The 121,896-nt window shown below is 44.7% G+C and overlaps 1 protein-coding gene across 2 annotated transcripts; it reads right to left on the bottom strand.

Moving 5' to 3' along the window:
• Window positions 1–8,212: 8,212 nt before the first annotated feature.
• ASXL2 (ASXL transcriptional regulator 2) lies at window positions 8,213–114,601 on the bottom strand. 2 transcript variants are annotated; one of them, XM_080615755.1, is made up of 12 exons: window positions 114,377–114,601; window positions 82,661–82,743; window positions 62,227–62,335; window positions 59,546–59,696; window positions 34,631–34,746; window positions 30,124–30,250; window positions 25,639–25,779; window positions 24,073–24,236; window positions 20,505–20,601; window positions 18,572–18,677; window positions 12,716–13,433; window positions 8,213–10,787 (listed from the first exon to the last, which is right to left on the bottom strand). In XM_080615755.1, the coding sequence occupies exons 1-12, from the start codon at window positions 114,431–114,433 to the stop codon at window positions 8,385–8,387; spliced, it is 4,272 nt and encodes a 1,423-aa protein (XP_080471881.1). In that variant the 5' UTR covers window positions 114,434–114,601; the 3' UTR covers window positions 8,213–8,384. The 2 variants fall into 2 exon arrangements, with proteins under 2 accessions (XP_080471881.1, XP_080471880.1); XM_080615754.1 differs by lacking the exon at window positions 114,377–114,601 and adding an exon at window positions 110,591–110,727.
• Window positions 114,602–121,896: the final 7,295 nt, after the last annotated feature.

Here is a 121,896-nt window from a genome sequence, read left to right as displayed (position 1 = left end):
TGACAAGGCCAAGTGCAAGGTCCTGCACCTGGGTCAGGGAAATCCCTGGTATCAGGATGGACTGGGGGAGACTGGATTGAGAGCAGCCCTGAGGAGAAGGACTTGGGGGTGTTGGTTGATGAGAAGCTCACCATGACCCAGCAGTGTGCACTTGAGCCCAGAAACCAACCGTGTCCTGGGCTGTATCACCAGCAGCGTGAGCAGCAGGTCGAGGGAGGGGATTCTCCCCCTTCATACTGCTCTGGTGAGACCCCCCCTGCAGTCCTGAATCCAGCTCTGGGGCCTCAGCATAAGAAAGATGTGGAGCTGTTGGAGTGAGTCCAGAGGAGGCCATGGACACGGTCTGAGGGCTGGAGCAACCTTTCTATGGAGACAGGAAGTGAGGCTTGAGGGAACTGCCGAGGGTTTGTTAAGGCTTAATACTAAACCAAAGTTTTCCCCTTGAAAAGTGTTGAACACCTTTTGCAGATGTCCACAGCTTATAAAGCCAGAGAAGTGCAGTTCACTGTCATTCATCAGAGTCCCTTGAAAGACAGTCTTTCAACAACAGATAGTCTACTGACCTATCAACATGAAAAGTACAACCAACCATAAAATCATATGCTTTTTATTTAACATAAAATGAAACATTAAGATAAAATACACATTTGTCCATGTGCTGAAGAACTACTGTATTTTACATTCATTTATAAAGCAGGTAGTTTTACATGACAAAAAGAAGTGAGAGGAAGAGGAACTGACTCGCAGTAAGACGGAAGCCACAGGGCAGGCTGTTGCTTGTCAAAGTGCTGCCTCCTAGGGGCACGCAGATCTTCAAGTGACAGGTTAGATGCTGTTTCTAGCACTCCTCAGATCCCTCTTAATGCTGGTGAGAAGCTAAGGTGGAATCATACAGCAAAATGAGTTAAAACCTTGACAAAACAACCTTTGCCAAAATGCATAGCTGCAGCACAACGGACCACCTTTGTCCCTGATGTGTTGCTCCTTTGCTGGAACTGGCCTGTGCTGATTTTCAATGCCTGGAAGTTACCACACTGAACTATGATTGCTTTCTTTTTTCCACACAAACCTGGCCACAACATCTCACTCAAACCTGACTTTACAAATGGACTGTGATACAATCGCACAGGAGATTTATGGCAACAGAAAGCGCTGTAAATCCAGCGAAGTCGGGTGTTTGTGGGTGCATCCTTGGTGCACCTCTAGACACCAGAGGAAAAAATTGTTACTGAAACCTCTGTCCCTGAGGTTCAAGGTAACGCCTGTCCTGTCTCAGCTACCAGTGGGGTTAAAATCCTGGGAAACACTCCACTGCACACACTGTAGCAGGAGTGCTTCACCAGGCGTATTCATTTCGTGGTGGTTCGTGTTCCTGGTGATGGCCCTGGAATTGGTCACAAGGATCCCAGAGGCCTAGCCTCCCAAAGGGACACTCTTGGCCCAGATTTTCCAATAATGCAGCAGCTGAGAGGTCTTAATTGAAAGGTACAGGAGACCTGTTGGGTTTAAATTGTTGAAAAGTTTAAATTGTTTTAAATTGGGGAAGGGATGGGAGATGCAGCAGTACCAGGGGAATAAGGAATGTTTTTGTTTTCAAAAGTGCAGCAGATCAAAACACATTGCTATTATATCTTCTTTCTAATCTATATATCTTAAATACGAAAACAAATACAAAAGCTGTAATTCTGTCTCAGGTCTGTGGTGACTTTGCAAGGTGTGATGTCACCAGAGGACTGAGATGAAGCTGGTCTGACCAGGTACACCTAGCTAGAACATAGCTGTGTGTACACACGGACACACCTGCACAGCCCCCTTCCTAACTCCGCATATATACACTCCCCAAACAGCGGGACTTTCTTATAGTGCAACTGTTCTAGAGTGGAAGGCCCCTCTGTGTGTCCAGAGCAAGTTTTGACAAAGCATTAGGTGCCATGGTTTGCCTTTGAAAAGGTTCCAATAATAACTGAAGCAGTATAAAAATCCCAGTTGCCTGCCTCTTCTGGTTTCAGATTTGTACTTTTAAAACTTGACTGGTTAACACCTCTTCTTTTCCCACATCCAGTTTCCTTCCCTGTCAGTCCCAGCAATACAGGACTGCTGTAAACATCTCCAGTTTATACACACGACTCCCGCAGTTGCTTGCTGGAGAAAGTGGAAGTTAATGTGAGATTTATCTAAGCCAAAAGGCATCATGGAAAAGGGATGAGTCAAGCGCACTGCACCTCCTGTGCTGACGAGCTGCTTCCCCCTTTCCCTCAGCAGGGATCTGTACTCTTGTCTCTGGAGCTGCAGAACTGGGCCAGTAATCACAGGGCTGCAGCTCTCCTCGTCTGTCAGAAACAGTACATAGAGAACAAGCAGTATCTGAATAGAGTACCAGGAGGCAGGGAAACGCTGCGTCACTGGCAGTACGCAGCGCTGTGTATCTGGGCCCAATCCTGACTTCTCTGTGAGCTGCTGGTCTGCCCAACCTGCTCTGCAGCTGCCCTCTGCATTGCTACACAAGAGCAGTGTCTATGGGATCCCACTCCTGATGAGAATACCCTTCATTTCTAATAGCTGTAAAGATGCTGCATCCTCTCCAGGGAGATTCTCACCCAAATTCCTACAGACTAAGAAAATAACCACACCTGCTTTTATAGTGTTTCCTTGAAATCGCTGGACTTTTGGTATATTGCTTGAATTTCCCATAAGCATCATAAGATACATCAGAAATCAAGCTGTTCATTAAAATGTCAGTGGCAGAGCAAAACTGAATAGCTTTGATTTTGTTTTGGTTGAGTAGCTTCTGTAGCAGTACGTCTCTTTGGCTAGAACAGTAGCATTGCTTGGGTAAAAGATCCACCTCAATGCCTTGTCTTCTCCCCACAGGTCATTCGGGGTGGTTAGGGAGCAGAATGAACACAAACAGGACATAGGACTGAAAACTGCTCTGCGTGCTCGACCCAGAACTGCCAAACTCTTGCAAAACTCAGTTGCTCGGGCATTCCTGGTTCCTGTGCTACCCCGTGGCTGCTGCTGCGCGGGGCAGCACGTCCCTCCTCTCCCCCTCTTTTCTGCTTTTCCTTTGTTTTTTTAAACATTATTACATGCTCAAATCCAATCAGCTCAAATACTTTTTAATACATTGAAAATGTAAAATAAAGAATATATGAAGTACATATAGTATATATATACATATTTCAAATACTTAAAATTCTTATGTAAAATATGATTTTTTCTATATTATTTGTGTAAAAATACATTTTAAAATGGTGTCAACTTGATTTTTCCGTACATACCCTCTATTCCAATTTAAGTCCCTTTTAAAAAGGCAAAAGAGAGACAAAGGTTTAGTATCTTCAGAACTGCGTTTACAGGGCTGTTGTCAAAACAAGAAATGCATGCGGTAAACAGCACTGGAGTTCTTCTTTTTAAGAATTCCTATTTTTATTGCATTAGTGGGAAAAAAAAAAGAATCTTGTCAGTTTTCCTGCTAGTAAAACTATTCCTGGCCTTGCTGGGAAACTGCTGACTCCGAACACCTTGTTCATCTAGTTCATAAATCTTCCTTTGTCCACTGTTTTTACATATACTAAAATATATATTACTTAAAATATATTACTGTAAGCTCTTAAAATTGATCTTCAGTTATATCAAATGTATAGCATTAAAAAAAGAAACCAACACTAGGTAACAAAGAGAATTCTGGCTGTCACCCTCTGACCATGCACTCAACCGCTCTCCCCATGCGACATGAGGGCTGCCAGGACATTGACCACCAGGCCATGGGTCAGCCAGAGGCAGCAACAGCCTGGAACAGGCTCCTTGCACCTGCCCCACTGCCACAATTCATCTGTGCTCATCACCAGAAGTAATTCAGCATGCACCTGCCTGCCTTCACCTCCTGAAGCCATGACAGCCATGGAGGCAAAGGCAGGTGCCGAGGGCCAACCTTGTGGTCTTCAAACAACAGAGCCTAAACAAAACTCCCAAGTGAGACTGAAAGGTTTCCCCAGGGCTCCAGGAGCCCTTGGTGAGGGGGTTCGAGTGAAGGAAGCTGCTGGCCTTCCAGTGGAAACACTCCAGCCCCTTCCTTTCTTCCATACTGCAGTGCTGATGGGTGCCAGAGCCTGCCCCTGGAGCAGTGGTGGGTTCTGCCTCAGCCCTTCCACAGGTCACATGCTTATCCTGGCACTTCTGCACTGGGCTGGAGATCATCTACCTCCAGGGAGGTAGGAGGATGTCTGGGCACGGCTCGCACTCACCCTTCTGGGATCTCTCCACCAGAGATGCCTCAGCCCATTTCCAACCTACCACTGCACAGACCAGGTCCAAAATGGTCTCTACACCTGCACAAGACTCATCTAATGTTATGACCTGAGGATAGCTCCTGGCTCTAACTTCACCAGGAACTTGCTGCCCATCAGCTGTTCCTTATTACCATAAACTTTGCCAAGCAGCCTGTCCACCTGGCATCGTTGGTTTAAGAGGGGACATGAAAATTTCACTCAAAATCCTGTCCCCGTGCTGCCAATCTGCCTCAACACCCAAACTCATTTAGAGCTGCCTTCATGGCTCCACTGCATCAATAAGTGTGTGTGTGTGGGGGGGGTTGCGTTGGGAAGTTAAACTCCATGGCTTGGTCTGTATTTCTAGTTCTCACGCTGCAGGACTTGGATGTAGCTTGAAAGGGAGAATTTAAATCCAAGTATCTTTTCTTACTCAAGTTGCTTTTACTGCCACAAACATAGCTTGACATTAGGCTTTGAAAACATTTTATCTCAGATTTTCTTAATACGATGGCATTTACTATAGTGCTATTAATACCTGAGGGGGGAAATCAAAGTAATATTTTTCACTATGTCATGACAGTAGTTTCATTTATAAACCCGGTGTGAACGCAGGTTTGTTGACCATCTGCAAGGAACAGTGGGAAGGTCAGATGATGGGAGGAGTGGGGAGTGCCAGGAGAAGCTCAGCACTGATGTGGCAGCAGCAGGGGCTGATGCCATGTGGGGAACACTCCCAAACTGGCTGCTGGATTCCCTCCTTCTAAAATACATGATTCAACAACCAGCAGTGTAAAACACTCAAAGACTTCAAGGTGTTAACGGTGACCTGTACTTGCAGGGATTATTACACTGAGCCCCATTATGTCTAATGACTTCCTAACTACTTAATGCCCACTCGCAAACCTGTGGAGATCATTCCATCAAGTTGCACCTAGTAGCTCGTAGCATATGTTAAAATCAAAGACATGCAGTTAAAAGAATTTATTTTCTTAAAAAGAAATAGAAGTAAAGTAGCCCAAGCAAAGTGCTGATCCATTAAAAGATAACTAAGGCACTGAACAGAGTCGTAAACGTCCGAGTCATCGCACAAGATGCCTACGCTGCCCAACCCGAGTCTGGAGCCACTGGGATCTTCACCACACGTCCCAGCTGGGGCCCACCAGAGCCAAGCTGCTGTGCTTCCCACAGGGCTGCTTGGGAAGGGGCAGCTTCCCCCACTGCCGGAGCCGCAGGAGTCATCTGAACCCTCGTGCTACAAGGGGACGCCTGTACCCTTGAGAAGAAACAAGCTGGAACCTCAGCGAGGGTCCGTGACTGTGTTAGAGAATGGAACAGGCCCAGCAGCAGCAGCAGGTTGAAAAGCTCATGAGCACCACGGGCAAGGTGACAGATCGCAGCCTGCTACTCCCGCATCTTCTTCTCCTTTCCCCTCTTAAGCAGCCTTGAAAAATCCCATTGATAAAAGCCAAAGTATGAGCAGAACTGACCCAATTACACCAGCAAAACCTCTTTACTCTTATTTGAGGCAAGAATGACTTTTCCACTTTATTCGTAAATAGCAACAGTCTTTAAATTAGGTTATACTGGGAGATCTGTCTGGAACAGGAATGGATGTGTCTGCCCAAGGATTACACTGCTGTAACTTCTTTCAGGCCTAGACGAGGCACTAACAAGAGACAGACCCTGCTCTCAGTCCTGCACTGCCCAGGGATGGCAGCTTGAAACCTTTCAACACTGCATCTGAGACTTAAAGTGGCAGAAATTCGCCTTACAGAAGAAGTGATGGAAGCAGGCAGTAATGGCTGCCCTCCAAATCAGTGCCAATGGACATGGCCACCCAGGGAAGGAGTCAACCCCATTACAACACAACAGGGTAGAAACAAGGTAGCAACAGGGTAACAGCAGGGTAACGACAGGAGAAGGAACCCACATTGGCTGCTCTGCCCCTTCATACATGCACACACAGACCAGAGGGTGTTTCCTGGGCTACAGCCACCACTGGCACGTGGCAGCATGCACACGACAGCAATTTTTTATGTGATTCTTTTTTGAGATTTCAGTTTGGGATTAAAAACATGGACTTTATTTCTAACACTTGAGTCCTCTGCACTGCTGGGTGTCTGAGCAGTGATGTGCAATTACAAAGCAGGGTTGCTGCTCCCCACTAAATACAAGATGAGCAAAACAGAGATCAAGATATGCTGCAGCTCCTGGTACCTCACACCCACTAATCCGGCTCCGGGGGCCACGCTCTGCTGGGCAGGGAAGGAAACGCTTCTGTTATGATGAAATCTGAAACTCGCTATTCTTTATCGTTACCAAATAAATCACCACCTCTCCTTGGAAAAACACACTGCTTCACAGGGGAGTACCTCTGGGCTCCACCAACAGCGTGAGAGAAGGGAAAGGGGAAAGCAGTAGTATAAGTCAAATGGAGAGAGGAAAGGCAGGCTGAGGACCCCCACTCACAAAACAGCTGTCCCACCTATTTTGTTTATATTGCTTCATCTTAAAAAGGCCTTTGGATTAAAAGTGAATTCAGTGCTTTTCCATCAAAAACATACACAGATCTGTTACCTGACCAAGATGCAGTATGGCCCCCACCCGCCCCCAACAGTGACAACATGGGACTCAATGTGATCAGTGAACCTGATGTTCTGTGTTTCGGAAGAGAAACACCACAGAGATCCTCGATGTGATGTGGATGCGTTGCAATACATTAAAATGCAGGTCGGCATGTGCTTCATTAGCCAGCCTGGCACCACTTGTTGAGAACAGAGTACCATTTTGTAATGGCTTTAATTTCAATTAACCAAACTGAATGAATTCCTGAACACTGGAAGTGAGGATGAGCATCACTAGCGATATCCCAAGACCAGGCTGAGGCAGGGGGCACAGCCTCCTCCCAAGCCCCACGCAACCCCAAACCTCAACTGAGCAAATCCGCGCCGAGTCGAGCCTGATTTGGTATGTTAAAACACAAAGAGACACCCACAGCGGGCAACAGTGAGGCCCAACAAGACACTTGTTTTCCTTTCCCTATACGTAGCTAAATATAAAATCCTCTATAGAAATGAGAGACATCTGACTGTGGTGGAGGTCTGGAGGAGCACAGCAAGCTTCCCAGAAAGCAGCAGGATCGAGCTGAGGGGCACCTCACTCGCATCACGCACCAACTCAGCTCTTGACTGTGGGATGGCTCTTGCCAGCTCCCTCAAAACGCCTCAGAGAGCACGTTTCTGCTGAGTCCCGACAGCCCGAAATGAAAGGCAGTTCAGCACATATTTGTGATCTCTGCTTTAAATGGTTCCTGGGATTTACTGATAATCATGGTCACTGAGTTGTTTTAGTGATTGAAATTCTTGAATCCTATGGTTAGTACAGTTGCTTTTTTTTCAGTCTTTACCAGTAGCAAATCAGATGCTACCTTCCTTCAAACAAGGTTACTGCAACTGACCCCTTGAAGAGGAGAGGATATGCCAATCAAACCCATCAGCCAATATTGCACAACCCAGTATGCCTTCCGGAAACAGCCAGGTCAGAAGTGAAAGGCTGGCACAACGTTAATGCCTTCCACATCTGAAAAATGTGAACTTGGATTTGCAGCTGGCGAGCGAGCCCGTGCAGAGCTCCTGCTTTGGTGCTCTGTCATCAGTCAGTACAAATACTGTGTTTCTTGACTATCCTGGTCTACTCTTCGTCAAGAGAAGACCAACAACGGGCTAAGGTTTTGCCAGGGGGGTTGTTCCCCCATCTAGAGCAGAGCTCAGCAAACATGCTGGAGAGCAGGCTGGCGTCAATGAAACTGCAGTACAAGTCAAACACCTATCTCCTAAAAGATTGAAAAAATATTTTTAAACAAAATAATGTGACATATTTACATAATTCCTTAAGTGCAAACTCTTGTCACAATTCACGTAGTTGAGCTCAATTTAGACTCACTGTACAAGAAGGTGCTCTTTCTTTAATGAAAGAAGAACTCTACTCTGTATTCCTGATTCAGTAACGTGTCTCTTGTGCAAGGCAGTAAATTTCCTGTTTCTTCCCCAAGTACTTCCAAAAGCAAAACCAAAATCAAGCCATTCTCCTCCTTCCCACTTCCCATCCCGGTTACCGCACGACAAGGCAGGAGACACAGAGCTTAGAGGGGCCGATGCAGTCATCATGGCAGAAGGCCCCACAGCCCTTGCACATGATCATGGCTTTCAACCTGCAGTAACATTTGGAAGGGGAATCCTCCATGCTGCTGTCTTCAGCGAAGGCTTGAACAGGGATGGTCTGACTGTGGTTGCCAGAGTTCACAGCTTGGCTGGTGGGGATGGTGGTTACAGTCACTGAGAAGGACATGACGTTCCCCATGCTACTGGACAACTGGTTGCAGTCAGACAGCCCGGTCATGAGGGACCCCTGGTTCACGTCCGGGGAGGTGGAGACGTTTATTGTGCCACTGTAACTGGGCCCAATGAGCTGCGCTGCAGCACTCGCAGAGAGCTTTGGAGGGTGCGGTGGGGAAAGCAGCGGAGGCTGCTGCGGCGCAGAGTCCGAGGACGGCACAGAAGTACTGAACAGCTCTGGGTTGCTGTGCATTTTCCCCCTCATCGCATGTGCCACTTGCTCTTGAGCGGCCTGAATGAAGTCTCGTGCTAGCACAGTTCCATCAAATGCCTGAATGTTCTCCTTGTTGCCTGCTGCCTGTTGGGATGTGGCTGTTTCTGCCTTTACACCCTTTTTAGCAAGGGTGCTGTAATCCGAAGAATTTATGCCATGTGAGACCTGCTCTTTTTCACACTGGCCAGACACCTGTGAGGCCTGGGGCTCCTCTTTCACGCTGGTCTGTTCATGTTCATCACCAGTACTCTCATCATCTGCATCTCCTTCATCACTGCTGCTGCCATGGCCAGCCTCCTCACATTCCCCAAATTCTGGTTTTGGAGCATCAGCAGGACTGTTTAGACAGAAGCGGTTTTCAGGGTTCAAGAAGAAGCTTCTCCTCAAACTCTCTGAGCCGCGACCATAGGTGGAAATGTTGAGCAGATAATGACCAGACATGGCAGGCTTGGATGTCCTCCTGCCCATGAAGCCTAACATAAACCTCTGGCTGGCAGAGCTGTTTTCTAACTGGAAACCTGAGGGAGGGAGGTTCAGTTGTGAGGGCTGAAGGACTGGCAACAAATTCTGCCTCTGGACCCTCTTGATGAGAGTCTGGAGGATCTGCTCTTGGGTGGTTTTGCTGAGTGCCTCATGGCCCTGGTGCTGGTCAACATTGGGGTCCTGTCCCGAGGGGAGTGGAAAGGTCCTTGGAATGTGAGGCAGAGGCCTGTTCTGGCAGAAGACCTTCCCAAGCTGTTGTGTGGGTAAACTTGATTGCCTTTCACCACCCTCGGCTCCAGTGCCACTCCCAGCTACACCTGCACTACTAGGTGCCCCTTTTTCTTCATGGGAAGCTAACATGACAGTTTTCATTTCTACTTTGGTGAGAACCTTCGGCAGGATTTGCTCCAGAGGGACGTTCTTGCCTTGAAGAAGCTGGGTGACTAAAGGGTTGTTAGCAGGAATACTGGAGCTTGGCTTTGGGAGGGCCCCACTTGAGCTTGAACTTGGATGAGTTTTAAGGCTAGGTGCCACTGATGATGCATTAGAGGGTGGGACGAATGTTGTGGACATGACCACACCTCCAGCCTGCGCTTCTGAGCTCATGGATGTCAGCGAAGACACCAGAGGGGAAGGAGATTTGCTTTTACAAACATCTAAGCTGGTCCCTCCTAAGGCCGTAGGTGCTACCTTAGTTACACTTGTGTTGGCATCTGCTGTGGCCATAGTGATGCAGGCTGCTCCATCCTGGACCGCTGCTGTCCCACAGCCCTGGATTGGGCCTGCTGGAGCAGAAGGTGCTTTCTCTTGTTTATCCCTGCTGCCCACACACAGGGAGCCTGACACCTGATTTATGGTTGCACTGGGGGTGCTTGGTTTTGTTCTGTTGATATTCTCTAGGGCCACTGCTGCTGGTGAGGAGGAGCCGGTGCCTGTGTTGCTGACCGGAGCTCTGGACTGCAGGGTGGGAGTTTGCTGTAGTTGTGCTCTAGAAGGATGGTGAGGGAGTGCCTGGGTCTCCATGTGGGGACAGCTCCCTGGGCAGTGGGAAAGAAACCTTCTCGAACTTCCCCTGCTTCCAGTTCCTGCCAGTTCCAGTGCATTTCCTCGAGTTCCAGTTTGGGTGGCTCCACTTGCTGCTGTGTCACTCTTCTGTCCTCCACCACCCGGTGGGCCCCCACCACCACCTGGTCCAGGCCCTGGGACAGCCCCCCCTGTCGAGGCGGCAGCAGCAGCAGCAGCGGTGGCGGCGGCGGCAGCGGCTGCTGCCCTCTGAGCCTTGGCTTGCTGGGCTTTTGCCTTGATGTCTGCCAAAGTTCTGGCTCCCCTTCTTCCTGGACTGGTAAGTGAGATTGGGAAACGTGCCCTGGGAGAGACCTGGCCCGCAGGAAATGGCATTGGGGAGATTCTGGAAACGGGAATCTGAAACAGAGGAAGCAAAAAGCACAGCTGAGACATGGGGACCATTTAACCTGTGTTTAATAAGTGTTTATAGCTTGGTCTTAAGAGAAACAGTTGTAGTTTTGGAGGAATCCCTCTGCAGAAGTCCTTCGCTCCCTCACTTGAGATAAATAGTAAGAGATATGCATGATCTTCTGATGCCTGGCACCCCTGTTTTAAGTCCTTACAATCTTGGTAACAGACTGGAAGCTCAGCCCTTGCCATTGTGAGCTACTACATCATACACCCGTACTCCAAAAGAAAAAAACCTGTGAGGGTGTTCCAAAATTCGACACCTATTATCCTTTATTCTGCATTTAATACTTTATTCATATGTTATTTATAGTCTTTTAAAGGTTTGTGTCAACATTCTACTGGATTCTGCATGTCTCTTCCATCCCTGCAGATTTGTACTTGTTTCCTCAGTTCATCTTACTGTTACATTTATTCCCATGTATCTGCTGACTTCCCTCCTCTGAGTAGCCACTCACCACATCTGTCTCTTCTACCTCACAGGGGAAACTATTTACAACCATCCTTCAATTCACTCCATTGTTAAATTAAATCCCGTTTTTATTACGCTGGCAGATCAACTGTTCTTCCTGTATGACATTCCAAATATCTTTTATTGATAGTTTCCCCCAGTTCGGGTTTCACTAACAAGTTCCATTAATGCTTTCCTGTGCATGTGCTATACTTATTAGCATGGTGAGAATTACAAACCATTTGTAAAATGTGTTTGTGTACTTTGAGTATAAAAGACTCTTACTAGGAGAGTAGAATTCTTAGGACATCGAGAAATACAGTAACTAAGCAGTTTTCCATTTACAACTTCTGCCTAAGGCCCCAGATGAGGGAGATGAATCGTAACCAGAGCACATTCTGGTAGAAAAAGCAGAGGCTCTATTCTGCAGAAACCAAACTTCTCCTGTCACAGTCACACATGACTGCAAAACTTTTTCTGTGTTGGTTCATCCATTTACCATGCACCGTTGAGTATAAATAACACCGCTGAAGAAAGAATCAGGGTTATCCGTGCCGTGCAATCTTGCGATCATTATCTGGAAGAGGATGGAACACCTGGATTGAGTGGATGAGGTACTCACCAGCAGGGCACCTCCTGGCAGCACAGCTGCAGGTGTGTGCTCCCACCACCTGGGTCTCGATGCCAGAGGACTGCATTGTGCAGGCCATAGGCTGTAATGGGCCATAGGCTGTAATGGTTCTTTCATGCTTCCTTCCACCTGCCCTATCCTCATGGTGAACAACTGCCTGATTTCTCTCCCATGTAGGTTCTCATTAAGACTCAGCAGCTAAAGGGCTTTTGGAATGGAGGCATTCCCTGAAATGGTCTTTTCCTGCAACCTAGTCTTGATGCTGTGCCATAGCCAGCTGGTATAAATGGTAACTGTGCTACTTCTATGTGGTCTTTCTTTAAAAACAGGTAAATTAATTTAGTTCCTGGACTTGACAGATCAGAGGAAGCTGTTGATAGTTAACAGTCTGTGTGGACTGTACTGGCAATACTCACACACCTGTCAAAGTTTTGTGCACCTCTGGGCTACAAACTGCTTTGTTATTTTGGTCTTGCAGTTCCTCCCCAGTTTCCACTGGGAACTGCAGTACTCTGTTATGCTTTGCCCTGGGCTTTTACACTACTCTCTGAGCTTCTGGCCCAAGAGATCTTTCAACAGAGGCACATGTACAAGAGATACCTAAGTCATGCTGATTACTCAGCCAGCAGATCCCCTTTAGCAAACCACTGACATAATTTTGGTTCAAATATTTCCATCGCTATAAGTGGGTAACACAATTTACACACATAACTGGAACTGAACTGACAAAGCCACCAGCTGAGCTGAGCTGACCCACATGACCTGCTCCATGGAGCTGCCTTTGCTTCCCTTTACCTTGAGTGGGGGTACACGTGGCACTGGGGTCCCTGCAGCAGGAAAGGGCTGTGCCTGGCTCCGAAACGCCTGGTGGTGCTGACAGGTCTCCATGATCCGCGGCTTTTTTTCAGGAGTGGTTGGAGCTTCTTCCCTACTCTCTGACTTCCTCTTAGGGGCTTCCACACTCACTTCCATGTCTTCATTTACTGGGGGCTTCTTTTCTGGTGTTTCTGGAGTCACCACGGAGCTTTTCATGTTTACTACTACTTCACCTGCTTCGGGGCTCTTTGGTTTACTTGGGGCCACACCTGAGGCACTGACAGTCTCTTTGCCCAGCACTTCCTTTGAGGCAGGGTGCTTCCTCTCTTCGTCTGCCTTTTGACTGCTGGCAATTTGTGGTTTCTCTTGAACGGACTCTCCTTGAACTCTTTCTTTTAAAGGGAGGGAATGGTCACTGGGTTTCACTGCACACCCACCAGGGGAGACTGAGGCCTCTGCAGGTTTGGCTGATTTTGTCTGCACGTCCTCCCTTCTTTCCTCCCCTCCTTTTTTCATCACTGGTGCCTCCTGGACTGCTTGTGCTTTAGACTCTAATGGAGAGGTCATCTCCTCTCTGAGTGGGATGAGAGAGGCTGGCGGGCATTTTGGTGGCTCAGCTGCTAGATTTTCAGTCTCTGTCTCAGCAGGGCCGGTGTTGGCTATCAGTCTCTTGGACTCTTCAGGACTTAGCCCAGAACTATCAAGAAAAACAGATCTTTTATTTTGTGAAACATTCTTGCAAAAAGCATATATCCTCACAAAAACTGTGAGGATTCTCTACATACCACACCCTAAATCAATGTGTCTCACATTTAATTCTGTGCCAGGATCCTTGAAAGTTTTCTATACTGTTGGTACTTCCACATGAAACAGAACTAAACAGCAAAGTTTAAACCCAACTAAGCTAAATATTTGGAATACAGGTTAGACCTAGTCCTCTTATCCTGATACCAATTTTCCAGGCTGCAAATCAAATTAATCTGGTGTCCTGGGTTCAGCAGTAGCAGTCATTTTCCCCTGCCCTGCACTTCAAGAGAGCAGACTTTGGCCTCTTCAGGAACATGCTTAGTAAGGTTCCATGGGATACAGCCCTAGAGGGCAGGGGGGCCCAAGACTCTTGGTTGTTATTCAAGGATCACCTGCTCCAAGCTCAGGAGTGTTGCATCCCAACTAGAAGGAAGTGCAGCAGGAGGGCCAGGAGACCTCCTTGGATGGATAGGGAGCTGCTTGGGAAAATTCAAAGGAAAAAAGAGGCTTATAGAAGGTGGAAGAGGGGACAGGTGGCCTGGGAAGAATACAGGGATGCTGTCTGGGAAGCTAGGGACCAGGTTAGGAAAGCTAAGGCCCAGTTAGAATTGAACTTCGCTAGGGATGTTAAGGATAACAGGAAGGGATTCTATAGGTACGTAGCAAGTAAAAGACAGACTAGGGACAACATCGACTCCCTTCGGAAGATCTCGGGAGAACTGGCTACCCAGGATTTGGAGAAGGCTGAGGTTCTTAATGACTTCTTTGCCTCGGTCTTCACTGGCAAAGTCTCTGACCGCACCACCCAAGTCTTGGAAGGTGAACGCAGGAACTGTGAGAATGAGGACCCTAGGCCCACTGTAGGAGAGGATCTGGTTCGAGACCATCTTAAAAACCTGAACGTACACAAGTCCATGGGACCTGACGAAATCCATCCGTGGGTCCTGAAGGAGCTGGCGAATGAAGTTGCTAAGCCACTGGCCATCATATTTGAAAAATCATGGCAGTCAGGTGAAGTTCCTGATGACTGGAAAAAGGGAAATATAACCCCCATTTTCAAGAAGGGGAAAATGGATGACCCGGGGAATTACAGACCAGTCAGTCTCACCTCTGTGCCTGGCAAAATCTTGGAGCAGATTCTCCTGGAAGGCATGCTAAGGCACATGAAAAACAAGGAGGTGGTTGGTGACAGCCAGCATGGCTTCACTAAGGGGAAATCCTGCCTGACCAATTTGGTGGCCTTCTATGATGGGGCTACGAAACTGATGAACAGGGGCAGAGCAGTTGACGTTATCTATCTGGACTTGTGCAAAGCCTTTGACACTGTCCCACATGACATCCTTGTCTCTAAATTGGAGAGACATCAATTTGATGGGTGGACCACTTGGTGGATAAAGAACTGGCTGGATGGCCGCACGCAAAGAGTTGTGGTCAATGGCTCGATATCCGGCTGGAGACCAGTAACGAGTGGTGTCCCTCAGGGATCGGTGTTGGGACCGGCCTTGTTCAACATCTTTGTCAGTGACATGGACAGGGGGATTGAGTGCGCCCTCAGCAAGTTTGCCGATGACACCAAGCTGTGTGGTTCGGTTGATACGCCGGAGGGAAGGGATGCCATCCAGAGGGACCTCGACACGCTTGTGAGGTGGGCTGATGCCAACCTTATGAAGTTTAACCATGCCAAGTGCAAGGTCCTACACCTGGGTCGGAGCAATCCCAGGCACGGCTACAGGCTGGGCAGAGAAGAGATTCAGAGCAGCCCTGTGGAGAAGGACTTGGGGGTGTTGGTCGATGAAAAAATGAACATGAGCCGGCTTCAGTGTGCGCTCGCAGCCCAGAAAGCCAACCGTATCCTGGGCTGCATCAAAAGGAGCGTGACCAGCAGGTCAAAGGAGGTGATCCTGCCCCTCTACTCTGCTCTCGTGAGACCTCACTTGGAGTAGTGTGTGCAGTTCTGGTGTCCTCAACATCAAAAGGACATGGAACTGTTGGAGCAAGTCCAGAGGAGGGCCACGAGGACGATCAGGGGACTGGAGCACCTCCCGTATGGAGACAGGCTGAGAAAGTTGGGGCTGTTCAGCCTGGAGAAGAGAAGGCTGCGTGGAGACCTCATAGCAGCCTTCCAGTATCTGAAGGGGGCCTACAAGGATGTTGGGGAGGGACTCTTCATCAGGGACTGTAGTGACAGGACAAGGGGTAATGGGTTAAAACTTAAACAGGGGAAGTTTAGATTGGATCTAAGGAAGAAATTCTTTACTGTGAGGGTGGTGAGGCACTGGAATGGGTTGCCCAGGGAGGTTGTGAGTGCTCCATCCTTGGCGGTGTTCAAGGCCAGGTTGGATGAGGCCTTGGGTGGCATGGTTTAGTGTGAGGTGTCCCCGCCCATGGCAGGGGGGTTGGAACTAGATGATCTTAAGGTCCTTTCCAACCCTAACTATTCTATGATTCTATGATTCTTAGTAGCTGGTGCAGTGCTGTGGTTTTGACTTTCAGCCTGGGAACAGCACTGATAACACCAGTGTTTTTAGTTGCTGCTCAGAATGTTTACTCTGACCAAGGACTTGCTGAGTCTCATGCTCTGCCAGGGAGGAAGGGAAGCCAGGAGGAAGCGGAGACAGGACACCTGACCCAAACTAGCCAAAGAGGTATTCCATACCACAGCACGTCATACCCAGGATGTAGAACTGGGGTCAGTTACCCAGAAGGGCTAGATCACTGCTTGGTTGGGCTGGGTATTGGTCAGTGGGTGGTGAGCGGTTGTATTCTCTTCCCTTGTTATTTCCCTTATCATTATTATTATTGGTGGCAGCAGTAGTGGTTTTGTGTTATACCTTAGTTAATGGACTGTTCTTATCTCAACCCGTGGGAGTTACATTCTTTCAATTCTCCTCTCCATCCCTCTGGGAGCAGAGGAGGCAGGAAAGGGGGGAGTGAGCGCGCTGCGTGGCAGCTTGGCTTAAACCACAACAGTTCTTTCTGGTGCCCATTGTGGGGCATGAAGGGTTGAGATAACAACAGATCTGACTGGAGTGTGTCTAATTGTATTTGTGATAAGCATTCATTGTTTCGGATTAACAGTCACTTGTCACAATGCTGATTTATTGGTTCTCAGAGTTGTTGCTCCTGATCTCACAATTTCAGCATGTCGTATTTTACTTAAAGCCGGTATTTGCTGTGTTAGTGTTTATCAGCTGGAGGCCTTGGGCTAAGGTTCTTGTTTCATTGTACTTTATGGTAATGACTTGTAATTCAATAGACTCATTTGATCATGAAACTGATCTGGCTTGCATTCCCAGTGTGGTCACCACCTCTATACTTTGGGAGGTATATAATAGAAGCGTATAGCAATTACACATCTTTTTTCCTCCCCTTGGGTGGTCAGCCAATGAGGGAGACATTCCCACACACCCTAGCGAGAAGTACAGCAGCTACGCAAACTCCGACCGCAGCAGACAGCGCAGCTACTCCAGCTCCAAGCACAGCAGTTACACCAGGCCCAGTGACAAGTACAGCAGCATCATTTGAGAGTTCTGAAGGTTTTGAATGGCCTTTGGGTACCCTTGGAACCTGTTTGCTGCTTGTGATGGGGATCACCATGCTGGCACACATACAGAGTGTGTTTTACCCATGACCATTATGTCTTATCTCGAAAGTTAAACGGAGTTGTGTTTGGGTCTTGCCTAGGGTTAAACGACGATACAGGAGGACCAACAGATTTTCCCTGAGGCTGGACAGTCATGAGTGGCAGGGTGTGGGACAGTATGGGCAAGTATCTAGTCCACTGGGCCCCTCCAGTGCTTTGGAAACATTGGAGATGGAAGGCAGCTGTATGGAGTCCCCGACGACAAGTTGCAGAAACTGCTGAAGGGCAGGGTGAATTATTTTGAGCCTGGTGGGCCCATGACACTTCAGGCCATCAGGGCAGAGATGAAACATACAGATGGACTCATGATCGAGAGGTGGACTTAACAATGGACACTATTGCCCAGGTTATTCACGAGTGTGAAATGTGTTGCAATTAAGCAAGCCAAGCGTTTAAAGCCTCTCAGGTATGGAGGGCGATAGCTGAAGTACAAATATGGGGAGGCCTGGCAGATTGACTCCATCACGCTCTCTCTCTTGCTCTGACAGACTGTTAACAAGAGATGGAGCCCGACATCATGGACCGGATGGACTCAGCAGCTTTATAGGGATGGGTCCATGTGCTAAGGAATGATCTCTCTGCTGCTCGGTCGGGCTGGGTATTGGTCAGTGGGTGGTGAGCGGTTGTATTCTCTCCCCTTGTTATTTCTCTTATCATTATTATTATTGGTGGTAGCAGCAGTGATTTGTGTTATACCTTAGTTACTGGACTGCTCTTATCTCAACCCATGGGAGTTACATTCTTTCGATTCTCCTCCCGATCCCTCTGGGAGCGGGGGTGGGGGGGAGGAAGGGGGGAGTGAGTGAGCGGGCTGTGTGGCAGCTGGACTTAAACCATGACATCTGGCCAACAAGAAATGCTCCCATTATTAGCCACCACAGGCACATCGCTACAGCACTCGAACAACCCCATGCAGCTTCCATCTGACTCCAGCTCATACAGTGATATTCTCAGAAAGGAGCACTGAAAAGCATTCTCTAGAGGAATGTGGAATGTGTGTGAATTTAACCAAATATGCGTCTGACTGGATGTGAAGAAACACATGAAATGTTGCATAGCAGATGATTTGCTGCAGGGTAGAGTATGCACCACCACCATACCTGGGGATCCTGATACTAGAAGAACCCTACAAGGAGTGCCTCAAAGTACTCTAATAAAAGAGTCGGAAAAGTTAAGATGCAAAGCGTAAAGGACATCCTTGCCCGAGGAAACCAGTTCTACACTGGTTACTAAAGCATTAGAAATCACAACAGCAAACACATCACTTCTGACCTAAGTCCCTCAGGCATTTTCTCAGTTCTGCAGCAGCTGGATGAAGCTGGAGGCCTTTATCAGCTTTCAGAACTAATGAAAAATTGCGTTTATTCATGGCCATGCTACAAATGGAGCAACAGGTACACCTGGATAGGCAATGAAAGGGTAAAAAAGACAGTTGAGGGTCTTACCTCTGGCCATAGTAGCTCTCAAAAAAATGTTCCTTCCACAGCTCAACCTTCTTTTCCTTTTCTATTTCTTGTCGTATTCTTAGTTGCATTTCTGGTGTAAACTCACCTGCAAAAAGCAATAAAGGGTATCTTCAAAAAAGGGTATAGATGAAATGAAGCCATGTAACCACAGGAGCCTTCCCACTCACACTGTCTCAGACAACCCTTCACGGCATGTGACAATGCAGTCCTGCCTGCAGTACTTAAGCTCCTCTCCTGAGCTGCAAAGTGCTCCTCTGCTGTCTGTTGCTCCAGGCAACAGCTTTATGCCCAACAGTTGTAACTCCCATCCCTGCCACTGTCCACTTTGGTAGCCAACAGAATCCTAGAAGGTTGACAATGACAGTGAGGACATCATCTTTTTCAGGGCAATTCTTAGTTGATTCCATTGGTAATCTAAGTGCACTCAAACCCCAAATTCTCATGTTCTGAATATTTTAAAATGAGATGAATCTCATCTTGATGTTATTTTTCTCTATCAAACATTCCTCCATTCAATCCATATTCCTCCTCAGCAGACACTCCCAGCATTCCCACCTCAATGGCAGTAATGCAGAGGTATCAGAGAGAAACAAGGGCATCCAGAAGTGAAAAAAGCCCAAGACAAATACACACAATGTGTGTCCAGACTTTTCTATTTTATGTCCTTTCCTTTTAAGCCTCCTGCCAAAATTACTCCAGAGAGGGGATTACTTAGAGAATCAACAGAAATCAGATACTTCCATCACTGCACAGTCTGTTTCTCAACAATTTTTGGCTCCCTTTTCAGCACACTGATACCTGTAAGTATTAAATCAGGACACTCATCTTTTCATTGCAGAAGTACAGAGGGCCCAAACAGAATCTCTGATACATCAACTTCCTTTTGTATCTTTATACAAATTTAGTCAGGTAAATATAGAAAGTCTGTTGCATCAAAGCCAGCAGAACACATGCCTTTACTTAAGAGTAATATAGCAACACGGTGCAAAATTCAGTCCTTTGAAGCAGTCTCTGTTGCAGCAGTGAATTCTTAGATTTTCAGTGCTGTGGTGATCCTTCGCTTCCCAGTTGGGACATCTAAGCTAAAAGCACATCCTGTCATAAGCTCAGGCGTGCCCTGAGCACAAGGGACATGAAAACCTGCCCGGTAGCCTGCAGTCATATGCATGCTGTGGAGATGGGCCCTGCCCACAGTGCATGACTGCACTTCTAGTGATGTGATTTGATCAAATGATGGAATTAAGCACCTCTAAGTTCAAGACGCAAACTGCCATTGAAGGTGCAGGAATCTTATTGATTAGTAAATGTCTGATGTTATATAAAAAATACTGGCTCAAAGGACTTGACCACACCAGCTGTGTCCAAACAGCTTTGCTGATGACTGAGTGCATTACTTGGGGAACATGATTTACCTTCTCCACTGAGCTCAGCAGTGGGCTATATTTAGCTACCACCACTTGAGAATAACACAGCTATACAGTCATCTCAATATGATTTTAAATACATTTTTCCCTCTTGTCTCATCTCTTTCAGAGACTTGCTCATTTTTCAAGGCCAGGTGGGACGGGGCTTTGAGCAACCTGGTCTAGTGGAAGGTGTCCCTATCTGTGGCAGTGGGGTTGGAACTGGATGAGCTTTAAGGTTCCTTCTAACTCAAACCATTCTATGATTCTATAATTTTCGTACACGTTAAGTTCAAAAGTGAACTCCTTACTGCAGCCCCTCTATGACCTTGAGATGATGTAATTTTGAGCTTGCATGTACTCTCTCAGCCTGTGTTGACTACAGCTGTCTTTACCTGGGAACTCCTTCCAGTGCTTCAACCTCTCCATGAAACCCTTTTCACACATTCCCCAAAACATACACTAGGTGAAAGCTTTCTAGAGTTCTGCATCGTCTGGGGAAGTTTTACCTTCTGACAACCTCTCCTTCCAGCCTTGCGCAGCTGAGGTGAAGAACTCGTTGTTGAGTGCAGAGCCACTGAGCTTCATCAAACCGTCTGCTCCAACCTGGAACATATGACAAGGCAAACAGTATTAACTAGCTGAAAAGGCAAATGTCACATTTCATCATATGTGATCTGAAAACAGAGCAAGAGCCCCAGCACTGCCTAAGCTCTCTCTGGAAACTGCCTTTGCTGCAGGAGAAAACCTGTAGCCTTAGTCAAGGCTGGGATCCAGGAGGTTGTGGGAGATTTTCCTCATCCTTGCCTCAGCCCATCCTCTATAGCTGCACAAACACACATGAGCAGCAGATGGTACAGGTGGCAAGGAGAAGCACATGGAAACAGAACAACACAGCCTTCAGCTGCCCTTTCCCCTGTAGAATGAATGAGCTGCCTACCACCCAAAGCACCAGCTCTGCTGCCTTCTCATGAAGTGTGTGAGGGAAAGCAAGGGCATAAGAGGTGTTCTATAAAAGTAACTTTTACATGACACCTGAACTGTATGTAATCATAACCACAGATGCTTCAGGAAAATGGACAAATGAGGCTCAAAACCCATTCTGTCTTTGAAATATGGTTAATCAAATAGGGCAGTCATGCTATGAAGTAAGACATAAATGAGAAAGCGTTGAGGCCAAGGCTGGAACAATTGCAGTGGAAAACGATAACCAGGGTAGTAAAACACATGTGAAATTTGCTGTTGCTCTTTATTCCACAGAAGTAAATGTGGAATTTCTCCACCAGAAACAAAAATACATGTACGGCTCAGTTAGTGGCAAAACTTGCAGTGGGCAAAACTGATGTGCTTCCATTTATGGCCGAAGAAGCAAAACGAAGAAGCAAAATCCAGCTGTCCCAGTGCAAGCTACATCCAATTACACTGGCAGACTGTGCAGGAAACTTTCACCAGCAGAACTGACAGAGAATCTGTGCTCTCCCTGAGCCAGCATTTGTGGTGCAGGTAACAAAAATTATGGAATTGACCTAACAGAAGGTTTTATAAGTAAGATATAGTTGGTAGATTTTTAAGTTAGAAGCTGCTGTTCTAGGGATTACAAAAGTAGAGATTTATTTTCTAGTCCCAAACCCTATTGATTGACTAGAGGGAGCTGAATTGACATGACTATCCTGTGCTGCACATATGGGGTTGCCTGTTCCTTGTGCTGGAGGGCAGTCAACTATACCACGGGGCTGGTAGGATCAGGCCTCAGTGCCTGCTTTCCCCTCTGCAGAAACACCAGCCGAAGCAGCTCAGACTGAGTCCCTGGCAAGCAACACACAGCAGACAGGCAACCTTTCACAACTGGCATGTCCAACGCCTTCGACTCTTCTCCTGTTCACTACAGTGAAGACTGATGTGCAATAAAGCACACAGCACCACTTGATGTGGTGGACTGCTCTAGGAGATTTACTACAGCAAAATGTAAGATCTGGTCTCTCAGGAGCCAAGCAATGTTATAGGATTAGTCAAAATTTGCTCTCAGTGAAATTCTCATTCAATTTAAGGAAAATTAAACTTAAAAGCCAGGGCAGAAATGTCCTACCATCTGCTGTGAGGTTCTTGCCAGTAAACTCCAGCTGCAAACTCCATCACATCATATTCTGACTCATACCTAATTATTACAAAGGCCACAGGACTTAAAAAACGATTGCTTCAAATATTTACTGGATCAGCCTTGGACTAACAAGTCCCCAGTGAATGCTGACTGAAGATCAGAATTTATGAGACAATGTAAAAAGTCAGAACTCCTCCTAGCTCCAAAGGAGCACTGTCTGCTCAGGGCAGCATCGTCTCTAAAGCAGACCACAGTGCAGCTGCCAAACCGCAGACATTAACACTGTGTGAGAGCCAGGAGAGCAGCACGGCCACAGAGATGGGTAGCACTTTACTGCACATGGATGTCTCAGCTCCATCTAGCATCTCCATCTAGGCTGGTGTCCCTTCACAGTCTACAGTGGTCAAGTCAACTGGGTGTGTGGAGATAGGGACTTGGTTCACCTCAGGCTGAGGCAGACACCTGCATGTGCTCAAAAGGCTCTTGAGTGTACCAACTGGAGTTCCACTTTCTGTAAGAGAAGCCCTGAGTAAGCGGCTGAGACAGACTCTGAGGAAGTGACTGAAGTGCGTAAATGCAGGCATCTAGTACTGATCTGAACATCACACAGGAAAGTATCTTAAAGGCACTTGCAGACCTGCAGACCTGAGACAGGACATATGGAAGACTTCCATCTGGAGTGAAATCTTGAAGCAAGCTTTGCTATCTAAAGAATATTTAAAATGGCTCTAGGCAGATATGTTAAGGCATCTGAACTGACGCTCCTACAACTGAGTAGCATAGCACAGATTCCTGCTTTGCTCAGAAGCTCCCAGCCAGCTGCAGTAGGAATACTGAAGACTAACATAACACAAGTAAGGTAAAAGGAAGGAAGCATGCTTATTCTAGCTGCAACTTTTCTGGTGCTGAGCATAAACAGATTGAACTTCATTTCCCCAACTGTACTTTTGTCTTTTTACATGCAAGTGCGATGTTTATTCTTTTCTGATCTCTCAGTATCATCCCTGCCTTCTCCAAGATGATTAAAAAAAACTGCTGCAATGTTGAGATTGCTTCATGCTTCAGAGGAAATTCATCAGGTCCAGCTGAGTTGAAATAACTATCCTACCAAAAGATTCTCTTAGGTGTTCTTTCAGTCCTGAAGGCTGAGTTCTTACCCCCTTGTAACTCATGTTTCTGTTATCTCTAACTGTTTAGTGAAGAGCTCAGTGAAAAACTTCCCCATTTCTTCTGTGCACTCCCAGAGCAAAGAAGCCCACTTCTCCCCACTAAATACTCCTCTGTCTTTCCAAATTACTCTCTTCACATGCAAAGAGATCTTAGACAATCCACAGACATGAGCTGCCTCCACAGCTGCCGCACACTGTGTGCTTGGTACCTTTAACCATGTGTTTTGGGTCAAGGCACAAGCTCTGTGGCACAGGTCAGGCCTGCTCTGCAGTCTGGACAGTGTGAAGGTGCCATAGAAAACTTGTTCAGTTTTCACTTTACCAAATTCAGAATTTGACAGCAGTGATGCCAGAAAAGCAGAAGAGGCTGGAACTAGATGGCAGCATCTGTATTGGTGTTCTGTGGGAAGGCACCAGCCTAAGAAGCTGCAGGGTCAATACTGTACTGAAGAATCCACGTAAGGACAGGAGAAACTGCTGCATGCCCATCACTCCTGGCCCTCTGCAAGTCCAGTGTAACAGAAACATTGTTCTTGCTGTAGCTGGGAGTGTGGATTGATTTAGCCATCTTTAGATGGCTTTAGATCTTTTTCTGGTAGCAACAAACACCCAAACACCAAATATCAAAATTAGAAGAATCTTCCAATTTTTTTCCACACTGTGCACAGAAGCAGCACCCTACCTCATTAGCTATCAACACAGTGTTTGGGTGTCTAGTCTGAATTTACTGGGCAGATGCTCCCTGCTGACACCAAATAGCCACTTCCCTCCACAGCAGAACCTAGAAGAAACAGAACACGGAAGACCTACCTGCCTATCCACCTCCGGCAGCAGCAGCAGCAGGCGCTGCTGGCATTCTGTAGGCAGGACAGAGAACGTGTGCTTGTTGATCAGCGCCCGCAGGTTGGTGTTCACGAGGATGGAGTCAGGAGTTTCCACATCAATTTCAGCACACTTTGTTCTCTTCAGCTGCCCTGCAACAAACCACCAAGATGTGAGTAACACTGTACCTGAGAGAGGATTCCAGGCTCCTTTTGGAGTTCACTGTCCCCAGGATTTTCAGAATGCCGCCTCTGTGATCCATTTCATACCCTGACTTTAAAAACATATTTTACCTTTGCACATACAGTTCAAAACAAAACAGGAGGTTCTTTCCAGCACAATTTCCATACCACTGTCGCCTGTGTCAGCTGACCTAACTCCTGTAGAATCCTGCTATCTGGGGGAATAGCAAGGAGTCTTCTTCAGAAGGGTTTCTAGAACTGCTTTTAGCCACACTGATTTCTATTTTAAGCCTCTCACTAAGGTCAGTTTGTTCCTTGGGAGTTCTTCTTGGACTTTCCTACTTTGTTCTTAGCAACAGCATTTCAGAAAAATTCATCAGCTCATTGCACTTGGGTGGAAAGACAAAGCAGTAACAATGAGTAACTGTTGTCTTTCTTTTTCTGTGTTTGAAAGCCAGCAAGTCAAGCATTAACCCTTATGCTATAGCCAGTGTCATGCATGTGCTGCAAAAGGCAGTGTTTGCACTGTGTGCTCTATTTCCTTCGGATGCATCCACTGTCTGCAACTGGCAAAATACTACATATTATGAAGCTTAGATTAAAAGCACATTATTAGCACAATGGGTAGTACTACCCTGCTCCCCTGACATCAGGGATGACAGCAATTACTTTTAAGTTAAGAAAACCTAACAAAATAAGTGTCATGGAGGCTTGTTTCTCTAGGGAAAGTGTTCTGCATCAGAAGTCAAACAGCTCTTCAGGCTTATAATCTATTTAAGTTGCAGAATTTCCTAATCACACAGGACAAATGAAACATGCTTTGAAAAGTGTTTGTTTTCATCAGTGACAAAGACAATGTAGGATGACTAGCATAGATAGAGACCTCAAAATATCCATAGGTTTACCAAGGTTGAGTCCACCATTGGTGTATGTAAAAGAAACCACAAAAGGTCTGGAGGCCTGAGAAGGACCTAACTTCAGTGAACGGGAAGGAAGTCAAGTCACAGGGGAGTCTGAAGTATAAAGATCTGGGAAGGGATTTCTTTTTTCTTTTTAATGTTATCAAAGTCTCTTAAGTGCATTACAAGCCTGCTAAATAATGCAAGTCCTTTTTTGCTTCTCAAACAGCAAGCTGCAAATTCACAGGTAGAAAACCCTGATGGTAACAAATGAGAAAAGGCTTATTTGCATATATACAGCTTGAATTATTTATCCAAATTCACACAGTATACTAGCAGTACCATCCAGAATTGTACAGAAGTCACTTTAGCAATGCAATTAATTACACATTTTACTCAGTTTTGTTATTTAGGCTTTTGTTCTGTTATCAGAGCAACAAAGCCTCCGTAAGAAAAAAAAGTAAGTATCTTACTTGCATGGAGCCTGTCAGATCTCTGAAATGGTTTCTTCCCCAACCCTGGCAAGGAGTTGTCAAGCTTAACAGAGGGAGAGGAACTAGAGGTGGAGTTCTGAGGGCTGCTCGACTGTCCATCTGACTGCTTTCCTTCCCAAGCTGCAGAGGAAACAGAAATATTTAAACACCGGGATGTACACGAGACATCTGTTTGGGCTGAAATATTCTTTAATGTGTATACCCTAGTTCCAGCAGCTCAGGGACAAGCACTCCAAGGATACTTATACTCCTTTATTCTTGTAGCACTTGCTTCCCAACAGGGTGGAAATAGAAGCACCCTTTGTAGCTATGAGACTATCACAAAATAAAGGGCAGGACAACCACTTTGTTTATGGTTTAAGTCTATTTCCCAGTTTGTCCCATCTTACTCTCATTTATATCCAGTCCAGTAATGATCTTGTTAAAACCTCCTTTCAGAGGCAGCTTTAGTATCTGTTAGAGTTCACTATCAGGAAAAATCTCTTCATACTGCATGTGTCCTTTCTAAATTTTAAACTACAAGTGTAGCTTTTGTTCTTTCAGACCACCCTCAGGAATTCCTGCTCCTCTTTCCAATACTTAACAGGTATTTTTGTGTCCTCCTCCAAAGTCACTACTGGCCCAACTAGACAGATTTCATCACTGTGATTTCCCGTCACAATCCACTGACGCCCACATTCTCTTTTGTACAACAGGATTTTTAATGCCAGTGGGAATAGCTTCTTCTCAAGATTCTCTCAGCCTTTCTTTCCCTCTTCCTCTTTAGTGAGATGAATTAAGAACATGAGCTGCTCTTCCCTCTGCACTCTCTAGGCTTATGTTATAGCAACATCACTCAGTCAAGTGAGGAAAGGCACTGAGTGCCACAGCTCGAAAGAGAAACTCCACAATACATGTGGTTAATTCACAAACAGAACAAATGCTGGCTCTCAGTAACAACTTGCACTAATCATTCCTTCACCTAGTCTGTATCTCATTCTCCTCTCTGGCTGTGAAAAGAGGCTGAGGGCCTGGGGCTTCTTCAGGCTGGAGAAGAAGAAAGATTGCAGGAGACCTGGTAGTCACTACTGTTCCTACTAGGACAGCAGAAAGATAAAGCCAGGCTTGTGACAGTGGTGCCTGGCAGAAGAACAAGAAAAACAGGGCAAGAATCAGCCAGGATATAAGGAACAGAATGTATCCCTGTGAGGACAGCCTGCAGCGGAGCAGGAACCCAGAGAGGTTGTGCCACCTTTGTTCTTGAAGGTTTGCAAAGATCTGACGTCCCTAGAAATGCTGGAGGTCCAGCTGCAAGATACCTCCCAAGGTCCCAACCAACATAAACAGTCCCACGATTTGAACATATTTTCAGAGTACCACTAAAAAGGCTGCATGAGTTAACACGCACAGTGTACAATACCTTGCAACTGTGGTGTAGCAGCAAAATATGGGAAAGTCTGAGAGAAAAAAAACCCAACCCAGTAACAAAAATTAAACAGATATGCTGGAAGAAAATGGTTCAGTTGTGACTAAAGTGGATGTAGCAATAGTTTGGGAAGTGTGAAACCAAAATAAGGAGAGAAGGTGATGTGCCTCCTGACCCCAGGGCCTGCCGCTCTGTGGCTGGGAATGGCCAGACGGCAGGCTACCAGCACCAGACAGCCAGGAAAGGCAAAAACCTCATTATAATCACAAAAAAAAAAAAAGACACTAAACAATACCTGAAGTACTTTAAGTAACATGAGTTTGGATTACTTCCTCCATTAGTCTATTTTATAATTACTCTATGTTAGCTAATAATCTTACAAAATATCCTGCTTCAGTCCCTCTCAGGTCTCCACTGTTCCTACTCTCTGAAGTAGAGATCCAATTCCTCTGGGGGCAGGGAGCTCTGGAGACGAGATCCTCCAGACCAGCAGCTGCTGTTGTGCTGATCAAACATTCAGAATTAATCCTCATTAGCCGAGAAAATGCAGGAGGGTTTTAAGCAGTCATTTTATGCTGAAGACCTCATAAACCTGGCACTGCATTGTCTTCATACTGTCATGAGAAACATAGTTTTCCTCTTGGCTTCCTTCTAGGACACACCAGCCAAGGTGAAAAGGGCACAAGAGCAGTTTAGGACTGAGTTTCAACCAAGCAAGATGATATTAACCTTTTGCTGTTTAACATTTTTAAAAGAGTCTGAACTGGGAACAACAGGCAACCTCAAGACATTCGCTCTGCTATTAAATGCTGCATGAGGTATAGCTGACAAACACGCCTGCTCCTTTCTGTCGGATATGTGGTACCCAGCCGCAGCCATGCATATGGCTTAACAGATGTTACAGAAACATTCCAGCCGTACATAACCAGCATGCCAGGCCAGATTGGTCTAGTTTTGGGTTGGATTTGTTTAGAGCTGTTTGGAAAGGGAGAATAAACACACTAAAACACAGACAGAATTTTATCCTAAAGAAAATCAGCATGAGGTGAGGAAACATCTCTAATTATGTAGAAGGTGGCAAAGAGAAGAAATCAAATAACCTGTGCTCTGCGTCCATGGGGGATAGGACAGGAAATCTGGGGTTTCAAGCCAAGGAAGCAAGAGAAGATTCTGATTACAGACTAAGAAAAACATTTTAAGCTCAACACAACCCAGCAGTATGTGCTTGCAGCCCAGAAAGTCAACTTGACCGTACAGAAACATGAAGTGATGTAAAAAAGAACTCCTCAACCTTACACACATGCTGTCAGGCCCTACAACAGAAAACTTTTTCCAGACTCTCAGGAAAGAGTCTGAGAATTGTAATGTAGCAAAATGCCTGCTTTTGATGGGGTCAAAAAGGGAAAACTGAATGCTAGGCATTGTTAAGAAAAAACCCCCAAAATGTAGACTGCCAAAATGATGCTATACAAATGCAGCATGTGTCTTGCACCCTGAACACCGTGTACAGTTTTCATTCTCTACTGCAAAAAGCACAGAACTTTGCATATGAGGAATGAGAAATTACAGTGGGACTCCTTAGACTGAAGAAAAGATGTCTACACAAGTCACGAGTGGCAAAATTTTTGAATAAACAACAGTTGTTCATTGCCTGTTTGATAACTAGAAGAAATGAAATAAAGGTATAAGAGGCCTGGCTCAAAAATAAACAAAAATGAGTCGTTTTCAAAACGTGTTGTTTGCCACAAGGCATTTACAAAGTCAACGTTCCCCGAGATTAGGCAAAACCAGTGAAGAAAATCCCACCCAGTCCAACGAACACAATGGCACTTACTCTTGATTTGGAGGTCCTACTAGGACCTACTCTGCTATTACACATTCTCAACACATGTGCCATCAGCACTGTTGGACCCAGGTCACCAGGCCAAAACGTATTGGATTTCAAAGGCCCACGGTTCTGCTTTGGTGCTCAGTGATCTGGGAGGTGGTTCAGAGCCACTACAGGCAATGCTTACAGATAGAATCAAAGAATAGTTAGGGTTAGAAACCACCTTAAGACCATCAAGTTCCAACTCCCCTGCCATGGGCAGGGACACCTCACACTAAACCATGTCACCCAAGGCTCTGTCCAACCTGGCCTCGAACACTGCCAAGGATGGAGCATTCACAACCTCCCTGGGCAACCCATTCCAGTGCCTCACCACCCTCTCAGTAAAGAATTTCCTCCTTATATCCAATCTAAACTTCCTCTGTTTAAGTTTTAACCCATTACCCCTTGTCCTATCACTACAGTCCCTAATGAAGAGTCCCTCCCCAGCATCCTTATAGGCCCAAATAGATGACTTGACAAATTGTGGCTTGATAAAATGATGATGGCATTAGTCTACTAAGTCATTTACAACACGAAAATTGCCCTATACAAACACAGAGACACTTCTTGCATCTGAAAGAAAACAACTTGAATCAGGCTTACAGAACAAGAAGATTATGGCAATCAGTTACCCTGAAAAGCCTCCAGAGAAAGCTAGCTGGAAGCAATTGCCAACAATTTATGATAACTAGTGAAATGCTGCTGGTGGAAAGAGAGCTAATGCTCTTGAATGAATAAGAACAGTAATCTCTAATGAAGCATAAATGCTGGAAACCTCTTGGGGATCTTTCCAAGCAGAGCATACATCTTTGGAACAAGACATGAAAGACTTGCTACGGAATGAGAAGCCCGTTTTGAAAAACATAAATACTAAGAGAAAAACTACCTCATTTGCTTAGCCATGAGAACTACCTGACCACAGCGTACAGGCAGCTACAGAGAACACGTTTATCACAAAAAGAAGCTTTTCACCAGACAATGGCAGAGTAAATTCTATTCAAGACCTATTTTCAACTGAACAAATTCCAAATAAATTCGAAACCAGGGAAACAGAAACTAGACTATTTCAGAAACAAAAAGACCACCACCAGAAAAAAAGCACTCTCTTTTCTCATCCCCTACAAACAACAAAAGGCCAGTTGAAGAGACCCAGCAGTAAAAGAGCACACAGAGGTGTCGTTGCACGTACCAGATTTTGCAGGTGTGGAGTCGCTGGCTGCCTTGACAGCCTTCAGAAGGACGTGCTGGTTAGACGACACAGGCATGCCTGCTCTGCATTGCTGCTGCTGCTGCTTCTGCTGCTGCTGCTTCAAGGCCTGTGGAAGAGGACAGAAGAACAGGACCAAAATGAAATTAAAAATAGTCTTAGAAATTATTAGTACACAGTACAAGCTGCTTGTTTTACAGCAACTGATAGCTGGATTCTGATTCTAACTACATCAAAAGTGAAAAACAACTTCCCAAACACACTCAGTTCACATGGGACACCAATACCATCTGTTTAAATATGATACTGGCTATTTAAATACTCTATTACAAGCAGACAGATCTCCTACCTTTGGCATCTAAAGGAAAAAATTAATGGTTGTAGAACATGTAGGTTGAGCTGGTTCATTCTCTAGGGGATTCAAATCTGGAGGTGGTTCAAGAAGTAATTATATAAGTAACTTCAAAGTAACGGTACCATCATGCAATTAATTTCTGTCTCCTGAAGAAGTAACTAGTACCTTACTAAAAAAATGGGCCATTAGGAAAGCCTTTGATAATTTAGAAAGTAACAAATATGTAAACATTAGAAGTAAGAAAATAAAATCCTTTGCTTTAGAAAAACAGAGAAGAAAATCCTTTGCTTTAGAGAAGACTGTTAAGGCAACCATGACACAGCTGAGAATGCACAAATGACAAGGCACTGGGTTAGACTGCAGCATCTACCCAAACCAAAGTGTCCTCAAAAAATGAAATCCAAACCCAAATAAACTTAACAGCAGAATAAATTACAACAGATCAAGTATTCTCTCTCCTGGATCTAACTACATTATTAAGACAGTGATGATCTCTAGTTAACAGGCCAATTCATTTGGATATAGACAGCACAACATTTCCTGTTACTTCCCATTTTGAAATTCTGCTGTATACTTAGAATCATGGAATGGTTTGAGTTGGGATGGACCTTAAAGCTCATCTAGCTCCAACCCCCCTGCCATGGGCAGGGACATCTGGAGCAGCAGTGTCCCACAGAGCCCCCAGCATAGCAACCTCTCCACCAGCACCAGCCCTCTGCTCTCCTTCAGCCTCTGTGTGCTGCCTCATATGCCCCCTCTGCCCAAATCAGGGGCTTGTTATTTTCCTTCTGTTTGCCTTCAGGTTGTCCTTTGTTCTCGCTGTGTCGCCTGCAGTGGAAGGCAAATGTTTCTCAGCACACAGGTGTGTTTGCACAAAGGGCAGCTCTGAGGTAAACCCCACTGTGGAGGGCGGAAACCACCACTTTACTCTAAAAAGAGTAAATTCAGAAAGAGTGTAATTCAAAATGGCACCACTTAGTATCATCAGCACCTGCTTTAATTGCGATTTAAACAAAGAAATTGGTGTCCCCAGCGCACTCCTTCTCATCAGCTCCACTATGGATGACGGCAGTGACGACAGCAGGACCAGGAGCTGCTCCAGAGCCTCTCGCTTTTCACCTGCCCACAGAGTCTGACAATGCTGTTAAAAACCCATTGGAACAGAGGGGATCCACCTAATAGGGAAGAAACTACTGTACAGCTCCCTCCTTCATGAAAAAAGGTGATAGAGTAGCAAAGAGGGTTTCTCCCCATCACTATTTAATCTTTCCAGCAGGATGAGCACTGACATGTCCACCAATTTAGGTTCAGGTACTGCAAATCTCTAACTCAGGATTCTTCCAAATGAGTATAAGGAATGCAGCCATTTGCTTACTTACTACACTGTGTGGTGATGGCACATCAGTGTATGCCATACTATTAATCTGTATTTTACAGCTGTAACTCTTATATGCTTATGAAGTAAATCATGACCCTTATTTCTTCAAGAACCTGATACTCACTGTCAGTACAGCAACAGCAGGTGTTTCAGGGTTAAAAGTTCTCACACAGAAATCTGCTCTCTCTTCCCTCCAGTAGAATTATAACTACTTAGCACTCAAGACAGGAGGGCTGAGCCCAACCAGTCATCTTCTCCAGTGCACACCAGCTAACAATCTAGGTCTCAGACAAAACTAAAAATATGAAAGCTTTCCTGAATTCTTGTTTCACTCAGTATCTTGTGTTTTTCCTACTACTCTGTTTATAACACCTGTCTCCTTCCTGCAATCTGTATATCCTCACTTTATCTACTCTTTTTAACCTTTTCTGACCATAGTGGCAACCATGTTTAGGAAAAGGTGAAATATGTCAAAATATTTGACCATATGAAATATTACCAAAATGGCAGAATTCCACAGGAATTAAAATCAAGCAATGGTTTAGGCATGCAATGTTTTTAATTGGACCCAAAACTAGAGCCAATTTCAGAAGATGACGACCAGTGACAAGCAGTGCTCCTCAGGGGTCAGTGCTGTTTAACATCTTCCCTGTGAGGGTGGTGAGGCTCTGGCACAGGTTGCCCAGAGAAGCTGTGGCTGCCCCATCCCTGGTAGTGTTCAAGGCCAGGTGGTACGGGGCTTGGAGGGAACCTGGTCTAGTGGAAGATGTCGCTGCCTGTGGCAGGGGGTTGGAACTGGATGGTGCCTTCCAACTCAAAGCATTCTGTGATTCTGTGACCATTGGAAATAGTTTTTTGCCCTATAGACAGCTGCACAAGTGTTAAGTACAAACAGAAATGCTATGTAGACATCAAGGCCTCCAAGTTCCTCATTTTTCTGTCAGGGTTTCCGATTTTTTCCCCAAATCAAAGAGATTAACAGTGAAACTGAGAAGACCCATTTAAATTTTGGAACTGACTGACATACTTCATTACATTCAGCACTGGAATAAGTATGATCAGGAAGTAGGCATCTCAGAGGATGAAAGCTGAGGAGCAGAGGAGTGAGAAAGCAGAGAGAGGGGAATGAATAAAAAGCTGAGGGAAAGCTGGTGGGAGCAGTAGCATGGGGAATTTGGACATGAAAAGCAGAAAATTATTAGGTATGTAAGGACAGGGGCTGGAAAGAGAGGAGAATGTTAGATGGAGTGTAGGTTTGGAAATGTAGCTTGGGTTTACGCAGCGGTCCCTTCCCTTTCTGTGAAACAGGGACCTACAGACCAGAGAAAATGAAGAGGAACTGCTGAACGCAGGAGGGAAAAGAGTTTTGATAACAAACCCCCAGTCTGATCACTCTCTTGAAAGAGAAGAGTCTTTGCGGATGTTGGAGAGAAATGATTACCAGCCAGGCTTAAAGAGGGATGGATGAGGAGGGGAAAGCAAAGAGTGTAATTAATATCTTGCTGAGGTAATGAGAAGCTATTTTGTGAGGATTTAAATGCAAGTGGAAAAAACAATCTGCCTAAAGTGAGAACACAATCTCACTTCTTTATTGCAGCCATCAGCAGCAAGCAACATCATCAGAACACTGATGCTTCTATCAAGAAACAGCCAGGTGGGAAAAGAAAGAAGATTCCCTAAAGCCAGCATCTCAGTTTTACTATTGCTAGAAACAAAGCTCCAGTTTATTCAGTTGCCTTATCTCCCACTGTAATATTCTCCTTGATAATGTGCCCTAGTTCATTCTTCTCTCTCACTGCAGATCCTTTCCCAAGGCCACAGGCAGCTCTATCAGTTGAATGCCATCCCAAGTGTTGCTTCTCAGCTGATGGAACTCAGAAAAACAGGCTGGGCTAGAAATGGTACATCCTATCTGGAACACATCATGATTTCATCTGTCTATGACAAGCTTCTATAATCCCTGGACTAGCACCTCCTCTGCAGCTTGATTCATAACTCCTTACAGATTTTTGCTTTACCAAGGAATAAATCTAACCCTGATAAAGCATTTCCTTTCTAAGGATCAGCGAAAATTAAACAATGCAGTTGGGGAAACACCTGCAAATAAGACACTTTGGGGACTAATTCATCTTGCATGTTTCATTAGGAGAAACAAATCATTTGAAGTGCAGACACTCATCCATCCCATCCTGCATGCACATAATTAACACTATCTATACAACAGTCATTCTTCAAGCATGGAAAATAATTGGTCCCCCTCTTTCTTTCATTAAATCCAGCAGAGGTGCAATGCAAAGCCAGTGCGCTTTCCTTCCCCTGCTTACCTCTATATACCTATAACATCCACAGAACTCCTAGAAAGGGAAAATACGCTGCTAGCCAGGGGAAGAAATCAGTGCCTTTAATTTTTTTCCCCAAAACCCCTTCAATTTAATAAAATAGACTGTAGAAAGCTAAGCACACTCATCAAAAGGTTTGGTGAAGAGAAATAACATCTTATATCCATCCTCTAAAATAATAATTAAAAAAAGTCCAAATGCTTATTTAGGGAAAAAGCGAAAGAACTAAATAGCACAGTATTCTGAATCACATCTAAGAGAGAGAAATGTTTTAGCAAACCTCTATTTACCATGAGACAGCCATGAAGTCCTGTGTTACTTCCCTGCAGAGCAGAGTCTCACCAAGAAAGATGATTAACCAGAGAAGCAAATTTACTGCAGCAATCCCCAAACTAGGCTCCAGGAAAGGCTACTTACCTGTTTGAGTGCCTTTTTGCTGTGCTTCTGGGATGAGGAGATGACTTTGCCTGCCTGGATGGAAGGGGACTGGCAGCCTGACTGAGGAGAGGATGTCTGTGACAGTCTAGATGACACTACAAGAAAAAATAAATATATGTGTACACATAACTTGACCCTTATACATTTGCCTGCAGCACATTAGCCAGTCCTCACCATTTCAGATCATCTCATGAGGCTCATAAAAATTGCACCTTTAGCAAATGTTACTTTTTGCATGAAGAATCATTTGTTTCCTCCCCACCACCAAAGCAGCTGTTTGCCTCTGAAAGCCAACAGCGATTTCTACGACCAACTTCACATTTTTCATCTCTTGTCCACTTCTTTTTTATTAATCTTGCAAACAGCTGCTATCAAACAACACTGCAGCTTGAGAAAGCACCAGGTTTATGCAGGTTTAGCCAGTTCAAATCTAGCAGGAAATACAGGTAGAGGCAACCGCTGTCTTCATCTGGAATGACCTGTGGTCACAGACACTTAATGGACAACAGTTTCTGATCAGATTCAATCCGAATCCTGTTCAAGAGTGGGAAGATGAATAACATGCAAAGGAAGTGGAATTTGACTATCACTTTCTCATTTTTTAAAAGAAATAAGGGAATACACAGGATATCCCAGCACATGAACGTATATTTTCAGTGTATGACCCTATACGCTCAAAGAAATCTTTTCCTCACCATGTGGAGTCCTATGACAAGGCTCCTAGTTTCAGGTGGTTTAAACTTTTAAATGGTTTCATTACAACCAAAAAAACAGGGAGGGGAATTAAAGAACAGCTGGTGATGTAGCTCAAATGTACCTGTTTGGCACCAGATACTCAAAACACTCTGCTCTGGCATCAGAGGGGTGACAAGACACATGGCCAGCCAGGGAAACCAGTTGCTCCCAGTCTCCCATAATCACAGGTTTGCCTCTGTGGTCTTGGCAAATATATACCGTACTGGCTAGCAACCAAGGTGAACCCACCCAATGTATAGAAAAAGCCAAGAAATCAGCACAGTAGGGCTAGTCATAGAATCACAGAATGGTTTAGGTTGGAAGAGACCTTAAAGCTCACCCAGTTCCAACCCCCTGCCACCGCAGGGACACCTTCCACTAGACCAGGTTGCTCAAATGTGTTTAGCTGCTGAGACTGAAATAGTACAACAAAAAAAAAGCCAAAAGCAAAATGATGTTATGTGGACTGCCTTCCATTGCACAATGGCTGTAACAAAACACACACTATGGACTCAGAGCCAAAAACATCAGTGGGATACAGTGGCTCCTGCAATGAGCACTAAAGTTAAACCTGAGACCAGCCATGGAGGCAGCCAGTTAAAAAACCAATATAAGTTCATAAATTCATGGTCTCTCTACATATCTGCATGTGAATTTTTGTAGGTGATAATGCCCACTGTAAGATCAAGGAAGAAAAACGAAGAGTAGAAGGTTTGATCACAGGGAGGTGGGAGGGGACCCCTACCATAAAGGCTGGTAAACAGATTCACATTTAAATTAGTGCTTCCTGAAGCAATTAGCTCTATAAAACACAGGGCTAAGCTAGTGTCTTGCAACAGAAAGGAGTTAAGAGGTAAGGACCACAGCTCTTCATTAACAATAGCCACAGCAGGATCCTACTCTGGATCCACAGAGAGGGCAAACTCCCAAAAATAATGCAGTGACAATAAGCTTCAGAAAGGAACATTTCAATAAAATGCATAGAATTACTAACAAAAAATCATAAAAAGTAAAATTCTCACACGTGGTAATGACAGTAAGTGGAAAGAGCCACGGTTTTTAGACAGGGTATACAACAGGATGAGGTGATACTAGACTTGGAAATGTCACTACAAACAACAACAAAAACATATGGTAAGGAACCGGTAATTGAAAAGTAACTGACACGACTACCATATGCAGCTGATACATGCACACAACAAAAGATGACACAGTCACACAGCAAGCAAAATTACCACTTAAAAAGATAAAACCCGCCGACCTTGATGTTACACCAAGACCTGGAAAGTAAAGGAATGGCTGTAAACTTCCAATTGTCACTCAATTTGGTTGAACCCGCAGTTCAAGAGGAGTAAGATCATGCTGGAAAAGATCCGAGTCTGATCAGCAGCTGAAGAGGAAAAGCAGATCTCAAACTCATTGGGATTCTCTGAATGCATCAATCAAGAGAATGGGAAGAAAAGAAAGTCTGTTGCTAAGAGTTCACTCATACTTTTACAGATTTTCAACAAAAGGCTTCTAAAAATTATTTGGCTATTGTTGAAAAAACAAAGAGTTGGCACAACTCTACTGCTGGATGGGACAGAAGGCAAAGAACAGAATTAAATGGTAATCAGGGAAGAAACCAGCAGAAATTCTGCAAGGTCACGTACTATGTAGGAAGCAGTTTAGTGCTTAGTGATAGATCGTAAGCGAACAGTAAAATAGGAAACGCTTAGTTAAGGTCAGAGAGAACTGTGTGGAAAATCAGAGAAACATAACCCAGAGAACAAAAGACCAAAAATACGAAGTAAAACATAAAAAAGGAGTAAGTAAATTTTTGGAGGGAAAAAAACCCCCAAGATCATCATAGAACCTGTAGTAAATCTAAACAAACTGTCATCTCAGAAGCGGATCCATTACAGCTGACATTTGCTCTGGTGAATGAAAATGGCCAGCAAGATGATGCTACATGTAAGGATGCAAAGATGAAGTACATACAATTCTTACTGCATGTTCACACTGGCAGTCTCGCATAACACATCAACAAAATTTGATGGGATTCAGAGAAGTAAAGAAAACAGTTAAGTATATGGAAAGCCTGGGCTCAGTGGAGCCATCAGCCTCCCTCCTCCACTAACCAGGCACATTCCCAGTCTGCAGCCACTGGGAACACCACCCTTGGCTGGACAAACACCACAGCCCCATCCTTGCAAAACTAACCCTTGGTGTTAAACTATGAAGAAAAAGTAAGTTCGGTTTACATTTTAAAACCCAGGCCCAGAAACAGATTGACTGTTACTGGCATTGAGACATCTGAATAGCGGGAATATGAACCACATCCTCTCTGAAGTCCATCACTGCTGAAACTACAAGTTCTATATGAAATAGAAAGATTAAGCCAAATACAGGCTAATTTTTGCCAGCCTCATACTCTATTCACATTTTAATTTTTATGCTGCCTCTGGACAAAGAAAACTAATTTTTCAAACCAGGAATGGCAGAACAGGCTAAAGCCCACATCTAAGAAGACAGCTCAACTGGAGATGAGACAATAAAGCTGCATTATGATATTTTGCACATTTTCTGACTGGGTAAAAGCCCTTGGTGCCACAACGGCTGCTGTGCTGGACTGACAGCTGCAACCACAACAGAGCCTCAAGAACAAACTGGAGAACTGGAGAAGGCCAACCATGTCCCAGCTGCTTGAGCTCATCTGTGGGCCCCCGAAGTCAAGGGGGGGATGGATGGGAAGATAAACGTGTGAGAATACACCCCTGCATCCTCAGACCCAAAAGCTCTCAGGGAGGTCACATCCTTCTAAGAACTTTGCACACAGCCAAGTGGAGGTACAACGAAGATGTGCACATGTAGAAGACTCCCATAAGGATGAGGCTTGACAAGCTGAGTTTTGTTTCCTTTAAACAGAATTTGGGTAATGTTAGTTCTGTCTTCAGGCTTTCTTATAATTTGAAAAATGTGTGCAGACGAGATTGATGCCCTTAAATCTTAAGAGCACTTTTGGAGAGAAGCTGCAGAAATAACTACCAAATGTAGAGGAACACTGGGAAAGCAGTGCTTCCAGTGAGGCACTCTGATATTAAACTACTCCATGAGTTGCTTTGCACTGTTTCTATGTAAATAAGGATTTCCTTGATCAGCTTAAGATTAGGGAAGATGGTGGACCAGTATCTGCAAACAAATTTCAGTAGTTTTTGTGAACTAGGAACAGTAAACAGAATCCCTTCATCCCACAGAGGCACACGAGAGACAGAATGGCAACATCCCTTGATGTTAACTGGTAAGGACAGAACGCGCTTAACGAGCAGTGACAAAAAGCCTCTTATGTTTGAGGGTGCTGGCTTGGAGAGGCAATAAAACATATGCATCCATAGCCAGAAGAGCTCCAAACCAGCCAACTCCGCACACTTGGCCCAAAAGTCACTGCGCCAGCTGGTCCGTCACGAGGTTTCATTGCTTCCTGCCATTGTTTTGGCTGGGAGAGGAGTTTGCCAGGTGAAATGCTAACAGTTCTCTAAGATGAAAGCAGATGAGATTAGAATGGAACATATGTCAGCCAACCCTCACGAACCCTGACTCATTAGACAAACTCAGAATGGATCCAGTACAATCTCATGTCCCAGCTGCAGGAATAAATACCAGAGGAAGATCTATCCACAGCCAATTAAAGCTGTAGTTTGAGGGACAGAGACTCCTTTATACTTTTAGACTTCTTCCTTGAAATTTAATTCATACAAGAACATTCCTTTAATAAATGGAATTATAACACAACTTCAGTTATGTTAAAGATTAATTAAATTAGAAATTTCACTCTGGCAAACCATTTTACAAGGTATTTGGTTCTCTTAAGATTTGCAAATCCTGAACTATTGGTCAATCAATTGTATACATTTATAAAGAAACTGCTAACAGCAGCAAAGAGAAGGAATAAGAATTATTTAACAACAACTTATCAAAGATGAGTGGCTCTTTTAGAAAAATCACAGTAAATTGATACAACTATCAAACACAGGATGTAGCTCAGGGATCCCTTCTAACAGAAACAGTCAGACTGCACAGTTTTATCCAGATGCTGCCTCGTGTCTTCCCTTTGTGGAGTCCCAGTTCAGGTAAGTGTAAGGACTTTCTGCTTGGCCCTGTTGGATGAAGGAGCTCAGATCCCACCATGCCCTCCCCGCTGTCACCTCCCAGAAGAGGACTGAGAAGCTGAAACTATTTTACCACCGAGAAAACACTGTAACTCCTAATTCTCAGGGTGTCAGGTACCAGCATGCTTCAGCAAGAGGCTGAAAATAACAGAAAGGGGAATGCGCTCAGATTACTTTTTCTGGTTCCTTGGATGTCTCACCTTGCAGGGTTATTTACCTTTTAGGGTATGAAATAGGATACTTGTTTGAAATCCCACTGGCTTCCACTATGTATCTCCTCACTTGCCTCAGATACTTAATAATATTCTGGCTAATGTTTGTCTTTCACAAACAGCGTCAAGTAAACAATGAGAAAATACACAGACATGGCTGATCCTGCTTTGGGGCAGCAAAAGTGACTGTACAAGAGTAACGTTCCCCGGACATTACATGGCTATTAAGCAGAACTATAGAGATCTATGCTCACTCAGCCAGCCATTTCCTTTTTGATTTATTGCCTTATCCTCCTTGTCCCTATGTGGAGCACAGCTGGCTGCAGGACAGGGGGTTAAGCCAGTGCAGGAAAACACCTGGAGCAGCACTGAGCCAGAGAGGAGGGAACAGGAAAGTACGGGGAGATCTTACAGTGAAAGAGCAAGGACGATGACAGAACTTGGGACTTTTTTGGCAGGCACTCAAGGAACTCCTAAATAAAGATTAAGATTTTCTTACACTCATGTAGCAGAGATGACTGCTGGGCTTCTCAGGCCCTGGAAAGAGACTTCTTTGCAAGGGCCTCTAGGGATAGGAGGGAAGGACTGGGTGAGATCTTAGGAAGAAGTTCTTCCCTGTGAGGGTGGTGAGGCCCTGGCACAGGTTGCCCAGGGAAGCTGTGGCTGCCCCATCCCTGGCAGTGTTCAAGGCCAGGTTGGACCGGGCTTGGAGAAACCTGGTCTAGTGGAAGGTGTCCCTGCCCCCTGTGGCAGGGGGTTGGAACTGGATGAGCTTTAAGGTCCCTTCCAACCCAAACCATTCTGTGATTCTATGCTTCTATGACACTGCTGAGAAAAGCAAGCTAAAGGAATGACCTCACATTTATACAAGGGTTTTATTTCAGTGGCTCCAAAAGAAAATTACTCTTAGGGTTATTCAGCTTAAGGTCAACCATGGCAGTTCACTTTACCAAATACTGGCAAGATGGATATCTTGACTAATGTGCTGTTTAACAGTATGAAACAAAATAAAATCAGTAAAAATGAACTAGCAGTAAAGGAAAAATACAACCACAATTGTTAAGAGAGTCTGGGGATCAAAATACTTTCAAGTAAGAAGGAAAAAAAGGTGTAACAGTTTGCAAAACCAAAATGAATCTGACAAGAAAAGTCTTCTGCTCGAGCTATGTCTGAAGACAACCAAAAGCAACCTACCCAAATGTCACTAGTGTAAAAACACCACACAGACCCTGTATTTTGACTGCAACAGGGCCAGTGATATAGGCAAAGGGCATGGCCTTTCAAACCACTCACACAGCGGTTCCTGGAACAGTAGGGGTTTACTGGATCTCTAACTTCTTTTAAAGCTCAGAGCTAATTATGGTTTCAAATATAATATGCAATAGAAGGAACTCTCATCTCTGGGTAAGTGGAATCAAACTATTTTGGAGTAACAAAACTGTCCTGCTAAATTTATACTCAAGAGCATTAGGCAAAAATTCTAGCAGGGATAAAAACCTTTTTGCTGGGTAACTGCTTCACGAGCATTACCAAATGCTCTGGTTGCATGGGCTGCAGAAACCATTGACACCTTACGAATGGCCAATACAACCTGATAATTCCTTTTACCTATGAGGAGTCCAAAATCTTAAATCCAATGCCAGGGTAAATTTGATTTATTATTTGACACAGAAGCAGCGCTCTTCTGTATGCTCTTCAGGCATGACATTTAATCTTTGCCTTCAAAGGGACCAAACTGCTGCATGGTCATGTCCCACCAGTCAGCCTTGCACTTGCCCTCCTCGCTCTGACAGCAGAGCTCAGTGCAAAGCCATGTGGGCACACAGATTAGATGCACACCTCTGCTGGAGCTCAGAAGCAGGAGCTCTGCTGTGATTTTGTCTCTGATTTTATCTGAGCTTGGGAGAGGACAATAGGAAATAAAATAGCAGATCCAGAGCTCCTGCTCAAGGGGTTGCATGCATTTCCATGGGATTGTCTGCCCCTAGATCTACACGGTCAGAAAGTAAAGGCTGCACTTTACTCATTTGGGAAGAAAGTACAGTCAAGTTGAACTAAAAATACAATACTCCCCCCCACCTATGTGCAGTCATAAGCTTAAAATAACCCAATTTTACACAGCTAATGGGATCCAGATGTCTTACATGAAAAGCCTCTAGTGAAAATCATTAAAACATGTTTCGAAAAGCACAGAAATGTCTCTGGTTAATCCAGTGCCCTTCTTTTCTACAGGTAAGCCATTTACCAGAATGAGAGCAGGAACTCAACCTGGAATTCGCATCAGAACAGCATCATACTTACAAGTGAGACAGCCATTTAAAACAGTTCGCCTCCACATGACTGTTCCTGGTAATATGAAGGAAGAAATAATGTCCAATTGCAACTTTCCAGGACTCTCCCTCCTGCACTCACCCTGGGTAAAGCTGGAACTTGGACTGCTTGGACAGGGATCCCGTATTCCTCTTATCAGATTAAGGGTTTATAAACATACAAGAGATCAATTGCATGCTTTGTATGGAGGGACTAGAGTGTATCTTGCACTGGCAGCTCTGAAGTACTCAACAACAGATATATTCAACAAGTCTGGGTCTGATCACTCATGTGTCTCCACATGCTGTCTCCTGTCCCAGTTTAAAGCTTTCTTTTAAATTTACTAATATGTGCTTTCTTGGATACACTGGGCAACTCCTCTGCTCTAGGAAAGGACATCACAAACACTGACAAACATGTTATGGAAGAAGGTGACTGAGAACAGGAAAGACACAGCTCTACAGCTCTCTGCTCTAGTGAAGAAATGAAGTTGGCACCAAAGACCTCTGCCTAAGTACTTTAACACCATGAAGAGGATAGTGCTGGATCACTTAGAGAAAGATCTGACAACTGAAGTTACCAACAGTAGCCAAGACTCAATACGAAGTACTCGAGACACTGCCACCAAAACATATTCCATGTGTCTATGATGGCTCTTCATCAGAAGGACAGGTCACTGAGGAGCTCTTTGGGACGCAGGACCAAGCACAGCCCTTCAGATTGGCTGCAGCACTCTCCAGCCTGGGCACAGAAACATCCATCAGCATTATAAACCTCTCAGACAACATCTCTGTCATAAAGCCTTACTGACTGCGGAGATCTCCCAGTTAACAAACCCCAGGCTACCTAAATGACACAAATTTAGTTCTGGTATCAGCCCAGGCATGGGGAGAGCATGTGGGTATGGTTGTTATTCACAGCGTGCAGCACCTCTAGAACACCAGCCACAGACTGGAAGATCTTGCTGCAGACAGAATACGTGCAGAAGGAACCAACCCAGCCTGCTGAGGATGTAATTATAAAACAAACGAAACTAAAAGAAACAGTAAACAAAAAAAAAAGGGCTCAGTAATTTGCATCCCTATTACTTCCTAAGCTCAAGCATTTTCAAGTTTTCTGGAGGACACACAGCAATCACAAAGGCACAGCTCCCTGGGTATTTAAAAAGTCAGATCATTATCACCAGTATGTTTTGAATTTAGAGCTATTTTACTGATCCAAACATTTTTTCAGCTGTTGTACTGGAAGGAAGAAGAGAAATACAGTATTTTACATATACTCATGAAAAAATTTACAGCAGTAAGTGGTAATGACCTCAGCTGACATCAAGTTAGCCAACATCAGTGAGTTGTTAAGTTGGTTGGAGTTTTTTGCTAAAAACCAAACATCACAGCAGATGTGTGCCTTCAGGAAAAAAGCAAGGCTGCACGGGTGAGTGGCAAACCCAAGTTATCCATGATAAACACTATGGCAGCCCACACAGTTGACAGAAGAGATCATTCATCCCCAATCATTCATTCCCACTGATGATAAATACCCAACACTCGCTGAAAATCATTTGACAACCAACCTTGGCAGCTGCCACTGTCTGGTGTCAGTACATCACTGCAAAGATCTCAGCATTTGCTGTTTACTTTCCCTAAAATCATAGAAGCATAGAATAGTTTGGGCTGGAAAGGACCTTATGATCATCTAGTTCCAGCCGCCCTCCCATGGGCAGGGACACCTCACACTAAACCGTGTCACCCAATACACTTCCCTCTTCCCTAAAAAATACCTTTAGAGCTCAAAGCACTTTGCACTTCACCTAAACTTCTCTCCTCTTGGATGTTGAGAAGCAGAAATGAAATTTTTCAGGTTAAGGCCTTGTATAAAACCAAGAATTGAATCTCAGAGTCCATTCTGTCAACATTTACAGCTAAAGTCGGGTGCTCATGTTTCCGGTGACAGCACATGTGTACTTCAGGCCTGTCCCTACAGGAGAGAAAACCCATCCCAAATGCCTAAACAATACCTGTACCTTTTCATGATGAGTGAAAGATAGAAACACAGGCTGTGAATACCAGCACTGATGAAGAAGAGCTACCCTGGGATAGTGGAAGAGCTGTCTTCTTCACAGCCACCTCTCTGATGGCCAGAGGCAGCCAGGTGATTCCTGCTGTGAGGCAAAGAGATATCACAGAGACGTCTGTGCGTGCTGGGTACTAATGGCCAATGATGCCTTGAAATGAGAGAGGGAGAAGGATGTGATACCCCACAAGAGAAAAAATTTTGTAAGGTGGATGGTTCTATATAATGATATGAAGTAGGGAGAATGTCTACATTGAAGCAAGGGAAAACAAGAAAATCTCCCTCTGAGCATACTAGTACAAGAATTATTTTGAAAAAGGCCAATGTTTTATATTCTTGCACCAGAAAAGCTTCCAACCCTAGCATTCAACTCCTAAAGCAGCCAGTTTTGACATGACAGATACCTTAGTAGATACGACTCTTGCCATGCCAGCACCTCCTGCTGTCACGAAAGGACATGTATAGGGGCAGAAGCAGCACCACATCTCTTCTCCCTCACTTTTCAGGCATTGCAACCAGAAAAGGAGCATGAAAGTATTTCTGTATCACACGTGAAGAAGAGAGATTAATTGTGCAATAGTACACCCACTCAGTGGGTTTGCTCTGGCTGTCATGGCCTGTGAGAGGAAATGAAGGCAGGTCATGACCACCACTCCACCAGTGCATGAAGCTCTACAGACACAGTCACTTGAAACCCAGCATCCTGTCCACACAACATACAGGCTTCAGTAAGATTGCTTTCGATATGTACTCAAAAGGAAGGATGTGAATTCAAGCACAGCATCAATAAGGCCCCGTGGAAGCAGAAGCTGGGGCACAGTTTAGTGGTGGACTTAGCAGGCCTGGGATAAAGGTTGAACTTGATAATCTTAAAGGTCTTTTCCAACCTAGTTGATTCTGTGATCTACTGAGAAGCACAATCAGCACAAATACTGCAACTGTCTTTCTAAAACATCCACCTTGTAACAGAGCTCAACAGTTTGGCTCGGCAACAGCAACACCAAATTAACACCAAGAGAAAACCAAGGCACCCATTTGCTCACATGAAACCGCACCAGTGCATCTGTGTGCATTCATTGCTGTTCCTAGGAACAACTGTTTTTAAAAAACTACAACAGAAATCGCAGCGCACACACACAAAAGGCACTGGTGGCACTTGCTGTCGAGTGTTTTCAGGCAGTGTCGCTTCCCTGAAAAGCTTGTCAGAACCCAAAGCTTTACCTCATGGCATCAAGCACGAAATGCCCATAAAGCTCAAGGGAACTTTTGTTGGCTGGCGTGACCAGTATCAGGGTATTTTTATTAACAATTGTATTTGTTGCATTGTATTTTTAGTCTTGTATTTTGTATTTTTATTAACAATTTATTTTTAAAAGAACCCAATCACTATGCAACTCATTCTGCATGGAAATATTTGCTCTGAGGAAGTAATACACCTGCAACCAAAGTTGCATACTGCTTTGTTCCCTGTAAAGCAACCCCCTTTGGGCAGCATATACTTGTGTAAAACCCCTGCAAGTTATAGGGAAGATTCTTCTTATGCTTTACGGAATCCTTCAGTAAAGTATCTTTTTTTTTTTTTTTGAGTATTACTCGTGACTATCTACTAATACCACAGCATACTGAAGATGTGTGAGTACCTGAGCCTCAACAATACATCTGGGGCACAGGAAGGTTGTTAAGCTATACAAGTAAATGAACTGATTGACTGGCTTGCTGTCATCAAAGGGAGGTCTTACACACACAAACTGAGAGCAGACCCCATCCCTTCTCTTTGACTGTCTCCACATGCATCAGGTCCCTCCATGAGCTGATTCAAATTGCCTATCAGGCACAGGGCTACCTGTCTTTTTATCACTGTTTTTGCAGGGCTACCAAGGCATGCTGGCTTACTGCAGTGTCTCTGTGGACACCTAAGTCCAGTAAAGAGAGGGTGCAGACTGGAGTCCTGGGCAGAAAGAGTCTTTGAAGCAGCTCAATTGACCCTCAGCATCTCTGCACAGTGGACACTTCAGAGGCCAATGTAAGTGGGACTGTATCCTTCAGATGCATTGTTTTAGGGTAACAAAACATGTTTCTAGGTCGCTGACTTGAACACAGAGCAGATTAGAGGTGGCCAGACATGAACCATATAGGAAACCAGTGTAGGTGTTCAAGAAGTGGAAGATGTCGTCATGTCTCTTTGAACTCCCCTCTGAGCTCCTGCATCCCCTATCACCCTGTTGCGACTGTATTGCGGCAGCACAACTGCTCTCCTCAAGTCTGGAAAGCTGCTTACAGCTAACTCATTAGCTCCTGGGTCTTTTGATCGTTATTAGTGCAGCTTGTCTCTGCCAATATACATTTTAATAAAAGAAAATAAGACATTTAAAAAACTCGTATCTCATCCAACCCAGCCATGCAGCAGCATGACCTGGACCCTGCCACAATCTGCACATTGCATGCCCAGCTACCACCTTTTGTGTGCCTGTGAGGTCTCTCACAAACTAATCCTCTTAATGAGGGTTTGTTGTCAAATACACAAGCATGAACACAAATCTCAGGACAGCACAAGTGCCTGCAAGGGGATAATTTGGTTATTGTGTGCTTCATGACAGTGATAAGCAGTGAGGCCTGGACTGTAGCAGCAGTGATGCCAATGCATTTACTGCTGAGATGACACTCGCACAAGTATTCAATTTTTGGAGAAGAGCCATGAATTAGTCACTACACTGAACTTCCTGATTTTCACCCCATGAAGTAGCATTTTTCTTCACTGGTGAAACCACACAGCTGACATGAAAACAGTCAACTTAGACAATTTAGGAGTTCTCCAAATGACTTTAATGCAGAGAAACCAATAAAGATAATATGATGCCAGTGGTTGCATTTAATACCAGCTCTAAGATGCTTAGCTAAAATATAAGCTTGGAGTCCTAAATTAGGGGTCAAAGCACAGTCAGTACAGATGAACTTGAACTGTTTCCCTGTATTCCCTCCTCTGCTTTTACCTGCTGTCACTTTAGTGACATGCCCACATCTCCCGGGGACAGGAAACCTGCATACAGCATCCAGCACTGCAGCCTCTGATCTGTGAGCCATGCTAAATTGAGGCTGAGACATGTCCAACTAAAGGTTCGCTATTGGAGAGCAGGAAAATTCGCTGATCTTGAGGGACCAGTTTCTAGTGAACACTGTCAAAAAAATATCAGAATAGCACGATTACAGCTCTTCCCCACACAGTTGCTTGTGATTAACTTTTCCCGATTCTGTCCATATGGGAGTTATTGGTCAGGATCAGCAAGGTCCACATATGAAATTCATTGTCAGCAGCACTTCCAACTCACACCCCAAACTAATTTTCATTAATTTGCAAAAGCACATTAAAAATAGCTGAGAAACATTCAATCCTTTCAGCTGCAACCGGAGTGCGCATCGGGCCGATCAGCAGCTGCAGCACAGGCACCAAGTGGCTGCTGTGGAGGGGCCAGCCAAAAACCCCTCGTCCTGCAGATTGACAATGGATTCCATGATTTGTAACTGAAAACAAAGGAAGAGCCAAACTGAGGTACTTACAGTTCTGGTGAAAAACAAACAGCACTTAGAAACTTGCCTCTCTGATGACCCCTGGACTGCACTCCCCATGCCTGTTGCTTCTTTGACCTGTGCCCTTATCCATGGCTGTGAACCGAGAGCTGCTCCAAAGTGCAGACATGATGTCAGGGAAACAAACTCGATGTTTTCTTTTTTTCCTTTCATCAAGAAACTACGCAGTCAAATTTCCAGTCCTGGGCTTAGCCACTGCCACAGCAGTGTCTTACACCGCTAAAATAAGGCTTTAAAGTGGACAAAAAAATCTGTTTCCCTAGACTTTATTCTCAGCAGCAGCTGAAGAGATCCTGCTGATGTTAAAAGACACTCCCCCTTACCCAGAAAGACAGACAACCAAGCTCCAAAATTGAAGTTTGGCAAGTGAAAAAGGTCTGTAAAAGAAGATTGCTGGGCAGCCTTTGCTATAGGCACTCCCACTTCCATTGCCTCCCAACACCATTGAGGAGGACATGCTGCTCACAGCAGGAATGTGGAAGTTTCCCTGCACCCCTCAACTGCCACAGCACTACCAGGAGGCAGAATAAACACAGGGAAAGAATCCTCATCACACATGGCTGTTTGCTTCACACTTACTGTGGTCCTTTTACTCAGAGCTATCAGCTGTTTCTGAATCAATGTGGTAACCAGTACGGTACATCACAGACTCGTATCTCAGAATGGTCTGAGTTGGAAGGGACTTTAAAGCTCATCCAGTTCCAACCCTCTTCCAGGGGCAGGGACACCTTCCACTAGACCAGATTGCTCAAAACCCCATCCAACCTGGCCTTGAACATTGCCAGGGATGGGGCAGCCACAGCTTCTCTGGGCAACCTGTGCCAGGGCCTCACCACCCTCACAGGGAACAGCTTCTTCCTAAGATCTTATCTCAGTCTCCCCTCTGTCAGTTTAAAGCCATTCCCCTCTGTCCTATCCATACAGGCCCTTGTCAAAAGCCCTTCTCCAGCTTTCTTGTTGGCCCCTTTAGGCACTGGAAGCAGCTCATAGGTGTCCTTTCTCAGCCTTCTCTTCTCCAGGCTGAACAAGCCCAGCTCTCTCAGCCTGTCTCCAGAGCAAAGATTCTCCAGCCCTCGGAGAATCTTCTTGGCCTCCTTTGGACTCACTCCGTCAGCTCCACATCCTTTTTACATTGGATACCCCAGATCTCATGCATCTGGCTGTAATATATGGAAATAAACTGCAAAGTCTTAAAAACATCAGTTCATGCAGCCTTATGCGGTCACCAGTAAAAGCTTTAACACTTACAAAAGTCAGGATATTACTGTGGGCCATGTTTTGCAGGGAAAAGTGGACTATCGGACTAGAAGGTGGCAAAGTGCTGAGGGCATAGGGAGTGTGACCATGCTGTGGTCCAAAATGCCAGAGACAGTCTGAAGCACTAATATCAATACTCCATTAGTACTTCATTTTAAACGATTTATTTGATTTTCCACAGTGATGAAAACTCTGACTGGAAAGAAGAACATTGCCAAAAAGCCCAAGTGAAAACCACAGATCACTAGAGAGACATTCATTAGGCCATCAATAACTCACAGGTAACCCCATCCCTCATCGGAAACACGGAATAGGAACATTCTTCTCTTAGAGGAGAAGCAAACGAAGCAACTAAAATAAATAATGTATTACACATCACTATGAGTTCTTCACAGTTGAACATGGCAGTAGTCACTGCAAGTTCAAACTTTGCTACTATTGATGCTAAAAATGCAAAGAGGCAGTTATGTGGCCAATACTTATTTGAAAAGCAAAGTGCAGGAGGGCAGGAGAAATGCCAGTTCCTCGGTGGTAAGCACAGGGCAGTGCTGCATAGCCAGGACTTTTCGAACATGTTACATATTTCTTAAAAACTAGATTTTGGTAAGACAAAAAAAAATTTCTCCTCTATTGGTAACACATAATGGTTTTGGTCACTTGGGGCAAACACTATACAATACCCATCAACAAAGACTCCTCACATCCCTACATTTCAATAATGTGTGTGTACATGTATATATACATATATATGGACTATATATAGCGTTCCTACTTTAAATAATGTTTGGACAGGACATTCAACCAAATTCAAAACATGAATGACAAACACCCTGACGTGATCAAATCCCACTAGAGATACCCCATTTGCATGGAGCTGATGCTGCCACCAAAGTTTGATGTGCATGTGGCAGCACATTTCCCTGCTGTAACACCTCGCTGAAATACAAATGCTTTCAGCTGCCTAAAATACATCTGGGTCTGTGTAACAAACAGAGCTCAAAAAGGGCAGCAGGTTTTGCCCCAAGCAGAAGACAATGAGATTGTTCCATCAACATGGTTTTGACAGGCTCAAGCAATTCTACTACTCGAGATGGTTCATCTCCTTGAAAAGCTGACCTGACCATAGAATCGTAGAATGGCTTGAGTTGGAAGGGACCTTAAAGCTCATCTAGTTCCATCCATCCCTCTGCCACAGGCAGGGACATCTTCCACTAGATCAGGTTGCTCCAAGACCTGTCCAACCTGGCCTTGAACACTTCCTGGAATGGGGTCCTCCGATCAATAACATGTAGCCTGGTTTCCCTCCAGCATTTCTGAATTGCACAGTGACACATCTCCTTAGCACGCACCTCTGCAAAGTTTGCTTTTTTAATGGTTTCTGCAATAGTGAAAGAGGGAAGATGCCACAGCCAACCTGCCTAGCCAAATGCTGCCAGACCAAACTACTGCATCCTGTATGCCCTGGTGGCTCCTCACAGGACCTGTCCAGCAGCCAGGTATTACCTGTGTAGAGCAAAAACATGTCTGACAGCAAGTACCATCAGGTGGATGTCAAGATATCCAAGTATTATATTCACAAGTTGTGTGGAAAAAGTAAGTAAATAGTGAAGTGGCAAAAATTACTGATGACGCCAAGTTACTCAAGGGAAAACCCATGGGCTGACAGGCAACTTGTAGGAGAGGGGAAAATGACCATGGAGGAATGTTATCTTAGTGTTATAATAAGCCCTGGTTCAAAAGCCTCAGGTCAACAGTGGTCAAAGCAAGCAGAACAACAGGAATTACCAGAGAGGAAATACAGAACAGAAACAAAACATACACGCACCTATTTCTTGAAGACCATGTACTCTTTTTATACTGGCTCTAAATATATCCAGGTGAGCTAGAAAAGTCTAGCAAAGATGGAATGGCCATTAAGCGTGGAACAAGATGACTCTGGACCCTCTCTAGCCTATCCACATCTTTTTCACATAGCAGGGACCAAAGCTGAACACAGTATTTTCAAGTTTGCATCCCCTTTTCTCCTACAACATAGAGCCTAGAGGAGGAGTGGGAGGTCACAGACAATCTTTCTTGTAGAGATAAAATGCACCCAGCATATGGTTTTGTGAGTGAAAATCAAACATGATACGTTATGTGAGGCTGAAAGTCAAAGCCACTAAGAACTTGTTTGACATGGAATGACAGAACAAACTGCAAAAATCTCCATGGCAAGTCAGAGAAACTGCAGCAACTAAACGGGGAAAAAAAGTCCCAGATAAGAAAGTTCAATCCCAAAGCAGCCCTTGCTCTCTCAGACAGGGCTGCACGTGCTTTACTTCATGTACCCATGTACTGCTGGTGACAGAAGGTGAGATGTGAGCTTGTTCTGTCAGGTACCACATGACAAAACCTTCCCTGCTCCACATGAAAGCCTGGACAACCAACTCCTGCATATCCTGACAGACTGTCATGGAGAAGAGACTTCATTGCTTTGAACAAGAACATTTCCATCACTCTGGGGCTTCTGAGGCTGGACTGTCTCTCAAAGACTGTTGGTGTTCCATCTGCTATCAGCTGGAAACCTACTAAGCAGAAAGAAACCCTTGGATGTGTTCCTGCCACATCCCTCACCACAGAGCCTGCTGACAGGATCAGAAGCAAGAGTTATTTCTAATTGTATTGCAGTGCCACTGGAAGGTCTGATCTGAATTACATAGAACAACATTGATACTCGGCAACTCAACAAATGCACATGCCCCAGGTTTTCCTAAGCCTCTGGCTCAGAAAAGCACCAGAGAAACCTGCTGAGCACAATCAAAATGCATTAGGACAACAAAGCTCAGGACAGACACAGAAGCAGTTTTACTGCTCCTCCATTGGCCCTATGCAGCTGCAGCCACAAGGCAGCAGCTTTCGATTCCTCTTTGCTCTCCAACTCTTTGGCTGAATCTTTCCAGCTGCCATCCATTATGCCTCCAGTGACAGTGGACATGCCTGAGGGTGTGGGGACACTGCTGAGGACCATGCACCCTTCCCTGCTACCACATGCAAGTGGCCAAGCTCCCACCAGGGCCAATGCTGCCATCCCAAACAGCACCTACACGGATGATAAGAATAACCACCCCAAACCAGCCATCCTTCTCACACCAGTTAGAGACACAGGACAGGAGTGATGCCTAAGACTTTTCCAGTTCAGCAATATGCTATTGACTCCTGATAACCTAACAGTGCCTACAGCTTCTGCCTGGCTCTTCTCCTTAGGAAAGAGGACCGGGAGCTGGAATGAGCTCTGCAGAGAGCAAGTGCAGGCAGAGAGCAGAGCTTAGACAGGCCAAGACTGTGAGCTGAGGATTTGTTAAAGCGCTGGGAAAGCATCGCAACAGTTCACTTGTAAAGCACAGACTGAAGGTGCCCTGCAGAAAATGAACCTATCGTTTCTTCATTAAGCCTTTGGGTTTTTAGAGGCTGAGGAAAACTCGTGCATGGGAATTCATGCAAAAAATCTTCTACTGAAGATTAAGTCTATAACCCATTTTTCTATATGTCTAAAATGTCCACCAAATACAGGGCGCACACTATGTGCCTATGACTGCAGCTGAATGACTGGTGCTCAAACAACTTAAAAAAACTGCTGTGAAATCCAATGGAAACACAACTCCAACCTGGAGAAGGCTCTGGGGAGACCTTAGAGCAGCTTCCAGTGCCTAAATGGGCGCTCAATCCTGAGAAAGAAACCTGGAGATGGGTTTTTGACAAGGGCCTGTATGGAGAGCACAAGTGGAATGGTTTTAAACTGACAGAGGAGATATTTAGGTGAGATCTAAGAAAGAAGTTGTTCCCTGTGAGGGTGTTGAGGCCCCGGCACAGAGAAGCTGTGGCTGCCCCATCCCTGGCAGTGTTCAAGGCTATGTTGGATGGGGCTTGGAGGAACCTGGTCTAGTGGAAGGTGTCCCTGCCACAGGCAGGGTTGGAACTGGATGAGCGTTGAAGTCCCTTCCAACGCATATGATTCTGTGACTTCTGACCGGTAGAGAGCGCGACCTCGGAGGCTGTACCGCCCACTATGAGAAACTACACCTAACTCAAAATCTGGATACTGTGATATATTAGCCTAAGAAGAGATACACTAACCTATATAAAGGAAAAAGGATTATTTTTTGCTTCACGTTTGCAGATTCCTTGGTAAATCGCATAATGTGATACTTGGGTAACAGCTTCCTCATGAGTCACGAGCAGAAGTAGGAATCGGCTGTATTTAGAAAAGCTGATATTTCTACCCAATCTTTAGCAGGAAGAAACAAAATGACATAACCCAAACAGAACTCTTTTTTTAAATCATTTTTGGCAGCTGTTAGGGTCACATGGGATCAGGCCCCGGGTGTCAGTTAAGGAAGCTGAGAGCCACCACCACAGCAGAGCTCAAAGAGTAAAACGAGGTCATGCCTCTGCAAACTGGTACTTCTCTGCCTCCAGATGCCCAAGGTGTTTCTTTGTACTAAAAGACAGAGCCCAAACTTTCAGCTATAGAATATAGTTATAGTTTTTTATTTCTTATTCCTGTTTTCCCAAGTATGGGCTATTGACAGTGAACACAATGCATAAATTTAATTACTCTACCTATTTTCTTTTGCTACCCTATTTAAGAAGAATTTAGGGTGACACCCTATTTTAACCTTACTAAAATCTTCTAATCTGTTTTCAGGAAATGACATTTTGCCAAACATAGTTACTTTGCACTCTGAACACTAATCTTGTCAAACAAAATTCTGACTCCCTGGGAGCCCCAAGGGACCCACTGGTACATGTCTGCTGCATAAAAATGCAAGTCAAGCCGATTGCTGGCTAACAGAGAAGGATTATCGATAATTTTACGCAGTTTATTTTCCCCTTTTCCCTTAAAGTTCACTTTAGCACCTGTTTTTTTCTTTCCCCATCTTAATGCAGCAAACTTTGGTTGGGTTTTGCTAGAGGAGAGACCTTCTACTGCAATAGCTCACACAGACAGTAGCAATTACAAAAGCTAAACAAGATCCTTCTCTTTCACAAGGAGTCTGATTAGAAAGGGCACACCAAAGACATGTAAGAAATTCAAGGAAAATCCCATTTTGACAGCAATTTTCATTGCCAGAAGCCATGAAAGTCCAGGCAGCTATACACTGGAGCCAAATGCCTTTTAATTATTTGTACCCGCCTGCAAAGCCAGGTGTAGGCACTCTGACTGTGGTTCCACTCCAGTCAACTGAAGCTTTGCAGCTGATCACAGAAATACAACTAAGTTATAAATGTTTATTTCCAGACACCATAAGGACAGACTATATTAGTAAACCCGAGCTCAGGTACAACCCTTGGTGTACAAATGAGGTATACACAGACTGTCTCTTCACATTCACAGAACGCATTACAACACACCACTTTCAAGTTGTCCTGCAAAACATACTGGTGATAAAAGCAACTGTATAGAGGCATTTAGATTTGAAGTTTGAGGATGATTTAAAACAATGCAGAGCCCAAGGAGCCTTGCCAGTATCTTTTACTAGTGCTGTATCCAACAAAAAGCTTTGTTTTATCATCAAACCCAAAAGACAACATCCATTTCACTTCAAGGCTGAAGGCATCTGCCTTGCCTCTGGTCAGCACAGAGGGACCCCAGCCAGAAAAAAACCCAGTTTGAGCTCTAAAATGAGCATCCGCTGCTGCCACTGCTGAAACAACTGCAACTTACCTGCAAGGGGAACTGCACAAAGCTGCTCCATGAACATTGCTGCTGCTTCAGCTCCGCAGTCAATCCTGCTACTGGTTTCCTCTGCCTCCAGCTCAGGTGCAGAGGTGCAGGTGAAAACGTGAGGTACTTCTTTCTAAACCTCTCTCCCTGTGCTGCTGACTGGTGCCGTGTAATGCCCATGTGGGTCTACAAATGCACAAAGGTTTCCATCCTTTCTAAAATCAAAGTGTCAGTTTTGCTGCTGTCAGAGCACTTTATTTTTGTACATATAAGGAAGTGGCTGTTGATGTTATCTGAATGTACTTCCTGTTTTATATGTATATGAGCAAAAATAATGTCACGTTAAGCTAAAGTGCAGACTCAAATTGCTCAAGTCAAAGCCTTGAAGCAAAATAATATGTGTGCAGCTCATCTGTTCGCTGTCTACCCCAGTTTGCATTCACTTAGTTGATCTTTATCACAATTCTGTACTCTCACAACAAAACAATCATCCCAAATCTCTGCAAAAACAGCAACTGTGCCCTGCACTAACACTGCTTTCTAGCGAGACTCCCAGGATCAGTTGATTTACAAGGGGCCCATGTAAGTGCTGACAGACCAAACTCAAACATCACAGTGGTAAAAACATGGCTGGAGTCAAGCAATGCCATGAGGCAATTTGGGCTGAAACTGGGATATTCTTTAAGTGACTAGATATCAATTTATTTTTTTTTTTAAACAAGGAAGGATGATTTTCTGTGGTTTTTGTTGCACAAACAGTCCAGGAAGCAGCCGTGTAGGAGCGCACATTCCAGAGCTGATGCTACACAGCCCAACACTGAACGAATCACTCTAATTGGAATTTAATGATTTTCTGCTTATTTTCAAGAGCAAACAAATGTACCAACAAAAAATAAAACTCATTTTGAAGTAGAAACTATTCTACTTTTTGGGACCTTAACAGGCTTGAGAGGTGAACCTCACTGAGTTCAACAAGGCCAGCAGGTAGAGGGAGGGGATTCTCCCCCTATGCCCCACTCTGGTCAGACTCTCACTTCAGTCCTGCATCCAGCTCTGGGGCCCCAACATAAGAAGGACATGGAGCTGTTGGAGCAAGTCCAGAAGAGGCAATGAAGATGCCCCAAGGGCTGGAGCCCCTCTGCTATGGAGACAGGCTGAGAGAGCTGGACTTCTTCAGCCTGGGAAAGAGAAGGCTCTGCAAAGACCTTAGAGCAGCTTCCAGTGCATAAAGGGGCTGACAAGAATCGCAGAATAGTTAGGGTTGGAAAGGACCTTAAGATCGTCAAGTTCCAACTCCCCTGCCATGGGCAGGGACATCTCACACTAAAACATGTCACCCAAGGCTCCGTCCAGTCCAGCCTTGAACACGGCCAGAGATGGAGCATTCACAACTGAATGAAAGAAAGTTGGAAAGGGGCTTTTGACAAAAGCCTGTAGGGACAGGACAAGGCAGGGTGGCTTTAAACTGACAGAGAGGAGACTGAGATGAGATCTTAGGAAGAAGTTCTTAGGAAGATCTCAGGAAGGTGGTAAGGCCCTGGCATAGAAAAGCTGTGAACGCCCTATCCCTGGAATGCTTCAAAGTATTGGAGCTTAACAGGCATGTGAGTGGCAGCAACTCTAAAGTACCTAGCTTTAAAGAAAAATAAACAAACTGCTACTGATCCCAAACATACGCTCATTAGCAAGAAGCACTGCAGGAGTCCCCAGGGCTCTCTGATGTGCTTGGGAGCCTCTCAGCAAGCAGGGTGGCAGAGGTGGCACCTGGGAACAGTGGCACACAAAATGGTGTGAAAATGCTGCCCTTAATCCTCACTGCCACAGCCAGCAGAGCAGGAAGAGACAGAAGAAAGGAAGAAAAACAGAGAAAGGAAACATGCACTGCAAAGCAAAACCTCAAGAATCTGCCAGCACAGCAAAAAGCCCTTGGGGGAAGCCCCAGTGTGGTTGCTCCCTTCCTACAGTGGATCACTGACACAGCAGCATCAACCAGCACCACACAGGGTAAAGGGATAATACATGATACACTGCACATGTCTGTGTTCTTGTTTTGCTGTAAGAGGGAGCTTATTATGACAGATAAACAGTGCTCCCCAAATCGAGGCCACTTCCATGGCTTTGAGAGGCTCCTGCCTCCTGGAGTGGGCTCACCCTAGCCCAGTCAGGCTCTAATCCACAGCAGGAGGAGTGCCTGGAACCGGCAGGACCTGACTCTTTCTTAGTGAAATTCAGGTAATATCCCAAGCCCAAACCCATGTGTACAGTGCAAAAACTGCCACCCACAGGTTTAGAGAAGCAAAAGACTGTATTTTAGGTAAGAGTATGTAAAGAAACTTATGCCCATGTTCCTGCCCTTCCCCCTCCAAAGCAACATCCAAAGATCTTGTGTGACACAGCTGAAGGTCGTATCAAAATCCATGCGCACAGGTTTCAGTAGGGACAGGGTATTGTCATCGTCCTGTAATACCCCATAAAAACAAAAGGTTGCTCTTCTCCTCTCACTGGAGTTGTAAGTACAATGTACTTGCTTGTACTTCAGTGTTGCACAAACTGCTTACAAAACAACCCTCCCATATCAAAACCTTTCACAGAGCAAAGTACCAGGGCACTTATTTATGCCTTTGAAAGTTCTTTAATGTAATTTAGGTGACAAAATTATATTCTTGCATGAAGCTGCTGTTTTGTAGTTGAAATAGCTTTAGGTTTGTTTTTTTGTTTTGGGTTTTTGTTGTTGTTTGGTTTGTTTTTTTTTAAATAAAGAAAACAAGCAAAGTTCTAAGGGTAAAACACATGCCATTGGCAAAGACATCACTTATATAAACCAGAACAGATTTCTAGAGGAAGAGCTTACCACAGATCAAAGATGACTCAAGATTTAGAAGTAAACTGATCTGGTTTAGGAAGAGTAAAGGAGTCTGCTTTAAGTCTTACAGATCTTGACATCCTGCAGATAATAACCAATTAATATAACAGGAGGTAGAACCAGTGAGGCCGCCCCTTGGTGAGGGACCAGCAGGGTGTCCAAGGCAGTGTGCTACAACCCACGCCAAGCAACCTACGAGATCTGCACAGAGACACAGCGTGCACGCATATGATAAAAAGTTACTCTGCATAATGAAAGATTAAACCAGATTGCAAAGAACAGCAAGAGGATCTTACACACATCCTGAAGGGGTACAAACCAGCGGGTGTAACTCAGAAGATACAAGGCAACATGATGACCAAAAGAAAGAACAACTCAAAACTCTACTCTGCTCTAGTGAGACCGCCCCTGCAGTCATGCATCCAGCTCTGGGGCCCCGAAAATAAGGAGGATGTGGAACTGTTGGAGCAAGTCCAGAGGAGGCCATGAAGGGAGCTCTAGGTGGGGTCTGAGCCACATAAGCCTCATGCACCCATACATTGAGAGTACATTCTCATTCAGTGACTCCCCACTGCACACCTTCACGCCAGTGGAAGGGTTTTGGCAGACCCCTGTGTCGTGGTTTAAGTGCAGTCAGTAACTCAGACCCATGCAGTCCGCCCGCTCATTCCCCCCCTTCCTCCCCCCTCAATCCAGGAGGGATGGAGAGGAGAATCGAAAGAATACACACTGTGTATGTGTATGTGGGATCTAAGCATGACAGGACACCCTGTTACTGCAAGTCTTTAACCACTTCAGAAAACCTCTCATGCGCTTCCACGCAGGTATCCTGTTGCATGGGAAACAAGTTTTAAATCATGTTTCATTTCAGCCAAGAAATTCTGTACATGACTGAGAAGAAAAGGAAAAGATTGGCTTGAAGGGTAAAGGTACAGCACCAGGAGCTGCACCAGCAACTCTCCAGGAAGACCCAGAGCTGCAGCCTGTTATCTCTGCCCAAAGTGAGGGTTTCCTCACATTTTATTATGGCTTTTTTTATTAATTCAACTCAAGAGCATCTAAGCAGACAAGCAGATACCAGAGCAGAATTTTGACAGATGAAAGAACTCACTGGTGAAATGAGCAGGTGATGAAACTAGAGGTGGAGAAGGTGAGAACTCAGTTTATTACTAATACAGGGTGTAAATATTATAACAACTCATTGGCTGAGAGCTGCTGGTTTCTGCTGTTCCTGAAGCGGCACGACAGCATGATGTGGCAGTATCTGACAAGATCCGCTGCTTCCTCAGGATGGTAAAAGCACCAGGATTCAACACAGAGTGAAATCCATTATTTCCTCTGCTTGGTACTTTACTTCTGCAGAAAATTCAGAACCTAGATATCCATCCTAGAGCCATCACTGAATCGTCAACTTCAGCAATCACTACGATAAAGCAGTGGAGGAAAAACCAACAGTTTATCAGCTAAGGTGTAAACGATTTCATGTTGAACAGTACTGAATACCTAAATATTGCTGGGTTTAGGAGGGAAAGGAGTCCAAAAAAGATAGAAGAAAACAGCACAGCAGCTCCATCCCAAGCCTTACAGGACACATCAGTCCACATGCTTTAACATCAGAGATTCTGCACTCATTCCTGGTCAGTGTTCCACCCAAAAGCATCAAAAGAGGCCAGAAGTAAGAGGTAGAAATTTTTGGGGAAAGCAGGTGGATGGCAGAGAAAAGCTGGGAAAAAACAGACTCCCTGTTCCTGGGTGTGCAGTACAGTGGTCTGTGACTTGTATCAAGGCCTTAAATACACTTTATTTACAGATACCTTCTCCCTTTTGATGCACACAACAGTAAAACAACACTTGGAACAATTCAGGAACACCAATGGTAACGGCAGATTTTAGGCTTTTAACTCGTAACAGCCCATCTTTATAAAGCAACAGATGAGATGGATAAAATCCTCCAAGTCCTTCACAGACATGGACCATGTTAAAAATCATCACTCCTGAAAAGAAAATTACCTTTCCGTTTCCATCTGCTTTTCTTCCCGTCTTTGTTACTGCACCCATCACTGCTGCTGCTGCTGTTCTCAGAGCTCTGAGAGTCAGACTGGGCATCACTGCTCTCCTCTGAGCCATCTGAGAGCTCCTTCAGCCCATCTGGAACATCCTTCTGCAAATGGAAGAAACAGATACAGTCACCCACTCCACCATAAACTCTCCCACTTAACAAAATGCTTAAAAGTAGCAGTTTTATTTATTTACCCAGAACTGATTATGGATTTTTTTTTACACTTCAGAGCAATCTCAGGACAGCTCAGCCACTGCCCTCAAACATGCACACTGTCTTCTGTGAGCCTGTACGAAATACTTAACCCAGCCCAAGCTGGCACACCTTTTACACCACCAGCGTCACCTCTTTCCCAGGTACACTCTTTCTTAACTCATTCTCCATCCCCAATCCCTAATTCTAATATGATCCCACTTTATGAGAAATCCAAACAATTTTTGAACTAATGACAGAAAAACAGCTGGACAGCTCAGTGCCTCATAGTCCCCATTATAATCACCAGCAAGGTTTCTGCAGCCAGGTCCACAGCAGCCCCTGCCCTGCTGACACAGGTCCTTCCAGAACTGGGCTTGGCTGGTGTTTCTGTGTAGTGAGACATTTGCACTGGCACAGGCGGTGGGTTCACCTGCAGGGTTTTAGGCTGGTAAGGGCCAGCAGAGAGAATCAGCCGCTTTCGCCCTGTCCACACCTAAACCCAGACTGCCCTCTAGTGATCCATAGAGCCATAGAACCAGAGCACGGTTTGCATTGGGACTTTAAAGCTCTAGTTCCAATCCCCCTGCCACGGGGCAGGGGCACCTTTCACTAGACCAGGTTGCTCCAAGTCCCGTCCAACCTGGCAAGGGATGGGGCAGCCACAGCTTCTCTGGGCACTCTGTGCCAGGGCCTCACCACCCTCACAGGGAAGAACTTCTGCCTAAGATCTCATCTCAATATCCTCTCTGTCAGTTTAAAGCCATTCCCCTTGTCCTATCTCTACAGGCCCTTGACAAAAGCCCCTCTCCAGCTTTCTTGTCAGCTCCCCTCAGCACTGCTGCTCCAAGGTCTCCGCAGAGCCACCTTATTAGTACTCTGCCAGATTGAGATTTTAATTTACATCAGAAATCAGTGCTAATTAACAACAACAGACTGTTTGCTGCTGCTGAGGTCTTCAGTTGTGGTCATTAATGCTGCCACTCTCCAAACACCTAAAACAGCTCTGGACACCTTGCAGTGGTGCTGAGCCAAACCAGGCAGGGCACCAGCCAGAGGCACCAGTCCATTCCCACCCAACATGGCCACCTGCATCCCCCTCTGCTCTGCTTCCATCCCACCCTCAGTGAGTCACATGGCAAAGCTGAAACTGTACTGTCATCCTGAAGTCCTGTTAATAAAGTAACTGAAGCTTTAAATGTCTACTGTATAAGCAAACAGGACAGTGGCCATAACAGCTGGACAAGCAGACAGGTCTGTGTGCATCAGGTGGACAAAATCCTTCTGTTAACACCCACTGGAACAAGCAAATCAGAACACTTCTCCGTTTAACTGGAGACAGTTGATTTCTTGTTCTTTCTCTGAAATTAGAGCTGAGTAATTTCCACATGTAAGGACAAAGAGTATGCAAGACAATACAAGTGTTAACAACGTAATTAACTCCAGATTTCTTCCATTAGCACAGCAACTACAGGTTCAGATAATCAAGAAAGAAAGAAAGTGAGAGGCAACAGGCACACACTGAAACACATTAATTCCACTTCCACATAAGGAAAATCTTCTCTACTGCAGAAATTATGTAACACTGGAACAGTGAAGCTGAAGGTTTTCATCCTTGAAGGAATTCAAAACCAGACAGACATGGTCCTGAGCTACCTACTGTAGCTGACTCTGTATTAAACAGACAGGTTAGACCCGATGATTTCTGGAAGTCTTTTTTTCAGGGCAGTTCTTAATTGATTCCACTGGTGATCTAACTGGTACTTGTAAAACCCAGTTTCTCATATGTTTTGAATATTTTAGGATGAGATTAATCTCATGTTCTCTTTATTGAGCATGGAAAGAGATGAGGAGAGCAGTTCCAGTGGAGACACCTGCATGAAACAGGTCTACAAGTAGGGAGGGGAATCCTATGTGCTCTGAAGGCACAGTCTTCTGTGTACAAATCTAGAGAAAGTCAGGAACAGTGAGAACAGGCTTCCTTCTACCAGTTTAACTGGGGTAAAAGGTTTCAGATAAATGTTATTTTTAAAGATACCAATAGGACAAATCAAGGAATCCACACTTTCTCTCAACAGATCCTCTCCAACTACTATTAGTAGACTGAGGAAAGGCAATTGTTCATTTCTAGCTGCAGGCTGAGATCAGTAGAGATGAAGTTACCTTTTAGTGCTAAAATTCCATTAAAGTTTTAATTACTCTTTCATTTCTGGGATAGTAATATCAGCAACCGCGAATAAAAACTAGCACCCCTAGTTGTATATCCAGCACCCAGGTGCTCACTAGCAAGCCTTAGTGTTTGCTTTCAGAGAGAAAATTTATGCTACAGTTCATGCCAATGAGGAATAGTCCCTCTTCAGGATTATCCTAATCCAACATATTTTTAAATGGATAAAAGTGAGCTGTGCATTCAAATGATGTTCCCCCTCAAGCCACTTACCTTCAAAGTGTACACTCCCATGCGCCCCGGGACCTTATAGAAAATGCCCTCTTCCCCTCGGGAGTTTGTGTGTAACATGGCATTCAGGCAGGCAAGAGGAGAAGTCCCACTGAAAACAAAACCAAGAGATTAATGTTTGAATATATCTGGTTGGTGTCAATCTTCTGCTGGTAGACAATCGCAGCCCCTCACCTGACCATCACACATGCAGAGGCAGAAAGAGTACAGATCCAACTTATATTCCCAAGCAGAATACAAGTTGAAGCTGTTGTAATAAGCAACAATGAAACCACTCCACATACCCATGCTCCAGTCAAGATAAAAAAGCAAACAAAAAAGCCCCTGAGTTCAGGCTCCCCAATACTTCTTTGCCAAACATCAGAATGATCCCACATTTTTAAAGCTCTAGGTACTCAATGCTGCTCATCTGAAACTCAGAGCAGGTTTCTTGTGAGCTAGTGACTGACTGTGGACATACTTAAAGTTGTGTTATTTTCAAAAAACAACCCCAAACCCCATGTCATACTGAAATGAGGGTTGTGGGATAACGAATGGAAGCCAATTATGCAATTTCCCCTGAAAAAAGTGGAGATCTTCAATCCCAGCCAGGAGATGGAAACGGAAGATCCACCTTTTCAATGATGCTGGTGGGGGTTTCTTTGTTTGTTTGTTTAACCCATTCTGCTGTAGAGAGAAGCAAAATCAGGAGAACACAATGACGCAGGTGACTTGTTCCCACTGCAGACTCAGGCATCATAACCTGTACTAAATAGGTGTCTCTGCTTGCAAAGGATATCAAGCACAATACCTGCACAGAAACTGAAAAGTCTTCACCTCCCAACACCCTGTCACAAAGGCTGGACCAGAACCACCAAACTGACTAAAAACCTAAATTTGTGACGGATTTACCGAAATCCCTGGGCCAAAAGTACAGCTGTTTGTCTGGAGAAAACTGCGCTATGAACATTCAAACTACTCGCATTGAGAGGGGTGAAATAATCCCTGCGAGGAAAAGGAAATAAAAGTGAGGAGGATCACAGCCCTCAATCATGCGGGCAGGGCATGCATGCTCCAAGTTCTGCCCAAGAGCTACAAAACAACTCTGCTGAGTTATTGATGCCTAGCACAAGCAGAAACCAATGTCCTGACACAGGTCTGTGGTCTTCTCCACCCCAGCACGTACCAGTTAACTGGGAGAAAGCAGCTAAGTCTCAGGAATGCCAGGGATCATCCACTCATTGTATTTTGGTTCTTAAATGTCAATGGTTTCATTTGGGTACCCTTACACTGACCCAGTGACTCCCCTGGCTAACAAATGTCTGTTGGAGAGACAGCAAATGGTGGTACAACAGAGACATCAGTAATGCAAGCACCTTAGTTTGATTCCTGCCAAGATCTCATGTCCGTCTTCAGACACTGTGTATCTAGATTGACGTTCCAGCCAGGATTCCAATCACTCAATATAGGTTTCTCCTAAATACATCTACATGCCACAGATCACCTCTTCCTTGACTAACCCCACTGAAACCAGCTCTTGGCTCATCAATCCCTGCTGCTCCATGGCTTTTCCATGCACCTTCCCCAGTAGTGAGGAAACTGCTGTAAACATGAACAACGCAACTGGAAGCGACTTTTCTCTCACCAGCTTCACCAAGGCCATGAGCTAACTTCACAAGGTTAATTCTCTTCTCCACAGGGTCTCTGAAAGTTACAATTCAGTGTGATTTCCTACAGCAACCCAAGATTCTTTCCAAAGACACTGCTCCCCAGGGTACACTCTGGGCGTCGCATCTCTCCTCCTGGATTCAGTGTCTGCACACGAGCACTGTGCATGAACTGCACACAAGTGTATTTCATACAGGCCCAGCTGTATGTGGCAGTATAAAAAATGTACCCATCCCTCTCCCATCACTGTTCAGCATCATCTCTCCCAGAATCATCAAATCACAGAATGGTTTGGGTTGGAAGGGACCTTAAATCTCATTCAGTTCCAACCCCTCTGCCACAGGCAGAGACACCTTCACTAAGACCAGGTTGCTCAAAGCACCGTTCAAACTGGCTTTGACAGGGACGAACCAGCCACGGCTTCTCAGGGCAACCTGTGCCAGGGCCTCTCCACCCTCACACTGCATCTAGAAAATTATCAGGAGCCACTTCATACTTTCTTCCAGATCACTCCTAGTGTGCTGAGCAGCACTGAGCACATCAAAGCATTCCCATGTTCAGGAAGCTCATGAGCAGTGAGGAGAGTTCGGCCCATGTACCTGACCTTTAGCTCATAGAGCTCATCCTTCTTAAAAACTACCAAAGAAGAAAACCAATGTTAAGCCAAGCATTTTACAGAAGTCTAGGCAGAGCTACACTTTGGAAGCTCATCAAGGAATGAAGCATTGGCAGGCGTGATCTTTACTCATTGGCACCTGCACTGCTCCTACTGAGCTGACTCCATTGTTTAACAGCTAATTCACTCTTCTTGCTGTATTGTTTTCTCATGCCTACCCATCTCTAGCTATGTGCCTTCCTCTACAGGCTCTTCTGGAAAGCTGGCACAAATGCAACATTATCCCAGCCTTTTGCACAGCTTACTGTAAAACATTTTAAAGGTTAAAACCAGTCAACAAATCCCACCAAACTTTCAAAAAAAGTGGGTTTGATTTGAATGTAAGTTGCATGGGTCTTCATGTCATATTAGACCCTTTTTGCCTCTCTCTCTGATTGAGTACTTGTGAGCACTTGAGCCCTTTCTATACAAACCACCTCATTTTCATGACTAGTGCGGTAAGGCACCACTTTGGGTGCAGGGTGGCAGGTCACACTTTGAGCAGTCCCCCACTGCAGCTGCAGAAGAGTGGTTGTGGTAGCAGGGTTACAGGAGCTGCCTAACCACCAGCTTCCAATTTAACTGATGCAGGTCTCAATTTAACACATAAACCTCAAAGTAGGGGGTATAAGGGGTGAAGCAACCCCAAAAAGAAATCTGAAAGTGAGCCTAAGTGCTCATGCCAGAATCCGGATGAAGCCCCAACCAGCAGGGTTGTATCAAACCTGTCTGCATCCCACGGGAAAGCATCATTTTGGGTGTATTTCTTTGATAAAGGGTGCTGCTGCCCACAGTTCTGGCAGTTTGCTAACAAACATGCAGCGAGACTGTGGTTACATTTATTCTTGGATATGAAACTTGTTCTCCTCTGGATAGGAAAGTTTCACCCCTCGCTTGTTCTCTGCTGCCCCTTTGATTCTGATTGCTCAGAATCCCTGAATGTTCATTCATCACTTTTTTCAACTATCTGTTTTGCACCCAGCCTGCCTTTTGTTACTTCAAAATGCAACAGCTGCCTAAAAATAGCCTTGGGCAGCAGATGTTATCATGCCACTTATTTTATTGCCTTTTTTTTTTTTTTTAATTGACGAAGGCCATCTCCTCCATTTGACAGAAACACGCACCATGTACTCGTCAGCCACACTAGCAATTCCCATCATTCCACCTGAAAAACAGCACTTTGAGAAGCAGATGCAGTCAAAGATGAGTTCCTGCCTGCTCCATATTCATCATTACCCACTATTTCATGTCAATCCCTTCCATCCCACCTAAATCTGTGCTGCTCTGCATGCAGAGCCATGGCCAGCCTCCAACACTGCTGACCATCAGCTTCTATTAAGGTTACTGCTAATGTACCAGTCCTTGTGGAAGTCTCAAAAAACAGGATTCATTTTTCAGAAAATACGATGTGGAGCTCGGCAGGATGGCAACATGACTAGTTTGTGACTGCTGTGCTTCTTGGTGTCCCCTTAGAGGAAGGTGGGTCAGATCTGTTAAGAGCTCAAACCCCTAACTTGATTTCTAAAGCTTCTTAACTGAGATATTCTCCAGCTTTGTGCTCATGGTCATCAACCGCCCTGGGCTCTAAGTAAGCTCAAGCTGTGGTTCTTGGCTTGAAGATGAGAGGTTTGAGGTGCAGATGCGCAAATCTTCTCAGTTTCAAGAGGCAGGAATTACACAGCTGCTTTGGAGTCTCCTGTTCTACCAGTTCTCTGCAGTCAACTATCTTGACAGCTTACTGCAGCATGGATAGGTGGCATATGCACAGCTAGGGCAAGAGGAGAGACAAGAATGGTATATCCCTGTACATCAAGTTCTCACAGAGACAACTGAGCAGACCCTCCACCAGCTCCCCTCCATCACCTTCCTACAGCTAATGCTCAGGGTCCAGTAGTTGCTTTGACCCTCTCCACATACAGCTGTTTCCATTTAATTAGTTAATTGAGAATCTTCCAAATACCACTGAGCTAAATTTCCACATTCCCCTGTTCTCCCTGACTGCCCTGTTTTCACCCAGTATTAACTACTACGAGCAGCAGGAGGCAGCAAAGGAATCCCACTTATAGTTAAAAGCAAGGTCAAAACATTTGTCCAGATACTGGCATATTGGTGCAAATGCATTAAAAGAGCAGCTATTTCCTACCTGAGCAATTTCAATGCAAGTGGCACCGCACCCACAACCCCTCCAGGACTTCCTTTGATACCACACTTAAGGTGTGGAGTTTGGGAGTTCCATTTAGGTCTGGAAACAAGGGAAGGCTTCTGAATCAAACTGACATTTTCTCCTAACTCAGTGCATGAAGTTCTTACCTGAGATGGAATGCACACTGTTGAACGCAACAGTGGGTACAACTCTAAACTCAGTTTCAGGGCACCCAGCTGAGTTCAGACGCTTCATCTGGAAAGGGCATGCTTACAATTTTACTGAACTACTGGGGCGTCCTCCAAGAACTAGCTATGGTAGGAGTAGATGGACATCAGCTTATGCCAGCACTTTACGGGCTCATCCCCATGGCCCCTGGGTCTACCTGGACTGTTCCTATCCCAAATCTAATTTATGCACTGAAAAAAAATTACGTGCACTATCAAGATATTGTAACATTATCTAGCTGCCAAGTAATGCAAGCCCTTATCAGATCTATTCAGATATTTCATTAGTGTATATTGGTAAGGTAATTCTGTTTCATCAGGCCACTTCCTGACAATAAAAGCATTTTCCTGATGAAAAAAGGATAAATTCCCAATATAGAAAATAATTGATTCAGACATGCTCCACCTCCAGAAAATTACAGTGCCTCATATAGTGTTCCTAACATTGATTTTTGACAAAAAACCAGCAGGACGACTCCTACTGTAGTTCATCATGACAGCAAGAATACTGCTCCAAATACAACAGCCGGAACAACCCAGGGCGCCAAGGTATTCAGCCTCTTAATGCTAGTAGCATGCTGCTGCTTTTTCATAGAATCATAGGACAGTTTGTGTTGGAAGGGACCTTAAGTCTTATCCAGTTCCAACCCCCTGCCACAGGCAGGAACACCTTCCACTAGAGCAGGTTGCTCCAAGCCCCGTCCAACCTGGCCTTGAACACTGCCAGGGATGGGGCAGCCACAGCTTCTCTGGGCAACCTGTGCCAGGGCCTCACCACCCTCACAGGGAACAACTTCTTCCTAAGAGCTCATCTAAATCTTCTCTCTGTCAATTTAAAGCCATTCCCCCTTGTCCTGTCCCTACAGGCCCTTGTCAAAAGTAATTTTGCTCTCCCAAAACTTATGCATTACCCTCACTCGCAGGACGTTTCAGGTTGAGAAAAACTCAGGATTAACTTACCCTCCTATTCAAAGCTACCTTTATCAAAAGCAAAAATGCTTCATGTGCTGACACATGCTTTAACCACAGAGAATATTTTCATTTAGGGATGCTGCTTAAGAGAGGTCAAACACAAGCAAGTAGCCACCAATACTTATCAGATGACCACCGAGTGAACAGGATGAGCAAATCCATGCTCTTAAACCAGTATCACTGGAGTGGGCACCAACCTTTTAGCTACCCAGCACCTTCAACAGCAGGGCCTTAATAATACTCATTTTGTCAGCCAAGAAGTGAAGTACCGCACAAACCCCTGCTTGAAATGTCTCCAGTGTGCTGTGGTGGGGCAAATAGCAAATGCTATTCCAGTTACAAATTCAGTTCCCAATCCAGACGCTACTGCTATCACTGTGCTTGGCAGTGCTGCCTTGCTCTGAAAATGGTATTTTAGTAATTAGTCCCTTCTAACACTAGCTTGCCAGCTAAAGCCAACCAATTTAGTGGATTTACTGGAATTTACAAACCTGTTTACAACTTAGAAACCTGTGACTGCTACACAAACTAAATTCTTACACTGTTGACTCATTGAGAGGTTTTGGTAACTTCCAAATATTTAGTCTATTCTGAAAATTAACATTTTCCATATCCGCACTTTCATTTCATTAATGAATTAGAAAACTGATCTCAACTTGGTGTCCAGCAAAGACAGTCCCTCTTCCTGCAGAACTGCCACATTCTTTACTCACTTACTGTACTGCTGAAGGGACTGAAACAGTCATAGCAATTTCTGTAGTTAAAAGAGAGTTATAAGGCCAATCAATGGCATAAGAAGAAACACATATTCTGAGCTTTCACCCCTCCAGTATTTTCTAAACTACTTGACATTTCAGATGGACATCTATATACTGTATTTTCCTTCTAAGAATCACCAAATTTAAGCCATCATTAAACCATGTCATTTAAACTCCACATTAAATTCAAAGCTTCTTCAGACTGAGCAGGAACAAAGGAATTTGGGAGTGATAAAAACACACAAGGATAAGGTGAGAATTCTCTACTCCAAGCAGCTGCTGTTGAAGAGGAAGAGGGAGGTGGAGGGTTCCTGCTCATGCTTTCAAGTCCTACTGCAGCATCCCTCCTCATTTGCCTTGGTCCTGAACTCTCAGGGACCGAGCCAATCAATTCCGATTGGAAAAGAGTATGACCAAATAATTTTTGTTCGGTCACATGTGGAGTGGAATTTTCAGTCATAATGCATTGCAACTTCGGCAAAACCTTGGCCTCAGAGCATCATACAAGGTTTATTTATCCATCAAATGGTTACTTTATGTTAATGGTCCTTTTTTAATTTGGTTGTCAGATTTCCCTGTATTTCTTGTGTGAACAACAGCATGGTGGACCCGGCAAATCATCATCACACTGAATCACAGAAGGGCTGGGTTGGAAGAGACCTTAAAGCTTATCCAGTTCCAACCCCCTGCCAAGGGCAGAGACACCTTCCACTAGACCAGGTTGCTCCAAGCCCTGTCCAACCTGGTCTTGAACACTGCCAGGGATGGGGCAGCCACAGCTTCTCTGGGCAACCTGTGCCAGGGCCTCATCACCCTCACAAGGAAAAGCTGCAGAGTGCTGTGGCACTCAGCAACCTCAACAACAGAGAAAAGTTAATTACCGCCTCCTGCTCTAAATATAAGCTTAATATAAAGTGCATCCAGCAGCAAGTGTCTTCATTTCCCATCATCACTGCATGTGGATTTAACTGGATAAAGACACCCAAACAGACAGAACTGTGTTTAAGGGTGAGGTTTTTTCCCATTTTGTTCTTTGGAGCATCCTCTTCTTCCCCACTTTCCATTTGAATCAGACATTCACACATATAGCTTTTGTTTATTAGTAAATTAAAATGTGATTATTTTAAACAACAATAGTTTCAGATCTATGGAAGTGTCAGCAGAGACATACCATAAGCAGACACCACTGTACCAACTTCAAGCTTGTTAAACACATTCACAATTTAGAAAAGCAGCTTATTTTATGTGTTAAATTTTGCTTCTCCCAATATGCAGTGCCAAACGTCCCCACAACAAAGAATGCACAAAAATACATCATGCAAATCAAGCACACACATCCCCAAACCCCAGGTTGCATGCAGCAGGGTTAACTAGTGAGACACCAAGCGTTCACATGCCATTAGACTGACAGATTCAACAAACATTAAGATTTCAAGTTTGCATCACACCAAAGCACTGATGCAAACGCCATGCAGGAGAGGGCAGACTATGGGGACAGAAGCATTAACACCAGGATTGCTACCATTACTTGATTTCTAAGTCTGCGTGAAACAAGCAGTTGCTCTTTTAATTATAGGGTTTGCAGCTTGCGTTAACAGAGAAGAGTAGCTTTAGAACAATCAGCAGTGGTTCTTACCTTCTGGAGTTGGAGTGCAACCCAAAAAAAGGAGAGAAACACCCCTTTAAAAACTTGAGCAAAACAATTTGTCTAATCATTACTATGTACCCTCCCACCCATCCACCAGAACCAAACTTAAAACGTTTCAGGCAGATCTGCAGTAATACTAAGACCAGGTTGTATCAAACAGGCTCAAGGGAGGAAGGTGTATACCTGGCTGATTTTTCGGGTCTACTTTCAGTGAAGCTGGCATACAGGCACCAACCACAAGCAATCCCTGGGTGCATTATTCTCAACCTTCCCCAGCTAATGAACATTTTCTAGAAGTCAGAGAAACCCTTTATAAATCTCACATGCAGACAGAGAGCAGAATAGGAATTTACTTGTTCTTTCACACCCCCTTGGCACTACTCGCAGCTCACAACTCCGAGTAAAAGAGCAGCCCTGCAAGCCAGAGAAGCAAGGCAGGCTTCTAGCATTTTAGTGAAGCCAATTGTATGTGCTCGTTCCTGCGCTATAACTGCTTCATCACCTCCATGGCTGCCCATGGGCTCACCACATCATTAATAATGACAACTAATACACTATGTATTTAAATATTTCCACAGTAGCGAGGCTGGGGGCAAGTAAAACGTTTCATGCTATAAAGCCAATTTTAACACACCAGCACTCAAAGTTCATGGAAATTTGTACAAGATCAAAAGAACATTGAGTGCAGGCAGCTTTCACAGTAGGTTTGGACGAAGCCTCACTCTGACCACAGCGTAACTGAGTGCCCAGGATAGGGATTACCCAGGACACTCTAAAGCTCTTTGACACACACTGATGTTGAGCTTCATTTATAGTTTTAATGGTCTATTCACAACTGAATCTGACCTGCAGGAACATCAGTAGACTGATACCATGTGCCGCGTCCTGGATAAGGTTAAATACCCTTGTAGAAGACAACTGGCTTCCTTAGACATGGTTTAGAGGTGTAAGCAATACCTTTAGGGTCACAGCACTTGATTAGCTCTACCTTAACTCAGCAGCCACAGGCAAGATACTGTTCGTGGGCTGTTCACATCCTTGAGGGACTATGCAGAAAAAAGCATTTTCTGATTTTAAAGGAGGAATCCAGAAAGTATCACCTTCATTTAAGGCTCCTGGGGCACAGTTAAAATTTCAGAGTACTTGGGTTTCCCTGCCTTTGTATTTCTGCTACAGAACCATGAGCCAGTTCATACTGAAGATACATCCTAAACCCAAGTATTTTTTGAGACCTTGGTTCTAGCGTTTTCTTGAAGAGAGTCAACCTGTTAGATCCCTGCAGTGTTCATCAGTAGAGTGTAACACCCCATATTTCTCCTTAAAACAGCTAATACACTCTTCCTCATGATGGAAACTTATGTGCAATTTTATTTTGAGACAGCAAAAGCTGTTACTATCACAGTCTGTCAGGATGAGAGAAGTAGAATATTTTCCTAATTATGGATTTGATACCTTGAAATAACGGATATGGAAAGAGTTGCCTAGTCAAGAGTTTCTCATAATAAATGTATTTCACACACCCTGCTAGTGTCAAAAACCTGACCTTTCTCTACAACCATTCTCTTTGAACTACTGTTTTTCAAATCAACATCTTCCCCTACATGTATTATTTATGGCACCTACTACCTTATCTCCATACTTTGCACAGATACCAAGTAGCACAGAAATCTGTGTCTACTTCCATTTTTTGTGAAATTAATGCTAATGAAGCAAAAAGAGAAACATGTCCTGTGAGGGTCTGCCTGACCAAGGGTGTCTCTCAAGGTCTGTGGTCTGCAGGGGAACAAACCATGCCGCCAATGAAGCATGGGCACGACCTGCTGACAGAGGCTCATGATATAGAACCAAAAGACAAGGTAGCCTTGGAGATGGTGATGGCAGAAGAAAGTGCTCAAGAGGGAGAAGTTGCATCTCCAGCTTTTCCTCACTTCAGGAAAAGCCCTGGTACGGAGGAGCCCCTGCCTGGTTCAGAGCAAAAAACAACAGAACAAGAGGATAGTCATGGGTGTCCTGAAGAGATGCTCACTGAACATAGCACTAACCTTGTTAAATATTAATCTGTAACTGTCCTATGACTAATACTTGACAGCCGTTTGACCAAAAATAGCTTTAACCTGTACTTTCCATCAGAGACTTTACACATAAATTTCTCCTTGACACAAAGGCATCATGAAGGTCTAAGAATACATTTTTAACCAAAGACCACCAGAATAGGGTACAGTGATAACCATTTATCTTCTCCAGAAAAAGCTGAAAAAATTGAAAAAAAATAGCAAGAACTCAGTGCACCAGCATTTTCTGGCCTTTGCTGCTGCCTGCCCCTTCTTCCTGAAGGCTTAGAGTAATTGGTAGAGCAAAACTAAAGGAGAGTGTTGCAATTAAAATGTGTGTGCATATGACACTGGCCCTAAGGCACCTGCTTACAACAAATTCCCTTTTCCCATTGGGAAAACACTGGGAAAGAGCCCTGGAATCCCAGCTGTGAGTATTAAGTTCTGCACGTGACAAGACCAAGAGGTTAGTAATAATTTATGGACATTTTTTAAGACCCATCTTCCAGCAGAATGAAAACAATCTAACTCTAGAGATACTCGAGGTAACCCAACCCTGGTGGTTCTTTAATAAGAAACATGAATGCCCCTGTCCTATCTCCCCATACACACTCAACATTATCAGTATCAAATCCATCAGACAAGAACTTGAGGTTTTCCAGCTCATGTGAAGATTACCTTTAAAGAAGTTGTGGATTAACAAATGTGTGAAGTTATTTGTTTGTAAGCTGATGGCTACGGCACCCTCCAAGCCAGGTCATAATTTGCAACTTCACATCCTGAAAGACGTGAAAACCAAAGCTGTTGTATACCAGCGGAGTATGACCTATTTGATACATCATACCCCAGCTGCATATACTAGAAGCAGCCCTTTTAGCAGTACTTGCTGTCTACATGTAAGCCTATTAAGTTTTCAAGGTACTGCAGCAACTCACAATCTTACAAGAGGCACTGAAGCCAAAAGACTGCTTTGCTAAGGAGGCTGGGAACCCTGACAGAATCATTTAGAATGGGAGGAAACTCTGGAAGTCACCAGCCCAAGCTCCAGCTCAAATCAAGAGCACACAAGTCAGGTGCCTCAGGGCTTTGTCCAACCCTAAGTACCTCCAGAATTGGAGCCTACAGAACCCTCCCTGGTCCTGCTCTAATGTTTTATCACCCTTACAGGGGAAAAAAAACCAAAACAACACCCCCCCCAAAAAAAAAACCAACCAACCAAACAAACAAACAAAAAAACCACCAAAAACAAGACAAACAAAAAACAAAATTAAAAAAAAAAAAAAAACCCACACAAAAAACCCCACAACAAAATGAAACAAAAAACCCAAAAGAAAAAAAAGGAAAAAGTTTCCCCTCATTCTAATCAGATCAGAATGATCAGAATTTCCCATCTTGTAATTTGCATTCACTGCTTCTCAGTTTAACACCATGTACCTCCATAAAGAGTCTGGCCCTGTTTTATGGAAGCTATTGACAGAAGTGAATGCTCACCAGAAACACCAACCACCAGATCATGAAAAGTGGGTTTGGGTATAGCAGGTTTTAAATCTACTGCCTTACAAAGAGCTCAAGCAGGAGAGTTTTCCTGGTGTGGTTACCTACAGATTGCCAAAGCCATGAGTAGTTTCAAATACTCCAGACCTGTCTGCACAGAAAGGTGATTTTTGGCAAACATTGTGCTACCTGACCTCCTCACTGTGGGATGCCACAGCTATCACCAGGCAAATTTGAACATTAATATTATTTTAAAAAGTTGTTAAAAGCCTTATTTTAATAAATTAACATTATAAACAAGCCAAGCACACCAAATTTGCTGCCTGCCAAATGCCTCAATGGCCAGGAAGGACAACTCCTTCCAGCATCCCCCTCCTGACAAGGTCTTGCAGTACAGGGCCAGTGAGGTGCTGTGAGGCACAAGCCGCTGTCATCAGTACAATTCATCTTGTCCTCATATACAGACAGCAGCCTTTAAGGAAAGCTCTACGAGCACAGGTGGTATAAATTGAAAGGAGTTCCCTGGCAGTCTTTTCCCCTGCAGCTCCCTTGAGGACAAGTCTCACTGTGTACTGCACTTGCTGCTCACACCTCCCAACACCTCCCTTAAGGAGCACCAGCTGGTCAAGACAATGTGTACACAGAAAAGCCTGTTCACACAACAGGAAGATGCCACATATTACAGTCTTTGTCACTAGAAAGAAAAATTATTGGTATGCTTGATCTGTGTTCAAGAAGCTACGTGGTTAGCAGAGGTCAGAGAATGCTACACGAATCCAAGTGTTCTCTTAAGGATGCCTGACTGTAGGGCCATCCTGAAGCACTTCTGGTAGGTCCTGCGCCCACTTCCTCTACCCTGCTCCCACCAGGCTCCCTACAAAGCAGTGGCACGATAATGAGATTCAAATTTCCTTTCTCCCTTCAGCACATGAATCCCAGCTTCCCACTGTCACAAGGAACCAGGAGGTAGCACAAGCAAGCTAAAAATGCAAGCCCGCAGAAGGTCCCATCACTGTCTCTGGACCCTTCCCCTCTCAGGTCCTGCCTGACAAGCTATTTTTTAGCCAAGAGCTAAGATGATCAAAGAACACCAAAGAAATGCTAAAGATGAGCTCATCAGCATGTCAAGTGGCCCAAAGCCATTTTAAGAGCAATACCACGAAGGCTGCTCTGACTCATGCCAATTTCCTTCACGAAAATGTGAACTGTGTGTAACAGCTCACCAGTAAAAGCAAAATTTTCAACAGAGACAATATCTGCTGATGTGCAGATACTTATTAAAATGAAATAGCAAGCAGACTGCATAGCAAGAATCTGTTTCCTTCATATTTTGACTAGAGGCATCAAGGATGAAAGCAAAACTCTTGACATGCTTACTCCATGAGAAATTATCAAATATTCTACCAAGATAATTCTGTATATTCTCTGTATTAGTCAAAGGTGTCAAAAGGTGGATGATGGCTATATATGTTCCTTAAGCATAATGTCATGACCAGAATCAGATTGAGCTGATGGAAATGCTTCATTTCTTGAAAGCAAATAGAAGTATTCAGAGTCATTATGGAGTTTGCTAAGGATTCAGCCTACACTTAGTATCATAGAATGGTTGGAAGGGACCTTAAGGATTATCTTCAGTTCCAAACTCAAGACCATTGGATTTATGAAAACACTGAAGAACTAATCTACAGAGGAAGTGAATTATAAAACCTGCTTCAGGGAGGTAAAACTACATTAGTGAACTCAAATCCAAGACTTGCCACCTCACAATAGGCTCAGACCAGCAGATCTTCATACCAAGTTCTGCACAACTGCCCTGCCAGGCTGATCAAGAACATGGCTCAGGTTCTAAGTGCAACGCAGCTGGCCAGCAGCAAGGATGCGAGGCTTGCCTGCTTTCTGCCTGGTGCAGGATGCACATCTCTTCCACTGTGGGACAGTTTCAGTTTTCCCATTTTCCTAATATTTAAGATAAATAAATAAGAAATACATTTTTCACCGGTTGCCAATTAATTCTCTTCACCTAGATGAAATTTCTTGGCCTGGAGAGCCTTTTATGTAGACCCACCATGGCTTTAAAGAACAGCTTCTACAAAGAGAGAAGTCTACGGTTTTTCATAGGGGCAGCTTTTAATACGGAAGCACTTTGTAAGAGACAATCTGTCCTCACACCCAGTGTCACTGGGATCCAATACTTCATCCTTTACAATATAATTTAAAAATCCTGTACCCTTTCAAAAGCCCCCCTTCCACTCCTACCTTGATTGGGGTGCTGGGTTTGTTTGGTTTTAGGAGGAGAGCTATTCTGGAGAAAGAATTTCCTGACATCAAGCTGTTGAAGGAACAACTGCCCTGAGGATGGAGGAGCATCCAACTTTTTGCTCCCAATCCCATCTTACTTCCTAGCTCTACAACAGAAGATAAGGAAATCAAAGTACTGAAGAACAGTTAGGAAATATTTTAGTGACAAAGCCTTCTGCCAAGAATGAGACATCACTTCATTGGTCCTTAATTCAATCTGAGATGCAAGAATATCCTCTAGCAGCAAGCAGCTTTCATCTTCCAACAAAGAGCATCTAGTCCAGGCTCCAGCCTGACCCTTGCTCAGACTTCTGAGAAGTCAAGAGTACTGTTTGCCTTTTAAGTTCATCCTCTCTCCTCCTGCAGGAGAATGACCAAGTATAGCATTTCTCCCCACTCAGATGAGATCCTCACTTTATAGTATACTGCAGGAGTAACATGAAGGGGAAGAGGTAAAAAAATAATAAATAAAATCCATGGTTTCTGTCAGGTGAGTGCAATCTGTGTCACTTTAGTTGTCAGCACTCAGGAAGACAGACTGTTCATGTTACCAGACTCACAGATGACAAGCCAACCTCAGAAATACAGCACACTTCTGATCTTCAGCTAACAACAGAGGAGAAATACAGGCAACCAGTGAAGAAACTTACAGAAGCCTGAAGTTACAGTGCTGGCAGCTAATTTACACAAGCATCAGACTGAGTAGCTCCAGCCCCCAGCATATAACTATCTCCTTATACGGGAGCAAGCTCCCACCTGAAGGATTCTCTGTGCTGGATGCTCTTGCAAGGAACTTGGAAGAACCGACTTGCCAATGAGAACAATAAAGCAGCCACTGCCTGGAGGGCAGCTAAAACTTGAAACAAAACTGTTCATGACACACTTATCTTTAGCCCAAACACAACTGAAGAAAAGGGGACTTTGGTTTCTACACTGTTTCCCTCCACAAAGTGGTTTAAGACTTTGTTTTGGTTGGAAATTCCATAAATACTTGAATTAAAAGTAACCAGAGCACCATGTCTGTTTTCATTTCCACTGAGACTGGAGCTAGTGTTCAGATGCATTTCCTTGCTTAATTAGTATCTAGGGGAAAAAAGTTACTGTGTTTGGACAGAGGTTCACAAGCCAGTATTTTACACAGTGCCCTCTATAAAATCCAGGAAAAACAGAACATTCATAGCTATTAAGTGAAAAGGCTACCAAAGATATAATAAGATCATAGAATGGTTTAGGTGGGAAGGGATCTTAAAATTCATCTAGTTTCAACCCTCTGCCATGGGCAGTGACGCCTTCCACTAGACCAGGTTGCTCCAAGCTCCATTCAACCTAGACTTGAACACTGACAGGGATGGGGCAGTCACAGCTCCTCTGGGCAACCTGTGCCAGGATCTCACCACCCTCACAGGGAAGAACTTCTGCCTCAGATCTCATCTCAATCTCCCCTCTGTCAGGTTAAATCCATTCCCCCTTGTCCTCTCCCTACAGGTCCGTGTCAGAAGCCCCTCTCCAGCTTTCTTGTCAGCCCCTTTAGGCACTGGAAGCTGCTCTAAGGTCTCCCCAGAGCCTTCTCTTCTCCAGGCTGAACAAGCCCAGCTCTCTCAGTCTATCTCCATAGCAGAGGTGCTCCAGCCCTCAGAACATCTTTGCGGCCTCCTCTGGACTCACTCCAACAGCTCCACATCCTTCTTATTTTGGGGACCCAGAGCTGGATGCAGCACTGTGGGGTGTGGGGGTGTGTCTCACCAGAGTGGAGCAAAGGGGGAGAATCTCCTCCTTTGACCTGCTGGTCAAGCTCCAGAGCACGGTTGGTTTCTGGGCTGCAAGTGCACACTGCTGGATCTGAATCACCCAAGGAGGGCCACAAGGATGATAAGGGGGCTGGAACACCTCTCATATAAAGACAAGCTGAGAAAATTTGGACTGTTCAGCCTGGAGAAGGCTGAAGATGCATTGAGGCCTCATAGCAGCCTTCCAATACCTGAAGGGGGTCCATAAGGAAGCCAGAGTAGGACTTTTCATCAGGGACTGTACCAATAGGGAAAGGGGTTATAGGTTTAAACCTAAAAAGGGGAAGTTAAGCTTAGGTATAAGGAATTTCTTCTCTGTGAGGGCAGTGAGGCTCTGGCACAGGTTACTCAGAGAAGCTGTGGCTGTCCCACCCCCGGTGGTGTTCAGGGCCAGGTTGGACAAGGCTCTGAGCAACCTGGTCTAGTGGAAGGTGTCCCTGCCTGTGGTATGGGAGTTTGGAACCAGACGATCCTAAGTTCCTTTCCAACCCAAACCATTCTGTGATTCTATGTTGAGCTTCTCATTGACCAACACCCTCAAAGTCCTCCTCAGGGCTGCTCTCAATTCAGTCTCTAACCCAGCCTGTATTTGTGCTTTGGATTGCCCTGACTCAGGTACAAGACCTTGCTCTTGGCCTTCTTGAACTTCATGACCTTTAAAAGCTAATTACTCCTCAGATACTCTTACACTGATTCTCACATATGTGAAGAGATTAATGAAATCCAATGACAAGTTAACAATTTTGATTTAAAAAGCTATTTTTCAAAGAAATGTGAGCCTCTGTTGCTAACTCTTGGTGTCACCTATCCCATGCATTCAAGCTTGGGGAGGTTTCTAAGCTGGTGTTGCTTCAGTTAACACCATTATCCCATGCATCTTCAAAGTCTCATATGAAAGTGTAAGCGTTATGACTTGCTCAGGCTTGCCAAAGCTACATTGCCAACAGAGATAAAGCAATATAGGATGTTGTACAAATCTTAAAGCCAGATAAGGTTATGCTGCCAATTTGTTGAGTGTTTATCCTCAAGTATTTTCTTTTTGCAGCATGCAAGCAGTGACAAGTAGGTAGGAAAGGATCTCAGGATTAGGGCAGCCTGTCAAAACAGGCAAATCAAGAAAATTAGGCTGACAGATCACACAAGAAGTATAGTTCTAGCTTCAGGATGCCCTAGGCTTCCAAAACTGATGTGTCAGAGTACTGGTCCTGGGCTAGCCTTTGAAAATCTCATTATTAAAATTGAGTACTAGAATGAAGTTATAAATACAGCCAGTATCACCCCAGGTTTTTGCATTGCTACAAAAATTCCTCCATCTTAAGACCTAGCCTTGTCCAAAAATTAGTCAAATTGCCCTCCATGTACCAAAAGCCACTGTTACTGTTTTTTTCACTCTCCACTGCCACCCTTCTTCCCTGCAATCCCCAATACTCTAAAACGGGACCAGCACTTCCAGCCATCTAAACTTTAAACATGCCCTCAAGCTTCCTTCTCAGCAGCTGGCCAACTGGCAGCACATGCCAGGAATCATTAGAGCAAGAAGATGGACTGGCAGTACAGCCAGGCAGGAAAGTGACTGCTGGACACAAGCTGAGCTCCCCACTCTCTCCGCCTCATTTCAGCACATCTGTAGGAAAGCTGTTTGTCACTTCTAAAACTATTTTCTTTCTGGAAATCAGATATTTTAAAAGGTTAGATATATCTATATATATATAGATACAGACTTGAAGCAGCAGATGGTGAATGAAAAAAAACCTAACAAGCATACACTGAAGTCAAAATGACAGTTTAGAGATATGTGGACTGTGGAAATACTTGCCAAAGAAATTTGCAATTTTGTTTATTAAAAGCAAATTGCATTGAGAAACAATTTGAAAACTCAAAAGCCTCAACATACATGTTAACCAGGGAGCCCATGTCCTGCCTGCAAACTCACACACCATCATACCAAACTAAAGTCTTGCAGTGCCTCAAGGCAAGCAAGTACATGGAAATTGCTATAATCTGCTGTCAAAGGCTTTGCCGTGGTTTCCTGCCAGAACCTCTACGCACAAGACGACTCAGAAACCGGTGAGCTCATCATGCTCTTCTGACAGTTTTCATGCTGTCAAAAACACTAAATTTTTTCAATCAAATGATAGAACAGTTTGGGTTTGAAGGGACCTTAAAGCTCATCCACTTCCAACCCCCCTGGCATGGGCAGGGACACCTTCAACTAGACCAGGCTGCTCCAAGCCCCATCCAACCTGGCCTTGAACACTTCCAGGTATATCGATTCATGTGAAGCCCATCTTGTCACAGGCAAGGACATATCAGAAGCCCAGTCCAGCCACAAACACATTACTTACTGGCAGCAACTGGAATTGAATTGCTTAAGAACTGAAAGCCTTTTAGGTCTTAAGGCTTTACTACATCAATCTAACACTGAAGGGGAAAGGCCACGACACAGCATCCACAACACGTGCTTAGCCACAGCACGACACGTGGCTAAGTCTGCAAAGCTGGGCAGCTGAACTAGAGAAATAGAGTTTCACATCTAACTGCTTGCACAAACATCTTCTGGGACTTAAGATATGAGGAGTCTGCACTGTCCTGATGCTCACCAGCAGCTTTTAGAGGAAAACAACTTACTATTAGCTCAGGCTAAATCCCCAAATCAGCTATAAGCAATAAGAAGGGCTTGGGTTGAGAGAGATTATTTGGCACCACAGCATTTCCCTTCTGCCCTTTCCATTTTTTTTTTTTTTTTTTGGCTGTTTCATCCAAAATCTGGCCTCACCAGCCAGAGTGGATCTTTCACACCCTATCTGAGCTTCTGCCTAAGGCTCTGCCCCAAAAAGAGCATTCTGAATTGTTAAAAGCGTTCACCAATGTAAGTGCCTGGATGTCTGCTGGGCTTGCATTTTGCCATCAGTGAGACCACTGGTACAGACAGCTGCATTTCTATTCTGTCCTTGGGTGACACAAGAAGGGGGCTGACAAGTGCACTCATTGTTTAGGAACATGCCTTCGATTATAGATTAACAGTGTTTAACACAATAGTGAAGCTGCCCCAAGGCTGGTAAGCCTTTGATCTGACTGAAAGCAGTATGCCCCGAAGTGGAGTGTATCCCTAGAGCAGAAACCACACTTCTATCACCTCCCTAAGAGCTAAATAAGTACATTCAGTCCTTACTTTTAGATAAACTCACAGGTCCAAAAAGCAAACCACCTCCGCATTGTCCGTAATTTCAGTGGAAGATGCTGTTATCAACAGCAAAATTTCTAGGCTTGGGCCCTTGAGTATTTCTTGCAAAGCAGATGGGTTACTGTATTAAACTCGCAAAGTAGACTGGAAAACATCATTAAGTCAAATTCAGGACAGCTATTTAATTCCAAAATAGACCAACTGGCACACCCAATGCTCTTTTTCCTCTCCCTTTTTCTTTGTTCTGAGGAAGCAGAAATATAAGTACTTTGTACTCCCTATGGGGAATTGTTCCCTATCTCAGCAAATAACACCATACTATCTCCTGGAAATATGTATGAGCAAGGACTCATGAATTAAACTACAGTAACAGTAGTTCAAGAGTTACCATCTGAATAGCTCCATTTCTAAAGCAGATCGGCGCCACCAAGCTGGCACTTCCTTTGCCCAGCACACCAGCCTGCTCCTTGGTGGGAACAGGAAGATCTCTAAGGCAGAACCACATGCTGTTCCAGATAATACTAAAAAAGTAGCATGAAGCATAAAGTTTTCTAAATAAGGATTTGTGAGGCTGGTGTTTTACTTCCTGGACAGCTTTGGGGTTTGTTTTAGGTTGCTTCAATTAAACTGACTATTCTTGTTTAAAAAATAAAAATATATAGATATACATATACACAAAATAATCACAGAACACTTAGAATGGTTTGGACTGGAATGGAGAAATAAGAAATAGTTAAGTTTGCTTCAGTACCTGAAGTCTGAACTACTTGAACAGATCTAGCTTACCTTATAACAAGAGCCACAGACTAGAATCATGCATGCCTGGAAATTAAGTATGACCCTTATCACAGAATGGTTTGGGTTGGAAGAGACCTTAAAGCTCACGTAGTTCCAACTAGAACTAGTTCTCTCCCTGACATTTGCAGGGACACCTTCCACTAGAGCAAGCTGCTCCAAGCCCCATTCAACCTGGCCTTGACCACTGCCAGGGATGGGGCAGTCACAGGTCCTCTGGACACCCTGTGCCAGCACCTCACTACCCTCACAGGGAACAACTTCTGCCTAAGATCTCATCTCAATCTCCCCTCTGTCAGTCTAAATCCATTCCCCCTTGTCCTGTCCCTATAGGCCCCTGTCAAAAGCCCCTCTCCAGGTTTCTTGTTGGCCCCATTAGGCACTGGAAGCTGCTCTAAGGTCTCTCTGAAGCCTTCTCTTCTCCAGGCTGAACAAGCCCAGCTCTCTCAGCCTGTCTCCATAGCAGAGGGGTGCCCCAGCCCTCAGAGCATCTTCATGGCCTTTTCTGGACTCACTCCAACAGCTCCAAGTCCTCCTTATGTTGGGAGCCCAAAGCTGGATGCAGGACTGCAGAGATCTATCTAGTTTTCTTGTGAAAAGTACCACTGACTTGACATCTGGTTTGCAAATGGCACTTGGACCTCAATTCTGCAGGTATGTAGCATTTCAATCCCCAAAACACAGGGGCTAACAGTAAATTAAATCAAGTTGGAACCAAAGTATGAATGTGTTTTACTTGTGTAGGCACTTAACTCACCTGATTTCTTTAAGTCCTTCTTTCTGGATAACTTGCAGGATCTCTTTATGGCTCATAGGTGTATTAGGATATTTCTCCAGGACCTGGCAAGCAAAAGTAGATTAAGAAGAAGTTACTCATTTGCATTTTCACTTTAATGTTTGACTGCACATGAAACTACATTTAATGGTTTGGACTTCTCCATGGCTACAACTGAGAAAGAACTTCTCACATCTCATCAACACCCCTTCCTTCCGAAGGATGTAAGGAGCAAAGAGATTCCAAGATGACTGGCTAAAGGGCTTATTTTAGTGCAATTCCCAAATTTTATTTCAAATGTGCTGTCCCCTAGATAAAGCTTCTTTGAGAATTAAACGGTCCACAGTAACAGGGTGGCTTCACAATCAGCACGTTCACTTGGGAATGTTTCAGGAACTGTCAAGATACCTCAGACACAACACTTCCCAAACCAAAATCCCTACAGTTTGCACAGTTGAAACATCTACCAATCAGTTTGGTTGTACGTATTAAATAAATTTAAGGAAATTTGGGGTTTTAGACCATTAGGGTTCTTTGAAACTCTCTGGACATGGCTCGGGTTTAAAGTTTATAAATATGGTCTATGAAAACGGTTCCTGCATTCAAAAGTTGGACACACTGCTGCCCTTCCCCAGCCCAGCACCTAAACACCACTCACCTCCCTTCCAAGGGAACTAAGATGCAAAAGTATACTTCATCATAGCAGACAGAGATGCTCAAGACTTCTGAAGGAAGATGCCAGTTAAAATACAACATATGGATATTTTAAGCAATACTGGGGAGGGGAAGGTGGGATGTTTCCTTCTTAATCATCTGCTTTTGACCCATGGCCAAGGGTTCATTTTGACATGAACCCTTGAGTTCCAACTTAACACCAGAAAACAAAGCATCAGTATGTTAAGTACAAAAACCTGCAAGTGACTTTGCAGAAGGAAATGGCCCGTTTTAATGTCTCTGTTCAAAAGCAGTCCTGAGTACAGCTTCTCCTGAATGCCTGCACCTTATTGAACCCAGAAACATTTAAGTTACCCTGATGGCTGCAGATTGATCTTTGTTTGGAAAGGACTTTGAGAAGACCTTGCTGAACTGAGCCATCTCTCTGCTCATAGAAACAAAAGACCTACAAGAGCTACATTTAACACCATCTTTAGCTCTGGAAGCCTTAGCTGATGTCTTCATCCTGCTAACCTCTTGTTCACTTATGTTATGTTAAAGACTGACTTTCACAGCAACTTAAACCATTTCCAAAGGACAGTATGTGACTTTCACTGGTGGCTAGGGTGAAGCACACTCTTCATACCAGAATGAATAGCAGAATAGCAAATGTATAAAAAAAGAGAGTTTAAAACAGATTTCAGTAGGATTTGTTTACTCTCACTCTCCTGTCAGCCTCAGTGACTCATTCCGTCTTTAGCTGTATTGGAACAGAGGATGCCCTGAGCAAAAGGATACAAAATGAAAGTGGTTGAAGAGTAATTTAAGTCAGACCACTGCAGGTTTTAGATTTATATCAGCTCCTAATTCATGTTCTCTCAGCACTGCCAAACAGTCAGTATACTTTTATACCATTAACTTGGAACAAAACCTGAAAGCTTGCTCTCCACAGCGTGCCAAAAGCCCATGGAGGGCAAGCAGAGTTATGGTTATCTCGATTTCCATCTGTGGTGTCAACCTTTTCATGGCAGCTAGCAAAACAAATTAGGAGAAAAATAAAGCAGTGCCAGGATTCCTTTCACAAGGGACTTGAGGGTATTTGTCATTTCTCACACACTGAAATCAAAATGTGCATTCTTCTCTGGCACAGTGCTTTCCTCTTGACTTTCACTACATAGACATGCTCTTGACAAGTCCCATCCCGCTCATACCTAGAGTGGCAAAAACACATTTCATTAATTTTTCACTAGGCACAACCACAGTGCAAGCTAAAACTGTGTTTGATCATAGAATCTCATCATTAAGAGCAGAAAGGAAGAAAAGCTTTTCTAATTATATCCTTGAATGCCCACAGGATGCTTCTGTGCATCTCTCCCAGGTAGCCTGTCCATACGGCTTCCTCCCATAGGACTTTTTCCTGTAGTTGAGCTCAGAAAGATGACTCATCTGGCCTCCTGCCACACCTTGTCTTCCCTGCAAATCATGATGGACCACTCTTGGTCTCTGAGAAGATTGTTCCTGAAGATAAACCAGCTCTCCTGGGTTTCTCTGCTCTGCAGGAAAGATTCCTGTAGTATCCCATGTATCAGTTCCCTGAACAAGCCAAAGCCAGGCAGTTTTTTCCTTCCACTTGCTTTCTTAATCTCACATAAGCTCTTCTCATTTCAGTGACCTGAAATGAATGACGAACAGGTTGGATTTCCGTGATGAGTTCTCATTTCATCACGGTCACGGAAAGCAAAGGTGCCACTGTGCACCACTGTTCATCCTCCCACATCAACTCTTCCATTCTGCTAGATCCTAGATCTCCTCTAGCCTGTTTGTCCGGCACCTGGCTCAAAAGCTGTCCTCAAGCAAGTCTAAAAATCTCTTAGATTGGCTGTGCCCTGTATCACTTTGTGCTTCCAGCAGATGCCAGGGTACAGTCAGAACCAACTCTCCACTCAAAAGCTTCTTCCAGTTGTCTGAAGACGGTTCATGCACTTCCTCTTCTTGATGAGCTGGTCTGCAGCAAACACCCACCATGGTGTCACCCTCCCCTCTGAACTTAACTGATAAGCTCCCAATTGAGTTATCAGCAGCTATACAGCACAGCTCTGCACGCTCCTAAAGCTGTTCTTTAGCAGAGAAGGCAAACCCTTCTTCTTTTCCATGTCCCTCCTTCCACTTTGAGACAAGGAGGCACAAAAGCACAAAATGTAGTCAGTTCTAAGTAATGTTAAGTTTGATGGCTTTGTAATGGAAAATAACTGCAGTGCTTGAAGGTAGTTGACACAGTTTTAGGTCCTTAGGACCTTAGTACAAAAAGCGTTAAGAAAAGCAGAATAGAAAAACAGGACCTGGGGGTGGGGAGTATCTGGGACTAGCAGACATCCAAGGTGGGCACAATTAAACTAACTGATAAGTAGAAGGACAGGATGATTGCTATGTCTGTAATGTTAATTAAGTTGGTGCTTCAAAGACTGCCAGAAGTTGCAAAGATTGTTGGGAGAAGTAAATGACCCTCAAAGACCACCATCACATTTTTGTATGCATGTGGGAAACTTTCTGGAAAATGATGTAATTCATGTGTAGCCTCATGAATATATATGTGTGCCCAGTGACTATATAAGGATGGCCTGAGTAGCAATACCGGGATACACCTTAAGAGGAGCTATCCCCAGCATCTCCCAGCACCTCAATAAAGAACACCTGCTTGTCAACTTAAAACTTTGTTGGCAAGTTTGTTCCTGGAGTTTTCTCCGAATCAACTTAAAGCACCCCAATCATCCAGCCCTCCATGAGTTTAAACTCACCAGCACTGAGGCTCTGAACATAATCAGAGCTGATCAAGAGGGAACAGAGCTATTAGTATCAAAACTGCACACAGACCTCCAATTCCTCCTGTTCCATGCTGAACACATTTGCACATAAGCATTTTGGGCTGGCCCATGGGTGTGCTGGGAAGGTGCAAGAGGTCCTCTGGAGAAGTGGAAGAGGCTTCCCTGTCACAGACACCCAAGTGCCTCTCTTCAACTGATACTTCTCTTTTGGTTTTCAGTCTCATTCCCACACCAAACCTAGTTTAAAACCCTCCATGCTGTCAGCAGCCATGTTGGCAAATATGCTTTTGTCCATTTTATTAGATGGATGCCATCTCTTGCCATCAGTCTGCATCCGTAAAAGAGTCCCATGGCCATAAACCCCTCACCCTGTCTATAAATACTAACTGTGCAGGCAGAAGCTGATGCTCAGACATCTCTTCCTGCCTAAGTCTTTCCTATTCATCACCAGAATCTAGGAGACCACCCAAACCCCCAAGACCTCTGAAACTTGCTCTCAAGGCCTGGCATTGACCTTTTATCTGCTCAAGGTCTCCTTAGCGAGATCTTGGACAAGATTTTGGGAGATCTAGAACAAGGAGGATGGCTTTAAGCTGCCAGAGGGGAGACTGAGACGAAATCTTAGGAAGAAGTTGTTCCCTGTGAGGGTGGTAAACCCCTGGCACAGGCTGCCCAGAGAAGCTGTGGCTGCCCCATCCCTGGCAGTGTTCAAGACCAGGTTGGATGGGGCTTGGAGCAACCTGGTCTAGTAGAAGGTGTCCCTGTCTGTGGCAGGGCGTTGGCACTGGATGGGCTTTAATGTCCCTTCCAACCCAACATTCATTTTACCTGCCAGATAACAGCACAAACTCCAATTTATTTTCCATTGGGCTGAATGTACAAGAATATTCACTTGAGGACATGAATCTCTGGCGGCTTCTAAGTATAGAACTGAGGGATTTTGCTAGAGCCACTAATGTAGTGCCACAAGTCTGGGTACTGCAAAAAGAGATCAATACGAAATGGCCTGTTCTCAAATGCACAAGAAAAGCATTGTAACTCCAGGTTCACTATTAACACTGACTTCAAAGTAATGCAAATCTATTTCAAGACACTCAGGAACACCCACATATCCAAAAAGGCTGCTTGTCTGCTGGGAGAGAAGACTGAGCTCCCAGCACCTAGACCTTTCATTGAATCTCAATCCCAAATGTTCAACAGATGAACAAGAAACTTCATTTGCCCCTCTCCCCACCCCACAACACACTGATAAAGGCAAACAGCATGAAATTAATGCTGCTGCCAATAGAGCTTGAGACTTTGAAAGTGCTGCTTTGCTCACCAAAAAACGAACAATTCAAACTCTGGCCATCACTGCTGAGGAAAGACCTCTAAACAGTCTTCATCGACACAATTATCTACTATCAGATTGTCTGCTATTTGGCAATAAATACTAAAAAAAATAAGAAAAACCAACCAACCTTCAAACATCGGGGTTGGACCCCCAGGTCCAAGACTGTTTTCCATTAACAACCAGATGACAGCACACCCACAACAGGTTCACAAACAATACAAACCAAGGTGGAAATGGATGACGCACAAGATGGCTGTGTGGCCATTCAGAGGGACCCTGAGAAACTGGAGAAACAGACAGAACCTCAAGTCCATAGGGAAATTCCAAGTCCCCAGCACATAGAGAGGAACAACTGCCTGTTGATCATGCACCAGCAGCATTCCCTTGATGCAAAATAAAAGGCCACCAGCACCTAAAGGCCACTGCCACCCTGGGCTACACAAGGCAGAACTGGTGACAGCAGGCTGATGGAAGTGATCCTTCCCCTCTGCTCAGCAATGTTGAGTCAGTGTCTGAAGTGCTGTATTCAGTCCTGGGCTCCCCAGTTCAAGAGAGTCACAGACAGACTGGAAGAAGTGCAGCAAGTGACAACAAAGATAAAATATGCTCCAGTTGCTTAAAATTATATGGAGGGTAAGATAGAGACCTGGCATTGTTTAGCCAGGAGGAAACAGCCTGAGAGATCTGGGCTTGTTCAGCCTAGAGAAGAGAAGACTCTGAGGAGACGTTATAGCAGCTTCCAGCGCCTAAAAGGGCTAACAAAGCTGGAGAGGGGCTTTTGAAAAGGGCCTGTAGGGACAGGACAAGGGGGAATGGCTTTAACCTGACAGAGAGGAGATTTACATAAGATATTAGGAAGAAGCTGGAGAAGATCCTTTCCAGCTCAAACCATTCTATGATGAAGGCCCAGAGGAATCTTATTGGTGTGTGTATAAGCACTTGACATTGTAAAGAAAACCAAGCTGGACTTTTCAGTGACATCCACTCAAAGGACACGAGGTGATGGGCACAAGTTGAGTGTGGTGGTGTTTGGGGGTTTGGTTTTTTTGGGTTTTTTTTTTTTTAGATTATTATTCTGACAGTGGTCAAACACTGGAAAACGTTGCCTAGGGTAATGGAGTCTCCACCCTTGGACTGGACAATGTTCTAGGAACCTCACTTTCAGCAGAGTGGTTGGACTAGGTGATACCCAGAGGTCCATTTTAACCTCAATTATTCCATGACTCTATGATACAGACCTTCCTCAAGTGATCAGAAGAAGCTGATTTAGTCACTAACAGACCAAGGTTAAGTATCACCACATAATTTTATATTTCCCTTTCATGTTCCTGCTTTCTAGCTGGCCAGGTTAAATCCACAGAAGACATTTCCCAAGCCAAGCTGTGAACCACTTTCCACAGGCTATTATGAGTGCCAAACCATGCATGGCAAGAACAGGACATTAATACAAAGTCAACACCTTCAGGTTAGGTACTTCACACAAAGATTGCTGGGAGAACATTTTGAAGAAAAAAGACGAAACCATGATTGCCCTAAAGTGTCAGAATTTCCCTTAGCCATCTATCACTATCTATTGTCAAGACACTCTTGCGACAGATGAATTCTATTAGACAATATAGACCTCGCTAAAATTATAGAAACAGCCTTCAGAAAGTATCTAATGAAGTAGTTGTTCATGTAATCTAACCAGCTACACAGCAAGAAGGGATCTCAGACTTTCACTTATGATAACTGGAAACATGGAATGAGGGGAAAGAAGGATGCAGAAGGAGGAAAAAAAAAAATATTTAAAAAGCTTAGCATTCTCATTCATCTCAAAATCGTGGAAAAACAAGCACATTAAGTTGGAAATCTTAACAAACTAAAGCAAGTTATGGTCAGGAAGAGAAGTAGAGATTCAAAGATCTATGGATTTTAGTCTGAATGGCTACCTGTACCTTTGACATGTAAGACCTAACTGCAGAAAAGTGTCCTGAGATTCAATACCCCTATCCCATAAAATAGGCATTGAAAACCCTTTGATGGTCTGCAAGTTCAAGACAATATCTAACAAAGACAACTAAAACACTGCCACTATTGCAAAAGCATGAAGAGGAACAGGTCATTGTATAAAGGCTTTTGGATCACTAAAAACATTTTATCCAGTGAACACTAAACAATTAGGTCTGGATTAAATAGAACAAAACCATGAGAAGGGCCCAAGATTTGGAAAACATGCCAGATACTTAAACTCAGCCTAGACAGGCTCATCTTGAAAAACAACTTTTCTGGCTGAGCAGCCACAGCTTCTTCAGACACTAGAAAGTTTGCACGAGAATTTAGAGACTTGTTTACAGTCCCAGAAATCCAAAAGCTCACATATCTCCTGTGCAATCTGATCCCCGACCAGATCTAAGAGCAAACCACACGGGAAGAGGTTGGACAACCCACCCTCAAAAGTGGCCAGGGGACTCCAAGTTGCCAGGCCCACACTTTCCACTGGCATGCAGCCCCACATCAAATAACTTTAAGCAACATGCCATGCTCTGCAACACCCCAAATCAGAGCAATGAACATTTAAATCCTTATGAACCAGTTCACCATAGGGCTGTTTCATGTCTATCAACACACAAGTCACATGCTTCTATTATCCGTAAGTGCCTTTAAGGAAAGGGCATGGAGACCAAACACAGTCCATGATGTTAACCCAGATGTTGCTTCACGGCCATTCTGTCTCACTGCAGTTTTGCTAACTTTAGTTAATTCTGCACTGTAGGATCAAAGTTTCTTGTGTTCTGCAACTACCACCACACGTGAAACTGCTAAAACTACCAGCTTTGGCTACACAGGACCAAGATAGATTAGCACTATCTGGTAAATGTTGTCATCTCATGTTCTTTAAGAAACTTGTTTAATACTAACTCAGCCTAGACAGATAAGCAAAGCAGTTCACAACTTCAGATGCAGTAATGCTGCTTTACAAGCTGATCCAGAAGAACGAGGAACAAGGATTAAAGAGACTCTTAAGAAAATAGATATATCTTAAATACCTTCACTTCTCTCTTCTGCTCTTTGAATCCCGTCAGATCTTTCATTTGAGTTCTTTTTTCACTTACTGTATGTAAATAAATAAAAACTCCTACTATCTGCCACAGAACTGAATTTGAGAGGCATTTTTAAATTAAGAGTCAAGATTTAAGCTACCTTCCTACTATGCTCAGCATTAGCCAAGATGAACCCAAAGAACAAACCAGCAAGTCCCAACACTGGGTACGGAAAAAGCCTCGTTACATGGACCTAGCTATTAAAGTGCCAGTGTTTGATATAGGTGAAGCCAAATACTCGAGATAGTGCCACTGATGCTCAAATTATGCCACTCTGGGTGTTGAAATATTCTAGTTGGCTCATTTTTAACAAAAACCACTAACAGACATATCTATTTTAAGTACATGTTGCTTTGCACCCTGAAGCTGTCCTGGTTTCTGCAAACATTTCCAAGAAAACAGGATCACGAGAGAAAAGGTGTTTTGTAATTTTACCTCTTGGAAGAAAGGGAACTTTCATACTCTCCCAGTATTTACTGGAGGCTCTGGGGAGAACTTTGAGCAGCTTCTAGTACTTAAAGGGACCAACAAGAAAGCCAGAGAGGCCCTGTAGGCCTGACAAGGCCCTGCAGGGACAGGACAAGGGGGAATGGCTTTAAACTGACAGAGGGGAGATTGAGATGAGCTCTTAGGCAAAAGTTCTTCTCTGTGAGGGTGGTGAGGCCCTGGCACAGGGTGCCCAGAGAAGCTGTGGCTGCCCCATCCCTGGCAGTGTTCAAGGCCAGGTTGGACGGGGCTTGGAGCAACCTGGTCTAGTGGAAGGTGTCCCTGCCTGTGGTAGGGGTTTGGAACTGGATGAGCTTTAAGGTCCCTTCCAACCCAAACCATTCTGTGATTCTATGAAAAACAAAGAGCTCACATAAACAAGCCTACAAGAAGCAGTGTGTCCATGTATCAGCATTAAGGGCAAACAGGAGGGGTTTAGAAGTTAAAACCAAGCTAACCTCTAAACATGGTTATCTAGGGTTGGCTGCTTTGGGAGTTAGCTTGGCATGCATTCTTCAGCACTATTAACCTCAAACCCAAAACAATCTCATCTCTACATCAAAGCTTTCACCTCATATTTAGAAATATTTCTAAATGAAATCAACAATCCTTCCCGCCCTAAGCCCCACATAACAACAGCTTGTCCTCAACACGAACTCCCCAAAGCTACAGCAATTCCCATGTGCTGCGCTGGCTGAGCTGCAAGATCACACACGTGTAAAAGCAGACACTGACTTAGAGGGGCAACTGTCCACACCATTGAATTTTTGGTACTGGTACAGCCATGGATTAGCTCTGAAAACATACCAAACACAGACCAGCATGTCACATTTATTGTCTCTGAACTGCCCCCCAGGCCTCCCTAGTGAGTAGAAAACTTTGGTTACAAAACTGTATATTTGGTTTATACGAGTTAAAACCATTTCCGTATCTTCTCCTCATACAGTACTGGACATGCTAAGTAATCCCTCCATTATGGATTTTATTCCTTTCTTCAATCTTTTGACAGAAGAGGAGGAAGGAAACCACAGGAAAATAATCTCAAAGCACAAGAGCAAGACAAAGGGCTACAATTGTACTGATCAACTGACAATTCACTAAAAACAGCTTAGGAAGAACCCACTGAGATCCTCACCTCCTGCACCTTTGTGTTTACTTTACAGCTGTCAATAAGAGCGAGTTTGTTAACTTGGAGATGCAGTTACAAGCTGAAGATTCAGGTTTAGCTAAGGAGGGATTTTCACTATTATTTCATCTTATCTCCGCCTTCCAATACCTGAAGAGGCTGACAAGAAACCTGGAGAGTGGCTTTTTACAGGTGCCTGCAGGGACAGGACAAGGGGGAATGGCTTTAACCTGACAGAGGGGAGATTGAGATGAGATCTTAGGCAGAAGTTCTTCCCTGTGAGGGTGCTGAGGCCCTGGCACAGGTTGCCCAGAGAAGCTGCGGCTGCCCCATCCCTGGCAGTGTTGAAGGCCAGGTTGGACAGGGCTTGGAGCAACCTGGTCTAGTGGAAGGTGTCTCTGCCTGTGGTGGGTAGGTGGTGGAACTGGATGAGCTTTAAGGCCCTTTCCAACCCAAACCATTCTGGGATTCTATAAAACCTAGATCCTTCCTAAAAAGATGCAGACTAAATTTATGGTTTCTTACATTCTACATTTTCCTACAGCTTCTTACTAGGAAAAGAAAAATCACTTTTCCTTTAAAGCTTAGATATGCAGTAAATCTCCTTAGGCTAGCAAGAAATGGGAATTAACTATGCCCACTACTGCTCTTTCCCTTCCCATCTCCACCTACTCCATGTGAACAAGGCTCCAGGTAGTAGAGATCTCCATCCAGAAACGTCCACTAAAACTCTCCTCTCCTGAAGTTTCAATACACCACCATAGCGCTCCAAAGAGGATACTTTTTTCCAGTGAAATACTGGAAGACATCACTTGACTGTACATTCCTGAGCATTACTGCTAATAGATGCTTCTCAAACCTTTATCCCCAGAATGATGATCAAAAGAAAGCCCACCATGAATCATGTACTTGCTTCCAAGACTAAGTGCAAGCAAGCCTGAAAGACTAAAAGCAAATCCATGCAGCATGGCCATCCTTTTCCCGAAGCAGGGTGAGTGGGGAGGGAAAGACAGAAATAGGAATTTAACATTTTAAGAATTGAGAGAAATTGTTCTAACTCAATTTGAAAAACTCAGCTGTGGTAAACTCATCTTCTTACAACTCACACTGTTCAATACAATATATTACCCTGAACATCTTCTCAACTTGCATTTCTAGGGAGGACAAGTTACTGTGGGATGGCTTTGGAACTCAAAGATGAATTATTGATTATTCAGAAGCAGGAAGATTTCTAGATGGTAAAAAGTTGCAAAACTAAATGAATGTGTGTGAAAGAACACAGGCAACTAAGCCTACTTGAAACAGGAGGTAAGACAGGATCTCTGTCTCCTAAGTAGCTCTTCAACAAACAGTTTTTTCTTTAGTTGAAAAGATTTCAGAGTCTTGGCACCAGCAGCAGTCTCTGTGCTGAATCACAAACTCAGAGAGGAAGAACTGCATCCTCCTCCCCCATTCTGTAGCTGTCACCCAGGGAACCCCTGAAGTAGTTCTTGTTTTGAGCCCAATACTTGTTTCCATAGCCAAAACATAGGTTTCCTGCACACAGACAGGAGCTGATCAGAGAGACTGTGTTACTGCTGTCTTGAGCATGCTTGCCAGCCATGCAAGTGAAGATTACAGTGCCTTCGTAACATGAGGAGCTACTACTACCGCTCTGCCTGACACACATGACATTTCATGGCTTACTTCATACCATCAATGCACATGCAGACAATGCAATACTATGTTTTTCATCCTACCAGAATGCCTGATGGGGATCACAGGGCAGAAAATGCAGCTTCTAGGTACACCCTACCTATTCATCTTTCATCTGCACAAGGGAAAGCTCAACAAAATCAGAGGGTATCTTAAGGCACATCCATGAAGAAAGTCTTGCATCTTACGATGCACTGGCCAGTGTCGAGGCCTATGTCTCAAAGTTCTGCCAAGTAGCCCTATTCCCACATCAACGCCCTTTCATTATTTTCATTGGACCTTGCCAGGGCTCAAGCTTTCCTGATGCCAACTGTGCTTTCACTCCTCTCTAAAGCCACTGGACTGTAACTGGGGAGAGCAACTCTGCAGGATAACTTGGACAGGCTGGAGGAGTGGGCTAACAAGAACCTTATAAAGTTCAACAGAGCCAAGTGGCAGGTCTTGCAATTGGGAAAACACAATCCTGGAATGTGACACAGGCTAGGACCTGCCCAGCTAGGGAGCAACCCCGTGGAAAAGGACCTGGGAGTCTTGAGGGACACAAGCTCAATAGGATTGAACAGTGTGTGGCTACAGCAAAGAAAGCCAACAGGATGCTGGTTAACAGCAACACAAGCACCACCAGCAGAGATAAAGATGTCATTGTCCCACTCCACTTAGCACTTGTCAGGCTGCTCCTGGAATGCCGTAAGTCTCACTGGAAAAGACAAGGAGTGATGGGCATAAGTTACTCCTGGGGAGCTTCCAGTTGGACACTAGAGGAAATTTTTTTCAGCATGAGAACAACCAGCCACTGCAGTAATCTCCCCAGGAAAGTGGTGGATACCCAACCCTAGACACTGCTAAGATCTGACTGCACAGGGTGCTGGGCCATCAACTCTTGGTCATACTTTACCTAGAACAGTTGGACCAGACGATCTTTGAGGTTCCTTCCAACCTGGGATTCTAGGATTCTAAACCTCATGAAGAATCCATTTATGATTTCTAACTGTTACATGTTTCACATTGTAAGCCCCTAAATTTTACTGAAAATAAAATTGTAGCATCTGGCAATCTGACCACCTACTAGCAGGAGCAGCAGAGCAAAGAAGCAGTTCTGGCAAAGCCATTTCAATCTATCTGTCAGCAAGTCTTTCTCCTTGCCTTTTAATACACCCACTGCCTTGCCCGACTATTTGTGGCTCTTGAAAGTTGGAAGAATAGGATTTTCTCAGTTCAGCTCAGCTTTCAACACTTGTCCGTATTAAGAACTTCTTCAGTTCGTGGTATGGTCTGGGATTTTACTGACAGAACAGAAACACTACTTTTCAGAAATACAAACAGCATCCATATTAAATTCTGTTGAAGCACACAACCACTTCCCCACTCCAAAAGTGCCACACCACCAAGTTATTCACATGTCTCCATTTACACTGTTATCTTTCCATCTTTAAACCCTCAAATGAAAAAATTACAGCAGAAAATTAAAATATATTGTATGAAACTACCAGCTTTGTATGAAACAAGGCTTTGATCACTTCCAGTACTGTCTTTTCCAGCAGATGACACCAGCAATGAGCTCCTTGCAGTTTAAGCACTAGGTCTTCAGGAAGTTTAGCAGTTGCTGAACAAAACCAAATGTCTAATGCTGATTACCAGGCAAAGAAGGATGAACATCATAACAGGGAACACACTCCATTTACCACATGAAGTGAATCAACACCTTCATTCATACATACTGAGGTTCAAGGCTAGTTAATAGCTTCAGAGCGTTCTCAGGGCACCAAATTAGCATGCACGTCACTCAAACACAGTCACACCACAAGCAAGCAGCTCCTTAGAAGGCTGTTATGAATCATTCATGAATACAGGAGCTGCAACCCTGGTTAAGGGAATTTTAAAAAGACATCCCCTCCCCCAGACCTGTCCAGCACAAAATGACTCTTCTGGGTGATGCTGTTCTCTTTTATACCTCATCCTTTGCCAGAACTAAGAGTTGGCTATACTACTCCATTTAAAAAAGCTTTAAGTGATCAGAGTTAAGTTCTGCCCATGTAACTCCAAGTATATCATGCCAGTATTCAAAATTATATAGGATAAAAGCCTCACGGAAACCTGTGTTTGAAGTGATGGAGGGGTTTTTGTTTGGTTGGTTTTACTGGTATGGTGATCTGTGCCATGAATCCACAGTAGCTTGAGAAGTTACCAGTGCAATATCCTGCACGCTTTGCAGGGCCAGGCAGCAAAACCTGTTCTTTGGGTTACACCTCAAGCTTGGTCCATCTAACATGGACCTCTTATCTCCTGGCCATTCCTTTCTAGGAGGAGAATTCCAGCTACAACAGCCAGCAATAGCTGCATATTTCCATATACACTCCTTCAGAAAGAAATAATCTTTATGCAATGCAGACCTTCTACAGAGAAGTGGGTCAGCTATAAAAAGCCCAAAGTGTATGTGGAATTCCTTTTCCATCAGTCACTCCAGAACAGCATGCTGGGCAGAGGCAGCATGCGAAATACCAGCTCACTCTGGCAAGTAATGAGAGGAGTGAAGAGGGGGACAGAAGGACTTGACCTAGATTGCAGTATCTTTTCTAATCATCCAATTAGCCAAATGCTATTCAAGGTTTTAACCAGAAATGAGGTCAAGAAGGAATGGACAACTCCATATTACTAGAAACCAAGTACCATTAAACGCCAGTGCATCTTATCATTTTATGCAGCATTTAAGACTACAGTGTGCCACACTGTTTTTAAATCTGAACAGTATCATGAAGAGGTGAGACCAAAGAGTCATGTTTCACCACAAGGACCCAGTTAGGCAACTGCACAATTCTGAGCACGAGCTTGGAGGAGGACACGGGAAGACACCAGGCTATACTGCTGCAGCAGCTCCACAGATACTCATTGCTTGTTACTGCCAAGGCAGACCACTTGAGAGGCGAGGCAGAGCAGAGACACAGGTCTAAAGCTGTATACCACCACTCGGCAGAGGCAAGAGCCAAAACTGTCTGTATTTGTGACTGTTTCGTTTCAAGGATATGGCTGAAACTGAAGTGTTGCTTCAAATAAACCATTTCTGGACTTGTGAAAACTTGCCCAATCAAAATACAACATGATCATCCCGCAGGCTACTCTGCTCCTGCCAACTTCCAAAACTCCCACCCAGACACTCAACAAGCTCAGCTTTAAGCAGAGAACAAGCAGTGTGACAGAAGCTTGACAGGATTATATCAGCCTCAAAGACCATGAGAAGTTTGATACTTACGATGGATTTCTGTAGGAAAACCCTAAAGTGACCATCCCTACAAACCAACTCAAAGCTTCTGGACCTGGAGCTTACCTCTCTGAATTCAGAGATGAGAAACCAAAGTAGAATAGCACCTGAGGTGAGGGCTTGCATGCAACATGCCTTCAGCAATAATGTGTGTAAGAGATGGAAAGCAGTCTATCAGTGGGGACTAACAGAGTGGCCTTTTCCAAAAGAATCTTTCTCAAGGTCTGAGAGGCTCAGGAGTTGCACAGTGGTGATCCAAGTGACATAAGAAGGTCACAATTATTAAGCAAGACTTGGCAGAACTGCTCCTTGCTGTACATTTTTTCTCCCCTACACAGCACAAGAGTTCAGGATTCAGATGCAAAAGACTACAAAGTTGTCATCTCTGCATATATGTACTTAAAGTATAAATGGTCTTAAGCCCCCCAATAAGTACTTGTGGAGAGCAAATTAGTATTTTAGTTTAAACCTTGTAATAGTGCCTACATTTGGTTAGTGAAAGGAGAGCATGGACAAGGCAGTCAGGTGGTACAGGTCACAAGAAAATAAATGACAACACAACTGGAGAGTAAACACCAAAAAGGTCAGAGTCCCAGAACCTGCACGTAGCAGCTCAACAAGGAAGTCTCAAAACCACACAGTCCTCAGACTGCCATCCTGCATGGGGCAAAGAGCCAAACTGCAGCCAGCTCTTGCTTGAAGCAGGTGGCACACCAGGCATACAAGGTTGAGTTTGCAGTATCCGCATATAAAAGCATGGGCATGTTAAAACCAACATGACCAGCTACTAAACTTGGGCAAGTTATTTGACTTAACTCACTGCCAAGAAACCACATTTGTTTCAAATGACTGAACACCCTATTAAAACACCAAACTTCTGCAAGCTAACATGTCCAGGCTGATGCTGAAGGATGGTCCTGCACCTCCGGCACACTGCCCTTCCTTCAGGCTGCACGACCATGTGTGCTGGCAAGCAGTAAACAAGATCAGGGATCTAATCCAAGCTAAAAATAATCTTACCTCCTTTTTATTTTAATTAAACAAACCAAAACAACAGAATGGTTTTACGATTGACTTTGCCAAGCAGTTTCACACACTCACAGAATGGTTTGGGTTGGAAGGGACCTTGAAGCTCAACTAGCTCCAACCCCTGCCATGGGCAGGGACACCTTCCACTAGACCAGGTTGCTCCAAGCCCTGTCTAACCTGGCCTTGAACACTGCCAGGGATAGGGCAACCACAGATCTTCTGGTCACTCTTCTGGCACTAAAATGAGAGGCCAGTGCAAAGGCAGCACTGACACACATCTGGCAGCAGCAGCAGCTTGAACAATTCACAAAACAGCCTTTGCCTTGCAAACATCACAGAGGATCCTGCGGGAAGCAGGTCACTGCATTTCCTGCAGGTATCAGCCTGGTACCCTGCCCACATTCATCCTCCTACTAAGGTAAGGAGAATCCGAAAACGAAAGAAAGAAACAAAACATTAATGACAGCACATGCTGCAGACAAAAAAATCAAGTTCTATGGATTTGTTAACCTTTACTTAGAAGACTGTACTTCCCTTCAGGTTTTACCAATTGATGCAGTAAGGTTGACGCAAAATCACTTTACATGCACATTTGCAGCTGGTTTCAAACACAAGGACCATACAACAAGTCAAAGCCACTGCAGCTCTTTTCACCCTGTGTGTTACATCTTGGAGGCCTGCACTATGATGCATGGAGTCAACATGCTCACATTAAGGGTGATCTATAAAGATCAACATGACTTTCCCTTTTGGTTTCCAGGGTTAGATAGTAAGCCTTTTCACAGTACCACTTGCAAGAGACATCACGGATTGTTCCTGATGGACAGGTATTTACAAAATCTCCAACTGAAAAGTGTATTTAGATGTGATCATCATCATTCTAACAATACTTAAAATTGTTTAGAAGCATCAGTTTAACTGAGGTCACAAGAACATGAAGCAATTGTGTAATATTTATTACAAACCATAAGAAAAACCTTACTTAAACCCTCACCTTGTTCTAATAATCACAGAATCACAGAATAGTTTGGGTTAGAAGGAATCTTAAAGCTCATCCAGTTCCAACACCTACCCACCACAGGCATAGACACCTTCCACTAGACCAGGTTGCTCCAAGCCCCATCCAACCTGGTCTTGAAAGCTGCCAGGGATGGGGCAGCCACAGCTTCCCTGGGCAACTTGTGCCAGGGCCTCACCACCCTCATAGCAGAAGAGTATCAATGCTACTTCAACTTCTAAAATTTCTCCTCCAATAGTTAGAGCCAGTATAGCATTACCAACCTTTTTTCCTTTAGTGAAAGAGTTAGTACCTTTAATGTTCTTTTACCTTTATTAGGAAAAGGGCTCTCTTTCCTATTTCAGCTTTCACATAAGCTAGAAAGCTGAAGCAAAGACACTGTGGGAAATTCCTTGCCTACTGACCTGAAGTGAGAACTAACACTATAGGCTTTCACTTGAATTTGAAGATGAAGCTATTCAACCAGCTGATCTTCTCTCCTGAAGAGAAATCTCTCAGAACACAAGCTCCTCACCATCTCATTGGAATACAGACCTCGAAATGCAAAACTCTCTTGTTACAGTAAGAGAGAGTTGCTGAGTGCTGGCAAGACATCCACGCTGCCTGGCAGAAAGCCTCAGTGGCTGCTCTGAAGTCAGTGTTCAGGCACGTCTATCTTCCCCCAAAACCACTACTGTGAACTTTCCCGTCTGGCAGGGAGAGCCAGCACTGAGAGGGATAAGGCTGCTGAGCTGCACTCAAGTTTGTGTTTTGTTTGAAACGCTGCAACCAAGGCTTTGCATTTCATTTCATCCATTTTGCCACTGGTAGAGAAAGCGAGCAGCAGAAACGCTTTTCACCAAACCCTAAGTGTCAGCACTGGCAAGCACACTTTGAAACAGATTAGAAGTTTAAATACAGATTTAAAAAACAAACCAAAAAAAAAAAAAAAACCACCAAAAAAACCCTCAAAGGTAGTTGTACAGAGGCAGCATCAGACTCCTGAACCGTCAGCAGAGGAGGTGGCTTCTTCCCTATTCACTAAGTCCCAATTCTGATAAACCATGAACTTGTGTTTTTATAAGTCACTAGTCAAAGCTTCAAATGAAGTGGTAGAAAGAGGGGAAATTTAGATGAGACTTTAGGAAGGAGTTCCTCCTTGTAAGGGTGGTGAGGCCCTGGCACAGGTTGCCCAGAGAAGCTGTTGCTGCCCCATCCCTCACTCTGGACAGGTTGGACAGGGCTTGGAGCAACCTGGTCTAGCAAAAGGTGTGTCCCTGCCTGTTCCAGGGGGTTGGAACTGGATGGTCTTCAAGGTCCCTTCTGACACAAACCATCCTGTGATGCTATGATATTCCTCCAGTTACACAGGAGGAAGGAAAGAAGAAAAGGCAACAAATGCAGAGGAAGCTCAGGACAGGATATACCAAAGGTATCTTGGTGAAAGGAATACAGCGATAAGCAGATTTTATGCAAGACACCAGTATCTCTCAGGACTTTACTGTAAAGGTCAAGAGATGGGAAGTCCGCAGAGACAGAAGGGAGGATGAGGTGCAGAAGACAAGGGGCCATTGCTCACTTCCCTGCAGAGGTAGTAAGACAGTAAGCAGCTCCAGCTTTTCAAACACCCACAAAATGAGACGATAGAGATGACCCTGAAGGTCAGGGCTTACTGGAGCCACCGAATTTCCACATTCAAGTAACCACAGGAAATGCAGGTAGATAACTTGCACCAGGGCAGGTCTTTTGGTGGATACTGTTTTTCCACATTCCTCCCCCCAAAGCAGAGAGGAAACCTTAACACTCATTCTCTCTTTCTAAGACTGGAACACATTTAACTATTTCAGCTCTAGAGGAGACATTAGGTCAAAGACAGACAAGAAGCCTCAGTGGCCCAAAAAATCAAAATAAAAGGTATTTGAGGTACGTTATCTGCTTGGGTAAGGAAAGCACGCTACTATTTGTAGAGAACTGTGTCAGTAAGAACAGTTTGTTACCAAAGTTAAGTGCTCATTCTACAATTCAAAGGCTTTGTCAAAAAAGTAACTTTTTTTGCAGAATTTGTATTTGCACGCAAAGAGCTGAAAGCCTCCAGCAGAACTGAGGCAAGGAAACTCCCTGCAACACTTCCAGCATAAGGAGAGTGAGGAAAAACATTTTCAGCATGTTTCAAGTGGCACTCCAAGATCTAAGACAGCCACTGATAACAACTAGAGCTCCACGTGTGCCTTGCCTTGTGGGTTTCAGGTTGTTAACTCACCATATATCCCAAAGCAAGGACATCAAATGCAAAGATGCAGGTGTTCTTTACTTCAATTTCCTTTCCAAAACAGATGTTGGTTGTTTAGTGGAAGAAAAACCATCCAAGTTCAGGTCTGAATGAAAATCTTGCTGATCAAGGACAAACTCATTATTGCAACAACACTGCTGATACAAGACGATTTTATTTGCCATTTCCTGAACTCTGGTGTTCAGATTTCCAACAAGAAGTAAGATCTGCAAGTTCAGATGGAAATGGCTGCAAGGAGCTGAACAAAGAGACCCTGAAGACCTACAGCTGCCTTTTAAAGATTTGACATGAAAGAGAAACACTTTTCAAATGATGGTGTGTTTTAGCACTTTAAAACAGAGATTATCTAGCTCAGCAGGACCAAATTTTGGTCAAAACTATTAAACCTTACTATTCTAATGGCAGACAGTTATTCATACAACCTGCACCAGAGATGTTTCATGTTTTCCTGCCCACTAGCTGCTGAAAAGTAACTTGAGTGATGTTATGACAATCCCATGAAACAAACACTGACTTTTTCATGGCATTAAGAAAGGGATCTCACCTTCAACAGGGGTTAAGGAGAGCTGAATTAATTCTGGCTGATACACCGACAGGCACGTTTGGGAGTGCAAAGATTGTGCAAAGATTAAATGGCAAGGATTGTATGATTTAATTTCCAGGACAGCGCATAAGAACTTATTTGCTGACCCTCTGCCACTGGAAGAGCTGTGTCCACATTACATAAAGACAAAGCAAACTCTAAATTCACTCTTTGCAGAGGTACACTGATATTTAGTAAGACAGAGTAGAGTAGAAAGAAGAACTACGTTTATACTGCACATACTTTTGAGGAAGGACTGCAACAGGAACCCTTCTCAACACTCAGTCTCATGGTGGCTTGGCAAGAAGGAAAAAATGCCCCCTCCCTGACAGTGTTCAAGGCCAGGCTGGATGGGGCTTGGAGCAACCTGATCTAGTGGAAGGTGTTCCTGCCCAGAGCGAGGGTTTGGAACTGAATGAGCTTTAAGGTCCCTTCCAACCCAAACCATTCTGTGATTATAAGATATTATGAAGACAGATGCAAGTTAAACACTGGCAACTAAAGGAATATAATACAAATTATGATGCCTTTCAGTACATCTGCACTACACACTAAGCACTCAACCCGAGAGAGCCAGGCCTTGCAGAATTCTGCTTAAAAGCCTGTGGGATCTCCAGCTGACAGTGATCTGCCATTTTCAACTCTTCACCTTGCTCTGTGAATTATTCCTGCAGAAGCTACTGGAAGGAGTTGTGGCAACGCCTAAATCCAGGCAGGCTTGTTCCAGGTACTGCTCAAGAATCCCAGGCTCTGGAGGTGATGTCCCAGCTGATAGCAAAGCAGAGTCCTCCAAGGTGGCTGAGGACCCTATAGTCCAATAGATGGACAGTGCACAAGCCCCCAATCAAGCTACAACACACAAGACTCCCACAAAGTGAAGCATCATCTGCCACGTTGAAGCAGGATGAGTGCAGTCAGTGCCCTGTGAGTATTACTGATCATTTACTTGATAGCCTTTTTAGACTGTACTGCCAGGAACGCCTGCTTACTGCAGCTTTTCAGCAGCCACAAATCCCTGGATGTGCTCTGTTTGTGGATTGCGTGCCAGAAAGCATAGGGGAAAAGAGTAAATGGATTTTGTGGCTCTCCGGGGGTGATGCTGCATTGGGACAGAGTATAGACTGAGCTCAGAAAAAGCTTCCAAACAGCAAAACTTCGAGTCAGAAGAGATAATGTTTATTGCTGCCTCTTGTAAGAGGTTTAAGAGCAAATTCACATTTCCTCACATGGAAAGTGGGGAAGAAAAAAATTCTTCCCAGCAGACCACAAATCGCATGACTTGCCAGAAAAGGAACAGGGACATTTTTATGAAGTGATCTTATCAAATCAATTTGGAATTCAGAATACAGTAAAACACAAGTGCTCCCCAACTCTCAGAGTCAGTGCAGTTATTAGAAAGAAAGACAACGTCTAATATCTATAAAACAACTGAAAACAGTTTCAGCAGAACATAGCGTTACCAGAAAAGGCACTGCAGTAGTTTGTGCTCATGAAAATAAAGTTTTAATCTGCCCCAAAGAGAGAAGTACAGAAGTTCAGTTCCTGCCTCAAAGTTGCATCCCTATGATGACATCAGTGGGTTGACTCCTGGTTGGAGTCAGTGGTAGTCACATCAGTTTGGCCTAGGGTGAACATACTGCATTTAAGCAAGGATTCCTTTGAATGTTGTGGACCTGCTAGAGCAAGTCCACAGGAGGCCACAAAGGTGCTCCGAGGGCTGGAGCACCTCTCAAAAGGAGAAAGGCTGAGAGAACTGGGCTTATTCAGCCTGGAAAAGAGAAGGCTGAGAACGGAGAAGGGAGACCTTAGAGCAGCTTCCACTACCCAAAGGGGCTGACGAGAAAGGTGAACAGGGGCTTTTTACAAGGGCATGTAGGGATATTCCAGTATGTAAAGGGTGGTTACAAAAAGATGGAGACTCCCCTTTTTACCACAAGTCACAAGGAAGAGACAATGGGTGATGGGCACAAGTTACTCCTGGAGAGATTCTAGTTGGATGGTAGAAAAAATTTTTCATGATGAGAACCACCAGCCAGCCGTTGGAATTATCTCCCCAGAGAAGTGGTGACTCCCCAGCATCGGACACTGTTAAGATTCAGCTAACTGGGTGCTGGGACATCTAGCCTAGATCTTGCTCTGCCTAAAAAGATTGGACCAGATGATCGTTGAGGTCTCTTCCAAACTGGGATTCTACAATTCAATTCAAACCATACTTAGCAGCATAGGACATACTACTTTCCTGGTTGCTCCAGAAGCAGAAGAAGGACAATAAACTTGACCACCCACAAATAGTTATCTATCTTACCAAAGCCTGATAATTGACATAGCAGGGTTTTAGGCCTGATAATCAACATATTAGGTTTCTAGCCATTACAAAAGGAGCTTCTGGTACACATCAGTACCAAACCCAAGAACCACCACTGTCATGCAGCAGCCAATAGAACTCTGAGGCTGTTAACACTTTGGTGTGAACCAAAGCCATTCAAGACATGAATTCAGATCAGACCTCTGAGAAGCTAGTTACAGCAGAGATGTGTTAAATACACAGCAAGAATCAGACAGAATGCCTTAGCTGTTCTTGGCCATCTATTTTTACTCCTCCAAACAGTGTAACCCAACCACATCAGCAGAAAACCTGACAACCATAGACTAAAAAAAAAAAAAACCAACCAAAAAAACCCCAAAAAACAACCAAAACCCACGAAAAACACACCAAACCAAAACCAAACAGATCTATCAAACATCCACTTCAGGTGCATTTTTAACATAAAGTGCAGGCAATGTGCACAAGCAATGCTGAGCCAAAAAGCCACAGGATGACCTTATTCAGCACTGGCATACTTGGGCAGTCACACTCACATTACTATAGTTTTAACTCAGGAGAGCATCCATGAGCTGGCTCTCAGTTGTCTCCATTTAGCATGTTTCAACTCCCCTTCTGGAGCAGCTAGTAGAGAAGACAATGGCTTCTCTTTGGATGAAGCCAGAGGAGCACTTTTCAGGCTGGAGAGGTGGGCCCATGCAAACCTCATGAGGTTCAACAAGGACAAGTGCAAGGTCCTGCACCTAGGTCAGCCAATCCTTGGTATCAGTATGGGATCGGGGATGAAGTGATAGAGAGCAGCCTTTCCGAGAAGGACTTAGGGGTATTGGTCGAGGAGAAGCTCAACATGACCCAATAGTGTGCGCTAGCAGCCCAGAAACCAATTGCATCCTGGGCTGCATCACCAAAACTGTGACCAGCAGGTCACAGGGATTCTCCCCCTCTGCTCTGCTGAGAATCCCCTGTAGTCCTACATCCAGCTCTGGGGCCTCAACATAAGAAGGACATGAAGATGTTGAGCAAGTCTAGGGGAGGCCACAAAGATGCTCCAAGGGCTGGAGCACCTCTACTATGGAGACAGGCTGAGAGAGCTGGGCTTGTTCAGCCTGGGAAAGAGAAGGCTCCAGGGAGACCTCAGAGCAGCTCCCAGCACCTAAAAAGGCCAACAAGGAAGCTGGAGAGGGGCTTTCAGCAAGGGCCTGTAGGGACAGGACAAGGGGGAATGGCATTAAACTGACAAGAGATTTAAATGAGATCTTAGGAAGAAGTGCTTCTCCATGAGGGTGGTGATGCCCTGGCACAGGTTGCCCAGAGAAGCTGTGTCTGGCCCATCCCTGGCAGTGTTCAAGACCAGGTTGGACGGGGCTTGGAGCAACCTGGTCTAGTGGAAGGTGTCCCTGCCCATGGCAGGGGGTTGGAACTGGGTGAGCTTTAAGGTTCCTTCCAACCCAATAGTCAATGATTCTGTTCAAAGCACATCCAGTACGTGACAGGCAGAAGTTCAGCCCTGTGAGTCAAACCATATCTGCCCTGATGCAAAACCCTGCAGCAAACACAGCACTGATACCAACTCCTGCTTGCCACCAATTTGCCTCCGAATCAGTGATTGTTACTCCATGTTACATCACTAATACAAATTACACTTAGTGCAAAATAAAGCACACTGTGAAGCATGGGGTTTAAGCACAAAGTATGTTAATTTCCTATCTTTGTATACAAAAAGCTTGCATGATACTCAGAATCAAACTACATTTTAGGAAAAGATTATTTCATTTCTTTAGGGCACCAGACAATGTGCTGGTTGCTATGCAATGGTTAAGTTCATTTAAACCATCTTCAGCAGATGCTGCAAAAACCATATATCCAGGAAACAAAACTGGTTTTTGTTCTCAAACATTCTCACTTGGAAAAGCCTTGTACAAAAATTGCCCAAGACATGCTTGCACATCTGCATTGCTCAGCTGATTGCAAAGGAGACCACAACTTTTGCAGAAAGTTCATTTCAATGTTCTTGCAGCTTTAGAGATGAGCTGTCGGAAGGAAGTCTGCATAAGATCTTTAAATTCTTCCATGCTACAATAAAGTTAGAGAGAAACCAAGCAAAACTGTATCTAAGCCCTGTATAAATTTTAATATTTAAAACCATAGATGTAGTTTAGGTAAGAATAGAAGAAAACATGTTTGAGATTCTTCAGTAGCACTAAGCATTTCTACTGGAACACAAAACAAAGTGAACCATTGCCAGGACCTCTGATACTGACCTTGCTGTGAGACACACTCATGGGCAGGGCTGCGATGCTCTGCCCCGGCGGGGATTCCCCGCCTGGCACCAATGCTCCCCACTTCCTCTTCCGTGATGTGCTGCTGAGCTGGGTGCTCCCACATCTGCCTCCTCCCTGCTCTGCAGGAGCTAAAACCTTGGGAGCATTTTTTCCCAAGTGCACTGATGCTGTGGGATAGATGGACTTCAAGCCAAGAGCCATCTCCTTGGGTATCTTTTAAAAGAAGTTGTACTACTAATAATAAAATTAACCACACTTTCACACAGCATTGCATTGCCAACCCTGTAGACCAGCTACAAAGCCAGCAACTGACCTTAACTCCAGCCAGAGTAAGCACAACTGCCAATCCAAAGCAGCAGGTATATGTAGTAACTCATGGGGATTTTGATGCCTTTAAAGAGGTTAAAGTTTTAATCGGAACATGGGCTATGACTTGGAAATTAGTCTGTAAGTGCCAGCCAAATAACTGGATTAGTGATTGGAAGAAGGACAGATGCTATAATCTGCCGCTTTGCTAAAGCAATTAAAGTGGATTATTCTTCCACCTCACCCTTTCCAAATTCTCCATTTCCATATCAGAACCAGTTTTTTAAGCCTCCAGTGGTCTCTGACAGATTCCCAAGATGAGTTGAAAGCAACTTCTAATTCACTAGAAGGTCTAGCATCCAGAAGAGAAAATATCAGAGGATACAATCCACGCGGGGCTGAAACAGAGTTCACATTTGCAGAGAAATTTCTGACTTCACAATAAATCCCTTTTTAAAAAGAATTTAAAAATAGCAGGAAAAATGCATCCATGTGCTGTGGTCAGTAAGAGATGCGTACAAGTAAAGAGCAACGGAAACTGCAGTTCTCTGGCATATGACAATGTTTGTGCCAACTTTTGTGCAGTCTTGTGCAGCCACGAGTCTGTTTCTCTAGAAACCTTGCCAAGGTATTTTCCTGGCTCCAGACACATCGATATGTCACGTGGCAGGAGGCCGCCGTACAATGGCTTGGTCATCACAGCAGTGGCTACTGACTGCACTGAGCCTGTCACACAGAAGTCCCTGCAAAAGCATTTAAGAGACTGACCTTAGGCACAGCTTCTTGTCCTCAGTAGACACAGGTCTCATACCTGGACATGGACTGAGAACAGGGAAGGAAGCTGTGATAATACTCAGGGGATTAAAAAAAAACCCCACACATAATTTAACACCAATAAACCCAACATACAGCAACAAAGAACCCTTCAAGAAAATCAGTAAAAGAAACCTGACCAGCTTCAGCTGTGAGCTCATTTCACAAGCTTTGATTAATCATTTCACCTTCCACAGCACTACCTCTTTCAGTACCTTGCTGGAAAGTGAAAAGCCAGTTCTCAAATTCACCAGGAAGAGCCTGGTGTGCTCCAAATTCTTCTCCAGACTTTTTCCGATTGAGCCATCAGACCTCTGAAGTGCCAATGAAATGAAGAAATCCATCTCAGATATCACGTGCATTTTGTATCCAGCCAAACTAAGTACTGCTGTCAAAAGACATCTGCAAACACACACAATCTAGCTCTGCCAGCCTATAAGCTGCACACTTCAAATATCTAGTAGGAAAAAAATTACAGCATCATCTACCAGGCTGATCAGTCCCAAAACTGTTTTACAGAATCCTCTGAATTTCTCCATATTTCTGAAGCAGTCCTGGAACCTTTGCAGACTTTCAAGTTAGATTATAAGGCTGAGCAAATGCACTCAGGTACTTGCAGACAAGTGGGCACCTTCTACAATTTGGATCCTTCCGCCCTCTCTTCTGCATACATCTTGAAAGAAAGCAGGGAAAACCAGCATCCCTCAGATTAAGAGAATAATAGAACCACAGAATGGTTTGTGTTGGAAGGGAATTCAAAGCCCATCCAGTTCCACTAGACCAGGTTGCTCCAAGCCCCCTCCAGCCTGGCCTTGAACACTGCCAGGGATGGGGCGGTCACAGCTTCTCTGGGCAACCTGTGGCAGGGCCTCACTACCCTCATGGGGAAGAACTTCTGCCTAAGAGCTCACCTCAATCTCCCCTCTGTCAGGTTAAAGCCATTCCCCCTTGTCCTGTCCCTAGATGCCCTTGTCAAAAGCCCCTCTCCAGATTTCTTGTCAGCCCCTTTAGGCACTGGAAGCTGCTTTAAGGTCTCCCTGGAGCCTTCTCTTTCCCAGGCTGAACAAGCCCAGCTCTCTCATCCTGTCTCCTTAGCAGAGGTGCTCCAGCCCTCAGAGCATCTTCATGGTCTCCTCTGGAAAAAGGGAAAAATAACCCCCATTTTCAAGAAGGGGAAAATGGATGACCCGGGGAATTACAGACCAGTCAGTCTCACCTCTGTGCCTGGCAAAATCTTGGAGCAGATTCTCCTGGAAGGCATGCTAAGGCACATGAAAAACAACAAGGTGCTTGGTGGCAGCCAGTGGCTTCACTAAGGGGAAATCCTGCCTGACCAATTTGGTGGCCTTCTATGATGGGGCTACGGAACTGATGGACAGGGGCAGAGCAGTTGACGTTATCTATCTGGACTTGTGCAAAGCCTTTGACACTGTCCCACATGACATCCTTGTCTCTAAATTGGAGAGACATCAATTTGATGGGTGGACCACTCGGTGGATAAAGAACTGGCTGGATGGCCGCACACAAAGAGTTGTGGTCAATGGCTCGATGTCTGGCTGGAGACTGGTAACGAGTGGTGTCCCTCAGGGATCGGTGTTGGGACCAGTCTTGTTCAACATCTTTGTCGCTGACATGGACAGTGGGATTGAGTGCGCCCTCAGCAAGTTTGCCGATGACACCAAGCTGTGTGGTTCAGTTGATACGCCGGAGGGAAGGGATGCCATCCAGTGGGACCTCGACACGCTTGTGAGGTGGGCTGATGTCAACTTTATGAAGTTTAACCATGCCAAGTGCAAGGTCCTACACCTGGGTCTGAGCAACCCCAGGCACGGCTACAGGTTGGGCAGAGAAGAGATTCAGAGCAGCCCTGCAGAGAAGGACTTGGGGGTATTGGTCGATGAGAAAATGAACATGAGCCGGCTTCAGTGTGCGCTTGCAGCCCGGGAAGCCAACCGTATCCTGGGCTGCATCAAAAGGAGCATGACCAGCAGGTCAAAGGAGGTGATCCTGCCCCTCTACTCTGCTCTCGTGAGACCTCACTTGGAGTATTGTGTGCAGTTCTGGTGTCCTCAACATAACAAGGACATGGAACTGTTGGAACAAGTCCAGAGGAGGGCCACAAGGATGATCAGGGGACTGGAGCACCTCCTGTGTGAAGACAGGCTGAGAAAGTTGGGGCTGTTCAGCCTGGAGAAGAGAAGGCTGCGGGGAGACCTCATAGCAGCCTTCCAGTATCTGAAGGGGGCCTATAAGGATGCTGGGGATGGACTCTTCATTAGGGACTGTAGTGACAGGACAAGGGGTAATGGGTTAAAACTTAAACAGGGGAAGTTTAGATTGGATATAAGGAAGAAATTCTTTACTGAGAGGGTGGTGAGGCACTGGAAGGGGTTGCCCAGGGAGGTTGTGAATGCTCCATCCCTGGTGGTGTTCAAGGCCAGGTTGGATGAGGCCTTGGGTGGCATGGTTTAGTGTGAGGTATCCCTGTCCATGGCAGGGGGGTTGGAACTAGATGATCTTAAGGTCCTTTCCAACCCTAACTATTCTATGATTCTACAAAGATTACTTACTTCAGTATTCCCCAGAAAATTGCACCTTAATAGAACAGAATGGTTTGGATTGGAAAGGATCTTAAAGCTCATTCAGTTCCTGCCACAGGCAGGGACACCTTCCACTAGAAAAGGCTGCTCAACACCCAGTCCAACCAGGCCTTGAACACTGCCAGGGATGGCACATAAATATAAAGACAGCCTTAATAAAGTAAGCTTGCAATAACATACCATTTGTTTCCCTAACAAATAAGCCTTCTATTTGACTTCACCTTATGACCTTACCACATCATCTTCTGTTTGACACAGCAGATGGGCCTGGAACACCAGATCAGATCTCATGTTCAGTGCTATCAGTTTCAGAGGCAGCATATCTTTTCATTTTAATTCTTCAGTTGACACAAGGGATGCAAACAAACCCCTACAGCAAGAAAGCAGCAGAGCTCACATCACAAGAGCTACACAGCAAGTGTCAGCACCACGACAGGACTCATCCTTGGACATCCACATATTCAGAGATGACCACTGCAACATGCTTAGGCTCAACCTGCTTTCCCAAATGAATTCTCACACTGGATTTCCACCCTCCAGAGCCCAGAAAGTCAATTTGACCCAACAGGAAATCAGCATGCAGGAAAAAGCACCGCTCCTGCAGCAACCTCTCACAAAGACTGTGGTTTGTGTTCCCAGATGGCCCAGCCAAGGAGCATTTATGGTGACCATCTCCAGCCCACATTCACACAGCCCCTCTGCCTCAGTGGTCAGAGCCTTTATAGCAGAAAACTATTCAGTCAGGTCACACATGGGGAACTTCCCATGAAAAACAAACTCAAACATCTTCAAACTTGGCACATGACAACATACACCTTCCTCCACAAAAACAAAGCACAAAGGCAGCCTGTCTGTGGCTTCTGTCCAGCAGCGGGACTTCTCATCTGGATCTCAACAGGCCACTAATGCACCACAACAGCCCCTTCACTGCTGTACTTCCTCACACTACAAAGGATGAAACCAGAGAGGTGCATGGAGCATTCAGCTGTGCTCAGGTCCCCTTCTGCTTTGAAAAGCTGCATCACAAGGACTGTGACAGACATCAGCAAGAGAAAGAGCAACTACTCTGAGGTGAGCAGTCAAAAGAAATCATAGAATCACAGAATTGTTTAGGTAGGAAGGGACTTCAAAGCTCATCCAGTTCCACCCCCTCATGCCACGGGCAGGGATACCTTCCATTAGACCAGGTTGGAAAAGGCCTGTAGAGACAGGACAAGGGGGAATGGATTTAAACTGACAGAGGGGAGATTGAGAAGAGCCATTAGGAAGAAGCTGCTCCCTGTGAGGGTGGTAAAGCTCTGGCCCACATTGCTCAAAGAAGCTGTGGCTGCCCATCCCTGGCAGCGTTCAAGGCCAGGTTGAACGGGGCATGGAGCAACCTGCTGTAGTGGAAGTGTTCCTGCCTGTGGCAGGAGGTTGGAATTGGATAAGCTTTAAAGGTCCCTTCCAAACCAAGCCATTCCATGATACGTAATGTATTTATCTTAAAATTGTGTACTATTATCTTAAACTTGTAATATGTAGCATTAGCTTCTTACACTTTAATGAAGCTTTTTACTTTAACTGCAGGGACACTCAGCCGTTGTCGCAAGAAAAGTCACAAGTTAACAGTCATCTGCAGCTGCAAATTTACTGAATGAGCCAGGAAATAAGAAAAAGGTTGTTTATCAACAGTAACTTCCTCCCTGAGCGGGCTGCCCGCACGGGGCACCCTTTCCTTACTTCACACTGCAATTCTGCTCAAAAAAATAGTCTTGTACATCTAAGGGCCAGCATAATTTGAGTCCCACTGAATCCACTTCATCCATATACTTACAAAGGTCCTGCTATCAAACAGAAAGGCCATGCTTCTGTTGCTGCCACCCTGTTTCCAGCTAACGCTGAACTGCTACAACAGATTAAGCTAATTCAAGTAGATGGTACTCTCCCCTCCCCATGTTCCCATCACCTCCCCTGTGCTGGAGGACCCCAATCCCAAATACCTGGTTAGGCTAAGACTAAACTGGCATAAAGGCAGAACAGCACCATCCTAACAACAATGGGTTTGGGCTGGTTTAGCTCCCTGAATTACATACGCCGACCAGCGCTGAAATGATAGAGCAAGTGAGGAGGCAGAGCGGGTACAGAACTGCCACAGAAACATGAGCTGTGATAACTTCACACTGCTGCTCAGGGACCACCGAAGGGTGGTTTGCCAGGACACGCTGCCATCCAAACCTGCAGCCCCAAGTCCCTTCCCCTGCAGCTCCATGCTGACCTGCAACTGTCAGGGCTCACTCCACCCTGCAGTGAGCCAGGTTAGAGCTCAGTGAGCAAACTAACTCTGCAGAAAGAGCATAGATATGCAACACTACACTGAAGACCTTCCTCAAACTTGAGGAAACTTTTATGTTACCTTTCAGGAGCAGAAGAGTAAGTCACCAGAGAGCTGCCATGTTTCTTAATGCGGTTTTAATAAATAACATACCCTACAAACTTGAACCACCAGCAGCTGAGAAGCCAATACAAGCACACAAGCTAGGGCAAGAATCAAAAAACATTATTTCAAACCAAAAATGCAGAGAAACTTTTTGAAGATTGGAGTTGGAGTTTGACCAGAATATTTTAACATTCCCCCTGAATACACAAATAGAAACATTTGCCAAAACTGAGGTTTTGGCAAGCATTTACTTATTCTCTCCTAGTTTGAGCAGTCTCTGCCATCAGCCTGCATATGCAACCCAGGGAAGCGTGTAACCTTCAGTTTTGATAGTTTTCAGTGCAGCTTTTCTAAATAGGTGTTTTAGCCTTTAAGTGGATTCTGGAACAGATCAGTGGATGAACAGCAGCGCACACAGCCTGAAAAAGATCTGGTCCCACAATACACCCTTGGCTGGAATTCTTCCACTCTTTCTTTCAGAATAAATTGTTAAAAACTATATGCATTAACACATACAGAGAAGTACCAAAGTATTCACTAGTGGGATAGTAGTTTATATTCTTAGAATAGCTAACCACATCATATCTCCTGAAAGAGCACCAGCTATTTTGATGCCTTTCAAACTGTAAATACAAGGTCCAAATAAATTGCTATTTATTAAAATAGTGCTTGCAAGTCTCAGCCACAGATGTCTATTTACATTCACTTTCTAGCCAGACTTTCCAAGTCCTGTTTTAACAGATACCTCTCTCAGACTGGTTATGACAGAACCTGAACTTCTCCCCTCTCCATTAGGCAGCTTTGAATCCACGCTGCAAATACAGATCTCGCAGAAGCCTACACTGTATTTTCACAATTCAACACTTTTGCTCAGCTCCTGCAGGTTGCACTTGTTTAGTTTCCCCTCTCATGCTTGTCCCACTACTGAACTTCCCTTTCTTTTATCCACTCCATAACGTGCCTGTCCCGCACAGAAACTATGGTAAATCCATCTTGAAAGCAGCACAGTAACAAAGACTGTCAGGCTGGGAAACTATAAGATAAAAGTTAAGGATTAAGGCTTTGCAACTCACTACCTGAACAGAGGCAATTAGCTCCTACTGCAACAAGTTGTACTGCATGAAAAACACTGACACACCGGGAAGACTTAAAAAACCCCAATGTGCATGACAGTGTTATTTACATTCTCATTAATCCCCGTGTTTTGCAAATGTGAAAAGGCAATGCCTCCCTACCACCACCCTGGAGTTTCCCATATAAATTTGTACCTAGAAATATTAAGCAACCGGAGAGCAGGTCAAAATCAAAACCTGCCCATGTAAGTGCGCGGCGCTGGAAGGAAGCCGCAGCCACTGCAGGGAATGCCGACAGCCCGCACGGCACAGACCCTCTCCCCAAGCCAGCAGCCTGCAGCGCACATACCCAGCGGCCTCACAGGCAGCAGCGGCCAAGACGGCCCCAACCTCCCTGAGTTGGGCCAGATGCGACGGAAGCAGCCGTCCCCCGCGGGAGGGAGCCTCCACCGTAGCCGAGAACGTCCAGGAGGCCCCTGACCCGCCCCAGCGCCCTCCGTTCCCCCCAGAGCCGCAGGCCCCACGTACCGTCCGGGCGGCCTCTGCCCAGGTCCTGCCCTTCTTCCTGCGGCCCTTCTCCCTCATGTCGGACACGACAGGGCGCAGCTAACTCTGAGGTACCCGGGGTGCTCCGTCCGTGCGGGAGGCCGGAAGGCAGGCGGAAGCAGACGCAGTGGCCCTAGGTACGAACAACCCCCAACACAGCAACCCCTACACCCCCCACCACCGCTGCTGCCATATTGGGCTTCTACTGTAAAGGGCCCCGGTCATGTGACCCCGCCCGCGTGACTCCACCTACTGTACGGACCGCCGGGCTGGGAGCCCCGCCCTCCCCGCTCGGACTCGCGCATGCGCACTGTCTGTCCCTCCGCGCCTGCCAAAGGGCGCGGCCGCCCCCCGCTGCGGCCCCGCCCCTACCAGCTGCGGGCGCGCCGCCTCAGGGCGTCATGGTGGCGGCGGGATGGGGGTGGTTTTACTTAAGGCCGAGCGCTCCTTCTTGCCTTTAGCGTGGGTGATTGCGAGCTCGGCCCCGGTTGACCTCCACCGCTACTGGGAACGGTCTCCAGCTCCCCCCGCCATCAGCGGTTACCGAGAGTACCCCGTTTATACATGCACCTCACAGACGGCCGTCGCCTGGTTCCACCCGTGTCCTTCGCAGGGACATCAGCACCTGCAGTGAGAGCTGCTGGCTCCATCCGCTGGCACCGAGCTGCCTCCACTCAGTGGTGGTGAACCAGCACCCAAGGTGTCACCATCCTCCATTGGCACCTCACCCTGCAACCATCCATTCACAGGGCTGCTAGCCTGGACTGCAGATCCTTTTGCTCCCTCCTGCAGCCCAACTAATCATCTTCTCCCTCACCAACACTATTACTTGCTCCCATCCCATCCATGTGCTGCCATGGCAGCTGTCCTGATGGTTGGCCGTTCTGCAATACTGCACCATACATTCCCAATTCCCTTTGTAGCCCACCATCCCGCCATCCCACCTCATCCTCTGGAGTTGCAATCCATGTTCTGTCATTCAGGGACACCCAGGTGAGCCTCCCACCCAGACCTATCATTCTGTTCCCATCTTCTCTCTTGTTGAAGGAGAGATATCACTGACTCAGTAGAAAAAAGCTAATTATCGCACTGTTTGAAAGCCTGTTACCTACCCGCAAACAGTGTATGTCTATGCAGCATCTCAAATGGATTCTCTTCCCCTGTTATGGTTTCATAGAAAAATTAGCAACTTCTCACAGTGTGCAGCATCATATGTTCCTGTTTCTGTGGGAAGAGAATGTGGAAAATCGTTGTGTCTGTGTGGGAAAGGCACCGTCAGGGAACACCTGTGCCAGGGACAAAAGAAAGTTAAGGCCTGTGCTTCTACACCTTAATTCTCACAGCACCCTCACTGGGTTGCAACGTCGTGTACAACGACTAGACCACGAAGCCAAAGCAGATTAACAGGCATAAATGGTCATAGAGGAGAATGCTGAACTGAGCATCAAGGGAAAGGAAGAAGTTCTCATTCTGAACTGGTCTTTGGAGAAAAAACACTCTTTGGTCCCTTCCAACTCAAACCATTCTAGGATTCTATGAATTTGTGGTGAGGTTGCACCACCAGCTCATACTCGACCATCTGACCTTTTCCTCTGGGCTACTCTTGTTCTCAAGTACCAGGTGAGATGCCTTCATCATCTCTTGTGGCTCAATGTTGTTAACCATAACTGAGCTTGCCAGGGAAATAAGAAAGGGGATGGTACTAGTGTGCACTCTGCTGACTGGCCATACTTCACTTCAGCTTCTTCAGTAGCAGCTTCTAGAACTTAAAAAAGAAAAATTGCACATTTTGGATAAAGTAAAAACCAATCATTCATCCAGTCAGCTAAGGAAATGTTTGTGGTGTAAAATAATCACATCTCAATTGATTCATCTTAAGGATGTGATCCATCATGTTCTTCCACTTAGGATTTACATTAACCTGGAGTTCTGAATCTTGAGTTACCATCTGAAGGTCGTTTAATTTTCACATTGGATGTCAGACAAGCTGGAAGATACGAATCACTGGCTTTTTCATTCACCAATGACATGGCCACAGCAGCGAGCAGTCGTGTCTGATGGCAACTGGCTGCGGGAAAGGCCAGAGTAGGGACATAAACATTTTCTGCAAAATTTTACATGAAATAAGAAGTTTTTGAGAGGATGGGGGGGAGGGGAGAGGGGACGGACACTTACCTCAGATATGTAAATAGAATTAAAAAATCTATTTTAGTTCTGTGATTTGATGATCCTGTGATTTTCTCTAGTTTCAAATCAGGTCCATAAAGTTCACATGATCTTCCTTTTGTCCTAATCAGTTCCTGTGGTGGAACAAATCTGCATTTTTCAAATACCAGTACAGACTTTAGGCATCAAAATTCCTTTCAGAAGCTACTCTTTCTGCTCATAAGTCACAAAAGCCAGTCTCCCACAGCTGTTGTGTACCACATTCCCCACACTGTTCCTTTTAAAGTATAAAATCAAGGATCAGTTTGTATACTGCCTTGTTTACATCCCACACACACTAGCACCTAATGATACATAAGGGACAAAGCAAAGCAGGAAGGGATTTAACATGCTCCTTCAGCCTCATATCCAAGTTGGGAACGTATCTCCAGGAAGAGAAGCCGCTGAGGAACTCAAGCAGTCACAGTCTTTGTTCCACTCTGGAGCCTGGAAGCTCATCTTCCAAAGTAAAAATAAACAGGGATGACTCACCAAGGCATATATTTTATTTTATTATTACTACTACACCTACCATACCAGTTTCCTTGTTCAGAGGAGCATTTAAAGCACAGAAAACTAAGGCACATCAAGCTGTTTTTAGAAGTAAAGCTGTTATGAGGAGGTAAATATAAACAAAACCAAAAACCCCAAGCAAGCATCTTGGTCAGCAAGCAGAGAGGAAACTTGCTGCCCAGGCAGTCTCGGTGCATCATTAGGGCAGCAGCTCCCCAGAGACCACCTACAGCTGCTCAGAGGACCTCGTGCTCCACCACCTGCACAGAAGTGTTCCTTCACAGCTGATACCGAGTGCTGTTGGTAGGAAGATGGGTCTGCTTTCCAAATGCTTCCACTGAGGCTTGAGTGAAACTGCCTGAGCCTTTCCTAGGGAAAATAACATGCTCCAGAGTCTTTCTTAAGAGTGAAGACTTCCCTCTCACTCTTCCCCCACAGAAGAGATTAACACAAGCATTTACAGGGGAAAAAAGACAAACCAAACCAACCAACCAAACAAGAGGGCTAGAAGAAACAGTGCATTGGTTCAAATTGGAGTCTATTAGATAAAATTCTGTTCCCCAAGGTATCTTGGTGGGGACACACATGATATTTACCATCTCAACAGGACAACACATTCTAGCACTCACCATTCCTCTTTTGTACCCCATTAACAACTGGCTGCAAGGGCATGGGGAAAAGCACCATTTTTAGCCCTAGCAAGAAAATCCATCTTATCCACTCAGGTAAATATTGACAGCCACAGCTGCGTCTGGAAGGAGATCATCGTTTTCAGCCAGCCAAGAGCCTCCTTTGCTTTAGTCTAATCCTCAAAACATGCTCAGAATCCCAAAATCTGCCAGTCTAACAAATTCTGTTCTAAATAATTTTGTTTCTTTTTGCTCCTACCCAAAGATCAGTATCACATTTCCCTGGTAGTCCATTAGAGCATCAGGCAGCACATACAGGATGACAGGAAGCCCAGTCTAACACTGCATTTCAGAGAACTGAGATGTTATTTTGGCTTCTTTTACCTAGAAAGCTGGTGCTCTGCAGGCTGACTGGTGTGCCTTGGGCAGCACCACAGCCTCTTCCAGGAAGAGCTGCACCAATCACCCAACTTGATTTTCTTCTAATATGTTCTTGGACTTCCACCTGATTTCAATGTCATGCACATGGGGTGACTTTAGTTCTACCTGTTACAAAAGCCCACTCCAATGGCAGTCATTAACAACTTTCTCCCATCTGGAAGTTTGACTTGTCCTGGATTTGCACCGGTGCCAAGCTGAGTGTAAAACACTGACAGATCAAGATCTCATCTTTTTAGAGGAAGATGTTATGTCAGCATGGTTAGCTGCAAAAGCTACCAACAGACAAAAAAACCCCAGTAACCTGATAAAAAATAAGGCTAAAATGTATTATTTCTGAAGTTCTAAGATATGCTTTGGCCATTTTTTGTAGGAATTGTAGGACAGTTTGGATTGGAAGGGACCTTAAAGCCCATCCAGTTCCAACCCCCTGCCATGGGCTGGGACACCTTCCACTAGACCAGGTTGCTCCAAGCCACATCCAACCCGGCCTTGAACACTGCCAGGGATGGGGCAGCCACAGCTTCCCTGGGCAACCTGTGCCAGGGCCTCATCACCCTCACAGGGAAGAGCTTCTGCCTAAGATCTCATCTTAATCTCCCCTCCATCAATTTAAAGCCATTCCCTCTTGTCCTGTCCCTACAGGCCCTTGTCAAAAGCCCCTCTCCAGATTTCTTGTCAGCCCCTTTAGGCACTGGAAGCTGCTTTAAGGTCTCCCTGGAGCCTTCTCTTTCCCAGGCTGAACAAGCCCAGCTCTCTCAGCCTGTCTCCATAGCAGAGGTGCTACAGCCCTTGGAGCATCTTCATGGCCTCCTCTGGACTTGCTGCAATAGTCCATGTCTTTCTTGTGCTGAGGTCCCTAGAGCTGGAAACAGTAAGCCTGTTTAAACCCTATTTCTAAACTCAGGTTCAGGTAGTGAGCTGGTTGCAGGTTGATACTTTCAACCAGGAAAAAAAAAAACCCATGCAAATGCTAGATTGCTGAGCTAAAACAATGAGCAGATGGCCTTTCTAAAGCAGGAGGGTAATGGAACTACAGCTTTACAGTAATTATTTTAAGTTCTGAAAGTGATACAAAAACCAGGAAGGCAAATCTTTGTGCAAATCAATGAATGCAACCTTGAAGGAAAACAAGAAATATAATGTGGACATTTCACAAAAGAGTGCTGTATTGTCTTCTTGATTCTTATTATCCATTGGTAGGATGCTTGGGTTGCTCGGAATGCAGATACCTGACTTGGGGTTGTGCAGAGCAGGACTTCTTTGGTCAGGCAAAGCGTTAGGCCCATGAGATCCAAGCAGACCTGTTGCAGAATCAGCTCAGAAATCTCCACATGCTCCTCAACAGCTGTGTTATTAAATCTGATACAAGTGTGATTGGATGCACCACATAGCTTCAGTGCATGTACTGCTTCTGGACTTGAGATGACACTTCATATTTTCCAGATAATTAAATGGTAGAGATTATGGTGTAGTGGCAATCAAACTCAGTATTTTGGAGCCAGTTTTGCAGCAGGAGAAGTCATAGCTCTATTACATATGTAGAAGTGGTATTTAGGGACATGGTTTAGTAGTGGACTTGGCAGTGCTGAATTACAGTTGGACTTGATCTTAAAGGTCTTTTTCAACCTAAATGATTCTGGGATTCTGTTTCTACTTTGTATTTTTCACTATTCATATCCTCAGCTTCTGTTACTTCTGATGGTGAAGAACTGATTGTTCTTACCACGCTCAATGAAAGACTTCTGGCTGCTTTCCTCTGTTGGTTGGTGATGGGAGTGAGGATGACTTCCTACTGATGTCAGGTACCTCTTCAGGACACTCATCACAGACACAACTGTATCAGCAAATCGCACTTCTTGCATCAGGAAGCCAATGTTCTGTCTCAGGAACTGCAGTCTGCATGTGGTGGGATTTGTAGTCCTTAGCCTTGCCCATGGCCCTAGCCGTAGACATGGCTGTAAACCACTTTGAGAGAGGTGCATCGGGACTCTGAAATACTGCTGTGAACACAGCCCACATGCCATCTGCATCAGGGCAGGGCAAAAGACAAGCTCCTGAAACGTGGGCCTTCCTCACCACATTTGGTTTGCTCAACGAATCCCAGACTACAGTGTAGGCATGAGTGACCAGCTCTGGTGCTGCCTTCAGAGCATCCCAGTCCAGTGCCCAGACTCAGCCCAGTGAGATTTTTGTAGGTCACAGTACCCTGGCAGTATCCCTTAAGGCTCCTTTGCCACTTCTTTCCAATAGATTCCCCTCCTGTGCTATGAGGTGAGAGGCTGGGGACGCTCTGGTGTCCTCAGTCCATCATGACTCCCAAAACTTTCACTACTGGCAGAGCTGCCAGGAAAAATAAACACAAAGCCAACAACAGAAGCCTTTCATTTTCCATCAGTTGTTCTACCTCAGCAGAAACAGAGAGGCATTTTCTGTCTCCCTATGGAGGGTATCTTCCTACTATGAGCAGCCTTAGAAGGCAGTTAGAGGCTCTTCTTGGCTTCATTTGTCATCCTTTCCTGGAGATACAGGCAAAAAAAAAAGAAGATGGTTCCCTTTGAAGGGAAGACTTTGTTTAATGCTGATAAGGGAGAGTTTATTAATTCAGCTTTGAACTTGGAAGCTATTTTACGAACTCCTGGGCTCCTCCCTTTGACTTGCATACATCTTAGCATATCTCCATTGTTCACAAAAGTCCCTATACCTTTCCCTGCCTCTTGAATGCACCAGGAGCTTCTAAAGACATTGTGCCATTGATAAGTGGTGTAACTACAAATAGGCCAATCCCTTTGTTACTTCACTCCTCTGAAGCAAAAATCTGAAGTTCCATCACGGGTGTGAATGAAGATCCAGCCCTCCTACCCCTCCTCAACTATGCCCAGTTATTCAGAAAAAGAAGTTTCAGGAGATGAACTGTCCTGGCAATCTGCTGCCTTGAACAGCTGGGTACCAGGATTCCCCAGCCCAAGGGTACATCATCAAATCCTACAGGACTCCCACTCCAAACCCATCTTTGACCTCTTTCCAGGAACTCTTCCCATAATGCCTATTTCAGGTGAAAATAGTTTTATCCCAAGAAGTTACAGAATTATTGTCCCTTTATTTCAGGAGAAAAAAAGTCTTACTACAGTCCATTTCCTGCTACAGCAGTGAACAGCAGTTGGAGATTAATTCTGGACACAGGGAGGCTGACCTTCTCCGTTTAGAAATTCAAGGGCAGAATGGTGACACAACCTGGGGCACAGGAGGAGACATGAGAAGAAATGCAAAAGGAAGAAGCAAAGAGAGCACGTGGAAGGTAATATTGCTGGGGACACAGCTGGCACACCCTCTTGGAAGGTGGCACTTTGTGCCCAAGGAGGTACCCCAGGTCTGTGGCATGTGGATAAGCTGCACCGGAGCAGGAACACCCCCAAAGGCACTGCAGCTTCCACACCAGAGCAGGAAAGGTACAAGAAGCAAGGAGCAGAAGAAGAAAAGAGTAGGAAGCAAGGAGTGGTAGACTAAAACTATTAAGCAGTGACCCCAAAGTCCTGCATTGCCCGTTGCCTCACCAAAGAGAGTGAGTGCAGTGTCTGGTGAAAAAATGGGGAGTTTGGATGAGCAGGGAGAAAAGCCTGCTGCAGGGGGAGATAAAGAATCTCCCTACATGTTTGTTGAAGTGCTTGTCTTCTAAACCAGTAATGAAAAGTTTGTTAGTTGACAAAAAGTTAAACA

The sequence above is a fragment of the Psittacula echo genome (assembly GCF_963264785.1).
Source record: "Psittacula echo genome assembly, chromosome: 4".
NCBI lineage: Eukaryota > Metazoa > Chordata > Aves > Psittaciformes > Psittacidae > Psittacula > Psittacula echo.
This window is presented reverse-complemented; position numbering and strand designations above follow the sequence as displayed.

Bases quoted from the DNA above. Each gene is read 5' to 3' on its own strand.
- ASXL2 (XM_080615754.1), bottom strand. From the start codon at position 110,677: ATGCTGCCTCTGAAACTGATAGCACTGAACATGAGATCTGATCTGGTG. The intron at 30,251-34,630 runs GTAAGTAGCCTT...CCTCTTCCACAG, and splicing joins GCAAAAAGGCACTCAAACAG to GCCTTGAAGCAGCAGCAGCA. The intron at 13,434-18,571 runs GTAAGACCCTCA...TTTTCTTGATAG, and splicing joins GAGAGCTACTATGGCCAGAG to TTCTGGGCTAAGTCCTGAAG.